The sequence below is a fragment of the Carassius auratus genome, chromosome 31 (assembly GCF_003368295.1).
Source record: "Carassius auratus strain Wakin chromosome 31, ASM336829v1, whole genome shotgun sequence".
Taxonomy (NCBI): domain Eukaryota; kingdom Metazoa; phylum Chordata; class Actinopteri; order Cypriniformes; family Cyprinidae; genus Carassius; species Carassius auratus.
Genome location: NC_039273.1, coordinates 6,237,895 through 6,351,201, shown reverse-complemented (window position 1 = coordinate 6,351,201; position 113,307 = coordinate 6,237,895). Strand labels below are relative to the sequence as shown.

The 113,307-nt window shown below is 36.3% G+C and overlaps 1 protein-coding gene across 9 annotated transcripts; it reads left to right on the top strand.

The window, feature by feature from the left end:
- The first annotated feature begins 28,273 nt into the window (after positions 1-28,273).
- LOC113050330 (neural cell adhesion molecule L1-like protein) lies at positions 28,274-111,937 on the top strand. 9 transcript variants are annotated; one of them, XM_026213192.1, is made up of 29 exons: positions 65,672-65,932; positions 79,196-79,390; positions 80,866-80,883; positions 81,767-81,875; positions 82,896-83,086; positions 83,612-83,734; positions 84,480-84,650; positions 84,956-85,000; positions 85,539-85,650; positions 85,896-86,080; positions 86,704-86,835; positions 87,151-87,294; positions 88,566-88,677; positions 89,424-89,590; positions 89,699-89,858; positions 89,939-90,063; positions 90,482-90,583; positions 91,578-91,775; positions 91,993-92,063; positions 93,248-93,470; positions 95,637-95,752; positions 95,946-96,147; positions 97,485-97,607; positions 100,775-100,951; positions 107,811-107,942; positions 108,589-108,661; positions 108,768-108,824; positions 109,598-109,611; positions 110,686-110,762. In XM_026213192.1, exons 2-27 carry the CDS (start codon positions 79,297-79,299, stop codon positions 108,808-108,810), a joined length of 3,348 nt encoding a protein of 1,115 aa, XP_026068977.1. In that variant the 5' UTR covers positions 65,672-65,932; positions 79,196-79,296; the 3' UTR covers positions 108,811-108,824; positions 109,598-109,611; positions 110,686-110,762. The 9 variants fall into 9 exon arrangements, with proteins under 9 accessions (XP_026068972.1, XP_026068978.1, XP_026068979.1 ...); XM_026213191.1 differs by lacking the exon at positions 109,598-109,611 and having other exon boundaries at positions 110,686-110,825; XM_026213187.1 differs by lacking the exons at positions 65,672-65,932; positions 108,768-108,824; positions 109,598-109,611 and adding an exon at positions 28,274-28,448 and having other exon boundaries at positions 110,686-111,937.
- Positions 111,938-113,307: the final 1,370 nt, after the last annotated feature.

Sequence of the window (113,307 nt, the reverse complement as noted above, 5' to 3'; positions counted from 1 at the left end):
CAGAATCAGTTCAGAATCAATCACCAAAAGAATCAGTTCAGTTCAGACGCTCTGTGTGTCGGTTTGCTTCACGCTAAATCACACATGAGCAGTATCATCAGCTCATCGGTTCACGAATCGGACGCGTCTGACAGAAACGGTTCTTGACTCGTGAACGAGTCATTATCTGGCTCGGCTCGGTGTTCATCTTCAGTTCTCTCTTCACATCAGTTCAGTCAGTGTACTGTTTGAGTCAATGAATTACTCCGGGATATTGGTTTGTTTTAACTCAGAGGGAGTGTCAGACACATTAAAAAAGTTAACAGCTTAATTCATCTGTGGATTAATGCGTATTGGAGACGCGAACTGTTTAAAACGATTCAGTTCGATTTGGTGGACTGTTTCAAAAAGATCCGGTTACATCGAATGATTCGTTCGCGAACCAGATATCACAAACTGCTTTGTTTTTAACTGTCTTACAACAGACACGGAAGAGAAGACAATGCTGAATAAAGTCGTAGTTTTTGCTATTTTTGGACCAAAATGTATTTTCGATGCTTCAAAAAATTCTAAATGACCCTCTGATGTCTTACGGGTTTGAAACAACATGAGGGTAAGTTATTAATGACATAATTTTGCAAATTGGGCTAACTAACCCTAGTAACCGTTTTTTTGTTTACAAGAAGTTACAGTCAAAGGAATTGTGATTGTCCTTTAGGTTAATCATTTGAAATAGTAAAAACAATATGTTCAAACTTTTGACTATTTTCTTTAATAGCTACATAACACAATACTTCTACTTTTACTTTCAGTACTTGAGTAGTAAATTTTAAAATAGACTACTTGCAATACTTAAGTACAAAAAATGTTGCATACTTTAGTACTTCTACTTAAGTGTGGTGCTTAAAGAGCACTTCTACTTCTACTCAAGTCACTTTTTTGATAGAGCACTTGTACTTTTACTCAAGTATGGTTCTCTAGTACTTTATACATCTCTGCCTGTGTACTTGTACAAACAAGACTTAAGCTTTTTTTTTCTAGTTAAAAAAATAATAAACTAGTAATTTTGGAAGAAAATTCAAATGTTTTTTTTTTTTTATTTTTTTTTATTATGAAGTTGCTAAAATAATAATAGTTGGTTAGTTTCTCACAGAACGTTCACAGGAAAACATCTACTTCACATAAGTATTATCAGCAATTTGAGGAGAAATCAGGGCACATAAAATGTATATAAGGTCCTGGCAAATATTTTGTGCAATAGCTGGCAAAAATTGGTGCGTTGACCTTCAGAGTGCCCATTTAATTACAGAGATGATGTTATAAAGCTCACAAAACCCCTCTGCTGTGGCACTGAAAATCAAAGTTTTAAGCTTTAGTTAAGCATTAATGATAAAGATCAGCATAATATTCTTAATTTGACTGACTGCTTGAGGTGTTTTTTTTTTTTTTGTCTTTTATAACCCCACAATCATATCATGAAGACTCAAGTTCCCCATTATTGACAGCTAATAATTTAACAAGACACCTGAGATTGCATATCTTTAACTCTTTCCTCGCCCTTGATGAGTTATCTCGTCATTTAGAAGTTTTTACGGCTTTTTGTGTTTTCACTGTTATACACTCGGGGGCGCTCTCACACATGTTCTGACAGTGTTGCCAACTGCTTTCAATTGAAATGAGCTAAAACCTGTAGCTAAAGTTTACTAGATTGGTAACAGCAAATTCACTGGCCTATATAAAGATGAATGTAAATCATTGGGCAAGATGAGAACTTAAATAAGGTTTTTCCAAGAAGTTGCTATATTTGTCCCTAAACTGTTGAAAAAAAGTCTCAAATGGGGTTGAGAATTCGCTAAATCTAGCTACAAAGTAGATAAATTGGCAACACAGCTTCTGAGCAAGTACAAAACCTCCCAAACAAAAACACGTGAACAAGACAGAGAAACAAGCGATCTCTTATGTAAACAGATGCATATTAAAAATAATTTGAACATCAGCAATAGACAGCATATAAATGAAAACTGCATAATGTAACAGAGTAAAATGTTGACCCAGGAGGTGATATATGTCTTTGCAAGCTTTGGAGGTGTTGATGGAAGATATTTATTGGATTTATGCGTTGATAATTGAATATTATCCAGATGTAATTTTGACAAAAAATTCAATTTTCTCAGCTTTTTGCTCAAAATTATTAGCAAAGTATAACAGAGAATCCAAATGTATTTATGAATATAACCCACATGGGACGTTTGGGAAAAGTGAAGTAATTTGCACATTTTGTAGGAATTTTAAAACTACAGCAGTGCGATATATAAAATATCATCCATGGAAAAAAATAAAAAACACTGTCATTAGTGCAAACACACTATCATTAATTTTACATCTGTAGCTCAAATCAGAATATATTAAAAAAACTGTATTTTTCAACTAATGTACTAATGTATTTTAGAGTTAGAATGCCAGGCAATGCATTTTACCGTGATGTCATGGGGTGACAATTTTTATTATTATTTTAATTTTTTTTATTATTATTATTATACGTAATTATAGTAAGATAAAATGACAAGTAATGGGCTTTTCAGAATTTGCCATATTGTGTAAGAATACACTGTTTAATTTGCATCCATATTTCACAAACTTGTCATAACTGTTATGTACTGTATGTGGGATTCAAAATAATTTAAATAAAGTTTTGTCTTCTCTGAAATGCAGTGTGCAGATGGCTCTGGCCTCGGAGAAAAATCTCCCTGTATGTTCTCTGTCCAAGTGCCCATCTGTGATTGTATTCATTGCTAGAAATTCTGGCTCATGTCATACACATTTATAATAAATGATAAAAAATAAATAATAATCACAGAACAATAAATGTTGGTAACTAATAAACCATGCTTAAGTGATATGTGCAGTTTTATGTTTTTTCTTTATACGTGTTTATATTATAATATCTACTGTAAATCCTATGTTTAGAATACGATTTCTTATTAAATGCAACTATTTTTGAATGCTTGTTAAAGTAAAAAGATGCTTGTTGCAGTCACATGGTGTAGTTAAGACATCCAGCAGTTAATTGAGCCAAACCTCGACTCCTTGAGACGCTCCTAATGCACATAAATACATACTTGTTGGGTCACATGATCAGCATTCGTCATCAGGACATGGCACATCTTCCATTACCAGTAAAAATAAATAAATAAATAATTAAACACAGAAAGGACATATGCAGAACAGATAAGCAGGTCACATTTAAATCCTCCTAAAAGATGTGAAATCCTGCTCGTTTAACCTACAACCATTGCCACAACTTGTGACATCAAAGGAACCTCCTTAGGAAGATGAGAGAGTACAGTTTAGTAAGTTGAAGTAAAATCGTCATCCGTGTTCACATAAATTCTTCTATATGAAAAATCCAGCACTTGACAAGCAGCTATGTCTGCATGTGTGACAGTGAGCATGGATAGGTGAGTGTTCTGATACAGTCTTCACAGTAGGTTTAAAATATTAAGGTGTCCCGTGGATTGCAATAAGTAATTTTTTTTTCTCTTTCCACTTGAATGTCTCAGTTGGTTTGATTAGAGTCTGGTTTGCTTATGAAGTTGCGAATGTGTGCAGCCTTAAAAGAAAGAGCTCAAGGTTAGAGTTTTTGATGACATTTCAAAGAACAAGGACACTGCAGGGCAGAGACACAGCTGCTGTTTTACATCTCCCTTACTTAAATGTTCTTTTGTCAAACTTGTCCTGAAAGACAGTTGTGAAGCCAAAGGTGACAGTCGCTTGATAGAAAAACTATGTAACATCACCAGCATTCACATTTATTTATTATTATTATTTTTTCTGCTCTTTCTGAATCATCCCATATAGTTGCTTACATTCAGGGAACATTGATTGTCATTGACTGTCAAGAATCTTCATTAGGACAGCTGAATTACAGAATTATAAGGATGTGTTTACAGCTGGTCCCTTCATGTTATGAATGAAGAGCTGTTTTATCATAAAAAAAAAAAAAAAAAAAAAAAATGTAAATGGCCTTCAAGGTGTATTCTTGGAGACGGATGGCAGTCTGTTCATTCAGTATTCAAGTCTGGTGAACTCTGACCCACAAATTTATATAGTGAAAAGAAAGTTTGATTCATTAAAAGATGTAAGCAAAGCAACAGGCTCTTGTCTGAATTCAAAGAATGCAAACTTCAAAACTGCTTTTTGGATTTCAGTGTTGCAGGATATTGGAGTTGATCATTTAGAATTTATTATTATTATTATTATTATTATTATTATTATTATTATTATTATTATTATTATTATTTATTTATTTATTTATTTATTTATTTATTTATTTATTTTTATTTATTTATTTATTTATTTATTTATTTATTTATTTATTTATTTATTTATTTTGCTTAATGAGATTTAAATCCTGATATTATAATTTATTTTTGCTCTGTGACATTTTTAGGAATTTTTGCCCTTAATTCTCTTTAAATAAAAAAGATTTTATTTTTACTACTACTACTATATTAGCTATTTATATATTAATTGCATTTAAAAAGTAATGAAAATCATTGAAAAAATTATGAGTACTGATGTGATAAATGTGTTGCGGATTTCAGCAGATTTCCTCAGACATGCATAATTTATTCCAGATATCCTGGCCAAAATTGGACTCCAAGTTTAGCTACTTTTCGGACAATAATTTCCAGCATTATGAAGGTGGTAATTCCCAGAGACGATGAACAATGAAAAGCCCATCTCTGGGTTCAAACGAAAGGGAAGCGTGATTAATTATGCAGTTGAGAGTGGAGTTGTACAGCTGTTGAACATCACCCAGGACAGACAGAAGTGCCACCAAATTAATTTGAAATCGCACCCTTCATTATGAATGAGGGCCAGGTGTTTCTCATTTAAAGTGGGCACACTGTCAGGAACACTTCAAACTCGCATGTGTGCCCCTTCCTCCTGCCCCCCACCCCCCAACACGCGCGCACACACACACACACACACACATACACCCTTGCACACTCTTTGGTTGGTGTTAAATTATACACTACAAATAAGCTGGTGGCAGAATTTACCTCTGCCATAAGGTTGTGTGTGGAACTAAATGTGTGGGGATTTGCTATTCTTAGGTATTTTTAAAAACCTTGTTAGGGCAGTTCTCATATTAAAAAAAATAAATTAATAATAATAATAATAATAATAAAAACAAAATGCAGAAAATGTATATTTCAGGGTTATAAATATATAGTGTTATAACTATTTTTGTATTTTAAATGAAATGTAAGTGTTTAATTCCCAAAGGTTGCTTTCTGCTTCGATACCAGGATGTTGCTACAGTATGTTGCTGCTAAGGTGTTTTGGTTGGTTGCTTACTGGCCCAAATGTTAATTTATACTATAGTCAAATGATTGAATAATTTAAATATTCTAAATGAAAGAAGTATCTTATGCTCTCAAATGCTGCAAAGAGTAATGTTGTGGAAAATTATAACAGGTTAAAATGTCTTGTTATTTATTTTTTTTAAGTATAATTTATTCATATGATGGCAAACGTGAACTTTCAAAGCTAAATCATTCTGCTGATTAGGTGCTCAATTATTCTAAATATTTTATCATAATCAGTGTTGAACATAATAACACAGAAGACTTTAGGAATGGCTGTTGTAGCTTTACCGTAACAGGAATAAGTTACATTTTAATATTTATCTATTTAAATATAAACCAATTATTTAAAAAATATAATATTTTACAGTATGACAGTTTTTACTGTGTTTTTGGCCAAATTAATGAAGCCTTGAATATAGAAACCAATCTTTTTGCTGTTAGTTTATATAATATAGAATTAAAATGATATATTATATAACACTTTCAAATCAGTGATCAGTTGAGCCATGCTATTGGTCCATTCTCAGTTTCCAGACAGTCAGTTGTGTTGGGAATATGCAGATCCCTCCATCTGGTGTCCTAGACAGGCACCCTTAGTGGCCTGCTCAGTGCTAGAGGGCCCGGTCTCACCCGCACTCCTGCTTCATGAGTTGATCTAGGGTGCCAATGTGACCTGAACCTCAATCAGTGCCAGGGTGTTTCTGCCAACCGAAAGAGCTGAAAATAAACCTACAATTCATCATGGGAAATAGCACGGCAGGATGTGTGTGTGTGTGTGTGTGTGTGTGTGTGTATGTGCGTTTGTGTAGTAGAGAATGTATGTGGTTTGCAATGGTTCTTCAACAGGGGCAAGAGAGACAGCTTCAGTGAAAACAATCAGCAGTGTCCCATATTGTACACATAATGTATTATATAACTTCATTTTTTATTTTTTAAATTACAAATCCATGTGTGTGTGAACTTATTTTAGTGACCCCTTAGCAGAATTTATCATGATTATCCTGATGCCAGCAGAGTTTACTGAAGATTTGACTAATGATCAGAAATGAGGTACTTTTAATAATAATAATAATAATAATAATAATAATAATAATAGATTTAAAAAATGCACACACATATTAAGATTTTCAGATAATCAGATATAATAATAATAATAATAATAATTATTATTATTATTATTATTATTATTACAGTCCCTTTTATAGACTGTATATATAAAATATTATTTCAGAAGTCCATCTTAGGCAACTGCTAATCAAATTATAGTTCAAAGTCCTTTTCCTTCTTTTAGACTTGAATGGAAAGATCTGGTGTAATAATGTAATCCCTTGTGGGGAAGTCGTGGCCTAATGGTTAGAGGGTTGGACTCCCAATCGAAGGGTTGTGAGTTCTAGTCTCGGGCCGGACGGAATTGTGGGTGGGGGGAGTGCATGAACAGCTTTCTCTCCACCTTCAATACCACGACTTAGGTGCCCTTGAGCAAGGCATAGAACCCCCAACTGCTCCCCGGGCGCCGCAGCATAAAAGGCTGCCCACTGCTCCAGGTGTGTGCTCACAGTGTGTGTGTGTGTGTGTTCACTGCTCTGTGTGTGTGCATTTCGGATGGGTTAAATGCAGAGCACAAATTCTGAGTATGGGTCACCATACTTGGCTGAATGTCACTTCACTTTCACTTTAGTAGCAAAAATCTTGACATGTTTGGATGTGGTTGCTAAAAATGTGCCCTGTGGGTAATTATTGCCACTCTAGTTCATTCATACATCTCTGAGAAAAATAAATAAATAAATAAATAAATGATCCACATCTCTGAAAGGTGACAGCATACCAATTAGTTTACAAAAGCAACATGCACTGGCAATCTATCTATCCAGGTGACTCCATTATTTTAAACCACAGTAATGTTTTTCTTCTCGCACAGGTCTGGGCTTGTTTAAGTGAAATTATTCTTCTGTGGTTGACGGCAAACTGTTATTATTCTGTACTGAAGTGGAGAAACGGCTGCTAAATCATTTCCTCAGCGTTGCGGGTGGATGGATGCCAGATATGATTGAGTGAGGAACTGCAAAAACAGGGAAATCTTCCATAAACACATAACAAGAGGTCATAGGAAACTTGTGATAGAAGAATATTAAAAGATGTGACTGCCTCCTACATTTCAGATTAGATGGATACACACACAGCAATTGTTTTATTTTCACACACCCGTTGGTGTAGGAAAATGCATTTTGTCATCTATTTTGCTCTTCACAGAAGTATGTTTTATTGCTCAGAACTAATTTCCTTGCAGCTCAAGAATATTAATGGAATTTTGTTTCATTAAGTACCAACTATGACTTAGATGTTTTATACATCTATTTAAAATATAAAAACTATACCATAACTGTCATGCACTAAGAGTAGTCACAGAGCTTAAATAAATGAAGTAATTTGGTCTTTAAAGAATGTAATGGGAAGTAGTTGAGTTCATATTGAAATCTCGGAGTGATTTTACTAAATGATTGCACTGCTATTGCACTCAAGATGTTTACAAGTGTTTGCTAGGAGGTCCATGGAAATTTTGAGACCTTTTGTCATTAAAGAATCCTGAAAAATATGTATAATTGTATCCAGATTTATATATTAAGTAGCACAACTGTTTTCAACATTAAATATTTGTATTATTTTTTGGAGTAATGGCCTCTGAAAACTCAGCTTTGCTGTCACAGGAATTAATTACATATTAAAAATATACAAAAAAATTATTTTAAAATTTAATAACATTTTACTGTATTTTGTATTACTGTATTCTTTTATTTAAAAAAAAATAATAATAATAAATGCTTGGTGGGCATAAGAGACATCTATGAAAAATGTAAAACAATCTTACCAACTCTATATTTTTAATATAAATGCTGAAAAAAAAAAATTCACTGTTAGTTCATTACATCTAATGCATTAAATAATATTAACAAACTGAACTTATGTGTTATCTTAAGTCTAAAACGGTCCCACAGAGCACCAAAAATCAATGTATCTTATTTGCAAATTAATAAAGAAAAGTGTTAATACAATGTTAATAATCAACCAATAAGATTTGAAGATTACATTTTTCAACGAATCACTAGTATTCAGATGTGATATGTTTGTATTAAGATTGAAGACTACTCGAGGAACATCTGCTCTGGGACAGCTTGTATGGAGCCGTGTGAGTGACTCTTATGTGGCTGTTTTCCTTTTCCGTAACAGCTGATACTGCAGCATAGTACCCGAGATCTGTGAGCCGACACCAGTCTCTTCACTCAGCTCTAAGGAGAAACATCAGACTATTTAAAGCTCTCAACCAGTCAGAGAAGCACCCTTCAAACAAGCACTGCTGCCTGTGTAACAGGACGCAGGTGCAGTTTAACTGTACAGCTAATGCCAATTAACATGGTAGTCTGCTTTAAGAGATGTTAGAAAGATAAAATTACTGGATGGTCACAGCAAACCATGGCTGGATTTGATTCGGAGGCCCTTGACATCTGCCAAAAATCAATGTTCTGCATCACATTAGAAGACCTTGTCATGGTAAATATATGAAGCACTTATGCATTGCAGTACAATTGCATAATCTGAAAGCTCTCATTAAACTGTATTTGTATAATATTTTTTTTTCTTGCTAATTGGTCTATATTGAGCCAGAGAATAGATTATGAAGAATGTTAGTAACCGAACAATTAATGGTAGCAACTGATTCCATAGTATGGACAAATAAAATAAAATGCAACAGAAGTCAATGGATACCGTCAACTGTTTAGTTACCAACATTCTTCAAAATATCTTATTTTGTATTCAGCAGAAGAAAGAAACTCATACACATTTGGAACAACTTGAGGGTGAGCAAATGATGACTGAATTTGCATTTTTGGGTCATGAACTTAACAAATTATGGTCAGTCCAGCAACTATTTTTATTTTATTTTATTTTATTTTTAGAAGCTTTCATTTAAAAAGTCTGCTAACTTAGATACAATTATTGGGATATTTGTAGTTCATCACTGTTCAAACATTTAAATATTTTTATAGAAATGGAACCTCTGCATGTACTTTAGAAGTTGACTATTTATTATTTTGCATACTCACAGAAAAGATAAGCATAGTTTGGTTATATGCTATTCTGAGCATAGTCATTGCCTTGAGATGGGGTTATAGGCTTCTGCTCTCTGTTCCAGTGAAATATCAAAATAAAATGCAACCAGACGCCCCCGATTCGGATATATATTCATTGATATGCAGAAGCAATCTTGCTTGTTTTCCAAAGTATCCAAAGTATCCACAGGCTGGTTATGAACCCATATAGACATCAGTGATTTTTGTATGTATTTTTCCATTTTTGCTTCATCCCTTCTCTCTCACATTCCCTCTTTCTACTATTATGCATCCTTTCTCTGTTCTATTTAATAAGCATCACTCTAGTCCTATGGTCAAGAGTGTGTGGTCAAGATACATTATGTGAAATTGGAGATCTATCTGGTCTTTATTGCATCAGCGTTGTCACAATAAACCAGGTTCCTTACGTACAAGTACCATTTGTCCTGAAGATCCATATCAGATCAACACAGTCTTCAGTTAAAGGTGCTGTAGGGAACTTTTGTAAAAAAAAATATTTTTTACATATTTATTAAACCTGTCATTATGTCCTGACAGTAGAATATGAGACAGATAAAACTCCATCGCTCCCGGTAAAAAATAACCAATCAGAGCTGCGGTCCGTAACTTTGTTTGTGTTCAAAATGTAGAAAAATGTATATAATAAGCGAGTACACCATGAATCCATTTTCCAAACCGTGTTTTTGTCTTGTCCTGATTCACTAGGGTACATCTATAACAAGTGTTTATATTCAGACTATTTTAGATTGCTTCGGGGGCACTGCGGACGGAGTAACCCAGTACCTTTGTGATTCTTCATAGACATAAACAGAGAGAAGTAGTTCCGGCTACGATGTTCTTCCGCAAGACGCAAGCAGTTCTGTTAATTAACAGCTAGAGCGTCAAAAGTTACCGACTGCAGCTTTAAGAGGGATAGTTCATCCAAAAATGAAACTGACTGTCATGTCATTCTAAACCTGCATGATGACTTTCTTCTGTGAAACACAAAATGTTTTTAACAAGACACGCTGGACCCTATTGACTATTGTATATATAAAATAACAATAATAATAGTGTTCCTGTAGCTCAATTGGTAGAGCATTGTGTGAATGCACTGTAAGTCGCTTTTGATAAAAGTGTCTGCTAAATGCATCAATTTAATTTAATTTTAATTTAATAATAATAATAAAAATTCACAGAGACATTTTTCAAAATAACTTCTCTTACATTCCACAGAAAAAAGTCAGTTTGGAAAGACATTAGGGTCCATGACTATATATATATATATATATATATATATATATATATATATATATATAATGATTTTTTGGGGGGGGGGGGGGGGGGGGGGCATCAGTTTAACCCAACATAAGGTATGTTGTTTTGGTGGGGTGTTTGTGAAATGTATGAAATGACATGGCCAAGAAAGTCATCATATAGGCATAATTAAAAAAAAATGTGTGTTAAAAAAAAAAAACAGCAGCAAAAAAAGGTTCTTTGGCCTACTCAAAGCATCATATTTTGAAATGCTTGACTGACAAGGTCGCTTATGACGACCTTGGCTTTCATTCGCCTCAGCGATTGGCTGCCTTCTGCCATTTTTCGCCTTTCATTTGCATACAGTTCTGTTTTTCTCAACTTTTTGACATTATCAACATTTGCTCTGCTCCACCATCAATCTCACAATCTCCTGTGCAAGCCTGCCACCAAGCTCCCATAAAGAGTGAATTGGAAATACCCTCGCCTCGTAGAGTCACAAAATAACTTCATTCTTTTTTGTTAGACCCCTCTGGACATTCGCAACCTCTTACTTGGACACTTTTTGTTTTTCCACTCGTTTTGGTTAGGATTTTTTAGACTTTTGATGCATCGCCCTTAATCCCAAAGTTGCTGTCGTCAACTCCCGACACTCGCTTCCACTTTTATCTTCTTGTCCTCATTGCAGTCAATAAACTAAGACTCTGGGGGGAGGAGAGAGAGAGGAGGACAGAGCGACATGCAGTATAAAAACGGAAATAACAAAGTTGTGCGCAAACTTTTGTCATTGCTGTGCCGTGTTGATAATTAGTGTCAAAACAGTGCAGTGCTATGGGGCAGCAGTGGCTTCATTTTGAGCCTGACATGGTCGCAGTGCGCCAGTAAGCTTCAGAGAGCTTCCAGGGCTGCAGAAGAGACATATTCCAGAAGAATGCACCGCCAAGCCCTGCCACTGCCCCTCTAATGAGGAGAGAGACTGTCAACAGTCGCTTCTCTTGCTCCATAGCCAAGCCTTGCTTCCTTATTTGTTCCTTTCCACCTCCCGCTCACTCCCAATGGGATCCCAGTTCCCCATAGGCCTTTACTGCCATTCACACTGACTTCACAGATTAATCAAATGCCCTCTGAAGTGCCCTCAGATACACTCAAATTTTCTCCGTGTTAAAGTCTGGACCCGTCATCAACATGCAGGTAACATCGATGGTCTTGTTAAGGGTGCTAACAAGATGAATTTACATTGTATTTCACCCAAAAAGTTATTTCCCCTCCACAAAATAAGTCAATGGGGCCCAAAACAAAATTTCAAATGACATTTTTTAAAAATTTAATTTAACTTTACTTTTTACTTTAGTTTTCTGTATAAAAAAGAAGTGTATAAAACATTTAAACAATGTGAGGGTCAGAAAGTGATGACAAAATTTATTTATTTGTTTATTTATTTATTATTATTTTTTTTGGGTGAACTGAATAGTTTGTGGTGTTACAAAGCTAACATTAGTCCCACTAAAGCAACAAACCATGGTGTTTAGTAGCCATTGTAAACTATTCTCTATAAAAATGTTAAACAATACTAACAGCCAGTAAGAAGGGTAAGATAGATGTTCAAAAGTAGTAACAATCAGTCAACAGGCTTGTCCAACTGCAAAATAAATAAATAAATAAATAGAAATACCTCTTAATGAATTTTTTATTAGTCGTGACAGGTACATTTACTTTTAAGTATATTTAATCTTTTTATTAATCTTTTTTATTTAATCTTATTTTTAATAGTTTTAAGGATTTTTAGATATTTAAACAGGAAAATTAGATAAGTTATTAGATAACTCATCAAGAATTTATGCTGTTTAGAGGTAGACAATACCATTCTCTATGTGCTAAATGAACTTCACATATTTTAATATCTTCCCTCAAGAACAATAGCTTCTAAATTTGGCAAATTGTTAGCAGATGGTGCTGGGCATGAGCGTACCCAAACACTGACAGGTGGAGTCATTGATATTTGATAGGGAGATGATGGCCTATTCTATATTCTCTACTTTTTCTAGATTACCAGCGAGATCAAATATGTTACTAGATCTAACACCATGCTTGCCGCAAATGTTCAAATAAGGGGGGCTGTGGAGGTTGTCTAACCATGAAGGGCGAAAATTAGACCGCATGCTGTGCAAAAGTGCTTCAGTGGTCAGTGCACCAAATGGCCTGTTTTATGTATGAGCGTGACCTGCAGAATGTTTTTGCATATTTTTAGTTTTTGTTAAAGATCTGTGTGGCATGAAGCTTACAGAGAGCAACAGCAACACATTTAGAAAAACTATTAATTTCTGTTTGGTGATTTAAAAGCAATAACAGAAAAAAAGAAAGGATTGTTTTTATCCGAACAGCCCCTTGATAATGCTAAAGAGCTGTGGCTAGAAATCAACACGCCCATTCTGAAAGCACCTGAATGAGTAATGACATTTTTGCTGGGCAGGAGCTCTATTTAAAATCAACCACAGCAATCGCAGTGTATTGCACAGTATAAACCCATGCTGGGTCTCATTGGTGTGACAAAGCCCATGCTGAAGTAATTAAGGACAGGGTCTTTGCTGAAGGGCACAATAAACAGTCCTCTGGAGACCAAATGCACCAGCATTATGGCAGCAGGCCATTGCTTCTCTGGGGAACCTCTTGCTGACATGCACTGAAACGGGTCCTAATTATACATTTTGAGAAGAAAATGGGGGAAATTCACATGGGAAGACACTTTATTAGCTAAGGGACATTGAAAGTCAATGGAGATAAAGTGTGTGACTGTAGTCATCCAGTGATTGATCATAGGCATGTTTAATTGTGCTTTTATTGACTTTTTTTTCTTTCAATTTTGTTATATCACCCACATAAAACAGTATTTATAAGTATGTAATGTTTTAAGAAATTTCAAGCTTTGAATTGATCAGATGTCCACATCAACTATGGTGTCCTTAAAGTGTTAATAGCGTACAAGTTTGTGATTAAATCCTAATGTCTTTGGTCTAGTGGTGCACCTTTCAAGTAACAACCCCATATGATGTCATTTTCTGAAATTTGTTCAACTCACTTTTTCCACCAATAGGGGGCATCCTATACATAAAAATGCTTTCAAGTTTGTGATCTGCAATAAAACCGGCATTGTTGATGCTAGACAGAGGATGGCAGCACATGCCCACTCTTAACACAGAGGTTAAATTCAGAACACGATACTAGCATATTACTTTCACTATTTCTGCCACGTTTATATTTGAAATGTATTGAAATTTATATTTGTATATATCAAAAATATATTGAATATATATTAAAATATATAACTTCATCAAATGTCACATACAATGATCTAGCACGTAGCTCTTCAATCCTGGTACTGGGGACCAACTTTCCTGCAGTTCAGCTCCAACCCTAATCAAACACACCAGAACCAGCAAGACAAGGTCTTCAGGATCACTTGAAAAGTCACAGGCCATGTGTGCTGAAGCAGAGTACTCTTAATGTATTTTCAACAAGGTGGTAATATGTTGTTTTTTTGTAATGCTACAATAATTAAGTAGTTATTGTTATAAAAATATTATTTGGTTTTTATAACAATAATAAATGAGGAAACATGCTAAATATAATAATATAATAATGATATAATAATAATACTAATACTAATGTATTGTTTTTGTTATTCATACTGAAGAATTGTTGCATTACAAAAAATAATACTTATTACTATTACCGCCTTGCAGAAGTTCCCGTAACATCTGTTCAGAAGCACACTTCTGTTCACATGCTCTTCCACCTCATTACAGACTTGTTGCTATTGCAGTGAACAGTGCAGAGATTGAAATTTAACAAACATAAACTTACATAACAGTTCTGCATTTCTGAACACTGCTGAAATTCTAAACGGTCCACAGTATTCTGAAGATACAGACAGCAGACAAAAACACTCTTTCATTTGAAAGAGGATACTCTAGGGCATAGTTTATTCATTAGTCAGTCTAGACCTCCATGTCTGTCTCATACAAACTGATGCATTCACACACACACACAGACAGGAACCTGATTAGTGGGAAATGCGATTCTGCTGTTTGGTGTGACTGACGGAGTCAGAGAGCGAAGGTCTTGTCTCTGGCTTTATTTGTCTTGATGAGGAGGAAAAGCCATGTCTCCTCTGCTCCGGGGGGCTCGCTGATGTCATCAGAGTGGCAATGGGAACATCTGCCTATCTCTGCAGCTGCCAGAAGCCACAGTGCAATCTCACATCATTATGTGGTTTGTTGGCCCACCAGATGTAGAACTTATTCCATATCCGTTTACTTTCATGATGTAAACCTACAATAAAGTTGTTGCTTATAGTTGTATACAGTAACTTTAGTGTTGTACAGGTACATTCACAGCAAAATGAGTGCATTTATTAGTGGTCCTTGCTAAGTGAAATATCCATATAGCACATACTTAAAGGTGCACTAAGCGATTTCTGAGAAACGTTGTTGATATTTGAAATCACCAAAACAAACACACCTCTGCCCAAAAGAAACACATCGCATCTTGCCTCTGCCCCCAATTTTCTGAACATGCTTTTCAACACAGGCACCTGGATAATTAATCTTTTTTTTTTTTTTTTTTTTTTTTTTTTTAAAGAAGCTGGATAGTTAAGTAATTAAATACTATTACAGTTTAAAATAACTGTTTTCTATTATAGATGTATTTTAAAAAGTTATTTATTCATGTGATGGTAAAGCTGAATTTTCAGCAGCTATTAATCCAATGCCTAAATGTATTCTTTTTTTAATACTATTATTATATTATTTTATATATTTTATTACAGAAACTGAATAGCAACATACCTAAATACTGCTTTAAAATTACATATGCCCTGACAGCCACAACACTGTACCATCATGATGGCAACTTTTTGCACTTCACATTTTCCTCAGAACTTTCCTTGCGAAAATGCGTTGAATGTAATCATGAACATTGATCTATTTTTCTGCAGAATTTGTGGATAATGAGTCTACGATTAGAATGTTGTTTAATGTGTCCCATGCTGTGCTGTTTTGATTTGAAGGTAGTTGTGAGACAGAGCGTCTGCTTCCATGCCGCTGCCAGGCTGATTGCGAAGAGGCACATGCAAATTTCACGCAACATTGCTTGGCTTTGTGTGTGCAAGCAGATGTCTTTGAGCGCAAGGGGCAAGGCACTTTCTCCACCCTGACAGATTTATCAGTCATCCTTTTGTGGGCTTGTTTTACTCCAATGTGGATCCTCTCACTGAAACCTGAAATAAATGCATAAGGTCTATCAAGATTATCCCTTGGTGGAGATGTAAAAAAAATAAATATATAAGAGCTTTAAAGGGCCCCCGAATCCAAAGGCCCCTTCAGAGTGGCATGGTGCAGATGCATATGGTTTGCATGTTATTATAATGGAAATGCACTATAAAAACAAAGCAATTGATGAATGTGTTAAAAGCAAGGCTTTGCTGAAAAATAAATCCTATATTCTTCACCCTCACAACTGAATTCTATGCAAGCTCTAATGATATGCATTTGGATAGCTAATGAACTTCCTGCATACCACGTAGACTGAATTTCCATAGCAACCACTGTGTGCTTTCAAAGCAGTTGTGGCAGTAGCTGGGGGGGGGGGGGGGGGGGAGAATATAAAAAGAGGAAGTGGAAGAAGATGAAGTACTTTGCATCCTCTCTTCAAGACAACTAAATGAAGATTAAGTTTTTATTTTACCCTAACTTTGTATTTAATTTCCTTTGATGTAGTCTTGTGTACTAATCTCCAGTTTATCCACAGGCAAAAGGTTAAGTGTTAGCCTTGAGAACCGTCAAAATGGAGCAGTAATGCTTATTATTCGTGGTTGGAGTTAATGCAAGTATCACTTTTACTTTTGATCATGGGATTTGAAAAGACCCCTAAACCTAAGTATTAAACTTTAGTGCATAACTGCACAGTTGGATACCTCATATCGCGTCCCTTGAGGACAGGTCTGCTGTTCGTTTTTAGAGTGACTGGATTGATAATCTTATCCTTGCAGATGGGTAAATAAAGCGTATCCCTTTACACTTGATGGCCTTGGGGTCATTCCCACCCTCTCAGTATGGCCTATGGTGCCCTCTATCGCTGTATGACCTATGGTGCCCTCTGTCGCTGTATGGCCTATGGTGCCCTCTATCACTGTATGACCTATGGTGCCCTCTATCGCTGTATGACCTATGGTGCCCTCTGTCTCTCTATGGCCTATGGTGCCCTCTATCGCTGTATGACCTATGGTGCCCTCTATCGCTGTATGACCTATGGTGCCCTCTATCGCTGTATGACTTATGGTGCCCTCTATCGCTGTATGACCTATGGTGCCCTCTGTCGCTGTATGGCCTATGGTGCCCTCTGTCGCTGTATGGCCTATGGTGCCCTCTGTCGCTGTATGGCCTATGGTGCCCTCTGTCTCTGTATGGCCTATGGTGCCCTCTGTCGCTGTATGGCCTATGGTGCCCTCTGTCTCTGTATGGCCTATGGTGCCCTCTGTCTCTGTATGGCTTATGGTGCCCTCTGTCTCTGTATGGCCTATGGTGCCCTCTGTCGCTGTATGGCCTATGGTGCCCTCTGTCTTTCTATGGCCTATGGTGCCCTCTGTCGCTGTATGGCCTATGGTGCCCTCTGTCTCTGTATGGCCTATGGTGCCCTCTGTCGCTGTATGGCCTATGGTGCCCTCTGTCGCTGTATGGCCTATGGTGCCCTCTGTCGCTGTATGGCCTATGGTGCCCTCTGTCTCTGTATGGCCTATGGTGCCCTCTGTCGCTGTATGGCCTATGGTGCCCTCTGTCTCTGTATGGCCTATGGTGCCCTCTGTCTCTGTATGGCTTATGGTGCCCTCTGTCTCTGTATGGCCTATGGTGCCCTCTGTCGCTGTATGGCCTATGGTGCCCTCTGTCTTTCTATGGCCTATGGTGCCCTCTGTCGCTGTATGGCCTATGGTGCCCTCTGTCTCTGTATGGCCTATGGTGCCCTCTATCGCTGTATGACCTATTGCACCCTCTGTCTCTGTATGGCCTATGGTGCCCTCTGTCTCTCTATGGCCTATGGTGCCCTCTATCGCTGTATGGCCTATGGTGCCCTCTGTCGCTGTATGGCCTATGGTGCCCTCTGTCTCTGTATGGCCTATGGTGCCCTCTGTCGCTGTATGGCCTATGGTGCCCTCTATCGCTGTATGGCCTATGGTGCCCTCTGTCGCTGTATGGCCTATGGTGCCCTCTGTCTCTGTATGGCCTATGGTGCCCTCTGTCGCTGTATGGCCTATGGTGCCCTCTGTCGCTGTATGGCCTATGGTGCCCTCTGTCGCTGTATGGCCTATGGTGCCCTCTGTCGCTGTATGGCCTATGGTGCCCTCTGTCGCTGTATGGCCTATGGTGCCCTCTGTCTCTGTATGGCCTATGGTGCCCTCTGTCTCTGTATGGCCTGTGGTGCCCTCTGTCTCTCTATGGCCTATGGTGCCCTCTATCGCTGTATGGCCTATGGTGCCCATTATCGCTGTATGGCCTATGGTGCCCTCTGTCGCTGTATGGCCTATGGTGCCCTCTGTCTCTGTATGGCCTATGGTGCCCTCTGCCTCTGTATGTCCTATGGTGCCCTCTGCCTCTCTTTGGCCTATGGTGCCCTCTGTCGCTGTATGGCCTATGGTGCCCTCTGTCTCTGTATGGCCTATGGTGCCCTCTGTCGCTGTATGGCCTATGGTGCCCTCTGTCGCTGTATGGCCTATGGTGCCCTCTGTCGCTGTATGTCCTATGGTGCCCTCTGTCGCTGTATGGCCTATGGTGCCCTCTGTCACTGTATGGCCTATGGTGCCCTCTGTCTCTGTATGGCCTATGGTGCCCTCTGTCGCTGTATGGCCTATGGTGCCCTCTGTCGCTGTATGGCCTATGGTGCCCTCTGTCGCTGTATGGCCTATGGTGCCCTCTGTCGCTGTATGGCCTATGGTGCCCTCTGTCGCTGTATGGCCTATGGTGCCCTCTGTCTCTGTATGGCCTATGGTGCCCTCTGTCGCTGTATGGCCTATGGTGCCCTCTATCGCTGTATGACCTATGGTGCCCTCTGTCGCTGTATGGCCTATGGTGCCCTCTGTCGCTGTATGGCCTATGGTGCCCTCTGTCGCTGTATGGCCTATGGTGCCCTCTGTCGCTGTATGGCCTATGGTGCCCTCTGTCGCTGTATGGCCTATGGTGCCCTCTGTCGCTGTATGGCCTATGGTGCCCTCTGTCGCTGTATGGCCTATGGTGCCCTCTGTCTCTGTATGGCCTATGGTGCCCTCTGTCTCTGTATGGCCTGTGGTGCCCTCTGTCTCTCTATGGCCTATGGTGCCCTCTATCGCTGTATGGCCTATGGTGCCCATTATCGCTGTATGTCCTATGGTGCCCTCTGTCGCTGTATGGCCTATGGTGCCCTCTGCCTCTGTATGTCCTATGGTGCCCTCTGCCTCTCTATGGCCTATGGTGCCCTCTGTCGCTGTATGGCCTATGGTGCCCTCTGTCTCTGTATGGCCTATGGTGCCCTCTGTCGCTGTATGGCCTATGGTGCCCTCTGTCGCTGTATGGCCTATGGTGCCCTCTGTCGCTGTATGTCCTATGGTGCCCTCTGTCGCTGTATGGCCTATGGTGCCCTCTGTCACTGTATGGCCTATGGTGCCCTCTGTCTCTCTATGGCCTATGGTGCCCTCTGTCACTGTATGGCCTATGGTGCCCTCTGTCGCTGTATGGCCTATTGCACCCTCTGTCTCTGTACGGCCTATGGTGCCCTCTGTCGCTGTATGGCCTATGGTGCCCTCTGTCTCTGTATGGCCTGTGGTGCCCTCTGTCTCTGTATGGCCTATGGTGCCCTCTATCGCTGTATGGCCTATGGTGCCCATTATCGCTGTATGTCCTATGGTGCCCTCTGTCGCTGTATGGCCTATGGTGCCCTCTGCCTCTGTATGTCCTATGGTGCCCTCTGCCTCTCTATGGCCTATGGTGCCCTCTGTCGCTGTATGGCCTATGGTGCCCTCTGTCTCTGTATGGCCTATGGTGCCCTCTGTCGCTGTATGGCCTATGGTGCCCTCTGTCGCTGTATGGCCTATGGTGCCCTCTGTCGCTGTATGTCCTATGGTGCCCTCTGTCGCTGTATGGCCTATGGTGCCCTCTGTCACTGTATGGCCTATGGTGCCCTCTGTCTCTGTACGGCCTATGGTGCCCTCTGTCGCTGTATGGCCTATGGTGCCCTCTGTCGCTGTATGGCCTGTGGTGCCCTCTGTCTCTCTATGGCCTATGGTGCCCTCTGTCGCTGTATGGCCTATGGTGCCCTCTGTCTCTCTATGGCCTATGGTGCCCTCTGTCGCTGTATGGCCTATGGTGCCCTCTGTCTCTGTATGGCCTATGGTGCCCTCTGTCTCTGTATGGCCTATGGTGCCCTCTGTCTCTGTATGGCCTATGGTGCCCTCTGTCGCTGTATGGCCTATGGTGCCCTCTGTCTCTCTATGGCCTATGGTGCCCTCTGTCGCTGTATGGCCTATGGTGCCCTCTGTCTCTGTATGGCCTATGGTGCCCTCTGTCTCTCTATGGCCTATGGTGCCCTCTGTCGCTGTATGGCCTATGGTGCCCTCTGTCTCTGTATGGCCTATGGTGCCCTCTGTCGCTGTATAGCCTATGGTGCCCTCTATCTCTGTATGGCCTATGGTGCCCTCTGTCGCTGTATGGCCTATGGTGCCCTCTGTCGCTGTATGGCCTATTTCACCCTCTGTCTCTGTATGGCCTATGGTGCCCTCTGTCGCTGTATGGCCTATGGTGCCCTCTGTCGCTGTATGGCCTATGGTGCCCTCTGTCGCTGTATGGCCTATTTCACCCTCTGTCTCTGTATGGCCTATGGTGCCCTCTGTCTCTGTATGGCCTATGGTGCCCTCTGTCGCTGTATGGCCTATGGTGCCCTCTGTCTCTGTATGACTTATGGTGCCCTCTGTATGACCTATGGTGCCTTCTATCGCTGTATGTTTATAGTGCCCTCTGTCGCTGTATGGCCTATGGTGCCCTCTATCACTGTATGGCCTATGGTGCCCATTATCGCTGTATGTCCTATGGTGCCCTCTGTCGCTGTATGGCCTATGGTGCCCTCTGTCGCTGTATGGCCTATGGTGCCCTCTTCCTCTGTATGTCCTATGGTGCCCTCTGTCTCTGTATGGCCTATGGTGCCCTCTGTCACTGTATGGCTTATGGTGCCCTCTGTCTCTGTATGGCCTATGGTGCCTTCTATCGCTGTATATTTATAGTGCCCTCTGTCGCTGTATGGCCTATGGTGCCCTCTATCACTGTATGGCCTATGGTGCCCATTATCGCTGTATGTCCTATGGTGCCCTCTGTCGCTGTATGGCCTATGGTGCCCTCTGTCGCTGTATGGCCTATGGTGCCCTCTTCCTCTGTATGTCCTATGGTGCCCTCTGTCTCTGTATGGCCTATGGTGCCCTCTGTCACTGTATGTCCTATGGTGCCCTCTGTCTCTGTATGGCCTATGGTGCCCTCTGTCACTGTATGGCCTATGGTGCCCTCTGTCGCTGTATGGCCTATGGTGCCCTCTTCCTCTGTATGTCCTATGGTGCCCTCTGTCTCTGTATGGCCTATGGTGCCCTCTGTCGCTGTATGGCCTATGGTGCCCTCTGTCGCTGTATGGCCTATGGTGCCCTCTCTCTCGAGGACTACGTGGCCCATCTTCTCTACTCTATAAACTATTACTTTAAGCTATAATCTGATACATTCTTAAACGCTTGTTTTACTCACTTGAATTATGACTAATTAAACATTATATGTTCTTTCATCCATACATTCTGGGAATTACTTTGTCTGGTGGATATTTAATTTTCTTCTTTTTTGGAGGGTAAAAATAATTATGTTCTTTTGTATTGGTTTTGTAAATAAATACACCTGAGTATTCTCACCTCCTGAGTCTTTCTGGTAGAACTTGATGATAAGACCTGCCATATCACTTAAAACCCATCAAAAGAACTACTTGCATGTCACTTTATAAATGTCAGGAAGTCCTTATGAGATTCTACAGCCCATGCCAAGGGCTATATTTGATGGCTGTCTGTCAGCCAGTGTAAATGACTCCAGTGCAGAATTTATTTTTTCTGTGAAGGGAACATATTTTACTGTTAATACTAACTGTCTGTCACTTAACCATGTTATTTTAGAATTTGTACATACTATAACTGCATAGTATGCATTTTATTCGGATAAATATATACTGTATAGTATACATTTTATTATGCTATTTTTATTTTTTATATTCCAAATATTCTCTACTTGTAATTGGATTATTACATATTTAAATGCTCAGAATCAGATTAGTTACTTTTGGATTGGATTACAAATAACTTGTGGCAGTGGCACACAGTGGCAGTAAATTATTCATCATTTGTTGAATCTCCCTAAATCTCTTTTTTTTTTTGCCATGTGTGTAAACTGTGTGACTTTCAGTACAGTTTTCACCTGATGAATGATAAAAAAAAAATGTGCAAAAACATAGATTTGTGTAAAGACGAAGATTGAAGCATAACATCGTATAGACTTGGGACAAGTAACACCATAGCAACACACTACAAAAAAAAAATAAAAAATAAAAAAATAAAATAAAAAAAATGATTCTTAAAGCACCATAGGAACTCACATAGCAAAAAGCTAGTACCATTCTAGAAAAAAAAAAAAAAAAAAAAAGAAAAGAAAGAAAAAAAAATATTTTAAACCTTTAAAGTTTAAGGCGAGTCATTTAACTCAGCACCCATCTTTGAAATGTCTCTCAGGCATGCAAGTGCAGCTCCTATCTCTTTGAATGGAGGAACATCAAATTCTCAAAAACTGTTCGCCAAACTTACAATTAAATTTCATTTTTGAAATCTGCATTCACAGTCCTAAGCATGCATCTCAGAGTGCTGACTGTTTCTATAGCAACCTGAACTTCAAACAGCAGCTGCAGTGATGCGATGACTTCTATGAATATCTATTGGCTCTTTTTTTCTGAAATTGGGGCTTCCTTTGATAGAGCGGCTATATTGAGGGTTGCAATTTTCCACATTCAAAAACATATGAGTGCCTTGGTTGCTCTAGTCTTTGCCATCCTCAGCACCCTTGTATCATGGTTCTGTGTTTTGCACAGACAAGTATCATTAGCGTTTACATCAGAAAAACTAATATATATACATATATACATGCTGCACATATATTTATATAGGGTCGATCCCGATCCCTACTCCCAATCTGAAGCCCTAAACCTTCTGTATCACCTTTAATATCCAATTACAAATCATTGCGTGGGCATAAAATGTTGGGACAATATACTGGGGACCATTTTTATCGATTTCTGTCTCTTTTCTTTAATTAGCTGTGCGTCTTAAATTGTGATTTCATCTGCCCCCTGTCTAACCGTATTGATTGCCTGTTCTTTCCACTAAAACAACTGTCCCGTACTTATTCATGCATTTTTTCTCCCATGTGGTTTGGCGTGCTAACTGCTATGCTTCTATTCTGATGGGCTGAGATGTGGCAAAATCTCATGCCTCAGGAAAGAAAATCTATTACCACGTTTTGAGCCACCAGTGGGATTTGGGGGCCAAACAGCAAAACTGTTGTGTTTTCTCATCTCTGACTTTCATCAGGGGAATTTTGCAAACATGTCAATGAAATGCCTGAGGGGCCGTGTTGAATTTTTGATGAAGCGAGGCCTCTTTTGAAGAATAGCAACAGCATCTCAGAGTGTTCAACTGCTGTGACTACATTCACCCAACAATAAGTTCAAATGTACAATCTTGGAGGTTTTCCTTTTCTTTTGTTTTACGACGACATCAGATATGGAGATATCTCTCTTTGGTGCATCAGGGTAAGAAATGAATGTCATTATTTGCATGAAAAAACTGTCATTGTGCAGTAATCAACCACTGAGAAATGTAATTATGTCCCGTTTAATACTCACAGAGCAGTGGCGGAGCTCGGGAGACAACTACTATATTATGCTTCCATGAGCTTTACAGAAAGTAAGTCTTTGAAGAAAGTCTTTGCATTGTACGGTTACATCACAAGTATTTTTATAAAACCTATCAAAGTCTTGTTTTGGAGACATTTTTCATCTCTCAAGCTGCCTGTCTTCTCATCTTCATTGTTTTATTAGCATTTAAAGTGTACACAACATACACAGTTTCACCTAATCTCATGTTAATCTTAGAGTAGTACTGCATCCTTCATGTATACAAAAAGTATTTAGTTTTATCTTATTTTTAAAAGAAAAATACAGCTTTCCGATTCTTTCCGGAAAAAGCAGAGCTCCTGGAGGCGTGCCGTGAGTGGAGCTATAGTGTTTCGTGTTGTTTCCATTGACATATATTCACTTATATGCTGATTTCCAACAATAAACACAAATCTGATGCAATTGTGCAGTTGATGTGCAAATCCAGCGTCGACTTGGGCATGGTTTATAAAATATTCGTCACTCAAATGACTAGAACACACAAAGGCACTTGCTACACTCCGTTGCTGCCCTGCCGCCCTGGAAAAACAAACTGCATCCACTGCACTTATTTGGAGATATTCTTGAACAAATCCTATGCAGCGCTGCCAACGATTTTGAAGCGCGTTGATGTGCGCAGTCTCGCTCTCCTCTGGTGAACGTGTGCGCAGGCGCGTTTTTCTGGGAGAAATGCTCATATAAGGACTTCCGTTCTCGTCTACCTCATTAGATCCACGATCGAAAAAAAAAACAGGCGAAACTTGTACCAACCCGGAAGTAAGATTTTCGGCAAGAAATTCTCAGTCATTATTCTAAATTATTATTATTTATTTTTTTTTAATTATTTTATTTTTTTAAAACTTTGAGCATGTTTAGCATGAGAATCCATCTCTTTAACACTATGAACAATTTTGAATTCAGGAAACACCATTGTACCCCCCCCCCCTTTAATGATTCTGTGAAAGCATAAAATTAAGTTCTTCATCAACACCACAGATCTCTCCAGGGTATGCACATCTTTTGTCCATTGTGGAATTGGAAAAAGCCTTTGCACATTGCTATCCACAGATTTTATTTGCAAGCATACCACCAGTTTTGGCCCCTGCTTCAGCTCAATGATGAGGTCGTCCAATATTATCAGGACTGACAGAATCCACGCCTTCCAGTGACATTTGCTTGGGTTTCGGAGGGAGGAGGATTACAGGAAGCAGCATATGAAATGGTGATAATGATATTATGTGGTTATTAAGGGAACCTCTAGTCAATAGTCTGCCATATGAGAATCTCATAATCTGGTTGTAATCTGATGAAAGTGCTGGAGCAAAAAGACATTAAATTGTGTTTCAGCAGGAAGAAGATGTGAGATGATTATGTAGTATGAAAAATTATTATATTGGTTTACTCTTTCATTTTTCAGTAAATATGGAAACATCCCAGTACTTTGAAGTAGAATGAATGACAGTATGTTTTTTTTTTTTTTTTTTTTGTGTGTCTGCAGGTAATGGAAGATTTGACATCCATCCAGGGAACAAACATGCTTTTAGCCTGATGATTCAAAAATCCAGCATTGATGTACCACATGGAATGAGAGGAAGGGAACATAGGTCTACTTTGAACACTTCAAAGGCTCCTAATGGCAAATGAAAACAATAGAGTAATCCCTTTTGCAAACCAGATTGTGTGTATGTGTGTGTGTGTCCCAGTAAAACTTAATTTTTATTTTATTCTGTAAAATACTTATGGCATTTCTTCCAATTTTGAAATATAAAAATTGTCATTTAGAGCATGAAATGACAATTGGGCAAAAAAATAGATAAAAAAGAATTATTTGCCATGTTTTCAGACATGTTTGTCTGATTTAGGGCTTTACTCGCCTGTTACAAATATTAAGGGACTGAAGAATTTCCAGCAAAACATTGCAGTCTAATTTCAGTCTATCAAGTCTACCATTTTCTTTACCTCAGATGGAAATGAATATTCAGACCTAGCATACGGTCAACAGACCGCAAACAGGCTGCATATTTATTTCCACGTCATTTATTCTCATTACACAGTCCTCAGGATGTCAATGGAGCCATTTCTGCTCCATTGATACACCAGTGCGTGAGAGAGGGAGGGAGGGAGGGAGAGAGAGGCGAGATAAAAGGCATTATTGTGTTCAGGTTGAACTGGTGAATTCTGACACTTTTGAAAGATGTTGTAACTCTTTGCTAAACTAGCAGTGAGTGTTCAGTCTTCCATTTGTTGCTGGAAAATGCAAGAATCACAAAAAGTAAAGAAAAAAGAATAATCTCTGAAAAAAATAAACTGAACAATCAATGCTTTAATTTCACAATTAATAGTGGAAAAGTAGGAAACAATGTTAACAGTACAATATAAATATTTGTCACATATATAATGTATCAGTATTTCAAGTTGTCCATTTTACTTTCCACACCCTCTGAATCCACAGCGATATTCTCACTGAAATTAAGCTTGACTAGCAAAAATCCTACTAAGATACTGTCACCAATCTGCTTCCAGCTGAGCAACATGTTCTGCTACACTAGCCATAACTCAGTGCTACTTCGCTAACCTTTTAGTCATCACATGTCTGATACTGATCACTATAGACTGGTGTAGTGCAAGCACATTCCTGCCCCTGAAGTAGATGCTTAGATGTGACACGTGTCCGCCGTCTGACAATAAATCAATTTGGATTTAAGAGAGCACCTACTGAGTAGCAGTGGGACTCATAAAAAGATCCAGTTACATTTTGTGCTAGGTGAATCTATGATCTTGTAAGCCTCTCAATTAGATTAGATCAACCCAAATTAGATTAGTTTAGGTTTTCGCTGGTCATTTGCAGCCTTTGCAGGGATCCACTAGAATGAGTTAGGCACTCGTTTAGCAGGTATGAATGTCTTCTGTTAAAAGTGTTGGCTATAATAAATAAACTCAACTAAATGGGTTCAAATGGGGTATATCTGAAAAAAAACTTATCCACACCAGTAATGGCAAGGTTTCAGGGTATGGTCTGTGGCTTGCTACACTAATGGTACACAAAAATGACAGTTTGGTACTTACCTTGGACCTTTGTCTTGAAGTCACAGCTCAGGAAAACAATACCTAAAATATTTTTATACATACATTTATTTTTATTTTTTACTTTTTATTAAACAGTTTTTATTAAACAAATTGTGGCTTTGTCCTTGAATAAATTATAATTAATATTTTCCTAGGGATTAAAAAAAATAAAATTCTCGGGAAATGCTGTAAACTGCATAGGAAGTCATACTTGCACTTGCATACTTGGGGGAAGTCGTGGCCTAATGGTTAGAGGGTTGGACTCCCAATCGAAGGGTTGTGGGTTCTAGTCTCGGGCCGGACGGAATTGTGGGTGGGGGTAGTGCATGTACAGTTCTCTCTCCACCTTCAATACCACGACTTAGGTGCCCTTGAGCAAGGCATCGAACCCCCAACTGCTCCCCGGGCGCCGCAGCATAAATGGCTGCCCACTGCTCCGGGTGTATGCTCACAGTGTGTGTGTGTGTGTGTGTTCACTGCTCTGTGTGTGTGCGTTTCGGATGGGTTAAATGCAGAGCACAAATTCTGAGTATGGGTCACCATACTTGGCTGAATGTCACTTCACTTCACTTCACAGTACTGTAATATTAAGGATAACAATTAACAACAGAACACAAACTAATCAAAATCTAATATAATCTACTTAATCTGCTCCCATTTGTTGTTGAAATATAATCATTTAAAACAATAAGTGTATAAATGTCACTTGGTTTGATATTTTTTGTAATGGAAATTCAATTTTGCATTTAAATTGTCTTTTTGGGGACCTTTTTCACTGAATGTAACCTTGAACCCAAGGCTACTAGAGTGCATATTTCCATGACAATGTACTGTAGTGCCCGTAAATGTTAAGGCATACTGTACTAGATATAGTCCAGAAGCCACCAACTGTGTTGCTGTCTAAGGTGCTGAAAACACAATAGGGGCCTCTCTCTCTCTCTCTCTCTCTCTCTCTCTCTCTCTCTCTCTCTCTCTCTCTCTCTCTCTCAGTCCTCTTCATTAACACAACACTACTTTGACTCTGTTGGTCTTAGCTGGGTTAAGCTGGTCTCCAAGCCTGAAAATGCTCTAAAGCCCTCTAAAAACAGCCAACCGGCTACTGTAATATAAAAAAACTAGCTTGATTCAAACTATTGTGTTTGTTTGTTTTTAAGGGAACAACATTTTAAGGCATGTTTTTCATGTGAGGTTTTCAAGAAATGTTGAAGTAATGTGCCCATTTGATAAAAAAAAAAAAAAAAAAAAAAAAAAAAAGGTGTTCTTATTCATACATATTAGAACTGTAATACCCCTTTAACACAAAACTAAGGAAAGAGGAACGTTATACAGTGATTCAGTGCCCTATAAATACCCCCAAGACTGAGAAATTCATAGTCACCAATTGGCATATTGTTGGTGAGTAGAGTCACTGTCATTGAGGAAAGGGGGTGTGTTAACCCAGGTCACAATGTAGCGAAGTTGTGGCGGGTTTTCTCGGTTGCCATGGATTTGTAAAAGCTATTGACTGCGTTCAGTCTTTCACTGAACGTATTGGTAAGAGAAACGCACCACTGAAGGGAAAGCATCATCGCTCGAGACATTCCGGTGTTGCGCGCTGACTAACAGCTCGAGCTCTGCGCACTTCGCAAGCGAACTACTGCGAAAGGTAGGTAATTCTTTGTTTGTTTGTTTTTTTTATTCTATTTTTTAGAGTAGAGGTTTTATTCTCGATATATCGTTAGATACGCATGTTTTAACACTTTGAAAGCCTGTTATGGGATGTATGAGAGTAAAGCGTTCTCTTGCGCATCTGACAGGTGAAATCAAAGCCGGTTATTCATTCCTTCTTCCGATGAGTAGCTTGCTCTGGACTCCTGAGGATTTTTTTTTTTTCTCTCCTTATACCTTATTTGTGCTTTCACGGCTATTAAGGATATTTAGATGATTTAGATGGACACAGAGCTATGTTTGATGTTTCTGTCAACGTTTCAGTGTAGGCATTATAGTCAGGACTATACCATGTGTGTTTAAAGATGAATTTAACTGGTCATGTGTATATTGTATTGCTTTTTTGCTTGAGCCATATAGATGTATAAAGAATGAAACTGTTAGATTTGCAATTCCTTTTCTCTTGGTTTATTGCAGCAGTATTTGTATGAGACTTAGGATGTATGTAGTGCAGTATGTGAATCGAAAATGTATACTGGCTTGCAGTTCTTTCCATGCAGTACATATGTGGTACTTTCATTGTATTTGTCTTGATTTAAGAACATTGTGCTTTCTAAAGCATGTCCTTGGTAGCCCTTGACATCCTTACCACCAACATTAGACTTGAATAGATGCTATTTTTCCTCTACAAGATTGATCTCCTCTGGTTATTTTTTTTTTTTTTATTTTTTTTTTTTGAGTGCTTGGCTTGCACTTGGGTTCTCATTGAACCCCGGGCTATATGGTCTTAAAATAAACATTTCAGTTAGGAGGAAAATGAGTTTTAGAACAAGTTAGTGAAGTTCCATAGTGTGTTTTCTAACTAGTTGTTCATCATCTATGTATTGCAGTGCCATTTGGTGACCTTTTGAATCAAGGAAGCCAATTCCCATTATTGCATTGGAGTTTTGTTCCATTTGATGGTGAAATAGTTTCCAGGTTAAATGCAAATGAAAAAATATTTACATTATATTATAAGATAGGGAGCTTTTTGAATGAAAAGTCATCAAACTCTCTGCAGATGTCATTTATATATGAAGTCATTTCAGATATATTTTGATTCAAATGTTGACCAAATGTCTGATGTCAGAGTGGGTAAGTTGTTTACTTTGTTCATTTTCACTAGTTTCAGGCTGATTTGCAGTCCTTTTTTAAACATCATATTAAAACAGGTGTTATTATTTTGCCAGTGTGATTAATAGTCAGGCATAGTAATATCGAGGCCTCCTTTCATGTGATTTTTCACTTGTATCCCTAAAGATTCTTTAGGAGAAGACAACACTACATTTTCTTCCTTTGAGAAAACCCTAATGTATTTGTATTTTCAAGAACCTAGAAAATGATACATTGATGGAAAGAACTTATTAAAGCCTGATGTAACATCAGAAACCATTGAAGAACCTCTAATTTTAAGAGTTATAGTTGTAGAACACTCATTTACATAACATATAGTCTATGTGAACTCCTTAAGTAGGCTCTTTAATGTAAAACATATTGAATAGTCCTCTGAGTTGAATTTTAATGTGCTTATGAATCCTTTCCGCCTATAATGAAAATCAGATCTTTCTAAATATGTGTCATGACAGCAAGATAAGTTACTCTACTGTAATGAAAACAATTAAAGTCGCATTAGAGACAGAAGGCAGCCTTGCGTGCTTTGAGACTTCACGAGTGAATTCAGTAGGATGAATGAGCCCGATGATTGGTTTGTCCTTTAGTCTGTAGTATAGAGTGTGAAAAAGCCAGATAAGAAATGAGTTGGATGTTCTTCCACTGAGACAGTGGCTGTGATTTGCTACTAATGAGTGGTGGCAGAGGAATGAACATTGTGCTCATCTGAGCTTGTGAGAGCACCATAGATTGCTGGTTTTCTATTAAAATCCCACTACCAGGAGCAACAGGCCTCATTTATTTCAAATTCAAATCTTGCTAATGTCTGATACCCAGTAGGGCTGATTATCATTATCATTATTATGCAACAGTTAACCTGATAAATGGAGTTGGGTCACACATTTGTGTGTTTATTTACTGGACAATTTAACTTTGAAATTATAAATCATTAGGCCTGCACATAGTTTAAAAGCATTATTCATTATATAAAAATATATTTTATAATAGCAAAGTTTAGTGTACTTAAGGTTTGTGAACTTACAATTGTCATCCTTTCAAACCGATGAGTGGTAAAGTTTCAATGTGGATTTGATGACCAAGAGCTAATGTACCCATTTAAGCAATTAAAATGTTAAAGGAAAATCAAGTGAATGATCAACTGTTGTTCATTTTATTGTTCATGCCATATTATCTGAGTTTAAACTGGGACTCTTCATGGAATAAAGGCTATTTATTTGCCAAATTCTGCCAGTTGAGTCCACTGTGAGGAAACTAGGGCAAATTCCTCTCGCCAACAGTCCACAAATAGAACAATGCAGTACGCCACCATAATAATGAACACTATTCTGTGCCAGATTCAGATGCCTGCCACCCAATAAAATCATTTTCTATGCATAAAGATTATGTGATGATCAAGTATTGTCGATGTTGAGGAAACATGTGCTGTTCTCTAAGCGTTCAAATTTATGATTTAACCTGGCGGATGAAGAAAGAAAGAACCAGAACCAGAACCAGAAGATCTTAGCAACTGCATAGGAACCTCCCGCGACAGCCTAGTTTTGTGCTAACGGGTCTTGCAGTCAAGCACCTTAAATCTGGTTCTTTGTATTTTTTGAGAATCACTGTAAATCGATGTGTGGTAAGACCTTTTTCTTATTCATGATATACTTTTATCTTATTCAAAGGTTGCAAAAACAATCCAGATTTCATTTTGTGTGGGAGATAACCTCTGTGGCTGAGCGCAGTGTATGCTAACTGATTTTCACTGTGGATTCGAACCATCGCAGGCAGAGATGAAACCTACAGCGAGGTCTCTCATCTCCATGTGTGATGCCATATTCACTCAGACATAGAAAATTCAATTGAGGAACACCTGCGCCCTAAGCTAAAAATTGTGCTGCATCTCGCTTTTCATTTTCATCCAAGCTTAATGCAGGCGCCAAAGTTTTCTAAAGCAAAATTACACTAAATAAATAAATAAATGAGGGTGGCATGCCTGAAAAGAAGCTAAGATATGATGTGAATCCATGTGAAAGGGAATTTGAGAGGGAGGAAAAGTTATTCAAAATGAGCTTTTTAGTCTGGTTTGCAAATTCAACATTACTGGAAATGTCACAGAGTTGACATTTCCAAACTGGATTTGTAACAAAAGATTTGGTAGCAAACACAAGTTCTAAATCATTTTTCTCAAGGGCCAAGTTAGAGTACTGTTGTTAAGCTAAACTTATAAACCACTTCAGATATTTCAATCCAAAAAGTTACATTTTGTATTTACTTATTCACCCTTATGTTGTTCCAAACCTTTATGACTTTTTCTCCTTTTTTGTTAAAAACACATTCTTAAATAAATCAAAAAATATATATGACATGCACACTGTTTGGAAGTTATGACATAGCTTTGTGTGCGGAAACAGAACCAAACTAATGCATAAATGAAATTTAAGAGATACAGTTTGTAAAAAGTAATGGTTTATTTATACAGTGTTTACAAAGTGCTTTACATAAAAAAAAAAAAAATATATATATATATATATATATATATATATATATATATAAAACTAATATCATACAATAATATAAATAGTAAAAACTAAATATGATTAACAATAGATAACATTTTTATATAAAAAATGTAAAAATATAAAAATGTTTTAAATGTATTATATTATTATTTATTATTTTCTAATTTCACTAGTTATATATATATATATATATATAACTAGTATATATATATATATATTTATATATATATATATATTTATATATATATATATATATATATATATATATATATATATATATATATATATATATATATATATATATATATATATATAGTGCTTTAGTTTTTTTGTACTTTGGAATTTTTTATTTTGTTTAGCAAAATTGTGTGGGTTACCCCTTTCTTAATTTGAACACCTTGGACCTATGCTGTACTTGTTTGTCTATTTCATGGCATTACAATATAAGCTTCTGTTGTCAATATTGAAGTCATTGCTCACAGTGGCAGCACCTATAGAGACTCTTTTTCATTATTACTCTGCTTGAAGCCACTATCTCTGAGATCCACTTATTGTCTATTAAATTATTTTCTCTGAAGGAGTGGGCAGCGGCTGTGTGTTTGTGTGTAGCCGGTGTATGTTGTGGTTTTGAATGTGGGTGTGAAATAGATCAATTCTTCAGCAGTGGGGGAGGGGAGTAACGGGTAGTCGTAGTAAAGATGCAGTGATTATAGTGATGGAGATTCTCCCCCTTACCTTATTGAACAGGCTGTTGCCATTGGAGCTGCTCGGTCACCGTCATCAGCTGTGATGTCAATACCTGGAAGACTACTTCTCCGTGGGCTTCCTCAAGATTTTCCTATGGGTTTTTATAATGGGCTTTTTCAATTCATGAGTAAAACAAGGTCTGCACATACTGACAATACTTGGATGTTTTGCTTTACAGTGTAAATTACACACACCCATACTGAAAATTATATTTTAAAGGTATGTTTATTTTTCAAAAAAATTATGTAGTAAGTTACTACATAAGAATGATCAGGTGTGAGTGTGTGCAGTTTATGTTGTACAACAAAACATCCAAGTATTGTTATGTTTACCACAGCCCTTTTTTTGTCTCATGAATTTAAACAAAGATATGATTCTGAATCTGATTCTGAAAATCTCAAGGAGACAGGTGGCGAATTAGACTTCAAGGTTCTGATAGTGGTGCTTCGGTGTAGGAACGAAGATACAAGGAGCACATACAGTAGGTGTTTCTCAAATAACATCTTTTTTCATCCAAATAAAGAAACACATGGAACAGGGAGGCAGGCTCAAACACATAGCAGAACGGTTAGACGAACAATACCAGACGCTAGACTGGGAACAACACAGGGCTTAAGTAATAAGGGAACGATTGGGACACACATGGGATCAATAGAACTAAACGGGGAACACCTGGAAACAAATTACATAATCAGGACAGGAACAGGAAGGAAACCAAACATGGGCATAAAAATGGAGCAGGTGGGGTAGGAAAACACAAGACGCAGAAACACAGGGCTGACAAAGGTTTTGACACACTGTAGAGGCTGCAGCACTTTATAGATGGTTGTTTGTTTATTTTATTTTTTTTTAAATCAAATTCAAATTTAAGTCTGGCTTTATTCTGGTGTGGAAAGCCCATTATTTACTTTTCAGTCAATTCTCGATAGATAAAGTCTCCTTATATTCTTTTTATCTGAAGATCCTATTTCATTCAAACATGTGTCACGAGTATGTTTCTTGTAATTTCAACTTTATACCTAGTAATTGTGATTTTAACTCCTAGTGTAACAATCTCTAGTTTATTACTGTTTTTATTTACATTTTTTACAATTGCTTTTTTGTTTTAATCTTTGAGGCAGAACCTGAAATTACCTCCCAACAGTATAATTTGAGTCATGTAAAAAAAAAAAAAAAATTATTATTATAATTATTATTATTATAAAATATAGTATTATTATCATGCTTTTGCCTCCTTATTCCTGTGTAACCTTATCAGGTTAGCTTGGAAGTAGGAAGCTGAAAGATCACCATCTTTTTTTTTTTTTTTTTTTTTTTTAAATAAAACATCACATTGTTGCACAGGTCTGTGAGGAAAAATAATGCCATCGGCAACATTTCCTACAGGTACCCATCCCCCAGCATACTTGTGGTCAGAGTCTGATTAATGGTCCTATCTCGTTCGAAAATCTCCTCTTCCACAGATGCACATTAAATCTTATTCATGAGGCAGGACATATCGGTTAAATAACAGGAGACATGATTCTGAACTTTCCAAGACTGATCTCTTACTGCACCGCAGGGTGCCGCATTAAAAAATCATTCTAGTACATGTCCCATAACATGGTGTGAAATATAGCATGCTCATGATATCTATGATATAATGTTCCCTGTGATAGAGATATGAAATGCAGAGCATGTGACACTGATGGAATTTATACAAGCCATTATTCAAATCAGCAAGACCCAAATTGTAAAGAAAAAAGATTATATAAGTAAAGACAAAAAAATGATAAATGGGCTTTGACCACTTATGGAATAGCGACATCTTTGTCCCTGGGGCTCTCATAAAGGTGGTTGTGTTTCAGGGTATGGGCAAGACTGGAAATCACTGCAAAGATAGAGTGGAGGGAAAGAAAGGATGCTTGAAAGAAAGGATGAAGGAGGATAGATGTGACAGCCATGGGGACCTAAAAGTGCATGGCAGTGAAAAGGCTCATTGTGTCCATGGACGTGATATGAAACATGCCGAGGTTTGCTTTTGCGCCAGTTTGTCCTCTCGCTATGTAAACAAGGATGCACCAGTCACAGGACCTGCAAGAAGAAACATTTAGATGTTGCGTTAACAACCTCCTCTATAAAAGGATATTCACCCCAAAATGAAATTTCTCTCATGTTCTTTTAAACCTGTATGATTTTTTTCTTCTTCTGTGGAACAGAAGTGCCATTTCTTTGTAATTAATTGTTCAATTTACTAGCAATTTCTACGAAAAAGAAATCTCCTTCACCACAGTTTCGTGTGTGTGTGTGTGTGTGTTCATGAAAGTATTTTTATTTTTATATTTTTATAGTATTTTTATATAAAATTATAAGCATATTATAAGCAAATATTATAAGCATATACAATTATAAGCATATTTAAACGTATATAATAAGAAAAAATATCTTGAATTTATAAAGGCCCATAAAAATACTTTCATTAACACACAAAATAATGATTATTTATGCAATGTGTTTAAATGGAAATTCATTATTGTTTACAGTTATTTGAATTTTAAGAAAGGCTGTTGCAGCCCTACACAGGAACGGTCAATCTCCAAAATGGAGAACAACAAAGCACAACAAAAGCAATCAATACAACTCAGGATCTATATTACAAGGCTTCTCAAGCCAAATGATAGCTTTAATAAGTCAAATAAAATTAAAAGTCTTGCTTGATAGCTATGTTTTATATATTCACTATTTTGTAGTGTTTTCTTCAATACAACTTCTCATTTTGTATCTCGAGGAAGAAAGAAAATCATACATGTTTTTAAAAACAAAAGGATTTTATTATTATTATTATTATTATTATTATTATTATTATTATTATTATTATTATTACTATATGAATTATCCCTTTATGCATGACCTTTTATTTAAGCAGCAAAAACTAAGGTAAATAATTTAGCAGGGGCTTGTGGGTAATTAACTTGTTTTATTGTCTGAGGTTAACCTTCGTGCCAGAGCTAAAGACTTCAGCTTGTCTTCCGTCACCTTGTAAATCAGTTCTAATGGGTATGAACTTCATATGTGCATACATAAACAAAAACAAGATCAGCAGGTGCAGTCCCCATGTGAATGCCACTGCCTTCTCTAATGCCCACTTCAACTTGTTTAGCATATGCCATGGTCTTAACAAACCTCTCTATACAGTATAACCAACTGGGAAACCATGTCTATCAGAATGACAGAGTGTGAGACCCATATACAGTATAACACCCCATTAGAGTCCCATTACACTGAAGGTGTTATAAAGAGACGCAAAAAATGTAAAAAAGAAAAAATATAAATGCATAGAGAGAAGATGTTTACGGTAAAACGCCATTAGTCGGGCAACAGAGGGTTGATGAGCATTGATTAGAAAGGAAGCACGGAAGGCATAATAAATGGCTTACAAAATGAACTTCAGTCTCCGTCAGTCTCTCAGTGTTCACTTAAAACTTAGACACAATTGTTGCAAAGAAAAGGGGAATTAAGTAATTAAATTTAGCCATATATATGTGAAGTGTTGCACAAATCTCAACATATGGCAAATGTTTTCCTGGAAACGTGATTCGATTTAACCCAACACTAATTGAATTTGCTAGTTAAATTATCAAAGTAATTACATTTGAGTAATTTGGCAGACACTCATTGTTGATGTGAGAAGAACTTGCATCAGTTTTCAAATCATTGTAAAACCAATGCATCCCCAAAAAAAAAAAAAGCCATAAAAGCTTAATCGTGAATGTAAATTTATGTTTTTAACCAACAAATCTGGACATTTCGTCGCTGGATAGCTAGCTATCACTTATTGTTCTGTCTGTCTGTCATTCTGAATGTCTATCTATCTGTTCATAAACCATCAAATGTTAAACCTTTTAAAGCTTTCAAACAAGCCCTTGTAAAATTCTTAAAAAACATTGCCTTTTCTAATAAATAATTGTAGTTATAAGAATTGATAAAAAAAATATATATATCTACATTTTTTATTACATTTAAAATTGGATAACAATTCTACGTCCTGTTTGCTACCTCAATACAAATTATTTTTTTATGATTCAGGAATCGAATCTGAATTAAAATATAATAATAATAAAACATTTGTAGGACAAATTTCTTTGGAGATTTACTGTGTTACTCCTGGTTACGACACAGTTTAATCTCTGACAAAGAGTTTGCGGAAGGATAAGACAATCTTTGTGTCTGTCCTTGGCACTGTGCACACCTAATCGTGCTTACAGCCAGAAGCACAGCCATATTCAAGATCTCAGTGTTCACATCCTGCAGGAACAGCAACTGTTGTACAAGAACACTGCCAAACCTATAATTCAGCAGTGCGTTCTGGGACCAAAACCCCATGTCCCTTACTGACCCCGCCAAGAGCCCACAGCCCTGTGACCTCGTTACAATTTCTTCTGCAGGTCCCACTGAATCCCTTAAATTCAAGACAGATTCCAATCAGTTCAATTTAGCTTTGGATTTAGAGGGAATACAGATGTGCTGTTAGTTCCCATAAGGGTGATTTGTCACTAATTTGGGAAGCCTTGGGACATAAGGAAACTGGGTTATTGAGTTACTTGGGTAACAAGCTTTTCCATGCAGCTAATTGCAATGAAAAATGCTGTTATTGCTTCAGTTTCCTAAATCCCATCCCTGTAGCTCAACTGGTGCTAGCTTGATTCCAATACACAAACTCATAACATGTTTTCATGCACTTGAACAAAAGCATCTGAAAAATCCGTAAATGTAAATATACATCTCAAAAGCTTAAACCATGGTTCAGATACATTATTACAAATGTCATTTATTGCAGACCTCAGGAGGGTATGGCATTTGATTTTGACTTTATTTGAAGAAATGTAATTAATATGGCTGGCAGATTTAGGTACATAAAGTATAAGTAAGGTAATTTCAGCTTAATTGTTTTAATAAATTACAAACATGCAGGTACATCAGCTGAATGCTTTAGAATAGAACAAACAAAGTCTAACTTTGCAGTAATGCTTATATACTGTATGATAAAGACAGATTGATGCAAGGAGATTCAGTAGGCACATGATGTTGAACTGTATTGGCTGCAAATGTGGAAGATTTGAAGGCTACACAGAAACACTGATTACATTTAATTTACTCATTCTGCAGAAGGTGAAAATCTCAAGACACTTAAGTCTGTTTTGTCTCGAGAGACATTGAATTGTATAATAAAAGTTCAGAGTAATATTTCATATCCTGGGAAATGATTGTCCTACTTTAGAATTAGGCTATTGTAACAGTTATCAACTAATCACATGGACACAATGGCAATGAAATCAGCATAGCTGCTTAAAAGCTGAAACTAAGCACATCACATCATATCGCAGAGTGCCAAGTTTTCTTTGTTATGTTGTTTACTAGTAGTAGCTACTCAACTGCTGTATTCAACCTCATGTCCCTATATGTGTGATCACCCCAGTCAGATTTAAATGTGAAAGGCCGTGATTGTATGGTTATTTTAAAGGGGGGGTGAAATGCTCGTTTTCACTCAATATCCTGTTAATCTTGAGAACCTATAGAGTAGTACTACATCCTTCATAACTCCATAAAGTCTTTAGTTTTATTATATTCATAAGAGAAAGATAGTCTGTACCGATTTTTCCCGGAAAAACACGAGTGGCTGGAGGCGTGACGTGTGGGCGGAGCTAAAGAATCACGAGCGCCAGTAGGCTTTTGAGTTGAGCGCGTCTGGAAGCTGTGACACCTTGATGACAAAACCAACCAAAACAAACCATGGCTAACAGTCAGATTCAGCGTATATTCATGATCCAGAATCAGATCCAGAGGCTGAAATTGAACAAGAGCAGCATCAGCAATCAGTCTCTATGTGGTATGTACTGAAACTGTATATATTTGCTTAGCGGTTTTGGAAAATGACTAAGTTCCACTTTGTCGTCTTTTTTTTTTTTAAGCTGTACATGTGGAAAGTGCAGTTTGATGACAACATCGCATGTTGTTTACTTGATGTGCTTACGCGCTGATAGCTAAGTTAACAACACAGAGATATTTGAAGAAGTTTTACTCACCACCTGCGGTTCCAACACACGATCGTGACCCTTTTTCGTTGGGACTGCATTATCCTTAAGAAATAAACGATGTGCAAATCCGTCGTCAAACTGGACCTTGTTTGTAAAACAAGCATCTTCGAAATGCAGGGGAACAAACACTTGCACAACTCCGTGGATGCTCTGTAAAAATAAACTCCATCCACTGGTCCCTTAATGCTGTTTCTCTTTTGGTAATCTGTGCAGGGTTGTCTTGCCCTGGCAACCAAAAACACACTCCTTTTGTGACATTTCGCGACGCTCTCACTCTGATCAGTGAAGTCTGTCGTGCTCTCAGTACTCTGCTATACAGGAGCGCGCGCTCTTCCGGCAGACGTGCCCTCACGACCCATATAAGGAAATTCCGCTCCATCTAACGTCACACAGACCCATACTCGAAAAAAACTTTCTGAAACTTGTGACAAACCGGAAGTAGTATTTTTGGAACAGAAATACTCCTTCAAACGTTCAACTTAATTTTTTTAACTTTGTCCATGTTTAGCATGGGAATCCAACTCTTTAACAGTGTAAAAAACTCAGTATGCATGAAATAACATTTCACCCCCCTTTAGGAAACATATAGGATACTAATCTGGTTCTTTATCACTCGCAGGCCAAAATAATAAAAAAGAGAGCTATAATTGGGTTTCATTATGGGCTGTCCTTGATGAAATAATTTTAAGCAAACACAGTTAACCCTAATTAGTGCAAACTGATTCTATTTTGCCATTATCCAATTCATCTTCTCTTTTTCTTCTAAGCTTTAGCTGTGTACCCATTACCTGTGTCTTTAGCAGGTATCTGCGCTCTCCTAATTAGCATCTAGCTAGGAAAGCGAGCATGGATGCGTTACTGTCAGCGCTGAAGCCCCTCAGAGACCTGCTGTTATATGACTCACCTCAAATATGGCTGCCAAAGTGGTTTCACTTTTTTGTCAGTCATTGTACTGGCAGACATGGATGAGAAGAGACAAGAACAAAGCAGTTTTGCACACTTCTTTCCCGCTAACAATGTTTGAGGAGAATCAGTATGTTAGCTTTCAACACATTCTTTTTCTATATGCTCATGTGTCTTCATGCATAGAGAGGCTTTGTGTTGGGCTAAATGTGTATGACAGCATAACAATAACCGTAAGGCATTTCATCAACATCATTTGCATAGATTGTTCAGATCAAAAAAGGTATTTTGTGTCACAGACAAGCATCATTATAACTGTCAATTTATATTTTAATTATATATTTATAAAATAGTTTTTTATTTTATGTTTTCCCATAATTACAAACCAGTTTCAGTCGTATAGCATACATTTAAACGTTCAGCAAAGGTTATTGGACCCCCCATAACCTCCCCCCCACCATTTAGAAATGTCACAGAACCAGAACTGTCAACAAACCCAGTGGTAAATTGCACGATGCAGGTGTTCTTCCTTCACCCGAGGTCTGTTAAATGCAACCCTTGTGGTGGTAATTGGACGATAGGGCTGTCCATCATACAAATGGGGTCGGGAAACAAAAAAAAGACCTGCCTTCATTTTCACAGGCCATCAGCTATGATTGACACGTTGAGCTCTGCTGTGCTAGAACAGCCCCGAGTGGTTTGTATCTGATTCATTACATCCACTAACTGAATCTTTCAAGACTGCTGTGTTTGAAGTTGTTTTTGCTACTCTTTAATGTATTATTTTCCATTGACTGCAGCTAAGCCAGTTACTATGGGCAACCTGTGTCACACGGGACCCTTGATAGCACTACTAGCATGTGAGGTGCCTGTGGCGTAAATACACCGTTTCTCCACACATGCACGCAATAGAAGGAGAGGAACACTATTTCATCTGGCTGGTACCATGAGACAGAATTCATGCAGTGCATAATGGTTTGATAAATATTATTTTTTGTTGTTGTTGCATTTTTAACACTATAAATAAGAGCTGCTTTTCATTTTCAGATGGGTTTAGCACTTTAGAGCTATTATTGAGAAAAAAAAAATCATCTTTAATTTACCGTCATGTCGCTCTTAATCCATATGGCTTGTTTCTTCTGTGCAACTTATTTGGATAAAAAAAATAAAAATAATAATAATTCTGTACTATAAGAAAATAAATGTTCAACGTTGAAATTAAAACAAAGATTATTGGATTATGTTATACAAGAAAATACTGTTTAAGTCTTTTTACTTTAAAATGTAATGTTTAATACATTGTGATATATATATATATATATATTTTTTGTAGCAATTTCTGAGTAAAAACTGTAAATTCTACACCAAATAGTTTTCAGTGTGGAAACTGTGCCAGTCACTCTTTTCCAAGCATATGAAATTCCAAGTCTTTTGAAGTCATATGATAGATTTGTGTGATATACTGACTGAAATCTGCCTCATTTTTCACAGATAATCTTCCCTTCCAGCTGTTAACCACTGTAATCAGATCACTGAGTCATTGAGAACTAGTAACCAGATTAGTCAGATTTCCTGAAAGAATTGTGGAAACTTTTTTCTCCCTTCTAATGTCATGGCTTTAAAAGATTTTGAATGTAGTTAATTTATATATATATAAATTTTGGACAAAGATGGAAAAACAATGCCACTCCCATGTCTCCCTCCTTCCACCTGTGGCATAGGAGGCTTTGAGATCTAGTGTGCCAGCTCATCCATTAAAACTCACATTCCACTAAGTCTTTTATGCCACCCTATAAAGGTCACTCGGGCAAGCTCTTCTCAATTCAGTCCCAAGTGCTCAGCATTCCTCTCACTTGACATGAACATACTTTGCTGGACCCAAGCTGGCCTTTTATTTGAATTGGGTCTTCAAACAGAAGCTATGCTGTTTTGGTCGTGTTAGTAACTTTCTCAACCAATCTAATTTGGAATAGTTGCCCTTCTACTTGTTTTCTATCCACAGCATTCTGAAGAACTTCAGTATTCTTAAAACAATTTGAGTATTCCAATTTGTCACAAAATTAGCAACCAAAAAATCCATTAAAATTATTGTTAGTTGACATTTGCAACCCATTTTTCTGTAGCAATACGACATTAAAAGAAAGATATATAACCAGAAAGGACCATCATTTTATAGGCAGATTAAGTTTAGTAAAGTACATTTTGACATTTTTTTTATTATTATTATCATGAAGAGATGACTTATGGAGCCAGAAGAGTCTCAATAAAGATAAATGCACACACTACATTCACATATGCACACACAGGATTCATAGATGCACACACATGATTCATAAATACACACACAAGATGCACAAATGCGCACAAAATTCACAAATGCACACACAAAATTTAAAAAGCACAGAAGATTCACAAATGCATACAAAATTCAGAAATGCACACAAAAATCAGAAATACACACACAATTCAGAAATGCAAACAACATTTACAAATGCACTCAAGATTCACAAATGCACAGGACAAGATTCACAAATGCACAGGATAAGATTCAGAAATGTATTTCTGATGCACACACACATATATCTTGATTTACAAACTGCTTGCGGTCTGTGAACTTCACTGCATTTGTGTGTGAATTTTGAGACTCCCCTGACTTGGCTCAACACACAAATGCTTTTTTTTAAAACAGGGAATGATCAGCAACCAATCAGATATCTCCCTTCTTTTAGCCAATCACAAGAATGCACCCCATGTGGGGGGATTGTTTACTTATAAGCCAATCACATGAACATGTTCACACAGCAATTGTATTAAATTGTATGAAAATACAGATGTTTAGATTACAATTCAGGTTTATTTTTTATTATTTTTCACAAAATATAAATTTAAAAATGTCTCAATACATATAGCCCAGTGACTGCAGAAAAAAAGTTAACCATGGATTCATAAATTTGCAATAGGCAATTATTTCATTTTATTGAAATATTTTAATGAAAGTAAAAAAAAAAAATGTTTAAACTTTTTTGAATATTTAAATATATCTAAATATTCTTTTGGATGCAATATAGAAGTCACTTTAATTATAATATTCAGTCCCTACATGAAGAGAGAGTCAGTGGTCCGCTGCGAGAGGAAAGTGGCTCTCTGGCTGCGAAAAGTGGGTCTGCGGCTGTCGTTCGCTTAGGAAAAGTGAATTGATCGCTGCGTAAGGAAAGTGAATCGTTCGCTCAACTTCGCTGCTTGAGGAAAGTGAATCGTTCGCTGAGGAAAGTGAGTCGTTCGCTGCGTGACTCCTGAGGAAAGTGAATCGTTCGCTGAGGAAAGTGAGTCGCTCGCTGGGTGAGGAAAGTGAGTCGTTCGCTGCGTGACTCGTGAGGAAAGTGAGTCGTTTGCTGCGCAAAGTGGGTCGCTGGCTGTGTGAGGTAAGTGAGTCGTTCGCTGAGGAAAGTGAGTCGTTCTCTGCGTGAGGAAAGTGAGTCGTTCGCTGATTGGCTTATAAGTAAACAATCCCCCACGTGGGGTGCAGTCTTGTGATAAGCTAAAAGAAGGGAGATATCTGATTGGTTGCTGATCATTCCCTGTTTAAAAAAAGGCATTTGTGTGTCGAGCCAAGTCAAGGGAGTCTCAAAATTCACACACAAATGCAGTGAAGTTCACAGACCGCAAGCAGTTTGTAAATCAAGATATATGTGTGTGTGCATCAGAAATACATTTCTGAATCTTGTCCTTTGCATTTGTGAATCTTGAGTGCATTTGTAAATGTTGTTTGCATTTCTAAATTGTGTGTGTATTTCTGAATTTTGTGTGCATTTCTGAATTTTGTATGCATTTGTGAATCTTCTGTGCTTTTTAAATTTTGTGTGTGCATTTGTGAATTTTGTGTGCATTTGTGTATCCTGTGTGTGTATTTATGAATTATGTGTGTGCATGTATGAATCCTATGTGTGCATATGTGACTGTAGTGTGTGCATTTATCTTTATCGAGACTCTTCTGGCTCCATAATGACTAGGTTCCCATTCACATTACACTATGTAATTTTAGGAGTGTTGGATAAAAATGTTGGGTTGGAAACACTAATACGCTTATAGTATTACCAAATTTAAAATAAATCTTAAAAAAGAATAATCAGTCTGCATAAACCATGATGGAATCACATTAACAAATACATTTGTAGATGTTCATCAGAAAGGTAATTTGACTGAATAATTCATTCAAAGAAGATTGATTTTTTATTTATTTATTAAAATTGCAACCTGTTTTTGAAGTGTCAAATAGTGTTTATGATGTCACATTCATAACTAATAAGTATGTCTATTGATATTGTAGAAAGTGCTTTAGAATGATAAACAATGCAGTGCATTATTTTGAACATAGTTATTGTATTTGCTATTGTAGTCAAAACGACCTCTTTCAGTGTAAATAATAGAAAATGGCCATTTTGCTGTACACTGCTGTGAGTATTTAGCATTAGCAGTGGAGTCACGTCACCAAATTGCTTTTGTGGTGTGAAATGTGTATGACACACCAAATTTAGCAGTGAATGCTAACAACAGACTTCACCTTCACTGGACCAGTGAGCACAAATATCATCTGTTTACAAAGTCAAAGCGCAGTTTTTGGGATACAAGAGCTTTAGCAGATCAGCAGAGCGACACCTAGCACTAGTGTAAAGACCTTAGTGTTAAGGTTATCGTTACATGCATTACTAGCATGATTGTTGCCATTTCAACCTCCACTTCACATATTATAACATGCACAGTTTCATCGGTACTTAAAGCTGAAGAATTGAAAGATGTGGCACTGCAAATGGATTTGCCTTGAATCTAGCAGTTCAGAACAAAGTAAAAAGGAGTGTGTCAAAAAAATGGCAAGATATGTTTTTTTTTTTTCATTTTTTTATTTTGTGAGCGTACATATTTGTCCACTTGGTCTTGTCCACCCTGCTCAGACCATGAGGGGTAAATGATAACGGATTGAAAGAATCGTGTCTACCTGCCGTTATCAATGGAAGACAGCTGGTGTGAGGAGATATGCTGGGAATTCAGAAAGGTCCCAAGCTTGGCAAGATGATTGCTCTCCACACTGCCTGGAATAAAACCCCTCCTCCCTTGTAGTATTTTATATAGACATGCATTAAAGGATCTGTAAAGGAAATGGATTTTGAGAATGCAGCTGGCAAGATACGGGCGTGATTTTGAAAAAAAACAACAACAATCATATCTTTCGGGAAAATAGGGAAAAATGACTAAATCTGGGAACAGATGTTCACAACACAATGGCGGTACTTGAGTTGTGCTTCTAAATAGCTTGTGCTAATTTTTAATATTGAAAATATAATTTAATCTTTATTATTTCTTTCTCTTTATTATTTCAATATTACTTTTTCTTTAATCTTTAGGTCTTGGGCCAGCATTTGCATTTGTAAAAAATTACCTTGATAAATATGTGGAAATAAAATATACATTTTTGCAGTTTGTCTATATTTATCTCTCTCTCTTTCTCTTCATTTATTTATTGCATTTTAATTATTTTATGTAATTATTTTAAGAACTCATGTGTTTTTCCCCAAAATATTGATGTCACAGTATTATACGTTAGTATACTGTCCAATAGCAAGTAAAAGTATACTATAGTACTATACTATACTATAGTATCAGCAACCTTGCAAGCCAATAGTGGGGGGATGCAATCCCAGAGCTACCACGAGGTAGAAACTCTACAGCCATCATCATTAAAATGGCACCAATGGCTCAGAGACCATGTGTCTTTTCTGCAAGTGCTGCAGTTTTATCTGGCTCATTTGAGACCAAGGAGACCACAGCACTATGAATTATTGGCTATGGCATGTTCCTTCCTGCTAGCTCTTGGTGGTACCCAGGAACAACCGCAAGAAGGAAGCATGTTATCCTACTGCAGCAGTTCTTTGCACTCTCTTTTCAACCCTACCACCCGTCAGCCATCTAATAGAGGTTTTAGTCTTCATTTATCTTAATTTAGGGTGGGGAGAGGGGAAGGTTTTGTTTACTGTTCAAAATATTAAGTGTTTGGACAAGGGAGGAGGGGTGGCCAATGTAGGCTGGGTTTGAGCAGGGGGAAGGGTGCTTTCGAAAGACTCCTAGACTCGCTTTCCCCCAGACTCCTAATTACTCTGAAACATTCTTCCATCGGCTCATAGACAGTGCTGACAACAGTTCAGAATTAAAGATCCTGGATGCCCACAAATAGCATTAACATGTAGATTCAAAAATGCTATGTGCATTTATCATGCTGTCGACAGTGCTATTGAAAATGGAGTTAGTAGTATAAGATGACAATACACATTAATCAACTCTATTTACCAACAATTTACTTGCTCGTTGCAGAGATCCAACCAAAGCTTGTATTGGGTTTTATTTGACTACAATCCAATAGTTCAATGGTCCCTAGTTCTACCTTCCCCCATCCAATTGAACACCACACAATCAATGAGAGTTTGAACACCTGCAGCTCCAAAAGCCATGAGGGAGCTTTGGCATGTCCTGCACTTAGCAATGCCATTGATTGTTACTCTCAGTTGATCCACTACTGTCCGGTTCAGCTGATTGATTCAAGCAGCTATAGTGCACAGAGTGTTTCAGATACTGAGAGTGTATTTCAGGGAGGCACACTGTTAAAGAAATTAAATGTGCTCATATGGATCTCTTGGTTAGCATTACAAGTATTGGAGAAACTCTTGGCAGCTCAGACCATGGATTCCTCATCAAATGCTTAGAAAAGGGACATTGCAGAGTTCAAATGAACAGTTCCACTTGGCTATTACAATCGACAAGCTGCATGTCATTGCCTAGATGGATCCTGTTCCTTTAAAACCCTTTCAGGTGCAGTAGTCACAGTGAAAGACAGTTTGAACCGGTCCAATTTGTGCATAAAGTTTGATTTGTTATTAAAGTGCATATGAGGTGATGGTAAACAGCAAAAGTGCATTCTTAATAAGTAGTTGCGTTTTCATCTAATATATATATATATATATATATATATATATATATATATATATATATATATATATATATATATATAACATAAAAAAAATATATATATCTTTGAAGTAACTTGAATATACTTGAAAAGAAACATTACATAAGATATTAAGACTTTGACAGATATATCCAGGCTTCTTTATTATTAAACATAAATGTATATATTTAAATATAAGTTAAAAATGAATAAATAAGTACAGAATCTGCCATTGTAGAGAAATATAAGAAACACCAATATACTATTTATGAAAACATTGTAATATCGTATACAGATTTGCCTCTAAAGTACATTTATACTCTATAAGTATTTTTAGGTGTAAAAAGAAAAAAAAAGGGGGTGGGGGGTCACAGTCTTTGGAGCCTCTAAAAATGTCTTACTAGTTGAAGCAGGCTGATTTTTCACAATCCTTGTAAGTGTTATTGAAGGTAATCATTTAGAAAGGGAATTTATAAATATAAAATAATGTACTTTAAAATGTGACACATTTAATCAATAAAAATTAAGCGTATGGTAAAAATATTGAGGATAAATGGGAGTTATGTACTGGAAATAACCAAATTGCATATAAAAAATGTTAGCAAGCATTCTGTGTTGAAAATACAAATCTTTGCATTACACAAAATGCGGTGATACATATCATATTAGCAAATGGGTTTGATGAGTTTATGAACATTTCAAACTACTTTGATACTGTAAAACAACACAGTTTGAAACACTGATAGTTTCCCACTACTTAAGAGATTCAAATGTTATAATAAAAAAAAAAAATGCACATTAAGTGCACTGTAATGATTCGCATCAATCAAACCAATACTTTTAGAAGCACTTAAAATTAGTGGTCAAAACCACCTCAAAATGTTGTGTACATTACTGTATAATGCTTGGAAAGTAAACCCGCATCTGTACATGAAAGGGTTAACTGAAGCTATGAGGCATCAACTATCATATACATATATATGTCAGGCAGAAAGAGGCCTGTCAGTGTGCCAGTAATGACACTCTCTACTTTGATCCTTGACCTCTGGTTGTGTGCGATCGTATCAGAGACATAATGCCTTTCCATGGTTTCACTTCATTGGTGCTTCTGTCTTGTACCAACAAAGGGTCATTGCTAATTTGTCTCTGTCCTTTCTCTGTGTTGTCCCTCATTTCTCAAATCATTCTTGTTCAGGATGTATGTTTGGTTGGAATATGCGTAACCGGTAACCTGTCCTGGGATGCTGGGATTGTCTCCAGGAATCCTGTACACTACACAGGAGTTTTCAACCTTTTCAACTCGCAACGCAAACAACCAAACACATATGTTTGCACGGCACACTGCAAAAAAAAAAAAAAAAAAAAAAATTACTGACCCCGCTACTATTGGGTTAATAACTTAGTAATCAGAAGCTAGATTGCTAACTGTCTTTATTGAATGAACTGGCAATGAACAGAAATTATCTCGGGCTGGCACCGCTTGGCACAACTGCTGTAGTTCTTGTAGCATATGCCACAAAAATATCTACGATAAATTGGCGGTTTATTCTTAAACCAATCAGCTAGCTCGAATAGTGGAAGCATAGCTACAGTTTAATATTTATTTTTTGTTATTTAATATATATATGAAATTATGTTATTATGTTATGACATTTTTACATATATGAACAATATTATTATTTATTTTAATAGTAATTGGCGGCCCAGCTGCAATACCATCGGCCCAGAGGTTGAAAACCACTGATTGATAGATTGAAGTAAAATGTCTATCTGGATGATTTATAGGAATAGTTCACCCAAAAATGAAATTTCTGTCATTACTCACTCATTTTGTACTGTAAAACACTTCATTCTTTATTTGAAAGTCAAAAGCTGACATTTTTAAGAATTAATATGCAGTTCTTTTTTCAGGCTTGTGCACCATTCCGAATTGAATTGAGAATGAGTTTAAAATTCTGATCAGTTCTTTAATTTGAGTTGAATTTGAATTTAAGTTAGTAGAAGTAATATCCCATTATTATCTAATAATGAATGATACATTTGTTACAATATTTACTCATGTTTGTAAACGTTACTTAATAAAAATACAAATGCCCATTGTTAGTCATGTTAACTCAGGTCCATTAAATAATATTAACAGATACAATTTTTGATTCATTAGTAACTGTTTACATCAACATTTACTATGATTAATACAATGCTTTAGAATATTTCCTATTGTTATCCAATGTTATCTTATATTAGTAAATTAATTAATTAATTATATAATACTTCTTATTGTAAAGTCAAAAGTAGATTAAGACGTCAATAGTGTGATAGATGGATGGACAGATGGATGGATAGATACATAGAAAAATAACACCATACATTTCATAATTACATGAGGGTAACCAAACATTTTTTAATCAAATATCTCTTTAAAATGCAGCAATGATTTAGCCTTGCAATATTTTACCAACATGCTGACTAAAACAGAACAAACTGTGCTGGAAAAAGCTGTCACCTTAAGGGTAAATCTCTACTTTCTTTAATTTCATACAACTGTCACATTTGATGGGTGAACAGCTGGGTTTGGGAGATATTAAAACCTGAATTCAGCATCCTCCAAAGAGAGACTTCCCGTCTATCCTTTAAATGGCTCAGCTCTGGCACAATAAATCTGCTAGACCTCTGTATCACTCTGTAATCTTCTTATCTAAAGGGCAGGGGCCCTACCCTGTCAGCAGTAAAATATGGACCATTTACCGAATCACGTGGCTCCGCTCGCAGGTTTTTGGATGAGTGAATAACTAGTCCGCAGCTAATCAATTGTATCTCTCCCACTAACCTCATTTTAGATCTGAGATCATGATGTGAATCAAAGCATCAAAGCATCTCTAACCTTTAATGCCATTATCACTTTGGCTACTAGTTTACAATGTTTTGGGGGTAAAACAACAAAGCAGGTTTGCTGACTTGAACTTTTGAGTGTTGTTGGAGGAAAGCTGTGGGTGATATAGAGTGTGACGCGTCACTCAACTGAACAAACTGTCCTGCTGTGTTACACAGTGTGAGTTTGCATCCCAGGTCAATAGCAACCATCATTAGTGCCAAAAGCAGTGAGATGGGATGTCGGCCTTGTCTCTTTCAGAGCTCCTAAAAGATATCGGGATCAAATCCATTAAAAACTACACTGTGGAGGGACATGTTTTACTCGGTGTGAAAGTGGAATATAATGGGGAAGTGTACCATGTCATCTGAGTGATTGGTATTCATCAGCATGGAAATGACATCATGTGTGACTTTCTGGTTGTGCCTTTTCAAGCTTGATGTACAGAAAACACCGTGTTGTAGATTTTAGTGTCATTGTAAAATGTGAAATTTAGAATGGTTCAGCTTTTACATTTAAAATTTGTTTTAAATTATACATGCAATAAAAACAGATATAGAAAACATGAGAGATGTTTGCCCATGGCATAGTGCAACTAGTATTTTGTGGTTATTAAGGTGTTATGACTGTTTATGGAAAGTCTCTTTGTGTGTTGTGAAATACTTATATTATTTTAAGTTTTAAGTAGTGTTTTTTTTATATATATTTAATTTTGTACACATATATTTTTATTATTATTTTAAATTATATTTTTTTTAATTTTTTTAGTGCATTCTACAATAATTTTTAGTATTTTTTCTACTTCAGAATTTCATGTTAAATTCTATGTTTCACTTGCCATTTCTTTGTGGAATTTACTACCATTTGATTTGTTTATGCACCATTTTTTATTATATCATTATATAAAATATAGTATTAAGTTCTTCTCCTTCTTCTTCTTCTTATGTTAGTGTAGAAGTCAATTATATATATATATATATATATATATATATATATATATATATATATATATATATATATATATATATATATATATATATATATATATATATATATATATATATATATATATATATATATATATATATATATATATATATATATAATTTTTTATTCTAAAATATATATTTTATGTAGCAGGTTCTGTCTATTGATTCTTGATCAAGTATGTTAATAGAAAGGTAAAACATTAATAATTCCGTCTAATCTATTCCTAAACATGTCAAAGACAATGTGCTTATATAGGTTTCTAACAAGCCCACTTTAACTACCATTAAAGTAGATTTCAAAATACTGCCACCTTGTGAACCTCAAAGCTATTTCTATGGAGGCCAAGATGAAAAGACCTGACATCTGCATTCATATAAACAGCCAGGAAGTGTTTGTCCTTTTCGCTTGTGATTTTCCCCTTATAATTTTTAGATAAAGCCCCCGTTTCTAGGACACGTCAAGTAAACTGCCAGAGAACGTAATTGACTGATGAACTAATAGGCGGGAAAAGCAGGGGGAAAAAACACAATGCCTGATTTACTGCCTGACTTTAAAAGTGTCACAGAGGCAAACGTGCATCAATTGTCAGACTTATCATCCTCATAATCCTGACTTCTGAATATAAGCGAGAATCTATAAACCATCTTAGACTTCTTAGTCTTTCACTGAGGCGCAGGAAGAACAAATACTTTCATTCAGTGCCTTCCAAAATGCTAATTCCCCTGGCTCTTAACATCTTTTCTTTTTTTTTTTTATTGGGGTTCCCATGTCACAATATGGCCTCAATAGGTCTTGCATGTGGTGCCTCAGTCCTGTGGTAAAGACTGTTGGTTTCCTGGGGTGGTGAGAGGTCTGGTGATATTCTCCATTTGGACAAAGCTGAACTTTAATTCATGCTAGAGCAGATAAAGGTAACTTTTTGTTGTTTTATTAAGTGAGGCATTTATTATTTATTAAATGTAAGATTTAACAAAAAAAATGAAGCATGACCACTGTATTCCGATTTCAAAGAAAGACTCTTATGCACTAGTTCTTTTCAATAAATCAAAAAAAACAAAAAAACAACAACTAATGAATCAGGTTTGAACAGTCTTGAGTTTAAATTGAGGGGAAAAATCGGAGTATTTCTAGCTGCACTTTTTTCTGACTTCTTTATACTTAGTCTAACATAAATTATTGTTGGTTAACATGACAATACTTAGTTTGAGTAATATAGGGGAACACATTTTGAAATAATTAGGCTACAGGGAACTGAAACCAAAATCCTTTATGAAACAGTGAAACAGGTGAAACAGAAACTTCATTGTGGATCTGAACAATACCTGGCGGTTCAGTCACACTCAGGTAGCCTTAGTTCTTGTCTCTGACTTTTGAAAACCTTGTTTGGAGAAGTGCTTTGCACAATTGATAAGAGAACATTCATTTATGAAATAAATAGTTATTATCTTATCTGGGACTCTTTAAATCAAGTCTTCCTTGTCACTGAAAGGAAGATGTGACTTTAGTATCACAGCCTGACTCTGCTCATTTTTGCTGCCCCAGATTCCTTTTGCCCCTTCCAGCTCTTCGTTGAAATAAGCTTAGTAAGTTTCTACATAACTCAATATTATAATTGCTAAATGCAAGTGCAAAATCAAATTTCCTGTATTATAAAAGGTTGGAACCAAAGCTCTCTCTGACTTCAAAGCTCTCAAAAGTCTGACAGTCCTGTGGCCTGTTGCCCTCCAGAAAACATGACTATATTATTTTAATATATGAGTGTGCATTCCCACACTCTAGATCAGGGCTTTCCAAGCTTTTATGTCAGCTGAACTCCTGTGATCTCAATAAATGTACATGAAGTAACCCTGAGACTTTAACTAAATATAATGAATTTTAGCAAACTCTTTGCATGAAACGAAATGACATACTTCTATTTTTAAGTCAGTACAGCTATTTTTATATATATATTAAAATTTTTACACTTTTTACTTATATATATTCTCTATGCCAGGTTCATATTTTGCACAAGAATGTGCATACAGAATACTGTACCAATATATTTTCCCTTGTACCATTTTATCTTTTATCTTTTTCTTTGTGCTATAAGCTTCAATTAAGTGAAATGATTCCCATGAAACAACAACAATGAAAGTCTGACATCATTGGCAAACACTCGTGAGGAATTGTGCTTGTGTGTCATGTGCCTTTCTGTCATATGCAAAAAAAAAAAAAAAAATTATATATATATAATACATTTTGTCAGTTTGTCAGTCAGTTGTGGAATATTAATATCTTAAGCAGGATATTTTCTTTCTTTTTTTTCTCCATTCAAATGTATTTTATTCAATGAACTGGAGTACTCAAAGCTTTCTCTTTCAGCATATATGAATTTTAATGTGTGTCAACAAGGGACCTAACCTATTTTTTTCCCTTTCAATACAACATGTTTTGCTCAAGAGGGCAAACATACATTTGGGGGATAGTTTGCTCTGTTTGATGATGCAGTACTTTTGCAAGTAGCTGGGTGTGTCTAGCCAAGCATTAGACTGTCTGGTGATTTGAAAGAGTCTTACATCAAGCAAACCATACACATTTTTTCTGTTTTCCTCCATAGAAGAAAATGCATATCATGTCTTGTAACATCTGTTCAGTTGCTGTTACTCATATTTATTTTGTGTACGGCTTTCATCTTTGAAGTCTTTGTCGGACACAATGAGCACTTTAGAGAATGCTGGGTAGATGATTGCTCAGCTGTACAGTCCACATAGCTGCCCTTAAAGTCACAGAGAGTTATTTTCAAAGCAATGTGCATCTATCCTTTCATCTCCTGACACATTGTGAAAGCAGGAGGTCTGCATGGAGAAGTCTTCATGACATTGCTAAATACATTTCTGAAAAAAAAAAAAAAAAAAAAGGTGGTTTTAAATTACTGGCTTGGAATATGAGTGAACGTGTATCCGCTGAATGGACAAAAACTGCTTGACCACATGATCTGTCTGGATCTTATCTGAGATATACTGCTTTTATCCATCATTTGAAAATCATTTAAATTATAGCTATCACGATCACCAGAAAAATGTTCAGAAATGTGTCGCTAACAGAAAATTCGGCATACTGCCTGTATTCCACCACCTTAATTCCACAAGCCAAATAGTGCTTAGTTCTGGAAACAATCTATAATGAATCAAATTAGCATAAAAGAGGCGTGTTTTGCACTCAAATGAATGGTACTTGCTTTTGTACAGCTTAGTGGAATTTAAATGCATTTAAAGTGTGGTTAAACTGAATTGTGGGTGGTTCAGTTGTTTTATGCAGAAATACAGCTTACACAAGTGGCACAACTGTTGAATACATTTGCCCCATAATGTTCCCTTAAATTCTTGTGTTTATCCCAATCCCCATAACATACTGTAAAAGATTTTTTTGGGATTGTTTAAACTGACAGAAAATAGTTTTTCACCAAAAACAAAAACAGAACAACAACAACAACCTTGTTTTGAACCCTGGACTTTCTTTTAATATTTATAAGATGATTATCATTTTGTATATCTGCTTTTATTCAAATTGTTATATTTTACAGTTTTATTTCCTGTCATTTGGCACATAATTCATAGGCTGTTTTGACACAGGAAGCCATTCACACAAATGTCAGTTCCGTGTTAATGACATGTAGGCGTAACATCCTATGCTATCATTCATTTCCTAAACAAGTTATGTGAACTATTAAATGGGAGTATATAGTCTTTGGATCAGATTTCAAATCTGATTAACCAACCCTGAGTCTTGTTGACTTATTGCGAAGACAAAATGTCCCTCAAATCAATAACACGAAGCCTCTCGAGAATTCCATTCATTAGCGTCCATTCAGAGCATATGCTAATTGCAGCCAAGATAACCCTTCTTTGCTCTTTAACCTTCTGAGCAGCATTCATGGAATTCATTCAGCACTCCTTAATTCAATCCACACTTTGGTTGAGGATACTGGCGTCATAGTAGAAGGGTAATATATTGAGGCTACACTATCAGTGTTTTAACATCTGCTCTCCAAATGATATTGTACACGAGAGCTGGAGGCCTCATGTTAATGATGAAGAGAGGATATTATGGGATGAACTCAATGTGTTGGCAGCAGTAGCCTTAGGCTGAACGATGACAGAACAATCTGAATGGATGCCAGTTGAAGTGCCCCCAAATTGTTCTCATTTTGGCAGGTAATATCCATTTATTATACAATGGGTGTTGCCACATTGAGACAGGTTTAATCTTGTGCTTTGAAGGTTTAGAAAATAATTCATTGTGAGACAGGTATTGATGAATCAAATGGCATATAATTTCAATATTAATAACTGCATGCATATAATAACATCAAGAGTCTAATGAATAAAATGCATGTAACGTGAATAAAAGATCAGCCTGAGGTCTACCCCCCCCCCCATTCTTAATTCTTTCTATTTAAAAGAATTAAATAAATAAATAAATAAAGCCCATAAGAACAGGAACAGTCAACTGTCTTCCCTAAAGACGTTGCACTTTAATCCTGAATTGCAATCCTGTAATCTGTTTTTAACTATGCTTTCTGTAAAAAAAATTTATATAGATTTTATCTTTCATTATTATTTAATATTTCATAAATTCATAAATTCATTATATATATATATATATATATATATATATATATATATATATATATATATATATATATATATATATATATATATATATATGCATGATACCCTAAATATTATTACAAATAATTATATGTAGATAATATACAACCCCAATTCCAGAAAATTTGGGATGTTTTATGAAATGCCATAAAATCGATAATGCTATTTTTTTTTTATTCTCTTTAACCTTTAACCTAAAATGTGTTCACTTATTTTTATTTTGTAAATATAAACAAATATTGTTTTGATGGCTGTATTGACCTGGCATTGACTTGATCCAATAACCAAGGACTTCCCATTCAAGATGTCCTCTTTATGGCAGTATATGTCTCTGTACAAATCCAATATATGCCTCCATGTCTCTGTCGCTGATGAAAGTCTGGATGGTCCTTTTGGTCTTTGAGACTGAGAACTCAATATAACATTGTTATATAAATAATATATAAAATTATATGTATCTCATTGTTAATAATTTCTAATTCAAGCAAGCATCCATTAGAAAATATTTATATACATTATTATATATACAATTCTGAGACATCTTATATGTCCTATGTTAACAATTGTAGTTGAGAAAAACGAATCCTCTCCAAATAGTGCTTTAGACATCCATTCAAGGTTCTTTATAGATGTCAAACCATGATATCATGCAGCGAGGAACACTCTTGGTTAAAGAGCCGTTAAATGTTGGAGATTTCCCAGTAGCTCTTTCAATAGGGTTAGCTCTGCGTGTACACTGGGATATCTCAACACCACAACAACCTCCCACCCATGCACTGTGAAACACAAAGCTAAACTATTCACTTTACAGACGCAGCCTTTGATATGAGTTTGACAAAGACGCCTCTGTAAAAGCTCTCTTTTCACTGGGCTCTTTAATGCTGTGGCTCTCCTTTCAAGCATCCTAAAGATAACTTTCAGTATTCTTGAGTGAAACAGGCACATGTGTCATCTGTGAGCCGCCCCGCAGGCCGCCAATGAGAAACTCTAAAGCCTCTTACATATGTTGAGCTTAGAGATTACTTCACATTATTTGAAATCATCAGGGTGGAGGATACAGTTGAGATCTGCGGAATAAGCTGCATAAAAATTCAATCTTTTTTTTTATCATACAGTGTGGAGAAGATAAAGTGTTGAATTTCACACTTGGGCTGTTTTAGGGTCATATCATAAACCAAGTTTTTTTTTTTTTTTTTTTTTTGAGTAGGACAAATCCAGCATGTGGACCGTAAAACTGCATGATACCTTACCCTCTGAAATGGCTTAAGTGGACAATTACAAAGTTATATGTCCATGTCCCAGAGTGCTTGTAAGGAAACCTGCACTTTTAGCCCATGGGGTTCACAAATACCAGATGTGCACTGCAGGTGCTGCTATATTTTCAATCATGACTTCTCAAATGTATCTGCAGTATATAACATAGATGGCTCGGTTACCAAAATCATATGAAGATGTCTAAAATTTGTACAATTCTATAAAATATAGATTGTTATGACTCTTCTAATGTATATATGGATATTGGGTGAATCTCGAGGGGAGCAGTGCTACAAATGGGGGAGATTGCATTACAGACCTTAAAGCATTATGGAATTTATTTTGTACCATGGTACTTTTTTTTGCTGAATTATGTTCAATTTTATGTAAACAAACATGAGGCAGTGTTTGTTTAAAATGCTAAGAACATTCTCTTAGATTCCAGTCACATATACAGTGATCTGCAGTGACCAGAAGCCATCTTTAGTTCATTTCAGTTGCAGTGCTGAGTGACAGAGACAGTTAGCAGTGCAGTGCACAATCACTGTAGGCCTATATGTAAACATGACATAAGGAAGCGCTTAAATTTACCACAAATTCTTGTTGTTGACTTGTACATCACTTTGTGGTTCTCACTTTTCAAGTTTCCACTAAAAATTTGCATTAGATTCTGTTGCTTGCAGATTAATTGATCGATTTAATGAATCTTGGGATGTCAGGTACATTTGCATAATAATGCAGTTTTCTAATACATCTTACAAACTTTTGCCTGTGGCTTCTTTCAATTCTGTATTTATTAATTGGTTTTGGGGAAAAAAAATGACACCTTGCTGAGAAAGACGAGACTGTATCTTTCCCGGCACCTGAGGCTAAGAACTACTTGGAGTTTTATTTTATTGTTGCTCCCGGCAATTTCAGAGGATTTCTAATTATAATTTTATAAATTAATTAGCCGTTTCCTTTATCTTGTTCATTACCCACACTATGTATCCTACCATTTCATTTTCATATACAGTATATATGCAAATTATTATGTTTACTATAATTGCAGTATATTAATATGTTTTGCATGATTATACTGGAGTTTCAGTCATTTGTTTACAAAAAAATAAAAAATAATAATAACATTATTTCATATGTCAAGCTTTACAGGGTTACCAAGATTCCCACACAAAGAGTGGGTTTATATAATATTTCAGCTGCATTTTCAAAATCTTGAATCTTCTCAAGCGTTCTCTCTATAGACGGAAAGAGCAAAATGCTCTAAGGGAGTTTTTTTTTTTTTATCTCTTCCATACTTTTCCTCCGTAGTCTGACTGAAGAACACTTGTGCATTCCAGAGGCATACACGACTGTGACTCGCATGTCAATGCAACACCTTGCTTTCCTTCTGAGTGTGGAGACCTCCACCTCATCAGGAGAAACTTGCTCATGCGAAGCTGATCCTTGATACATTATCCACCGCAGGATTAGAGGAGTATTACAACATGCCCTTCCATTCCCCTACCGTAACCCCCAAGCCTCCCAAGACAGACCGCTGCTTTCCCTCTCCTTAAAAGGCATTAGCTAGATGCTTTGCCTTATCATGGGCTTACTAACCGCTGTGTTTTATCTCATTAAGGGAAGAAGACGAGAAGGATGGATAAAGAGGCCTTCCAGAAACATGCATCTCACTTGTGAATCTGATTTAACAGGAACTGTGGTGTCTGTAGGAGTGGTATGGATTCCACCTGGAGTGCTTTATGATACAATTTTTATGTGATGATAGTCAGTGAAGCACTTTGGTTGCAGAACCATGCCATTACATTACTATCAACCTTTTTTTTCTTCTTCTTGTAGGAAACTTGAAAACGAGCCCTTGAAGGCTTTTGTACATGCACAGGCAGTTTAAACGGGGATAGGTTGCTATGTACACCCATTTCTTTGGAAGAGACATGGTGGTTGTTTTAATGAATTTGTCTTCGCAGCTTTGTGTTTGTATTGCACTCAGACGGCTTGTGTACACATTTAGAGTACTTCAGGAAGGCAGACCCTCATCATTGTTGAGGCTGACCCAGGGGGAAATAGTTTATTGATTTCTGGGGTAACATGATTAAAATGGGTTTCAGGAAGACCCCGACTTGTCAACTAGATGAGAGACTTGGGGCAATAAAGAAAGCCACAGAGGAACCGGCTATCAGATAGGACACCGCTGACCATTTATTTTCATTTGGCTTTAAAGGTGCATTGTAAGAAAGTGTAAAATATATATTAATTTCAGGCTTATAACATTAAGCCAATATTTATTCAGATTCTATGGCCAACTACCAATAAATGGCTGATGTTACCAATAAGGTAACACTTTATAATAACTGCATGCTATTAATCATTAGTTAAGAATTAGGAAACAGTTAATTCATCATTTATAAAACATTAATAGACATTTATAAGCAGTTTATAAATACAGATATAAATGCTTTATACCTGATTTAAAAGCATATCTATAATGTATTTAATCTTTTTTTTTTCATACTTTATTAATGATCAATTTATCATTTCTAAATTAAGTATAGCATTATTTACACACCAGTTATTAAGGAGTTGTCAGTGGTTCATAAGATCACTTAGAAATTGTAAGTAAATGATTAATAAACTATTTAAATGTGCATTCATACATCTTTTTATTCAGACATATAGTAATAGTTACTTATAGTGTTAATAAATGGTTTATTAACATGCATTTCTACTGTAATTCAGGGTTAATTCAGGTAGTTATAAAACATATGTAGTTGTTAGTTAACTATTTTTTGTGAGCTCATCTAAAGTGAGGACTATTTATGCCTTGTAAAGCTTTTACAAATTAGATTTAAAGGCTGTTAATATTTCTATGTTCTGTATCACTGTGTTGTGATTGTTTCCGTTTTTTTGTTTAGAAGATAACTGAGCCTTTAAATATCCTTTATAAATGCTTTACAAGGCATAACTAGTCCTCACTTTAGATGAGTTCACATAAATAGTTAACTGACCACTACTAAATGCTTTATAACTACCTGAATTTACTACATTTCTTGTGATCTTATGAATCACTGGCATCTCCTAAATAACTGGTTTGTAAATAATGATATACTTCATTGAGAAATGATAAATTGATCATGAATAAAGTATGAAAATACAATTATTAAACACATTATAGATATGCTTTTAAATAATAAAGAATTTATAAAGAATAAAGCATTTATATCTGTATTTATAAACTGCTTATTACTGTCTATTAATGCTTCATAAATTATGAATTATCTGTTTACTAATGCTTAATTAATGATTAATAGTGTGCATTTATTATAAAGTGTTACCAATGTGGGTAATTAAATCATTAAATTATTACGATTACGTTATGACTAAGTTGTCTGTGTTTCATTTTTCCAGTTAATTACAAAGAAACAGCAGGTAACGCACTGAATTAAATGTAAATGTTTACCCCAATAATCTGTTTTATTTACAGTTTTGAAGAATAATTAAAAAAAAATGTAGATGACAACAATGGCTATCTATTGGTAATAAGTTATATTTCCAATAGCAACCGACATATAAAAAGTACTGAACTAAAATTATTAAATACTAATATTGGTTGATGTAGTACCAACATATTGTTCATCCCTACACCGAACAAAAAATTGGTGTGGTATTACCTTTGAAAAACTGTTCACTCGGAAATTACTAGTAAATTTCAAACCAAGTGTAAATAAAGATTATTACTGGAGTATGTTTTACAAGAAAATACTATTTGAGTCTTTCTTTACTTCAAAATTTCATGTTTAATTCAATGTGGCACTTTGATAATTATTTATAATAATTTCTGAGTTAAAATAGTTTGTGATTTTTATTTTTTTTATTATTTATCAGTGTTCAGTGTGGTTTATATATCAGCTGAAATTGGGAATTTAACTTATTACCATTATATTACCATTGTTGTCATCTACAATGTGAAAAAATATTTTTGCTGTGTCCCATACTTTTAATTTGTGCTCTGCATTTAACCCATTCAAGCACACAAACAGCAGTGAGTAATGAAAACACACACACACAGTGACAACACACACACACATCTGGAGCTGTGGGCAGACATTTTTTCTGGTCATTCACTCCCCTCACCTACAATCCCTGCCAGTACCGAAACTTGAACCTGTGACCTTTGGGTTACAAATCTGTCCCTCTAACCATTAGGCGCAATATACATACATACATACATACATACATACATACATACATACATACATACACAGTATATAGATAAAGTGTGTAATATGTTTTTTTTTTTCTTTATTTTTGGAGCCACTATGCAGAATAAACTTTGCAAAACATAATACTTTAAATCTAAATTCAAGACAATTTGACAATTTAACTTGCCTGTTTTGACACCCCAACCAGGATATCTCAGCAAAAGACGTTTGTTCAATTGATATATGTTTGCACAAGATATTTGGTGGGGGGCTAATCAGGAAGAATGATCACATGCTCACTGATGCCAGTGATTGCAGAGAGTACCATCTGTGAATAGGACAGCCAGAAAGAGTGTGAGCTCTCTCGACCTCTCTCTCCCTCTCAGGTTGAGTTATGTTAACCATATGGCACACTAAGCTTCACCCAAACCCCACCGAGCACTTTAACACACTTAGCTTTGTTAATTCCATTTTGAAGATGAACATGGCTTTGAGTGGATGGCTTTCTCAACAGCTATGTTAAACATGATATATTTTCGTCTCCGCACACTTGTAGATTGTATAATGAATGCCTACAGTAAATTGTATCCTGTATGTTGCTGCTTCTATAATCTTGCGTCTGGAAACAATTTAAATGCTATTAAAGTGTCAAGGGTAATGGGGAATTGCATATAAACAGGCAATCAGGACAATGGGTATTTTATTAGAATGACATATGGTGTTAGAGTTCATGGAGCATTGCACATCAGATAAACGATAATTATGACATGTTTGTAAAAGTACTTGGCAATAAACCAAATGAACTTTGGGGCTATAGAACAAATCAACCTGATAAATTATTAAAATTGACCTTACTTAAAATTAGGAAGTTGACTTTACTTAAAATTAATACATTTTCTAGAGCATTTTCTACCACTCCACAGGACACCATTAATCAGTGCTGTTTGATTTCAGTGACACGATCAGTGGCAACTAGAGCATGTCAAACAAGCAAATTCATGCTAACTTCTTCTTTTTTTCTTTTCTTTTTTTTTTTTTTTTTTTTGCATCAGCAGCTGTTTTACTCTTGAGAGTGGATTTTAAATAGATCAGGGAAGCATTGGCATTGAAAAGTTATAAAGTAAAGAAATGCATGAAAATGTGTAAAATTGTAAGGGCTGTCAAACAATTCAAAATATTTAAAGTAGATGATTTTCCTAATAATTGTTGCATTACATTTCTGTGGTGAGTAAATTCTATGAAAAAGTGGCTTTAAAGGTCATATTGTTTGCTGTTATCTAAAATTATTAACTACATTATTACATTACACAAATTAGTTATTTTAATTTAACAATAAAATTTATAATAATATTTAATAATATTTTCTAAAAACTCGTGCATACATGCTGCTTACATTGCAGCACTGTTTGTAGTGAATACAGTGTAATCAGACTTTTAAGCTGTTAATAGTTTTATAAGAAAAAAAAAAAAAAAGAAAAAAAAAAAAAAAACACAAATGTTGGGGCATGTCAAAACTTTTCCAGGACCCACAACCCCTGTCGGCGAGGGTTAAAATGCATCTGTTGCACAACATGTCATGAAATAGATGCAAAAAGCATTTCAAATGTAGTGAAAATTTCTAATTACTGTTTGTTTAGATTATAAAAGTAGCATAATTTGGTGGCTCTGTAGGTCTGGAAAGAGTTCAGTTCAGTAATCATTGCACGCTGGATTAGCGTGCAGTCAGCAGGAGAACATCTTTATTCGGTCTGGTGAATTGGGCTCGTCCTGCCCCTGACCTACATGCTGTACAGCGGTCTTTATGCCTCAGCCTATATCACCAGCTCTGAGACTCACTCTCAATGCTGGTGCATATATCATCTTGACATGGTGGAGGGCATTGATCAAGGCCCAGGTGAGCTCATTATGTAGGCTGTCAGCATTGCCTGAAGGTTAGAGGGGGGTTATTTCCCATAGAGAAATGCACCTGTTCTTCACTCTTCTGTGCCCTTAACTGTTTTGTGGTTTTTGCAGTTTGGGCATTTTCCACTGTGTAGCTGTATAGTTATGATTATGGAGAAATGTTAAATTGACTATCCTTAGACAAGGTTTGGGCATATTTTTGGACATATTACTATAGAGAGAGTAAAAATCAAGAATGTTTTCTACACCAATAGATGACAAAAGCCACCTCCTTTAACATTTGTTGTTGTGAGTGCCTAAGTATGTCAGTGTGCACAAACTGTATTGTAAGAGCATTATGCTTTATGTGTATATGTTTGCTTTTCACTGGTCTTGTATCAAGTAAAAGCATTTTTAAATAATTAGTGTTACTCCTAGTACAGACATGCCGCAGCACAAAATATTGTTTTGTTTCACTCCTTTTCATAAGTGAGTTTATTCAGTCATATATAGTTTATTCAATTACCGAGCAACCGAGCAACAAAACAAACAACATACTGTAAGTGGGTGTAGAACATGATTATGACAGATCAAACAACCTCAACTGATTCCTCCATAGTGGAAAAGCGAGAGAGCAGTTTCTGACTGTGAACAGTGAATGAAATCGAGGAGCTGAGGAAAAGAAAAAGAAAGAATGGATGTGATCCCCTAGGCAGTGCCCAAAACAATGTCAGGTTTGTTCGTCCTGGTTGCATGAAGACTAATCTTGGTGGAACTGGCAGCTTGCCCTCCAGTTCGCTGTCTATACTCCCGCCCGTCACTCTATTCTAACCCTGTTGCTTTCAGGAAAGAAGCATTCCTATGAAGTTCATCAGCCGTCTTTCTGTTTGTGCGGCCATAATGGCAGCTTCATCCTTCGAGCACTTAAAAAGGACACATTGGGGACTGGAAGGGCCCCGTCAGTTCAGCACCGGCACAGTGGCGCTTTGAGTGTTCTCTCTGTCTGGCAATCTGCTCACGCTATCAAACAACCCTCTCTTCCTGCCAAAACCTGTCTCTGTCCCTCCTTCAACCATTATAGGGGAGCATTAAAAGGGTCTTGTTCACATTACCGCCCAAGTTCAGATGAATAGGTTCTTTGCAGAACAGCTTAGCATCGATAATACATATAGATGTTATATTTGTTCGCTGTGCCTATAAAGACAAACATTAATGTTATTGCGCCTACTTAGTAGTTAACTCATTTAACTCAATACTTAGTAATCAACCGACTATGAGGTGAATCAAAATATTACAAATTTGATTTGAAGCAAAAAAAAAAAAAAAAAATTGAAAAATAGACTAACTAGACTAACTGTTCCTTAAAATACTTAAAATAATGCAAACATAGGGCTTCAACAAAAACCTATAATAAAAACACTGCTGCAGATCTGTCATTAATGTTTTAAGGTATGTTATGGTCAAATGTATTTCCCTATGGAGAAAAGGAACCCGACTATTGAAATCTCGGAAATTATCATGGGTAATGTAGTTTTTCACCATGACATTTCACAATTAAACATGTTAAATATGACAGGGGAAATGGATTTGGCTTAACGAAAACACACTTACTGTAAGTGATTAATTATCCTGTCTGAAAGCAGATAAAAAATAACTGTCAGACACTGAGCAAGGATTTTACATGGAAAAATATTTGGAAGTCCTTCATGCATTTCAGACGATCTCGTGGCTTGTAATGGGTAAGAGTCACAGATAATGAAATTAATTGTACATGTCAATGGCAAGCAAATGAAAGAATCCATTTTAATTGAATTTTAATTAGCAGTGTTTATGGCGCCTGTACGTTTAATGATGTTTCCTGGAATTGATGGCACATTGTATGATCGCACCTCACACGGAGAGCACCTGACACACAGAGAGCATCATTTCCTGGAGACCTGAAAGAATAATTATACCTTTACCTATATGGGCACTCTTCCATTTTACAGACATGTCAGGTTCACCTACATCAGCATAATTCAAGCAAACATGTCAAGCCTTTCTGATTTCATGCTCTCCCCACACCCATTCACCCATTTCCACATCATGCATCACTGTGAGCCAGTTTCACCTCAGCATTGCAGGATGGGGTGGGGCTTTTTTGTTTAGATTGTGTGACCATGTCCTGCCCTGTGCTGTTTGCTCTGTTGGCAAATCACATGATCCCCAGAGATCTAATCCTATTTGTGAGGTAGAAATGAACTGTTGCTGTCCAGTGACAGATGTCAATCAAGTGGATGAGATGGAGGTTTATCATCATATTTTGGTTCATGGTGATCTTGCATTCCGCAATGTTACAGAATTAAGCAATGTGATTTATGACAGTGTTCCTCAAATCTTGCCCTGGACAGCCAATGCACTGCAGAGTTTAGCTCCAACCCTGATCAAACTCGCCTACCTTTTCTCAGATTTGATCATGCATAGTTTTCTGATAGTATTGTGTATGGTAGTGTTTGGCAAGGAAACCATCACTTTTGCTGTTGTTCATGCTTAGGATTTGGGATTTAGGGGAATTTAGGGTTCAAATTTGAAGAGATTTTCTTTTCTACTTACCCTGACCAATGAGAAAATGAGCGAAACCCATATCTGTAGACCAGTATTTCATAGACTCTAGGGTGGGTTCATTTGATCACCCAATGCTACCTACAGTTGCAGCACGCTAGCAAATGCATAGCAATTGTATCGCAATTTTTTCCTGTTTAATATAAAATGATACTGAAACTCCAAATTAACCCCATTTAGGCGTAGTGACAGTGCTACAAAAGGAAAAACACGGATCTTGACATCCATGGCACAAAACGTAGAAAAGTCTCCCCATGCATGAGTGCTTTAAATGCAACTTCTTCAATCCAGAATTCCACTCTCTTTCATTCTCTCTCACTCATTCATTCTCTCTCTCTCTCTCTGTGTCTCTCTTACTTTGTATAGTCCATGTGAAAAGCACTCAGATCTGGCTTTGTGGGAGTGATTGTCACTCGTTTAATGAGCTTCTTTGCCAGGCGAGAGGCTTTGGCAACATATGTCTCCCCAGTGTCTCTCTCGCTCCGCACCATTCTGCGCGCTAGTGGCGGGGCTTCTCTCCTGCGTTTACTGTGGTAGACGTTTCTTTGGATTTCCTCAGCACTCTCTGTTTTTCACGCCTGTGGGATTAGACTGAGCAGCAGAAGAAGGTCTTTTTTGAGGACGAGAGGACAAGAATGCAGCAGATTCCTGTGAGTATTTAGGCTTCTGTTTAATGAGTTTGTATGAGCTTGAAATAAAAGCAAGCCAGTAGAGGGAATTACTACTGTAGTATTATGTGCAGTGACCCCCAAACGTGTGTTACAGAGAGCCTTTGTAGGGACAGTGAAACAGTATGTGTGATCTGCAAAATGATTTTCTTTTTATTCAGTGCTTAAATATGATTTAATATGAATTGCTATCTTATTTTTTCTTTTTTTGAACTTTCAATTTTTTTTTTCTTCCATGTTTCTTGTGACTTTTAATTTTTTTTGACGCTCATATTAATGTTTTGGCTCATTAGTTCTTATGTTCTGTTCTGTTGTCATTTTTATCGGGGGAAAAACATCTGATTTTGACCCCCAGATTTTTTCTCAAAAAGAATTTGAAAAATGCATGTCGACTTCAGTAACATCTGCATTCTGGATGTTGATTTGGTCCAAAAAAAACCATTGTTTTTTAATTATTTAAATTATTATTTTGAGGAAAAACAATTGTTTAATTACAAATTAATATTTTAATACATTTTTATAAATAATCTTAACAGAACATGATGGTTCAACCTTTTTTTTCTTGATTATTTTTATGCATTTTTCTTTTTTTATTATTATTATTATTATTATTATTATTATTATTATTATTATTATTATTATTATTATTATTATTATTATTATGTTGGTTATTTAGTATGAGAGAGCATGTGGCAATGGTTAACTTGCTCTGTAACTTGATTCTTTAATCTTGGTGATTTTCTGTATGGATCTTAATAAGCACCTCCATGAGGTCAGAAACCAATAAGCACATTTTTTTTTTATTCATTCTAAATTGAAATATTTCTTAATGGTTTAAACTGCTCTAGAAATATCCCTTTACAACTTTTTGTCGTGTTCTGTTTCGTAACACATTAATAAAAAGGCCAGTGGTTTATCTTAGCATTGAAATGGTAAAGCAATCCAGATTGTTTTAGTGCTTCCGACGGAACTGTCAAATAGCTTATTTAAAACAAGATTATCCAGATGTTACGGAACAAGTTATAACATGTTCTACATTAATAGCTCGTATGAATCACCTTCTACACACCACAAAAGTCAATAGACACAGGTGTGCCATTGTTTGGAAAATATACAGAGGGGAATTAGTGGTATTTACTCTATGACAAACACTAGTTTTTTTGTTGCCTTAGGAATAAAAAATTCTGCCTACAAGACGAAAAAGTAAATTAGCTTTAGATTTGTCAGGGGAAGGATATAATCTTGGGCACAAGTTCCATTTATCTTGTCTGGCTACAAACAAGTTTTAGCCTGGGAGACTGCCAACATCCGTCAGATCTGAATGAATGTAGCCAGGGCTCTTGCTGTGTCAGTTCCCACAAAATAACACTCCTGCCCCCCTGGTGTGCCTGTTTCAGGCCACTCAACATGAATAGCAGCCTAATATGATCACTGTCCAGGGCACATAGACTTCCACTCATCTCAAAGACTTCAAAGGAAGAAGGTAATGGAAAAATCTATATATTATAAAAGCTGAAACACTCAAGGGAATTTCTCACTCTCACTCACTCCTTCTCACATGTACTTGAAACGGCACAAATAAGGACATGTTTACGCTCTTTCTATCTCTCTCTATCCTTCCCCTCCTCCCTACTTGACAGCACATCTGTGATTGCTGAGCATTTGAACAATCTCTTTGACCTTTCTTTCTTTCTCGCTCTCAATTTTGGCTCTTTAAACAGCTGAAATTGTGAAATATTGACCAGCAGTGCAAGACGTAATTTAGGGTATTTGAACAGTACTGAGAATAATGCATTTCTCATTACCACTTGTGTTCACTGAAAATGCCTTTCGCGAGCAACAGTGTTTGTTTCTTTTTCAAGTCAAGTCAATTCAGCTTTATTTATATAGCACTTTTAACAATAAAGATTGTGACAACGCAACTGAACAGCATTAAATATGAAAATAGTGTGTCAATAATGCAAAAAAGGCAGGTCATCATTGAATTCACCGATGTCCTCATCCAGCTCAGTTCAGTATCTGTGCAATCAAGTCGATGAAATCACTGGAAATTACAGTAAGTGTCCCAGAGGCGACAGCGGCAAAGAACCAGATCTCCATCGGTGACAGAATGGAGAAAAAACCTTGGGAGAAACCAGGCTTAGTTGGGTGCCAGTTCTACTCTGGCCAGACGAAACCAGCAGTTTTTCATTTGTTTTGCAGCAGACAGAAGCGAGTGCCAATCTGTATGTGTTTTGGGTTGGTAGTAAAACCAAAGATGTAAGAACATGAAGAAAAAAACAGTGAAGCTTGTACTTTCTCCTGAGTCATTATATATTCAGAGCTGTAAACAGTTGGCAGTTGGACTTGAGTTGATGATGTAAATGTATCATAATTTGGATACAACAGAGACTTGTGAAGGCAGAAGGAGGGAATCTGATCCAGGAGAGTAGTTCTGAGGACTTTGATTCATCTAAGTGACTCAAGAATCTGTTTAAAAAAAAAAAACACTGAAACTGTTAATTAATTTTAAAATTAAAAAGTGAATCATTGTGCCTTGTGAGTCTTTTAGGTATTATTAGTGATGTCAATACATCATTTACTCAACTGAAAAAGTTTACTTGCATACCTACTTGATCTTGAACGAACAACATGCCCTACAGATCCTTTGTTCAGTTTGTTCCAACAAGGTTTATTCTCATTCAGTCTCATTCAGTGACTCTCTGAGTCATGTTTAGTGAAGGGCTGTGTTCGTTTTATTGTTCCGACCAATGAAATGATCCTCCATAACCCAGATTTCACTCACTTTATAGTCTTTAAACGCAGGAAAGCAATCACGTTTCAAAGTATCAGTGTACATTCATTTGTTCACTTGTTTAAAAGATTTGTTCAAAAACATGGATTTGTTCAGATTCAGTAGACCATCAGCTTATTAGAAATTGTTAATAGAACAGATACATATTATTTAGACCAATCATTTTTAAAAAGCATACATGAAAAATGTAAACAATTTGGACTATAAATCTATAACATCTGTCCTTTGGTTACTCACCACATGTGTATTTTTGTCCTGACATGAACATTTATGAGAGGTAGTGAGACCATTTCCACTAGGGAACCAACTCCATTCAATCAAGAAAAACATGTAACAGGTTGATGATCAGGAACTGCTCTTGGTTTGATGGCACTTTTAAAATAAATTGCACTGTTGACCAGGGACACGTTAATCTCTGTCAAAGCACTTCACAGGGGTCACAAGGTCATCCGCCATTTCTCCATTGGGTACTTAAGGCTAGGAGCTATTTTCATTGATTATAGTTCTCTCACTCTTACTTTCGTTTCACTCTTCTTCCTCTCTCGACGCTTCATAATCCATCTGTACGTCTCAGTCAGTACACCTGCTTGTCATTCTACGTTATACTCATCCATTCTCCCACTCCATCAAAAAACAATCTCTCCACTTCTCCATACGGCAAGTTCATGATCCACACCCACACCATCCTTCGCCCACATCCATCTATGTTCCGTCTCCTTCATTCACTCCCACATCCTTCTCCCATCCACTGTCAGTGACAGAGACGGTTTATGACTTCTGCATCCCACTACCCTATTCCAAAGCTGTCTTCTACCTGCCCACATCTTTTTCTATTCTTGCCCAAATGCATGCTTTCTACCTCTAAGCGCAAAGCATCACTACATACCTCACTTGTCCTCCTGTCCCATCCCATTCCCCCCTCAAAGTCTCGTTCAGGCTGCTGTATTATTGATGGGCTGGTAATTAAACCATTCAGTCTCTGGCATGCATGTTAAAAAGCAAGAGTCAAATCTCAGTTAGCCATAGTTATTATTTAATATTAGAGTCATGTCTCTGCTTTGCCCGAACAGAAGTTTTAATAATATATATGCTGTGTAGCTGGTGAATGTTGAAGTTGGTATTTTATGCATTATTTATGCTGATTTTTAACAGTTGCAGTGGCCATGATGAAGGGCTTGAACAGTCAAGTTCTTATTTGCAGATGTTTTAAGATTAATAGATATTGTATTGTAGAGTGATATGGGTGCTCATAAAAGTGACAGATTATTTTTATGTATATATATCTTTGATTGAGAGAGTGGTGAGATTAAAATGTTAGTTTTCTGCTTCTCTAAGAAAAAGACCAAAGTGAACTCTAATGTCTCATCTGAGAAATCTCAGCAATGTTTTAAACTGTGCTCAGAATAAAAACACACATCACATTATTCCAAGGTCAAATTATCTTTGCTTTAAATACAACATTTATTTTATAGCTCTATACTCTTATTTGGGCCTATTTTTACTTTAGGAGAAGCATCTGAGACAAAGCTGATGCATGAATGAAACTTAAGTGAAGTTATCTGAGCTTTAAAAGAGAACGCTTTGAACACATTTTTCAGTCTCTTGGTGTGTAGAATTTTTATTATCATTATTTCACTTTTGCTTTTTTGTAGAAACCATGATATACTTTTTTCAGGATTATCTGATAAATTAAAAATAATAATAATAATAATTTATTTGATTTTCTTGAGCACCAAATCAGCATATTCTATTGATTTCTGAAGGGTCTTGTGATACTGCAGCCTGGAGTAATGGCTTCTGAAAATCAAGGAATAAATTCATATATTTTTAAATGTTTTAAAATAGAAAAACAAAAACAAATCACGCATACATGTAATGTGTGCTTTCATATAATATGTTGCTGCTTCTGAAAATATGTAGTCTAAATGTAGCATCTTTGTCCATTTTATGTTTTTGTCCACACTGTACTCGAGCCAAACGAGAGATTAAAGTGACTAAATGGATTAAAGACTCTAATTAAAGCACAAATTGAGGAGAAATATGCTAATTGCTCTTTAGTGTGAGTAATCTCACCAATTTCTTAAATGTGCTGGAGAGATTAAACCAGAATTTGGGTCTTATCCACAGGTTTGAGAAAGATATACAGCCACCAAGACTCTTCAGGCAGCAGAATATATTAATCCAGTTTGACAAGACAGGAATGAAGCTAATCCCATTACTGGCCTTCATAGTGTGCACACAAAGTTTTCATACTAAATGGCACTTAAATGCTGAGCATGTGCTGAATAGCAGATATATGTCTACTTATTGACAATGCAGTGAGACCATTTGAAGTAGAAATACTGTAAACAGCTTTGCTAGCATTGGATCTTTCCTTGCCCACTGTTAAGAGTGCCGTAACGCACTCTTAAACGGATAGTTCACCCCAAAATATCCAAGTTAAACTGTTTTGGAAAAAGTCCATAACAAGCAGGTGAATTGGTAATAGGTCAGATTATCATAATTGGGTTTATATGGAGCATCCTGTCTTTGCCAACAAAGGAAATCCAGAGAAATGTCAGACTGTGTAGGGTAAGACAGGACACCTCGGTTGAATGTGTGTGACCTTTGAGCCCTCAGAGGACATTGTATGAGAAACTGTCATGCCACTGGGTGAAATATAGCCACATGGGCTCAAGAGTACTATGGAAAACAGTCTGTAGCTGCATCAAGAAATACAAAAAGTTGATTTTTGTTGACACCAGGGTAAACATGCCTCTGTCTGAAATTTTTTGGAGTTTGTTTAGCCATCAAAATCAAAGTTTGTTTATATTTACAAAATAAAATTAAGTTGGCCAATGGAAACATTGGATTATTTTTCATATGTACTTTACTCAGTTAAATAAAAGTTAAATAGAATGAACAGATAACATATTTTAGGTTTCCTGGCATTTCACAAAATGTCCCAACTTTTTTTAGAATTGGGGTTGTAGATGCTGTTTTTATCTGAAAATTGGCAATACTTTGCAGTAAATATCCAATACTGATGTTGACATTTCAAAAACACTGATATCAGTAAATAACCAGTGTGTGTAGATTAATTTTGTATCTCTACATGTAAGCATCAAAAGCATTTCTGCTGCTTTTTTTTTATTTTTCAAATACAGCCAGTAATAATCAGATAAATGGTGATCCTCTGGCACTGACAGATCCTGTTGTGTGAGGAATAGTTTTTCCTCATAGTGTTGAACAGCCAACTGCCTCCCTTCCACTGCCAGTTTGCTTCCTATTTTTTTAACTGTCCTGATTTACGCTTATCCTCCATGCTAAATGAGTCTTCTCGGTGGGCGAGTGGAGTGTGCGAAGGGCAGGATGCCATAAGTCAGTTGGGGAGAAAATCTTGCTCTTGATTTCTCTCAGCCCAGATTCTACCTTCTCCTCCTCCTCTGGCTCTTACTCTAGACAGCTTTGCCCAGGCAATGCCGGGTCAGAGTTCATACAGACCTTCCCACGCTGGGCAGCTTTTACCCCTTGCCAGTATCATTAGACTGAAACGTGGGGATTAAGAGCAGGCTGTAGATATTAAGAAAGTTCCACTTTGTTGTTTACAGGGTAATCCTTAGGTAGGCTGTATGGGGATGAGCTTTGTTAGATTTAATGTTGCAGACTGAAATGCTTAGAGGAGCTCTCTTTGGTTGCAATGTTGTCTTATTGACATTTCCATACAAATGAGTGGATAGAGTTGATTGGTTCATGCTGATCTTTTTGTAAGTGCATGATTTATTGATATCTGAAATGCTCTTTCATAGGCCTTCAGGCAATCTAGCTTGAATATTCACATGAAGATATTGCATGACAAGAGGCTCAGTGAAGTCAACCTCGCTCTATGAGGGACCATAAGTAGAATATATCATTAGGTGCCATTCACACAGAATTATCTTTTGTGTTGACAAAGATGTGACGCGGGCAGTGGAATAGGAAAAATATCCAGGAAGCTGGGAGTTGAGTTGAAGTTCTATTAACCTGAGCGCCGCATTTTTAGAATGCTGTTCTATGCATGAGATACTGCAAGAGACGTGAGCGCTACAGTCAAATGTATCCATGTTTACATAGAACTGTGGAAAAACAGCCAAATCAAATAAAAACCGGTAAAGAACTACTACTGTATGCCTAAAATTTCATGTTTGCATCATGGTGACAGGCTAAAATCTGCTGTTCATCGTTTATACTGAACATTTATAGTTAATAATTGTTTACTGGTGTTGTGCATTCAGACATTTTGAATTTGAGTTACCTTGACTTTTGATATTTTTTAATGCCTTTTCCTTATATTATTTCTAAACATATGCATAAGACAAGTTTGTGAAGATGTAGTTGTAGTTCATGCACCCTTTTTGCAAAGATATTTAACATTAACAAGTGATTTGTTTAACATTTACAAATCATGTTGACAACTTCATGTGTGGTGCACTTCAAATATACATTTCTTTAACTAGAGGGTTAATAAAGAAAAAGATGCTTGAATCATGTTGTAGATACATTTTTAAGTTGACCCCAAGGTTTTTGTTGTTGTTGTTGTTACCATATTGCCCAACCATCCTGGAAAGTCTGATGCATTCTGATGAAGATACTAAACTTTCTCACATATGTTACTATGGAAAGACTGATTAATTTGGCTGAATCATACTTAATTACTCTCTCACATATGTTGCTACTGTATGGAAAGACAAAAATGCATGTCAGTTAATCAGTTTGTACTGAATTACTTGTATGTTGTGATTGAAAGTCTTATGACTAATGAGGGAAGTCGTGGCCTAATGGTTAGAGGGTTGGACTCCCAATCGAAGGGTTGTGAGGTCAAGTCTTGGGCTGGACGGAATTGTGGGTGGGGGTAGTGCATGAACAGCTCTCTCTCCACCTTCAATACCACGACTTAGGTGCCCTTGAGCAAGGCATTGAACCCCCAACTGCTCCCCGGGCGCCGCAGCATAAATGGCTGCCCACTGCTCCTGGTGTGTGCTCACATTGTGTGTGTGTTCACTGCTCTGTGTGTGTGCATTTTGGATGGGTTAAATGCAGAGCACGTATTCTGAGTATGGGTCACCATACTTGGCTGAATGTCACTTTCACTTTTTCACTTTCACTAAATGAATAACTCTCAAATATGGTTGCCATGGTTGGTGCTAAACGACTCTCTCGTCGTATTGCAATGGAATGTCTGATTAATTCTGGTGAATTGATTAATTATAAAGGAATCTCTTATATTTTGTAATATAAAGTCATTGTAGTTAATTGTTTTAATCAGATGGCTGGTTCATGAAAATGAACATAAAATAATTCTCTAAGTTTTACACTTCAGGTTTCATTGTAATTCGTGAAGTAGTGAAAATCCAAGGTGCATTGTATTGGATCAGGATGTTAAACATATGCCACCTAACACCTCATATTGGCCAGTAAATCACAATACAGTAAGCTTAGTGCGTTACCTTTCGATTTGAATCTGGCCACTAAAGGTAGACACCATCTGCGGGAGATAGAGCAGTCTCGGGGCAAGCAGTAGAGCCTCAGGTATTGTCTTTGGCTCCAAGAAATGCATCCAAATCCAACAGTCCATAGCCAAAAGCCTTTCAGTATAACAGTCAAGGGGTGTAGAAACCCATCCTTTCAGGTCATCTCAGGGGTCACCATAACCAGCAATAAATCACAAAAGCTCTCCCCGGCAAAGTTAATACCATTATGAAGAAATGCAGGCATGTGGAGCAGAGTTCAAGCCGATAAAAAAAAAAAAAAAGCCCCCACTGAGGAATGAAGCGAATCAACTCATCCACACAGTGGTCAATTATTCAATTACTTCTTAATAAGGGGAGGATGGGCTTCAGAAGTGTGGCTAAAAAAGGTGGTGATTGAATCAGATGGTGGGGTTAAAATGGAGGGGCAGTGAAGTGTGGTGATTTCACCAAGTTCAACATGCTGTACTTTGATCAACATCCTTGCTGATCCTGGAACAACATTCCAATCAACCAATCAGAATTGAGATATAACTTCTTGGGAAATATCTGTTTTAGGCTTAATATCAGGGTTAGGTGCTTCTACACACTTGTATATCCAACCCGATCTCACGGCAATTCGTACATTTTTCACAAGGTGGCTTATTCATACGAATTTGTACGACCACACCCGTACAAATTCATACGATTGTTGCCAAATCGTACGTATTTTACGATTTGCACAATTCGTATGAATTTGTACGAATTACCTACACCTAACCCCGCCCCTAAACCTAACCGTCACTTGGGTCGTATGAAATCGTATGAGTGAGGTCGTACAAATTCGTTCGAATAAGCCACCTCGTAAAATACGTACGAATTGGTCGTGAGATAGCGTTGGTATATCAGCTATCATTTTCCACTGATTTTAGGAATAAATTATGGATAGGTTTGGTTTAGAGGTAGGGATTGAGTTTAGTTTGTATTTTTGAACAAAAATGTTGATCCAGGATTATCAAAAGATGTTGATACAGGAGCATGTCTTACTTGGCAAAATCACGGCGACCCTTTCATGACGGCCCCAAAGAGAACATAATAGTCTTGCCCCAACCAAACCCCTCTTGGGACTTTAATTAGATGCTTGAATAAATGACCTCATAATGTTTCAAAGAAAATGTAGCTCCTGAAGTGGTGGAAATGACTGATAAAGTTGTATTTTGTGAGTTTTTGGCCTTCTTTTTTTCTTTCGCTTTCTCTCTATTTGCCTGCCTCCATGATACTCTTTTCTTCTCAGAGTTAAGCGTTGATTCATTTTATTGTGAGTTTAACTGATTAAAGTCAAAAGGGAAGTGACCTAATGAGCCCGGGGCTCCAGCTTACGTGAGAACGGCTATTGAGCACCAGTGTTGCAAAGTTTGTAAAGAAATACAGTCATTGAGAAAAAATGTCCTGTGTAAATAGTCATTTAACAGATGATTTTATACAAAGCAAATTCTAGTACAGGGACAATCCCCGAAGCAAACTCCCGGAGCACAGGTACCTGGTACACAATGGTGATAGATCATGGTTTGGTATGGAGCCAGAAGAGTCTCAATAAAGATAAATGCACACACTACAGTCACATATGCACACACAGGATTCATAGATGCACACACATGATTCATAAATACACACACAGGATACACAAATGCACACAAAATTCACAAATGCACACACAAATTTTAAAAAGCACAGAAGATTCACAAATGCATACAAAATTCAGAAATGCACACACAATTCAGAAATGCAAACAACCTTTACAAATGCACTCAAGATTCACAAATGCACAGAACAAGATTCACAAATGCACAGGACAAGATTCAGAAATGTATTTCTGATGCACACACACATATATCTTGATTTACAAACTGCTTGCGGTCTGTGAACTTCACTGCATTTGTGTGTGAATTTTGAGACTCCCCTGACTTGGCTCAACACACAAATGCTTTTTTTTAAAACAGGGAATGATCAGCAACCAATCAGATATCTGCCTTCTTTTAGCCAATCACAAGAATGCACCCCATGTGGGGGGGATTGTTTACTTATAAGCCAATCACATGAACGTGTTCACACAGCAATTGTATTAAATTGTATGAAAATACAGATGTTTAGATTACAATTCAGGTTTATTTTTTATTATTTTTTACAAAATATAAATTAAAAAAATGTCTCAATACATATAGCCCAGTGACTGCAGAAAAAAAAGTTAACCATGGATTCATAAATTTGCAATAGGCAATTATTTCATTTTATTTAAATATTTTAATGAAAGTAAAAAAAAATGTTTAAACCTTTTGAATATTTAAATATATCTAAATATTCTTTTGGATGCAATATAGAAGTCACTTTAATTATAATATTCAGTCCCTACATGAAGAGAGAGTCAGTGGTCCGCTGCGAGAGGAAAGTGGCTCTCTGGCTTCGAAAAGTGGGTCTGCGGCTGTCGTTCGCTTAGGAAATTGAGTTGATGGCTGCGTGAGGAAAGTGAATCGTTCGCTCAACTTCGCTGCTTGAGGAATCGTTCGCTGAGGAAAGTGAGTCGCTCGCTGGGTGAGGAAAGTGAGTCGTTCGCTGCGTGACTCCTGAGGAAAGTGAATCGTTCGCTGAGGAAAGTGAGTCGCTCGCTGCGTGACTCGTGAGGAAAGTGAGTCGCTCGCTGGGTGAGGAAAGTGAGTCGTTCGCTGCGTGACTCGTGAGGAAAGTGAGTCGTTCGCTGCGTGACTCGTGAGGAAAGTGAGTCGTTCGCTGCGCAAAGTGGGTCGCTGGCTGCGCAAAGTGAGTCGCCGGCTGTGTGAGGTAAGTGAGTCGTTCGCTGAGGAAAGTGAGTTGTTCGCTGATTGGCTTATAAGTAAACAATCCCCCACGTGGGGTGCATTCTTGTGATTGGCTAAAACAAGGGAGATATCTGATTGGTTGCAGATCATTCCCTGTTTAAAAAAAGGCATTTGTGTGTTGAGTCAAGTCAAGGGAGTCTCAAAATTCACACACAAATGCAGTGAAGTTCACAGACCGCAAGCAGTTTGTAAATCAAGATATATGTGTGTGTGCATCAGAAATACATTTCTGAATCTTGTCCTGTGCATTTGTGAATCTTGAGTGCATTTGTAAATGTTGTTTGCATTTCTGAATTGTGTGTGTATTTCTGAATTTTGTGTGCATTTCTGAATTTTGTATGCATTTGTGAATCTTCTGTGCTTTTTAAATGTTGTGTGTGCATTTGTGAATTTTGTGTGCATTTGTGTATCCTGTGTGTGTATTTATGAATTATGTGTGTGCATGTATGGATCCTGTGTGTGCAAATGTGACTGTAGTGTGTGCATTTATCTTTATTGAGATTCTTCTGGCTCCATAGTTTGGTTCTTGGGGGCCTCAAACTAACAGGCACAGTAATGATTAATCTCACATTTTTTACTGTATTCATTTATTATTTAGGCTAATATTTTTTTGCTTCCATTTTTTGCACATAATCAGCAACAGCTATGCCCATTACAAACATCCCTTGTCTGCGTGTTTGTCTTGCATACAAGTGATATTGTATTTTATTTATTTTAACGGTCAGTAAAATACAATTTAATTTTTTTTATACTCATTATTTAATTAAATTGTAAACTTTTTTTTTTTCTTTGATCCTAATCTGCTACTGGTATGCCAATTATTGATAATATTGTTACTTTTTCTGGTTAAATTTATCCACATAATCAGTGACTAATAAGCCCTTTTTTATTTTTTATTTTATTTACACCTGAGTTTTTGCCTTGCATACAAAGGACACTATATATTGTATATTATCCACTATTGGTACACCTATTATTCATCATTCATCACACATTCCCTATGCTGTGAGTTTAGTAAATATTATGGCAGACAATTTTGGTTACTTTCAGCAAAAAGTGCTTTCAGCAACATTTAACTATTTTTTTTTTTTTCTTTTAAAATCCATTCCACAGAACCCCATGGATTTTTAAACCAAACTCACTATCGAAAAATACAGATTCTGTATGACCCTAATTATAGGTGTTTTAGACTAACAGGCTCCAGATTGTAGTTTTAGAAGTACAAGGTTGATTCCCAGTACACCATGTAAGGTGACCTCCATTAAAGTTACTCCGATCAACTGCAGCATTTTATTGCCAGCGCTGTTATGAATCTGAAGGGAAAATGGGCGTGAACTCGATTTGTCTCCAGCCAGATGTCTCGGCGCCAGATTCCAAAAGGTTAAAGCAACTACTGATCCCTTACCATACATGACAATTGCAAGAGACTGTGCAAGATGACTTCAACAGCAGCAAACATGACATTTAACTCAAAGTTCATCCACTTTGGTATAACAAAGCGGCATATTTCTAACTGCATATTTAAGCACATCTGCAAGCTTTGTGATTTAACAGCCGTGTGGTTCTGCTCTCTCTACTGCATTCAGCAAATCAAAATCTGTCACCGTTATAGTGCCATGAATTCATAATTTAGAATAATTTCTGCAACAGCTGCTGCACATTACCATAACTGCAGGGGGCCTCCATTTCTTTTATTTTTTTTAAGCTTTCATTTTTTGTATTCAGTGTTATGAAGGGGAAACGGAGGAAAGAAATGTGCCTGCCACACATACACCGACAAACAATTTACAGAAATACAATTCATGTCTCCAGGGACTCGGTGATAGAGAGCTTTAATATGAAGATTCCTCTCGCAGGTGCAGTTCAAGCTGGAATAGACGTTGACGCAAGTTACTCAGCAGGAAACATGCAGAATATGCAAGTCTTTGTGTCTGTGCAGGTGACAGGGTTGTTTTTATATGTGATGTTTTGGGCCAACTGTATTCATATGGTCACCCCGGAAGTCTGTGTATTGTTTATACACACATGGTTGTGCATGGTTGTGTGTTGCAATGATTTCTTGTTTGCAGCTGAAATCTGGGTGCCAGTAAGATCTGTGTTGTGTTATGTGCAGGTAGTGCAACCCCAAACTGTGCTGGCGTGAGATGCACTGACTCTTGGCAAACTGCAGCATTCCCTGTCATCGTCCGCTCTCCTTCGAGGCTTTAGCCAGTCATGCGGTGGCTACGGAAAATCCTCCTCCTTTTGGGTGCTTGCCTTAATATGAGCATCAGGTTTCAGAGTAATGCCCTGGATATTCCACTTGAAGGTACGCTGAATAAATGACTTCCTGTTCTAATGTATGTATTTTCTTCTGTAGTATTCAAGTAATGTCTATTACAATGATATGTCTATAGATTTTCAGTCCTGTTTTTTTTTTTTTTTTTTTTTTTTTTTACTTTAACTGTTTGCTGTGTGCAGAATCAAGCCTGTGTGAAAAAAAAACAAAAAAAATTACTTACTTTTTTTTACTTTTTATTTAATTGCAACTTTATTTAAAACATTGTAACTTCATATAACATAACTGTTACTTAATTCTTTACAGATTCTACTTTATATCTCACAGTTGCAACATTCTGTCTCAAAATTACAAAATTATCTCATGATTTTCGACTGTGTAACTAAATTTATATTCCATTTGCAGCAATTACAACTTCATATCATTTCAGTTGTGACGTTGTATATCACAGTTGTGAGTGACTTAACTCACAAACGCAACTTCATACAACTGAGACTTCATATTCATATAATTGGTGATTTCATGTCTGATTATTACAAATTAAAAAAAAAATCTGGCATTTTCTGGAATGCTGTTTTATATCTCACAATCGCCTTTATATATCAAATGACCACTTTATTTCTTACAATTGTCTTTATATCTCACAATTGTGGCACGTCAGCTGGGGCTACTTCACATCTTACAAACGTGACTGCATGCACTATATTAAAAATGCTAATTTATGTTCATGTCAATTGCAACTTCTACACAAAAAAATGAATGCATTTTTCAAAACTGCGACATCATATCCCACAACTGCAATTTTATATCTCAGATTTGCAAGTTCATATCGCACAAACTACATTGTAATTTCATATATAACAATTGTAACTTCATGTTCATATCAGTCCAGTCACATATGCGACTTTATCACAACTGTGGTTAAATATCTTACAATTGCGACTTTCTTAAAATTTTTACTTGAATTCTCATCATTTTGAGTTTATATCTCATAATTGTGACTTTTTGTGACTTTCACACTTCTTATTAGTGTATATATATGTTTTTATTATTATTATTTATTTTTTATCTGTCATATCAATTGTTTTATTTTTTAATCTGAGTGGGAAGCAGGCTTCCATAGTGAACACAACTTATGTTTGAAACTGGGTGTTTGTAATCTGTTTGTGTCTGATCTCACTCAAGCTGAGATCAGGTATAATTTATTGCTAGGACTATATATTTCACAGTTTCCATGGAAACCAAATAAAAATGTATTTTGTTGCTGTTAAATTATTCACATTATATATTTAGGGCCTGCAAGATATCTTAGGGGAACACAACAGTTCCTCTCTATCTCTCTCTCTCTGCTGCATTAATTTAATCAATCATTGACCTGGATTTAATTGTTTGATGTCAATTAATTATTTGTTAGTAGTACAACAGAAGTAATATCTATATGGTTCTAACAAATCCCTGCACTTTTGTTTCTCGGTGTTCTCTTCCTGCTGCGGTGGATTTGTTAGTTTTAGCACGCGTGAACAGTAAGTTTGTAACGCCACACCATCCATAGAATTAGAAAATTCCATCCATAGAGGCCATTATCATCCACCAACCAAGAGACTTATTTTAAAAATCATGCATACATTTAGAGATTTGCTCTTTTGTTGGGAACTGTTACAATGGGGTGTTACTGCCTTGATACTATGGTATCAGATGGGGATACCATGGTACTTCTAATTTATAATATTCAAGTGATGTTATTCAAGTACCTTGATGGTACTTGATGGTATTTGGATACCATTGTACTACTATTCAAATCAGGTAACTTTTTATAGACAGAAACAAATTAAACACTTTTTTTTCTTGTGGTTAACCGAGTAGAAACGTTAACAAGAATGTGCCCTTAAAACAAAGCATTTAGATGAATTTTTTTTTTTTTTTTTTTTTTGTATATAGTGGACATCCTCCAACAACAGAGCCAGCAAACCACTTTACAATTGTCAAATTGCAACTCATACCATCACTCCATTATGATTTTGTTAATGCATATCCAATTTTACACTCAAGCTGTATTAGTCATTAGTTTCTTACTGTTGTAAACCACAAACAAACTCTCACTGACATTATTTGACTGGATCATTTTCCATAACCTGATAACAACTCACTCTGGCCAAAAACACAGTCAGTTATTCAGTATCTAATTATGTTCTCCAACGAACATTTTGTTTACCTTAAGTCTTGAATGCATTGATCAAAACAGTTGATCTGATTGTGGAAAAGCATTATGATTGAACCAAAGCCATTTATCCTCTCCATTTGCTGCATGCCATCAGGACTGTTATGTTGCTGCATTGATGCATGCTACCATTTTCCCTTCCATTTCATTCTACTGAGCACTTCTTCTCTGGCTGTTTCTTTATCTAGTGGAGCAGCTGCCCACAATTACAGAGCACTCACCTGCCTCTCTGATCGCCTTTCCTTTCGAAGAGAGCTTCCCTGTGAAGTGTGAGGCCACAGGAAACCCTTTACCAGAGTAAGCAACATATACACACAAATATCCTACCATTAAAATGTTTAGTGTAAGATTTATATATATATATAATGTGTGTGTGAACTTGTTTTTCTATTCTGGTGGGGACTTAAACCTGAATACACACAGACTCATGGGGACTCGTGTCATGGTGGGGACCTAAATTGAGGTCCCCACGGGTAAACAAGCTAATAAATTACACAGAATGAAGTTTCTTGAAAATCTAAGAATGCAGAAAGTTTCCTGTGTGGGTTAGGTTTAGGGGTAGGGTTGGTGTATACGGTCTGTACAGTATAAAAACCATGACGCCTATGGAGAGTCCCAGCTGACCAGACGTGTGTGTGTGTGAAAGATTGCATTTATTTGATAAAAAAATATATATTATAATATTGTGAATCTGTTTTCTATTTTTTATATATTATAAACAAATACAGTATATTCTTATGTGATCTAATGCTCAATAAGCATTAGGTATTAATATCAGTGATGAAAATGGTTGTGAATCAAATAATCATATATGATAAAATCATATGTTATCATAAATTAATCTCCAGCTTGAAGTTATGTTACCATTCATCTTTCTCTACTAATTACTTACTTGTGCTAGTTTTGCATCGAAAACTAGACCAGGGATGGAGGAAACAACCTTCAGGAACAACCGCAAGAGTATTACCATAGTTCTTCTGTGCTGATTGATCAGCATCACCAGCTATTTTGGCGGCTGAACAGTGCAGCTGTGCTACATTAGCACCAAACCAACATGGAAATTCACCAGGGTAGATCATCGGTAGAACAGCTCCTAATATTTGCTACAAAAAAAAAAAAAAAAAAAAGATAAAACATCAGAAGCACCCCACTGGCATTTCAAAGCCTTGTCTGAGTATTTGATGCCATTTTAAATTGGAAAACCTGAATGTGGAAATCCTCTTTGCATGCTTGTGTTGTTTTCATCATATTTCAAAGGACTCACACTGAGTGGTGTAATTTCATTTAATTACTGATCATCTCTATTTTTTTTTTCAGATTCAGGTGGACAAAGAATGGTCAAGACTTTGATCCATATCAGGACCCCAGTTTGATAACATTAAATTTCTCCGGAACATTCATCATTCCAAATAATGGGAACGTCACAGAATTCCAGGGCAATTATCGCTGCTTTGCAACCAATAAGTTAGGAACCGCAGTGTCGGAAGAGATTGAATTCATTGTTCCGAGTAAGTAATGTACAACTTTGTGCTGTTTGCTCTGTAACAACGCTTTCGGAATGATTTAGAGACCAGTGTCCAATAAAACAACCACTCTGGTCCTTAGTGGGATATCCATTTTACTTGCCCGCTACAAACCCCGGAGCTTTTCTTTCTCTTTCAACACTGTGTGGATGGACCGTGTGGAGAGGGCTGATGAAAAATGATTTTTCTCCTCTCTCCATCATTTTTCGACGTCACATTTCTCATTGTGTTCTGAAAAACACCACATAAATCTCCACAAATGTAACCAGAGCAAAGAGTCATCACTTACCAAACAAGACTTGTCTCAGTTGACATGTACAGTTTCAGCAGCAGAGTGATGTGTTAGTGACAGATTTTTGGACTAAATTTGGGAAATTGGAACAAATGCTATTTTTCCAGGCATGCCTTAGGGAAGAAAATATGTATTGTACTTCCACCTAGTGGTAATTTAAATAGTAAAATGGTTTATAATGGTATGTATCGATTCATTTTGTTTGTTAATTTCTGCAGATATTCCAAAGTTCCCTAAAGAGATCATCGATCCGATAGAGGTTATGGAAGGTCAGTCAGTCATTCTGGAGTGCAACCCACCCAAAGGAATCCCCCCACTGCAGATCTACTGGATGACGATGAGTAAGTGCCAGTTAGGTTATTTGCATTAATTACTCTAAAACACAACCAAAATGCATTCAGTGATCTTCAGATCAATATTGCACAGTTAAAATTACCGAATGGCTTCTTCTTCTGAGTCGGGTATGCAGTTTTTTTTTTTTTTTATAATAATAAAGCTACAAACTGTATTACTTATAGGAATAGTTCACCCAAAAATGACATTTTCTTAAAATACCCATTCAAGATGTATATGAGTTTGTTTTGTCATCAGAACAGATTTGGAAAAATTAAGCATTTCATAAGTTGTTCACCAATGGATCCTCTGCAGTAAATGGGTGCCGTCGGAATGAGAGTCTAAACAGCTGATAGAAACATTACAGTAATCAACAGTAACATCAAACCATTGATATTAAATGGTGGTTTGGAGTCATGTGGATTACTTGTGGATTATTGTAATGCTTCCATCAGCTGATGGACTCTCATTCTGACGGCACCCATTCACTGCAGAGGATCCATTGGTGAGCAATTGATGCGATGCTAAATTTCTTTTAATCTGTTCTGACAAAGCAACCAATTCATCTGCAATTTGGATGGCTTAAGGATGAGAAAAAATTTTTGGCGGGGTGAACTATCCCATGTCCACATCTATTAATGTTCATTAAACTAATCACAGTGTTGCTGTAATATCTCTCTTACTAAGCTAAAAAAAGGTTTGAGCTTTAATCGTTTTTTTTTTTTTTTTCTCAATTTCTGTGAAACATCACAGGTCTACGGCACATCGAGCAGGACGAAAGAGTATCAATGGGTCTCAACGGGAACCTGTACTTCTCAAATGCCATTGAGACCGACAGTCGCAGAGATTACTGCTGCTTTGCCGCCTTCCCACGCATTCGAACCATCGTTCAGAAAAATGCCATGTCTGTTGTGGTCAAAAGCAGTACGTTGAAATACTCATTTCAAGAGTTTGATTGCATAACGTGATCATTTCTTTACATGACCAGCATCGATTTCAGATATGTCGGTCATGTGCATTTGCTACATCCCTCCAGTTCCTCATGTAGTCAATCTCCAAGCACTTGCTTGACTTCAGCAAATCAGCTTGGTAGATATTGATGCTTCCTGTGCTTTTGTGATACTTCATGTGGAGACTTGTTGGTGTATTTCATATCCATATTATCTATTGTTTTAGCTGTTATTGCATTTGCCACACATATTTTATTTGTCTCCATTTCTTCATCCAAGACAAGTTAATGAAGGACTCAGACTCTGGTAGCAGAAGAGGTTATGGTGAGTGACATTCATTAGGGATGCTTCAGGGGCGTAGAACAGCTTCTTTGTTTTTAGTTAGCTTTGATTAATTATTTCATTCCATGTCACATCATACTTGCCTTCTCTTTAGCCTAGATTTGGAAATCTCAAATGTTTTCTGTAATAAATTAATGGGAATAATTCATAGGTTCATCCATGACTCATTCTCTGTATTGGATCAGATGTGTGTTATTTATTTATGTGTTTTTTTTTTGTGTGTGTGTGTGTGTTACAGCACTTTCTTGAATCATTTATATAAAAATGTATTTTCGCTGTACTTTTTGGTAATGCTAGTTGTGTAGAAATTAAACATTTTAATCAACACACCTGAGACAACTTGATACAATGTTTTTATATTATATTATATTATATTATATTATATTATATTATATTATATTATATTATATTATATTATATTATATTATATTATATTATATTATATTATATTATATTATATTATATTATATTATATTATATTAATGTATTTTTCATGCTTAACCTTTTCACTGTTATAAAGCAAACTCTCTCTTGGAGAGGAAGCCCAGTCTACTGACGCCCACAGGAAAGGAGTCTCATACATATCTGGTGAAAGGCAAAGATCTTCAGTTGGAGTGTATTGCAGAGGGCTTGTAAGTATCATTGTCTAATTTGTTTTATCAGTTCATAAATGTGTTAATCCAGTTAGGAGCTTGACATTCATTTAAATTATACCACTTCAAATGCATTTGAAATCTAGTAGGAATGTTTAAATTATTCTTTTGTCAAATTATTTTGCAATTAAGAGCTTATGCATCAAAATACTTATAAATTATTAAAAAGTTCGCAAAACCATATTATTAGACTTTAACATGTTTTGATTGTTTCTGTCTTTCAGCCCTACGCCAAAGGTGGAGTGGGTAAAAAAAGGTTTCCACAAGCTTCCGGAAAGGGCCGTGGTGGAGAGTCATGGGAAGTTGCTTACTATTGAGATGGTGAATGAGGAGGATGAAGGGACATATATGTGCGAAGCCAAAAATCCCCATGGAGAGGTTGTGCATTATTTCCATGTTTCAGTAGAGGGTGAGTCACATTATTGATCACATTACTTTCATAATCTAACCACAGTAAATGTGCCAGTGTTGCTTTATTAATGGTTTCAATATCATGTCTGCATTTTAAGTCACTCTTTATGTTAAATGAGCGCCACCTTCTGTCCAAAGATGAAGGATGCTTGCAAGACTGTCCTAATTGAGCTATGGCCTTATCTTGGCTTCGTCTAAGCACTGTCTGTGAAACCAGACCATAGAGTCCTAACACGATACAAAGGACAAAATGATAATTTTAGGGATCATAAATAATAATTTTCAAATTATAGAGAGAACAATTATGCACATATTTGACAGATTACCATTAATAGTTGATATCCGATAACATTATATTTATTGTTTTTGTATTTTCATCACATTGTCTGTATGTTTTCCAATATAGACCTTAGCCTGGGTAAACACAGATATGTCTATATTTTCAAGCAACAAGAAAGTTTAGGCCACATTTCTTCCACACACCCCATCTTGACCTGTAACAACTGATTGTGCTCAAACATCAGTGATTATTAGGAAATATCTGACTGATGAATGCCACGATTGACTAATCAGAATTGTGTCATGTGTGTAATATATGACTTGGTTCTTGTGCATGAACAGAGCCTCCTGAGTTCGAGATTGAACCTCAAAGCCAGTTGGTGACGATTGGAGCTGATGTGGTGATAAGGTGTGTTGTGAAAGGAAATCCTCAACCTATTGTTGTATGGACGGTCAACAGCCGACCGCTGAACGGTAAACATTCCTAATTCCTGTTTCAAATAACTGAAAAATTATGATTATACTGATTTCAAGTTATTGTCCCAACTGACTTCAAAATGCCTTTCTAAATGGCCTATCAAATAATCTCATAAAGTTTGTAAATGAAAATTACAATTAGGTGTCACCAATGTTTCTGTGTGTCTAAATTAATCTATTTACTTAGATTAATCATTTTACAGTAATTTATTTTTTAAAGGTGTGTGATTAGGTGCACAGTTCTGTATACAATTGCATCCTACCATACTTTTACAAATCATTTAACCTATATTTTCTATTTTTCTATTTCAGAGGTCCCAACATCCAATAGGAAGGTCTTAAAAGATGGCACCATTTCCATCCACAACGCAAAGCCCGAAAACAGTGCTGTTTACCAGTGTGAGGCCACAAACAGACACGGAACCATCCTAGTCAATGCCAACATCATGATTAAGAGTACGTAAACTGTACACGGCTGTAACGGATTTGCATTTGTTCATGAACAAAATATGCTGTCTTACCAGTTTGAGATAAAAAATAATATTTTGCTGATTTGCAAAAGCTTAATTGCTTAATTTTAATTTATTTTATAATGCAAAGATTAAAAAAACAATATATATATATATATATATATATATATATATATATATAGAGAGAGAGAGAGAGAGAGAGAGAGAGAGAGAGAGAGAGAGAGAGAGCTTTTATTGACATATACAAATAACAAAAACTATTAAATGCTGATTTTAATGACAAAAAGAATCATTCAAAATTTATAATTTTACAATTTTAAAATTTAAGTAGAAGACAATGTGGTAATCAGGATTAGGCATAAAATGTCATTAGAATCATCCATCCATATGAAAATAAACTGAGAACAGAAGAAATAGTTGTAACTCGGCTCACAGGAAGATAGGAATCATGTCTTTGTGGTGGTTTTTCTGTCGATTAAGGGATAATACAAGACTCCTAATGAATGGTTGTCAAAAGCAAAAATGCTACAAAATGCACGTTTTGTGAGAAAGTGTAAAATGCTTGAGCAAAACAGGCAATTCCAGAAATGAGCAAGAAACTTTGGATTCATTAGCAAATATGATACAGGGCAGTGTCTCCACCCTTTTAAAGAGAGACCCATGGTATTAATAATTTCAGTAGTGGATTCTAATGAGATGCTTTTGGTTTCATTCACTCTTGATGAAACAAAAATCTCACAGAAACACCATGGTGCTGGCTGGAAGTGAACAAGTGTCAGTGTTTTTGTTGGTGTGGACAGAGCAATAAAGAAGCAGTGTGATATGGACAGTGGACAGCCCTTGGGTTTGTTCAGAGATTGGAAGGTCCTCATGATAACACACAGGCTTTCGGGTGGAGCTCTTTCTGTCTGTTCTGATCTCCAGACACACACCCCCTCAGGTGGCCAGATGCTTCTATGTGTGAACATATATATATATATATATATATATATATATATATATATATATATATATATATATATATATATATATATATATATATATATATATATATACAGAAAATTGTAATTTAATACAGAATCAGAAAAACATATCTCAATTCTCTCTCCATAACCCTGCGCGAACCCACTTACCTCCCCTAAAGGATTTATTTTATTAAACTGATAAAAATGTGCATCACAAGATGAGAGATAAAGAGACTAATCCAATCATATTTTGTCATATTTGATGGTGCAATGCTGATAACTCTCTCCCCAGATATCCAGCCCATGATCTTAACAGAAAACAATCTGCAATATATGGCAGTGGATGGGAAAGGTGTGGTCATGCACTGTAAGGTCTTCAGCTCACCAGTATCCAGTATTACATGGTGAGTAGAGCCCAATTTTATGTACTCGTAGAGCCTGCTGTAGTGGACGTGTTTGCTTAGGCCAGCAGGGGGCAGCATGGCTCTATGGGTGTTAGTGTTGTAGTGCTAGAGTCTCTGTTGTGTGGTTTCGCCCTTGTGAAGCAGTTTACTCAAGGGTGAGCCCTCAGGCTGTGTTCAGCACTTTGATAATGAGGTAAACTACTCATGTGGATCTGTAAGTATGCTACTGTTATAAGTTAAGTTAATGCAGAGAGCAGAAGTGTTGACTGTGGTACCATATACAGTAAGAGAAAGCAAACAGAACATTTTACTTAATTCGTAAAATCTACACTATCGTAAAAAAGAATTGAGGTTGGTAAGTTTTTTTTTTTTATGTTTGTAAAACAAGTCTTATGCTAATCAAGGCTGGATTTATTTAAAAATATTATTATTATTATTTTTTTTTTATTTTTTTTTTCAGTTAAAAATACCAGCATTTATTTAAAACATAAACAATTTGTAACCATTTGAGCAATATAAAGTGTCCTTGCTGAGAAAAAAAAAAGTTTGCTACAAAAAGTAGCAAAAATGACCTGCAACCTTTTTAGTCTATTTGGATTATTGTGGTTTACAGGATTTTAGGTGGATTTATTAATCAATTTATTTTTATTTTTATTTCTTAGATTTCAGAAAGGCATGCAAACACTATTATGCAAAAAGTTGATGCTGTTTTCTGAAAATGACACGGCTGGTTTATGGTTGCACAGGAGTAAAACTGACAGTGCCAATTCAGTGGAAGGAGAAAGGTTTTCTGTTTATAAGAATGGTTCGCTGGAGATCCACAAGGTGATGAAAGAGGACATGGGGGAGTATTCTTGTTTTGCTCAAAACACGGAGGGCAAAGTTGCCATCGTGGCAACACTTGAAGTCAAAGGTAAGAGAAACAGACACTCTTTTGTAAATCAGTTTGTTTACTAGATTCAGAAAAATCATTCCATTTAGTTAATCCATATAATCCAAAATAACTTGTTTTCCCTGTCAGATCCCACCAGAATAGTCGATCCTCCACACGATTTGCGGGTTTTGGCCGGAACTACTATCCAGTTTTCATGCCAGGCAGAGTTTGATCCCTCCACTGGTGATGACTTTGAGATCCTCTGGGAAAAAGATGGCATGGCCCTCAACGGCAGCGAGAACGCGCGGTGAGATACAACAAGATGTCAATCTTTTACAGTAGTGAATGTCAGAGCTGTCTAACCAGTGCCTTTGCTGGTGTCTGTAGATATATCCTAGACGAAGGAGTGCTTAAAATCATTAATGTGAGCTTTGGAGACCAGGGCTTTTATGTCTGTGTGGCCAGAACACCAGTCGACCAGGACATGGCAGTTGCACACCTTTCAGTTGTGGGTGAGTTATGCACTATTTTTGTCTTTATGGTTGAGGAAAGTAAAGGTAGACAGACACTTTGAGGGCTGAATTGGGTTCAGCACACGACACTGGTGGGATTTGGCTATCTGCTGCTCCACAGCTGGAATTATACACTTAATAAGACAGCACCACATAGTATTTGTAGAAACACACTAGCTGGAGACGTGACCTGGCAGGTACTGCATGAGCTCTGACATGTTTGAAACCAGCTGGAGTCATTTCCCAGCCCCAACCTCCTTCTCCTCCCTGTCATTTTCTTCATTTCTCTGACTGTCTTCAAAATATCTATAAAACGGCCACAAAAACAAAAAAGCAACAATATCATGTAAAGAATCTGATTGAACTCGAGATACTTAATCGATTGAGAGCCCTAAAATAAAGTTTGTTGTTTCCTTAGATGTTCCTGATCCTCCAGAGGATGTGATCCTTTCCGAACATAAAGGCAGAAGCGTGAAACTACAATGGATTCCAGGAGATGACCACAACAGCTCCATTACTAGTAATATAGTCGTAACACCCATATTCTCCATTTACTGTATCACTAAACTTGGATGTAGTGAGCACAGATTATAGATTAGGACTTGCAAAGCCGACTTGTCGTCCAGAAAAGTATTTAGTTCATTTGGTCAATTTTTGCCTCAACATATGCTAATTACACTGCCTTTCAAAACTTTGGGGTTGGTATTATTATATATATTTTTTTATTCTCACCATGGATGCATTTATTTGATCGAAAAAAAAAAACTATTGTGAAATATTATCACAATTTAAAATAAGTCTTTTCTATTTTAATATATTTTAAAGATTAATTTAATCCTGTGAGGCAAAGCTACATTTTCAGCATCATTACTCCAGTCTTTAATGTCTTATGATCCTTCAGAAATTCTAATAAGCTGATTTGATGCTTAAGAAACATGGTTTCTAATTTCAGTGTTGAAAACATTTTTTTCAACTTTTTAATATTTTTTTTGAAAATTTTATTTTTTTCGTACTTTTTTCTTTCTGGATTTTACGACAAACACAAAGTTCAACAGAAAATATTGAATTTTAAATAAATGTATTTTACTGTCCGTTTTTTTTTTTCTTTCTGAATAAAGGTTGAATTTTCTTTCAAAAAAAAAAAAAAACAACAACAAAAAAACAAACATCATACTGACCCCAAACTTTTTGAATGGAAGTGTAAAATGAAATTGAAATTTTATGTAAATTTAATGCGTTACAAGGTATCATACAAAATAAAGGCCACACAGCTACACTAGGATGCAGTTTATGGACAGATACATTTTGATCATGCACTGTTAAAGAACAGGACTTTTGATGTTGTTACTGTAAGGTCTGTTTTCTACCTGATCTAACCTTTAACAACAATTTTCATTGGTGTAACCTATGTAGTCAGTTTGAATAAGTCAATGTAAAGAATATGTCCTGAGTAAAGCCACTTTATTAAAATGTTGTCTGTGCTGACTCCAGTTCCAATTTGAAACTTTGTGCAGAGTTTGTTATAGAGTTTGAGGAAAGCCAACACGAGCCGGGCATCTGGAGGGAGATGATGAGAGTGCCAGGAAACCACCACTTCGCTCTGCTGAATCTTCACGGACACGTAGACTACCAATTTAGAGTCTCCGCCACCAATGAGGTGGGAAGAGGTCGGCCAAGCCAAGCCACTGAAAGATACAAAACTCCAGCATCAGGTATCTATGAGCATGTTTTTTTCAGGTATCTCCTACTGTTTCTTATAAACACGTCACATTGGCCAACCTCATCCCCTACTGTACTTTAAAACATTCAAACTTGTGAGAAAATTTAGTTTCCTTGTCATTTAAGCTCCAGTCTTTTCACAGGCCATTTTTCTTTCTTCCACTAACAATTTAATCTCCAACATAATCCACATTTCGTCTCTTTCCAAAGCACCCGACAAAAACCCAGAAAATATCAAGATCGAAGGTCATTTGCCACATGAAATGGATCTCAACTGGGAGGTATGATGCTAACTGTTCATTTCCAGTAGTCTTCAGGAATATCTAACGTTCAAAGCACTGGAAGCGGTGCACAGATAAAGAAGGGCTCTCAAATACAGAACTTCATTTAGTTCTCAGAGGGGGAGTGCAAACTAACAGTGTCAGTTGTTAGGTTTTCGATAAGCGTATTTCCTGAGATAGCAGTTTTTGCATAGCAAAACACGGCTATCTTTATTGCCATGCTGTTGAGAAAGTTACAAAGCCCTGCTGAAATGGATCTTTCTGGACACAGGTTCCCATCAAAAGGAACCCAGGGTCAGTCTGTGATTAAATAGTCAAAGGAAAAGGATACATAAATTTAGATATTCACATAAAGGTGAATGTCTTTTACAGTTTCTGAGCCTTTACTTGGCCACCTTTTCATACTAATGCACCTACTTTATAGAATTATGAGGAATCTCATTGTTAATGGTGGATGTTAATGAATAATTGCATTTAGTTCGATTTTTTCTGCAAGATGAATGAACTATGATAAAATCACAGTTATCTGCTGTACCTTAGAGCTTTGTTAATAAAAGTCAATTGTTATAATGCTTGACATCATGATAAATCGTTGGCAATTAACCAGGTTTATAAGCACTGAACATTCTGCAGCAGTTACCCCAATAATAAAAAAAAAAACTATTATAAAATCAATGAATTATAAAATGAAAACTATTAATGTGAAAAATCATTAAATAAAAGACCACCGTTCAAAAGTTAAGGGAATATCAACAAAGGAAAAGTTCCCTGACCAAACTATTTCATTACTGTTTTTTTCTGTATTTTGGTGAGCATAAGAAACGTCTATCAAAAACATTACCAATCTCAAACTTAGAAAGAATAATTAACATATTATACTGTTTCACATGCTTATTTCTCAGACATAAAAAAAAAGCATGAATGTACAGTTCTATATAAACGTGCACCCTTACTATTGAGTAAGTAACTGAGTAAAGCCAGCCAGTCTAATAGCAAATGTTGATTTCTGCCAGTGTTTGCCATTTTTGTGTGTGCAATATTCATCATACAGTCAGCAACAAATAGTCTGTGAGTGTGCACTGTGAGGATGAGACAATAAAAACACCAAGTGTTCACCAAATACTATTTCCTTTGATATACTGTTTCTGTCAAATGAACTGAGCTCTTTTGTTGTGCTTTCACAGCCACTGTCACCTATTGAACACAACGGGCCTGGTCTGGAGTACAAAGTAAGCTACAGAAGACATGGCTCTGGAGAGGACTGGACAGAGCACATGGTGAAGAGGCACTCGTTCGTTGTTAAAAACACCCCAACGTTCGTCCTTTACGAGATCAAAATCCAGGCCAAGAACCACGCAGGATGGGGTCCGGATCCTGAAATAATAACAGCGTACTCCGGAGAGGATTGTAAGTAGGAGCAACCTCCATTGTGTCTGAAGTGTGGAGCTGAGCATGCATTCAAATAAGCCAATGCCATTGACATTTCACTCACTTGTCAAAGCATGGTGCATCTTTACCTTTGAGAGCATACAAAGCAGGTGAAGATCCTGAAAGACGCATCTTATTTTTTTCCCCTAACCTTTTGCTTGTCTGTAAAGGTCTTATTACATTGCAAAGAAACATTGCCTGAAAATGTAAACACATACTGTCTCCCACCACCCCAGAAAAAGTGCAGCACATGTGTGACGACAAGAACCATAAAAATAGAGGACAGAAAATACTGATGAAATACCTTCTTGCCTTTACACTACATCCAAACAGTAGCACTGATATACCGATTTGTTGTGCCTTATTGAGGATATTAAATTGCACAAGCGGGAATGATTTCCTCAGTCAGAGTCTTTGTAGACTAACAAATGTAATGTTATCATGGCTATGAGGTATTTACATTTGTGGCTATAATTATTCTCTTGCCATCAGTTTTCTTTTGGAGTTGCCATCCCGATGTTATCTCAGGTCACTACATCTCTGTGCAGCACGATTAGTTTAGTCCCCTTTTCTTTCGCAGTCTCTCCCTCTTTTTTATTTCTATCTTATCTTATTTGCCCGTCTTCGTGAGTAACTAGCTAAACGTAGCGAATGAATGCTAAATTGCTGTTTGTGCGTAATCAAGCTGATAAAATGAAAGGATGATTCATTCTAGTGAACCATTTTGAAGGTTCATGTGGAAAAAACGTATTCAGAAATGAATCACGTGTTTGAATCCCTGCAAGACAGAGATTTATCTTTTCAGATTCCTTAATTGTTCTGTTTAGGATTCTTGTAATACTTATAAAGAGATGGTCCACACATAAAAATAAATAATAATAATAATATTAATAATAATTCTGTCTTCATGTTCTCAACTTCATCTGATTACAAATCTGTTTGTATTTGTTTTCATCTGTAACAGTATTAACAGTATTTAACAGTATTGATTCCCATTGATTAGCATTGATTTCCGTTCAATTTTGATAGAAATGTAGTCAGAGTATATTTGTGATATTAACACTTATGACTGCTAAAAAAGTTGAAATGTATGAAATCTAACACACACACACACACACACACACACACACACACACACACACACACACATATATATATATATATGTATATGTGTATGTATATGTATTAACACAAATATTTCTAATATATATTACATATAATAAAAAAATCAACCTAACTATTAACTATTATTCTAGAATGTGCTTAATGTAATAAATATATTTAACTAACATAAATGTTCACTTTCAGATTATCACATTTTTCATTCTGCAATAAGCATTTTAGTTAACAATAGTATGTTTAAGACAAATATAACGCTTTTGAAAAAAAAAACAACAAGTCATGTTGAAACCTCGGTCAAAATAGACCCAAACGCAAAAAGTTTCAATGGTGATATTTGAAAAACATACATTAAATGAAATGTATTTTTATAGTATTTAAACAAGTTTGGTTCACTTACTAAAAACTATGATTTTTTTTTAAACGTATCCAATTGCATTATGAAGGTTTTCAAATATTGCATAAGGGCTGTTAATAATACAGTGTTTAAAAAATGGATCCAACCCGAGTAGTTATGTAGTTATAATTTAAAAATATATAGCTTCCATCAGTGTAGCTAGGTTAATTAATATATATATATATGTTATATATTTAAAATTGAAATGTAGCTTAGCTTGGCAAGGTAGAGTTTTAATGTTGCTTCTCCAACACTGGTGCTTACAAGGTTTTATTCCATTATAATCAAAAATGTCTTCCCATTGGCAAGTGTCATGGTGAGATTGGAAGATTACTTAGATTGTGTATGGTAAACCACTGCAGTATATAATTTGCCAAGTGTTTGAAAATGAAATGTAGTTACAAAGCATAAAAAATATTATAGTCCATAATTCCACATAAACAACTATTACCCCCACCACACTTTTTCCCATGATTACCCACAAAATTACTCCTCATTTCATGGTGCCTGTTTCATGGATATAGCTGAATCTAATTCACTGGCATTTCCTTGATTTAGGAGCAGTGCAATTTGAAGGCAGCTATATAGAGCTATTTGTAATATTTCATTTGCATGTTATTCGTCCATAGTCCCCTCAGCGGCTCCAGAGAATGTAACCGTAAAAGGGATGAACAACACCATGGTGGAGGTCAGATGGGACCATGTTCACAAGGACAAACTCAATGGACATCTGGGGGGCTACAGGGTAATTCCGCACCAACATGTGTTTTGCTTTGAAGCCATGGTTTAAAGGCCAGTGACCCCATTTTTGACCTTGAAACTCTTCTTGTTTCCCAGCAAGCTGTCAAAGCTATCCACACGTATTACTCAATGGTGGTATTTTACTCATCAGCTGTTTTTCACTACCCGTGGGCTAATCTAACCTCATGTACTTACAGATAAGCTTTTGGAGGCATAGTCTGCTGGACTCAAAGAAAACACACGGTGACAAACACACATTGACATTCTCAGGCGAGAGGAACCATACGGTGGTCACAGGGCTTAAGCCGTTCTCTGAATACAGCCTCTTTGTCATGGCCTTTAACAGCAGAGGAAACGGACCTGGCAGTCATCCGGTCAGCTTCAAAACACCTGAGGGAGGTGAGTGAGGGGAGGAAATGTGTGAACACTTGAGCTGAACATAACACATTTGGATTTGCAGTCTGGATGAGTAGACGCTAATTGATGAAAGTCAGAGCTAGTCGTATTTGATAGATTTCACTGAAAATCACATCATGTACTTTTTTTGATTCAGACTATCTGTCCAGCATTTCGAATACATTTCATATTTAGAGCCTACTTTGGAACACGAATTGTTTTCATTTGTCATGTTTCTGTGTGAGCTTATTGTTTTAGAAACAACTTTAAAATTCTGATAGTGTGTACTCCTCAGTTGTTTAGTGTACACAGTACAATGCACAGTTGTTCTATTTATCCAGTTTCAAGTCAGCAAGCGTATGATGCCTAGTGTTGAGTAATTTTTTTTTTCCAATTTTAAAAGTCAAAAAGTTTGTCCAGCCTTTAGTTTACCTTAAAATACATGCTATGTTCCAGTTGGCACACTGTACATCACCAAATAGCATTCAAAATTAGAATTAGTGTGTCCCAAATTGTAGTATGCTGCAATTTAGAAAAACAGTTAAAAATCATGTCAGTGTGAGACTGATGGTTGAGTAGGGATGTTTAGACAAGGACATATGAGTGATTAATAATCAATATCTAACATAATGCAAAAAAAAAAAAAAATATATATATATATATATATATATATATATATATATATATATATATATATATATATATATATATATATATATATTTTCACATTATATTTAATTTGCAACAAGTTTGTGAACATTTATAAAGATATGTTTAGTCATTAACTTGCATCATGCACAAGTTACTGACTGGCAGATCAACATGCAACATCATTTTTTTTCTCCAGAATAGTAGGAAATTAAATTAAATTAAATATGTTGACAGTGACAGGATGATTGACAGGGCAGTTTTAATGGTATCAGGATGCACCTAACAAGATGACACTGCGATCCGGGAAATATGCAATTATGACAAATATTTCCCAAATGTTGATATTTCCAAAATTATTATTATTTATTTGTTTTTCTTCAGAAAAAGAGTACATATTTTAGGATCATTGTATAAGTAGGTTAATTGGGATGCAGCAGTTGGTTCTGGTTTGTCACGAGACCATTCTAGTCACATGTCAAGGGACTAGAATATTTGGAAACAAGTTTGAATACTTAGAAATGCAAATGAAATGTGAGACCTTTGATGTAGGGAAAGATGTCTTTCATGGAAGAAAGAAAGTCACAAAGTTTTGGAATGAACAAATTAATAATAATGACCATTTTTGGGTGAAACGTACCTTTAAATGATTAATATATCTGTCAATTCTTTCTTTCATTCCCTTTCTTCAGTTCCTGGTCAAGTGTCTGCTCTCAGTGTTACAAACATCCAGAATCATGAGGTCACTTTGACCTGGTCTCCTCCGGTTGATGCAAACGGAGTCATAATTGGCTACATCTTCCAGTATCAGCTAAGTATGTGAACACTGCATTTCTAATTTGCTCATAACCATCGCTATAAATGCCTGCATCTTGCTGTGAGGGTTATGTTCTGGGGTTTGCGTAAACAGCTTTTATTTCTGATATTCGTTTTTCATGTGGTCCATGACACAGCTGCATTATTGGTCATTACAGTGATTCTACAGTGATACCACAAACCACTGCATTTGTATTGAATGTTTTTAGCCTCGGTTTATGTCTTTTAAAGTGCTAGAGTACAGAAAGTAAATTTTGTTTGCCACATAGAGCATAAAAAAGCTATTGTCCTGTGTCAGCATGTTGTCTGTGATGCAGATGAGGATTTGGACATACAAAAACAGCAAAGTGCTCTTTGTTGATTCATGTCTCATTACATCGAGTGATGCCTATGTCTCACCACTAGGAGATATCGTTGTGCCACCTACCTTAGGGTTGGCAGCTGCATCTTCCATTCAACAGGGACTACAGTGTTATGAAAATAACTGCACAGGACCTCAATAAGACGCAGTTGTATATTTGCTAAATGATTTATGGGAAACAATTACTTTGACTAGTTAAAGTTGCCTCACTCAATTTGCTTGTTTTTATTATACAGGTCCTGTTAAATCGAATTGAAGACACACTCGTGAATTAAACACCTATTTACTGCATGCTATTAGAGTATGGTTTGATTTTAATTAGGATTTACAGAGAGAAACACTGCTGATTACATAAACGTAGAAGGCTAACAATGCACATCGTACTAATAGTTAAGTGATGCACTATAAGGAAAAGCAAAACATTATGAAGCATATCTGTAAATATCAAGGGATTTTTTTTTTTTTTTTTAAGATAAAGATTTTGATATTTAAAATGTAATGGTCAAATTAAGAATAATTGTAGCTAACCATATCAAAAACATTTAGACTAATCAATCCTGTAGCATGCAAGCATCAGCAGCACTTAAGACTTTTTAATACTATGGCTTCTACACTGCAATAAGTCTTAATTAGTATTTTTAATTTATTTTCCAGTTAAAATATGTAAAATAAATAAGTGACTATAATATATTTATTATATAGCGACTATAATATATATATATATATAAAGAATTTTTATTATGGTTATATATATATATTATGGTTTAATGAATTATTAGCTTTTTGAACTCCCTGCAGTTCCCTCACAAACCCCAGTCTGGGAAACCCTGGTCTACTGTACATGAAAAGAAAATTAAATGAAAAGACATTTATGACCGGGTATTCCATTGTGATCAAGCCGACACCTTTTCTCGCACTCTATGCTGTTCTACATGGATCATATCACAGTATAACACCAGGCTGTGCGTGTGCACCATTCAACATGCAACCAGATCCCAGCAGGAATGATGACGAAGCTGATTATGAGGCATACAGTCTGGGGGGCCTCGTCAGCTAATTGTGTTTGATGCTGCGGCTGATCATTGAGGCCAAGTGTCAGGTTGCATATTAAAAGAAACTACATTTTCATCAGGAGAGCTTGCTAAAACCATTCTGCTTCCTTTGAAGTGGGCTCATTGAAGTCCCCTTGAAGAAAGCGATGTGTAAAATGCTGGCAAGAGAGCACACAGCTGTACCCATCGAATGGAAAATAGCAACTGGGATTAAAGAGCCACTGCACAGATGGCCAGCAGCCAGATCCAACTATGCTAAAATCGCACAGAGTTAACAATTCACACAGTGAATTATGGAGGATTCAGATTTTGGTTTGAAAAGCTTATTGGGAAATATTTTATAGGAAAGGGGGACATGTTGCAGTGCAGATAAAAAACTATTTAAACAACTGAAGCACAATAGCTAAATAACACATCAAGAACACATGGATTCGAAATTATGACTTAATTGGCTGTACCCTATTCAGTACACATGTGTTTCCTGACTGACTGACAGCTACTTTCAAGTGCACACATGCTTATGTGTGTAGACCATATGTAAATAAAGCTCGTCCCTTGCTGTGATGTGTGAAAGGTCATCTGCAGTTCTTGCCAGGGTTATTAATGCAAAGTGGTTTGACATGAGTGGATGCAAATAAGAGAGAAAACCTGGTTTGTGTCAAAATATTTAACGGCAAGGCAATGCCATTGTTTTTTATGCTATACACAATTTAGAGATTTTGGGTGATTTTTCTTCCATAACGTCTTCATACTAGTGGAAAGCAACCACCCAAAATGCACATGTAAGTTTTCTTTGTTTGTTTGTTTGTTTTACTTTGTCTCTTTGCATTTTGTAGATTTAACCCTCTGAGGTCTAAGGGTATTTTTGGGACCTGGAGAAGTTTTAAATTTTCGAAGACAATTTTTTTGTTTGTAAAAGTCATATGCGAGTAGGTGTCAACTTAGGGTGGTCATATGCGCCGTTCTTACGGGACACGTCCCGGACAGTATTTTAATATTGCCTAAAACATCCAGAGCAGTTTGACCAATAACATGCAGGTATTTTACATAATCGACCAATCGTGGGGCTGCATGTGAGAAGGCTCTTTATAGCTCTCATGAATGTTACACAAAGATCAAACTGCACAGTGCAAATAGCCAAAACCTGGAGATTTTGGGCATTATTAAAATCCTGGCTGGGACGTGTCCCATATGAACGGTGCATATGGTCACCCTTTGTCAACTATCATGAATGTCATTGTAATTTACACCTGAGAAGACAAAGGTGTATAAAATAAATGTATATATTTTATGTTTAGTGGCGGACACAAAACAAAAACAAAAACACAAAATAGAGTCCAGCCCTGGTCCTCTCTCATCCTTCACTGTCGTCACTCCTCTTTTGTTTTAAATTTAAGTTAACTTACAGAAATACATGCACTTTTCCACGACATTCTCATTTATTGAGATGCACCTGTATTTATATTTAAAAAAAATAGCCATGACATGTCCACACAATAACATTGTGATACTTTTGCATCATACCATAAGTATGAATCCTGTGTCTGTCAAGAAACATTCTGATGTTTCAATGACATGGCCTTGTTGCTACCAGTCCAGCTGAGCGACCAAACACAACACATGCAACTTTGCTGAATAGCTTTGTTTCTTTTTTTATAATCCAGGGATTCTAATGTGTTGATTTGTATTAATTTGTTTTGAAATGTACCATACCTTGCATTGATAGCATGTTCTGTTTCCTTTTCCTGTTTAGTAAATGACACAGAGGAACCAGGTTCTCTGACTACCCTCAACATCTCTGCTGACAGCAGTAAGCTGCGCCTCCAGGATCTGGAAGCACTGAGCAAATATAAGTTTTACCTACGGTGCTGCACGCGGGTGGGGTGCGGACCAGCTGCCAGCGAGGAGCGCACCACAGTCACTGAAGCGAGTGAGTACGGGTGGCAGCTGTTCAGGGGTGGGGGCGTCTCGGGGGAGTCAGCCTGTGGCATTCCAAAGGACAGGAAATCTGGCTTTCTGACATGGATGACCAAGTCAGTGTAGTTATGGGCATCGACCCGGGGAATGCAGAGGACATTATTTCGACCTCCCATCTCACCAAGCTTTTCATATGCCCATCTAAGAATTTCTTTATAGCTAAACAATATCATAACAGTGTGCGACTGGGCTGCATTCATCACTGTCTTGGAAGACCAAGCGCTTATTGATTTGGGGGGGAAAGCTTGCCTGCAAAAAGGAAGGAGAAATAATATGTTGCCTTTGGGAATGGAAATGTTGGATTGCTATTAATACAGACATAGAAATAAGCTGCTAATCAACATAAAAATATATATATATTAAAAGAAAAAAAACACACAACTGTGAATTTACAGCACATTTATCATGATTAATGGTTCAAGCTGCCATACTTACCATCGGCAGTTAGCAGATTGTTGATAAAGTGCTGTTTATTTCCGTTTTGCTGAGGGTTCATAAGGAAGTTTATGGAAGAAATATGATTGAGATGAAAATCCAAAGGCATATTTCCAGTATTTTGGCAGAGTAATAGAAAACAGTCAAGAAAACAAATGAGTGCTGTGATGTGAGGGGAGATATCTTTATGTGTCAATGGGAAACAGCTGCTGAAAATCAGCTGATTTCAAATACGGTTAATAATTAGTGTTTCATTTAAGTACTGGGAGTAGAATATTGATAATATAATAAAAGTATCATGGTATTTCTGCCCCATGGCAATACCATTTTAGTTTTTTGCCCATGAAACATGGTGAAACTATTGTATTATTTGAAATTGCTTGGTTTCCATGTACATACCATTGTAATTTAATATGATTATTTATTTTAGGGCCGGGACTCGATTAAAAAAAATTAATCGATTAATTAAAAATTAATTAGAGGCTTTGTAATTAATTAATCGAAATTAATCGCATTTTAATCGCATATAAATATTTGACCTGAGAACAGTGAGAATTTTTTTTTTTTTTTTCACATGGATTTATAGTATACCATTGAATAATGACTGAATACATAAGCTTAAGCAACAAAATATTGTTTATTTTTGTTCAACCAAGTCCAGCCAGACCAGTGCAATGTTTGCCATTAAGTGTAGCAATAGCATATTTAGAAACAATTTAGAAATAGTACATTTCAGAAATTCAGGAAGCTTATAGGTGCTGGAACCTTCTGTAAAGTGTTTTTAAGTAAAACACAATACTGTCAATTACATTCAGAATATTGGAAACACTGACTATTACAAAACATCTCTCTGTTGCTTCAGAGGCCATAACATGCTAAGTCCAACTCTCAACAACCTTGGCCAAAACAATAAAGAGTTCAACATAAACTGTTGCACCAACAAAATAATACATAGTTCAACATAAAGTGTAAAGTCCACGCTAGCTGCTATATGTTTTGCGTTGAGGTGATACTTGAGGCTCGATGTGTGCTGTGGTGATGTGCGAACGCTAGTTGGTGCTTCAGTATAATCGGTCCGCCGAAACTCATCCAGTGAGAAACGTTCCGCGGTGCAAAAATACGTTATTAAAAATGCGGGATTGTTTTTTTCTGTAATTAATTAATCTTAGTTAACGCATTATTTTTTGTGTAATTAATTAATCTCAATTAACGTGTTAAAGTCCCGGCCCTAATTTATTTATTTATTTATTTTTCTGGTAAGTTTTAAGATTTTGGTTTTTGCAACCATATCATGTCTTCTTTCAGACTAGTGGAAATATAACATCCAAAATACACATTTAAGTGTACAGTTCATCTATTTGCATTTGTAGATTTCAGTTTCAGTTACAGTTTACCATGGCAATATCCTGTGTTTGCCCACGAAACTATTAAATTCTTTGAAATACCTTAATTTCCATCTCACGTACCATGGTATTTCCATCTGATACATACAATATGCCTTTCAAACCCATTCTTTAATAGTGTCATATTTCTGGTGTGACATTTAAAAATATGCCATCACATTTTGAAATACTTTGGAATGGAACTTTCCAAGCTTCTTGCTATTGCATTCTTGCTTTAATGCTTCCGTAACAGGCACTGCAGTCTTATAAACAAGCTGTCTTATGAACTAAAGTTGTCTTGATTTCACTGTCTTTCTGTCGTCCTTGCAATATGTCTTTTTCATTGCTTTATTGCTTTTGTTTTGCCAGCCTCAACAGATGTGGCCTCTTTCAACATCAGTATGAAGTCGTCTGTTTTCTTTAGCACTAGAAACAGCTAACACTATAGTCTAGAAGATACAATTGTAGCTGTATTGTAATGTAAGACTCTATCTTGAAAATGCATGTGGTCATAATAGGGAAATCGATTCTTGTCAATTAATCAATTATTTTTTCTTTTCTTTTTTCTTTTTTGGCCCTGTGCTTGTGTGAGTCTAGCTGATAGTATACATCTTCCATAGGTGTTTGCTAAATTAGATACATCTCACTATTAACCTGTCATCTGCTCTATGTTGGTAACTGAAACTAACTGATTTAGCCATGACCATTTAATCCCGTTCCATTCAAAATAGTTATTGCATAATGCTGTGGTTCAGCTAACATAGACAATTTTTACATTTCATTTAGCATCTGTTAATTTAGTACATCACATGGCTACCTATATCTAAGCCATATCACTACCTTACAACAGTTCAAACCATTTAAAATCCTTTATTTCTTTTCAGGAAAATCCGGCTCACAATTTCCTCCGAGAAAAACTACTGTTTCCCCTGTGGCTAATGCTACTCTTTCTTCCATAGGTACTAATCACAAAAACAAGTTTGTAAAAAACAAATAATAAATGATTTGAGGTTTTATGCTAGTGAACTCTACAAATATTCAGTTTTGTAATAGAAACATATTCAAAAGTTTGGGGTTGGTAAGATTGTTTTTTTTTATGTTCCTGATAGAAGTCTCTTACAGTATGATCACCTAAGTTCCATTTATTTGATCAAAAATACAATAAAACAGTAATACTGTAGCATAGGGAAGTCGTGGCCTAATGGTTAGAGGGTTGGACTCCCAATCGAAGGGTTGAGGGTTCTAGTCTCAGGCCGGACGGAATCGTGGGTGGGGGGAGTGCATGTACAGTTCTCTCTCCACCTTCAATACCATGACTTAGGTGCCCTTGAGCAAGGCATCGAACCCCCAACTGCTCCCCAGGCGCCGCAGCATAAATGGCTGCCCACTGCTCCGGGTGTGTGCTCACAGTGTGTGTGTGTGTGTTCACTGCTCTGTGTGTGTGCATTTCGGATGGGTTAAATGCAGAGCACAAATTCTGAGTATGGGTCACCATACTTGGCTGAATGTCACTTCACTCACTTATTATCACTTATATTATTACAGTGCTTTTTTATATCATAATATATTAAAATGTAATTTTGGGATAAAAAAGCAAGTCTTTTCTGTCACAATTGAAAATTTTCTTGCTGAATAAAGTATTCATTACTTTAAAATAAGAAAATAAATAAAATCAAACTGACCACAAACGGTAGTGTACTGTATTTGTGGATGAAGTGAACATGTCTGATTTGTTGGGACTTATCAGTGGACTGAAGAATAGTGCTGATGTAGCACAGAAGTGGCTTTTAAATGGATAAAGGGAAGTCGTTTAAATTCTGTTGCTAAATTTCCCCACAAAAGTGGCTTTCGGGACTAGACTTGCAGGACACGTGTGGCACGAGCTTTCCTCCCTCCCACTGTGGCAGCAGATGCGGACTGACAAACCTCCAGCTAGCTCGCTCAATATTTATAGCATCATTTCTATGTCAAGCAAAGGTGTCACACCACACCGATGATTAACGCAGTTTCTACAATAACAGGGTGGATGGAAACGCATCACGATTAGAGGATGTCATTCAAGCATGGGGCGATGGACAGGATAGCTGCAGTCCTTCGGTGCAGATGGATTCCTGAAAAGAGCCTGAGAATAAATGTGTTCCATTTGCATGTTTCGCCCAAAGGGAGAGGTGTTGTGTGATTGAGATGTGTAGTAATGAGTTTTGACAGCAGACAACAGTCTGCCTAATTGCTACACCTGAAGGTGATGAAAACACAAGTTATCTGTGATTGATATAGCTCCGGCGGCACACCGTGTAGGTAGCAATTGTCCAAGTCGAATACTTCTGGCTTCCTGAATAGAAACAGTGTACGCTGCATCCAGGTCTTTCAGCAACTATCAGAATTTGGTGACTGCGTAATTACTACCCTGCAACTCTGTCTAAAATGATCTCTTATTATTTCTTCTTATTTCACCCAGTGTAACAAGCACATCATTATACAGGTCGTTAATTAGTCATTTAATTACAGGAGACTCGCAGCTATGTTTCTGATGGAAATTAAACCCCACTCTTCTATTCATTCTGTCATCTGAAGACCTGCCATTTGTTTGCGACAACCCTTCACTTTAACTTCTTTGCACTGTGTCTTAACCAGCCGCGACTCTTGGGTTTCCAGTGACAAGTAATTAGTCTGACCACAATGAAAGTAAAAATGTTCTGCAATGCAACGAACTACCAGCCACTCAAAACACATTTATTATTCACATGACAAGATTACAGTAATTATGAGCTCCTAAGTACCAGTTTGACAAAATGCCTTTGTCAAACTGGTAATTATTTTGCATTAGTTTGAGTGCTCCAGCGTTTTTACTTCACTAGTAATGTCATATACTGTACTAGTAAAACATATGTATTTATGAATTAGTTATTATGTTTGTTTCCATTTGAAGCACGTTATTTCATCTGAAGATGTGAACAAATCAATGTTTTTATTTATTTATTTTATTAGTATTATGATCATGAAACTGCACAATAGTTAGTTATGTGGAATTGGATTTAAACCATTCAGATTTCCTTGTGGGTGGGGTTACCTGCTTAAAAACAGGATGTGAAAAACTTTGAATAAATAAAAAATATACATATATCTTTTATTATTTTCTCTGGTTCCACACCTGGTTAGGACAGTGTTAAGAACTATAACGAAAAGAAAACTATAACGATAACTATATTAACATCCACACCCATGCACAGTATCAGTATGTTTATTATAAGCATGTGCTGCATTTTTGTTGTCTGCCACTGTATAAACTTTATACCTTTAAATCAGGATGGATTCTGATTGGCTGTGATGTTTTAATGATCACCAGAAAAAAAAAAAAAAAAAAAAAAAAAAAATATATATATATATATATATATATATATATATATATATATATATATATGTATATATATATATATATATATATATATATATATATATATATATATATATATATATATATATATATATATATATATATATATATATATATATGTATATATATATATATATATATATATATATAGAAAGGGATTCCAACAATATCCTTTCTTTGTTCTGTTATTGATATAATTGCAGTGTGGACTCTGGTAGTCTTTTAAATGTAACTTTAACTTTAACTTTAACTATAACTTTATAGTAATCGTCCTTGGTGTGAATGGGCCTTAAATCCCTTTTTCTTTTGCAGACCATTGCAACTTGAAAATGCAAGTCAAAAAATATGGTTATAGCATAATTTTGTTGAAGTGATGTCTGGCAAAGATCATATATTACAGCAAACATAAAGAAAATAAAGAAGGCACTCTTTCTTCTCCAAGTCATCTAACAAGCAACCCTTCCTCGTGTCATTTACAGTACTAACCCGCTGTGTAATCTCTCTCTTTTCTCAGCTGTGTTGAATATTAGCACCTCAGTTAGTCACAACTTTGCAAATATCAGCTGGATTCCAGGCACAGAGCAGACGGAGTCAGAGTTATATGTTGCCTTTATGAAAAACCGTAAGCTTTTCTTACCGTTCTCCATCCCTGTTCTTCTAAATGAAACCTTGAGTTTCTATAGGATTTCTCACTGGTTGTGTAGTCACATTAAATTCAAAAGATAAAAAGTTCATTACATGATTTATCTTTAGAGCATTATTGTAAATTTAGGAGTAGATATATATAGATTTACAATAATAATTTACAGCATAAATATAAAATATAATTATTAAGGCTGTCAACTTTATATATATATAAATTACATGATATAATCTTGATGGAATTTACAAATACCTATAGTTTCAATTATCAATTGTGTTACTTTGTATAAAATATTACTTTTAATTGTATAACATTAATTTGGCAGCCATAATCATTTCTGACCTCCCCCCCATATACATAATTATGTGTATATATATATAGCACAGGTTTCTTAGTATACTAATATCCCTTCACCCACTATGTACATCCTGTAGATGAAGGTATCTGGAAGATTTCCAATGCGCTAAATTCTTCTAAGACTTTCCACACCATTGAAGGGCTCGAACCTGGGACTGAATACACAGTGCGTCTCATGACTAAAAGCTGGGTTGATAATTCTAGTATTTTTGAGGACATTATCAGGACCAGTGCTAAAGGTGAGGAGAACGCAGTCTCCGAGATGACGGAAATGCAAAGCAAAATTGTCTTTTTCTCTTCTTTTCCCATCTCATCAAGAGTCCCGAGCAAAATCCTGTGATAAAATTGTCATGCGTGGCGTGCCATCATGTCCATAGAGCATGTGTTCTGTGGATTTGATAGAAGGAATTATGCTTTATCAGCCTCTGGCACTGAGTAATTAGACATGCAGCCTGGCAGTTTAATATTAATATTTGCACATTTCCATTCTAGAGTTTGCCTGGTGTCTCTCATGTAGCGTAAGATGTTCTCACTGGATGTCAGTATTCAATGCAGTGTCCTCAGGAAATGTCAAACTTAGAGAATGCTTTGTCTCTCACAGGTCTGGCCAGCATTCATGGAGGCAACTCCAACCAGGCCTGGTTCATCGGGCTCATGTGTGCCATAGCTCTGCTCACCCTCATAGTGCTCATAGCATGCTTTGTGAACCGAAACAAAGGCGGAAAGTACTCAGGTAATCTCTCACACAATGATCCAAATCAGTTGCTGGAGAAAATTGCAGAGTTCTTTTGTGAATGTGAACGGCATCTGTTAAAAAATCAGTCAGAGAACACTAGCAAATGTCCACACTGTCTGAAGATTTTCTTTTAAGAATAATAAAGCCAAAAGGTTTAACAAGTAGTAAAAAACACACTGAAAGTAAGATGGAAAATCATTGTATATCACATTCACACCTCGATCATCACAGTAGCACATGGAACATGTTAACACGCTTATATTTAGAACATTTTGCATCTTCGTTGGGGGCTGTAAATTGGGTTTGAGTCAAGATTCTACCCAATAACGTTGTTCTTCTAAACTGTTGTAACCTTTACAGCTGTGATTTTTTTCCCCTTCTAATTACTGTACAGAAACAGCATGAGCCAGGTCTGTTCACTTGCATGTGTTAAAATGAACTTGCAGTTGTGCTTGCTGATGCAGTACAATTTTAATACTAATAATCTTAATGAATGAAAAACATTGATGGAACAGCTGGCATGAAACGTAGCTACAGGCTAACCTTAAATTACCTTGACGTACATATATTTATGTGTGCAAATATAATTTAGACTATTTATTAGACTGTTTTAAATGGTTGTGTATGTCTTTTGTTCATTCAGTGAAAGAGAAAGAGGACCTGCACCCCGACTTGGAGTCCCAGGGCATAAATGATGATACCTTCTGTGAATACAGGTATTTCAGACCGCCACCAGGATTTACTGCACACATAGAGGCAGAATGACGGCAACCTCTGACACTATTTACTTGTAATTTGTGCATTTTTTCTTTGGTTTGAAAGCCAGCACCAAACCAGCCTGAGCTCTGGACGTGCAGCAAGCTAACGTAACCACCACACGTATGTGCTAAACAATAACAACAAAACCAGTTTTGTTCACACATCGATGACACTGATGTGTTCCTGTTTTATGTGGTGCTTTGTGAGTAGCTAGTACACATGTAGCACTTTAACAATGGCTTTACAGTAAAAATTAAGATCACCTTGTATTGAGATCAAGTGAACAAAAAATTACATAGTAAGATGATGGTAAACAATCTGGTTTAGTTGAAAGACATTTATTGAGGCCAGCATCAAATGTGTTTCTTGTTTCATTAATCATTCGGAGATCCGATAACATTCTCTTTGAGGAATGGTGTTTGTAGTGAAATTTAATCTGAAATATTTTGAGCAGGTTATCCGAGACATATTCTTAATGAAGGCTGAACTATAGATGTGCCTGACTCGTTGTCTTGTGTTCCACTATTTGAAACGCAAGGCCTGTTTTATGTAGACGTCATTCAGTGTGTGAATGCATGAGCTTCACAGTTTGAGTGAAGATAAAGCATGCTCAAATGCACCCATCCTCCTTCAGAATCGCATAAGTTTTTATTCATCTATGATATTAGTCCTTCCATTGAGTGTGGGGCTGGTGGTTTCATAGGCACATGCACGGTGTGTTTGAAATGGCAATTAATTGTAATGCTGGAGTGTTTCTTTGTTTCTATTTTAAAGGAGTTGTTCACACAATAATGGCAATTCTGTTATTATTTACTCACCCTCATATTGTTATGAACCTGGATTTTTTTATTTCTTTTATAATCATTATTATTTCTATGTCATGCCTTCTGAAGACAAGAAGATTTGTGTAAGGACCAGACAAAGTCATTATTTATTGTAAATTATTCCCTTTTTCAATATAAATAATATAATTGACTTTAAAATGCTATAAGTTAGTACATTTGTTATTTGTTAAACACATTATTGATATTGAATTTTGGGCAAAAAGCAAGGGTTAAACAGTTTCCTCATTATGTTATAAGTAAAGCAAACCTTAAATTTCAATTTTTTTCATTACACGAAGTTTGCATATGACTTTAAAATACTTACCATTCAAAAGTTTGGGTCAGTAAGATTTTTTATGTTTTTGAAATGTCTTAAAGACTGCATTTACGGTGTAAAAAAAAAAAAAAAAAAAAAAAATATATATATATATATATATATATATATATATATATATATATAGTGAATTATTTTTTTTTATCAATGAATAAATATACATTTGTATTATTTTAATATATTTCTAAAATATATATATATATATATATATATATATATATATATATATATATATATATATATATATATATACATTTTTCCAGTCTTCAGTGGCATGATCATTCAGAAATCATTCTAATACGCTGATACGGTACTCAATAAATATCTATTATTATTTTTTTATTTGATGAGTAAACCCCGAAAAACCCAGCATTACTTTGAAACAAATTTTCTGTAATTTTCAGTTTTTTATTCAATATAATGCATCCTTGCAAAAGAAAAATATTAATTACTATTAATTTCTTAATTTGTTTTTGTTTTGTTTTGTTTTGTTTTTACTGACCCCAAACTTTTAAACAGCAGTGTGTATAACTGAAATAGTACGCACATATGTGTCAATCTCATGTGGGATAAATTTATATTTATATATTATTCATTTTGGAGATGGACAGGTCATTATTAATTTTATGGAAATAGTTGCATAAAGATTATTGAAAAAAGAATATTATATATAAAAAAAAGATTAAAAAATGAGTGAGTGAGTACAAAATGATATTATCTAGCTCCTCCATATCTTCTAGAGGAATTGGTTTAGCATTAGACCAATCAAACATAACAAAGACCAAGACAGCCAAACTCAGTTATTTTCCCATGTCTTACACAGCGATAATGATGAGAAACCACTGAAAAGCAGCCAGCATTCGTTGAATGGTGACTTGAAAGGAGGGGACAGTGGAGACAGCATGGTGGACTACGGCGACGAGGATGCTCACTTCAACGAGGACGGCTCTTTTATCGGAGAATACTCTGGACGCAAGGAGAGGGTCTCCATGGAAATCAAGGGAAACAATCAGAGCACAGCATAATGGACCAAGGACAATTTATTTTGTTGGACAAGTTCTCACAAAAGGTCAGTGAAAAGGAAACAGAAGGAAAAAAGCGCAACATAATGGCACCTGAAGGACATTTTTGCAATTAATGTGTTATTGTCAAACTCTCAGTCATACTCATTTTACAAAGCGTAGGTTTTTTTTTGCGCACTGTAACTGATCAATCATGTCAGTTGTGTATACTTTTGTGGGGTGTTTTTGTATTAAATCTTTGAAAATCATTGGTGACCTTGGAGCTACCAGAAAGTTTTTTTTTTTTTTTTTTTTGTAAATGCAAACTCTGTAAACCGTTTTTGCTTTCTTCGTGGCATCATGTAGCCAAGCAAGTTTTATGTCAGGGTATGAACTTTGTATTTTTATTTTTCGTTGGAAGCAAATATTATTGACATTTTATATTTCAGATACTGTATACTGTGCATTCATTAAATGTGGGTTATTATGTGTACAAAGGAGTTGTTGGTTAAATAATCGTAATTTCTGTCGAATTCCAAAAAGCATAAGGCAACAGAAGGGTTGACACAATTAATCACATGCTTTGTTGAACATTTTGCATTGAACTGATTATTAATAACGGTCCATGGTGTATTAACAAGCTGCATAGCTATATTCACTACCACATAAACCCCTACAGTGAGTCTGCTGCTCTTAAGCCATTAGGCATAAATCAGTATATCATCAAACAGGCACACACTTATTGTTCATATATATATAAAAAAATAAAAATAAACGCCTCATATGCCTTAGAATGACCTTGATGTTCTGGTAAGTATGACGTAATGAATCACATTCTCATGGATTCCGTAAAACAGGGTTGGAATTCATTAAATCTTATGAAATAGTTGTATCCATAAGTGGACAATTCAGAAACAACACACTTTTCCTCCAGAAAATGCATTTTTATTTGATTTTGGAATGTCTCCACGTAGAGTCAAACCCAGATTCTGTACACTGTTTCTGTAAATTCTGTTTGCATGTTGAATGAGGTTTGTGTGCAGATTTGACATTAAATTGTATCATTTTTCTTCACTCGGGGTTTGCTGAATCCAGCGTCACAGCTTTTTTGAACCTCGAAGCTTGTGTGCTGATTAATGCCTAGACGCATGTGTCTTATTGTGAAGCTTTTATAAACGTGTGGAAAACATTTTACGTAGCTTTCATATTCCAGGCCCACTCCTGGATACATTACGGTAAATGCTGACTGATGGTGACAAGGACTTTAAAAAACACTGGAGTTAACAGCAGAAAGCATTGGATACTGCAGGCAGAGTCTGTGAAAAGATGTATCGTAAGTAAAGATCTATAAAATAGTACATCTCTTTGAGAGCTACGCACCATATATCAGACACTGTGCTCAATAAGCGTTCATCCCAGAGGAAATCTATGTATTTGACTGTAAGAACACGGATGTGCTCTGTCAGGGAAATAACCTCGGTGAAAGTGTCGGAGCAGCTGGAAATGAGACAATGAGAAGAAGAAAAGAGGGGTCAGCCACTCTTGTGATGTGTTCAGCATATACAGATACAGCATCTAAAAAAACACAGATATCAATAATGCAACATTTTTTACCGAGTGAGCAGCCTGAGGATACAATAGATGAAATCCACTAAATAAAAAGCTAAAATTGTATTAGAAAGCCCAAAGATCTGCCTCTGCGGAGCAGCACAAAAAAATGAAAATATTTGCAACTTCAATTATAAGGTAGTAGATAGATAGATAGATAGATAGATAGATAGATAGATAGATAGATAGATAGATAGATAGATAGATAGATAGATAGATAGATAGATAGATAGATAGATAGATAGATAGATAGATAGATAGATAGATAGATAGATAGATCTGAAAGAATAATCTCAGCACATTGCAACTTGGCAGAAAATTAATTGGTCCCCAAGTCTAAGGGGCCATCAGCAATTCACGTTAGATGAAAGCTTCATTCATCATAATTTTTCTCCAACTGTATGTAAAGCAACTTCAGCAAAGTAAAGAAGAGAGGGGGTTTGTAGCAGGTTTTTAAAAAAATATGAAAGTGTACTCTCTTTTCTCTTCTCTTTCTCTCTTTTTATTTATTTATTTATTTGTTTGTTTCTTTCTGATTTAAAGTGAGTAGTATTTGGTGGGTAATATAATCTCAACAAAGTTCTACCTGTGCTGACCCTCTCCCAGAATAGCTTTTATTTGACTGCTGATACAGCTGAAGAGTAACTCAGTGATACCTTTAATGCTTGAGTGTTTTGGTCAAGGTTTGGCTGGTTAGCATGACCCAGTTTGCCCCTGCTGAGATCATGCACATTCTTGCAGCACCATCAACCAGTCAGTTTCCCGCTGTTGCAGAAATATCTGAACATTTTTACTTAAAAAAAAAAAAAAAAAACCTTTGAGTCAACTTTGAAAAA

Bases quoted from the DNA above. Each gene is read 5' to 3' on its own strand.
- LOC113050330 (XM_026213187.1), top strand. From the start codon at position 79,297: ATGCGGTGGCTACGGAAAATCCTCCTCCTTTTGGGTGCTTGCCTTAAT. The intron at 95,753-95,945 runs GTAATTCCGCAC...ATGTACTTACAG, and splicing joins GACATCTGGGGGGCTACAGG to ATAAGCTTTTGGAGGCATAG. The intron at 108,662-110,685 runs GTATTTCAGACC...TGTCTTACACAG, and splicing joins GATACCTTCTGTGAATACAG to CGATAATGATGAGAAACCAC.